General features: G+C 34.0%; 6 protein-coding genes across 13 annotated transcripts; 2 read left to right on the top strand and 4 right to left on the bottom strand.

Annotated features, from left to right (window-relative positions):
• Positions 1-38,141: 38,141 nt before the first annotated feature.
• LOC105325462 (dedicator of cytokinesis protein 7) lies at positions 38,142-99,199 on the bottom strand. Of its 3 annotated transcripts, none has more exons than XR_010708071.1 (46): positions 99,039-99,199; positions 97,007-97,097; positions 96,654-96,829; positions 96,258-96,438; positions 95,773-95,988; positions 94,974-95,059; positions 94,493-94,559; positions 93,721-93,870; positions 93,519-93,584; positions 93,100-93,274; positions 92,813-93,012; positions 92,522-92,615; positions 92,273-92,435; positions 91,421-91,538; positions 88,847-89,062; positions 88,450-88,551; positions 86,824-86,907; positions 86,406-86,622; positions 86,105-86,266; positions 84,199-84,351; positions 83,846-83,931; positions 83,550-83,645; positions 83,002-83,145; positions 82,624-82,737; positions 82,108-82,421; positions 81,416-81,725; positions 64,968-65,144; positions 61,894-62,067; positions 60,727-60,877; positions 60,403-60,496; positions 59,597-59,696; positions 59,265-59,396; positions 49,596-49,748; positions 49,292-49,450; positions 48,894-49,070; positions 48,615-48,731; positions 47,172-47,312; positions 46,419-46,550; positions 45,425-45,559; positions 45,055-45,144; positions 44,804-44,894; positions 44,539-44,684; positions 44,317-44,460; positions 41,000-41,109; positions 40,592-40,828; positions 38,142-38,878 (listed from the first exon to the last, which is right to left on the bottom strand). XR_010708071.1 is itself a non-coding variant. In XM_066067627.1 (46 exons), the coding sequence occupies exons 1-46, from the start codon at positions 99,089-99,091 to the stop codon at positions 38,824-38,826; spliced, it is 6,468 nt and encodes a 2,155-aa protein (XP_065923699.1). In that variant the 5' UTR covers positions 99,092-99,199; the 3' UTR covers positions 38,142-38,823. The 3 variants fall into 3 exon arrangements, 2 of the variants coding, with proteins under 2 accessions (XP_065923699.1, XP_065923700.1); XM_066067627.1 differs by having other exon boundaries at positions 40,673-40,828; XM_066067628.1 differs by lacking the exon at positions 61,894-62,067 and having other exon boundaries at positions 40,673-40,828.
• Positions 65,765-73,306, bottom strand: LOC105340872 (CAP-Gly domain-containing linker protein 1). 2 transcript variants are annotated; one of them, XM_066067629.1, is made up of 10 exons: positions 72,406-73,306; positions 71,792-72,303; positions 68,604-68,860; positions 68,461-68,514; positions 68,305-68,376; positions 67,992-68,157; positions 67,795-67,866; positions 67,590-67,706; positions 67,322-67,390; positions 65,765-67,174 (listed from the first exon to the last, which is right to left on the bottom strand). In XM_066067629.1, the coding sequence occupies exons 1-10, from the start codon at positions 72,482-72,484 to the stop codon at positions 66,848-66,850; spliced, it is 1,725 nt and encodes a 574-aa protein (XP_065923701.1). In that variant the 5' UTR covers positions 72,485-73,306; the 3' UTR covers positions 65,765-66,847. The 2 variants fall into 2 exon arrangements, with proteins under 2 accessions (XP_065923701.1, XP_065923702.1); XM_066067630.1 differs by lacking the exon at positions 67,795-67,866.
• LOC136270309 (uncharacterized) lies at positions 74,383-80,005 on the top strand. 2 transcript variants are annotated; one of them, XM_066067631.1, is made up of 7 exons: positions 74,383-75,076; positions 75,217-75,338; positions 76,855-76,946; positions 77,220-77,378; positions 77,516-77,632; positions 77,829-78,455; positions 78,730-80,005. In XM_066067631.1, the coding sequence occupies exons 3-7, from the start codon at positions 76,932-76,934 to the stop codon at positions 78,784-78,786; spliced, it is 975 nt and encodes a 324-aa protein (XP_065923703.1). In that variant the 5' UTR covers positions 74,383-75,076; positions 75,217-75,338; positions 76,855-76,931; the 3' UTR covers positions 78,787-80,005. The 2 variants fall into 2 exon arrangements, with proteins under 2 accessions (XP_065923703.1, XP_065923704.1); XM_066067632.1 differs by lacking the exons at positions 74,383-75,076; positions 75,217-75,338 and having other exon boundaries at positions 76,752-76,946.
• Positions 99,200-101,526: 2,327 nt separating the features above from the next.
• On the top strand, positions 101,527-123,694 carry LOC105325511 (rho-associated protein kinase 1). Of its 2 annotated transcripts, XM_066065451.1 has the most exons (38): positions 101,527-101,943; positions 102,441-102,522; positions 102,888-102,988; positions 103,266-103,325; positions 103,475-103,552; positions 103,803-103,978; positions 104,275-104,359; positions 104,646-104,793; positions 105,043-105,181; positions 105,791-105,882; positions 106,704-106,863; positions 106,980-107,004; positions 107,100-107,117; positions 108,284-108,298; positions 108,727-108,815; positions 109,300-109,408; positions 110,424-110,582; positions 110,831-110,911; positions 111,129-111,294; positions 111,863-111,969; positions 112,187-112,337; positions 112,847-113,007; positions 113,296-113,418; positions 113,655-113,716; positions 113,918-113,987; positions 114,210-114,313; positions 115,459-115,645; positions 116,238-116,331; positions 116,464-116,558; positions 117,397-117,531; positions 118,039-118,261; positions 119,247-119,418; positions 120,446-120,524; positions 120,898-120,963; positions 121,100-121,232; positions 121,329-121,394; positions 121,624-121,756; positions 123,369-123,694. In XM_066065451.1, the coding sequence occupies exons 1-38, from the start codon at positions 101,848-101,850 to the stop codon at positions 123,469-123,471; spliced, it is 4,143 nt and encodes a 1,380-aa protein (XP_065921523.1). In that variant the 5' UTR covers positions 101,527-101,847; the 3' UTR covers positions 123,472-123,694. The 2 variants fall into 2 exon arrangements, with proteins under 2 accessions (XP_065921523.1, XP_065921524.1); XM_066065452.1 differs by lacking the exon at positions 107,100-107,117 and having other exon boundaries at positions 101,528-101,943.
• Positions 123,695-124,361: 667 nt separating this feature from the next.
• On the bottom strand, positions 124,362-132,572 carry LOC105325486 (zinc transporter ZIP12). 3 transcript variants are annotated; one of them, XM_034458291.2, is made up of 14 exons: positions 132,501-132,572; positions 130,028-130,272; positions 129,679-129,915; positions 128,742-129,588; positions 128,541-128,642; positions 128,016-128,374; positions 127,706-127,862; positions 126,550-126,719; positions 126,248-126,370; positions 126,075-126,149; positions 125,845-125,989; positions 125,300-125,452; positions 124,987-125,168; positions 124,362-124,507 (listed from the first exon to the last, which is right to left on the bottom strand). In XM_034458291.2, the coding sequence occupies exons 1-14, from the start codon at positions 132,523-132,525 to the stop codon at positions 124,373-124,375; spliced, it is 2,955 nt and encodes a 984-aa protein (XP_034314182.2). In that variant the 5' UTR covers positions 132,526-132,572; the 3' UTR covers positions 124,362-124,372. The 3 variants fall into 3 exon arrangements, with proteins under 3 accessions (XP_034314182.2, XP_034314183.2, XP_034314184.2); XM_034458292.2 differs by having other exon boundaries at positions 128,742-129,585; XM_034458293.2 differs by having other exon boundaries at positions 125,851-125,989; positions 132,501-132,571.
• A 2,946-nt stretch (positions 132,573-135,518) lies between these two features.
• LOC136270323 (uncharacterized) lies at positions 135,519-136,250 on the bottom strand. Its single transcript, XM_066067680.1, has one exon. The coding sequence runs from the start codon at positions 136,248-136,250 to the stop codon at positions 135,519-135,521; it is 732 nt and encodes a 243-aa protein (XP_065923752.1).
• Between the last annotated feature and the right edge of the window lie 7,929 nt (positions 136,251-144,179).

The raw sequence follows: 144,179 nt of genomic DNA, 5'->3' as shown, positions 1-144,179 counted from the left end.
GTTATGAAAGGGCTTTTTGTAATGCACTAACTGATAAATGCAGCGCGCAAAAATAATTCTACATAAAGTTCCCAAATGTTTTTATTCATATGTACATATTCATTTCATAAAGATGAACCTCTTTGACCTTATTTTTGTTGTTTGTTTCATAACTGTGCCCCTTTCTATATTTAGATGCATTACGAGACTCAGGTAACCGATCGATAGAAGAGTCGCTAGCTGTATTCAGGCCGTCGCCTTGACGACAGTGCATATGCTTGTAGAGCTGGACGTACACACGTTTAACGCCCCACTGTGTTACTGTAACAGAGACATTTTGAATTGTTTCAGTACTGGGAGATGTGTTAATAAAATGGTTCGAATGCATGGTAATTATACTCAACTTTTCTACAGTACGTATACACGGCCGTCATATAAAGCACAATGTGTATTACTGACATGACAAATGTACGCTGGCAATTTAAACGAACGCAGGATTGCTCCCGATAGAACATTTCTTTTAAAGCAAAACAAAATACTGATTTCCGATGGATATAATATTATCATCGCGGAGATGATTTTAAAAAGTGAACTTTATATTCGTATACGATAATATTTGAATCCAAACCCGCTATTTTTAAGTAACGGTTATTAGGGATATTAATTATGACTTGCCCCGCGTTTCACGTTTTTTACTTGCAATGCATCTACAAACGAAAATACCAAACAACCTTCGGCAGCAATTTATAAATTATTTATTACATACTAGTACACAATATTAAAGAGATAATTAACTAAATTTTGCTTTATAATTGTACTCGCCATCTTCCGTGGAAATAATGGCATGGAAAAAATGTTGTTCAATGTTCATCAAAAACGATGTGTAGCCTTAGCAATCGAAAATAATTAACAAACTGTATATTGATAGATTGACACATTAACAAACATTCAGACCCGCAATGTATTTTTTGCAAATTCTATAAAATGTAGACTCAATAAGTGAATTTTTCCGTTTGGGGTATTTTGAATCACATGTGTACGCTATGTGTACATGTACATATAGATTAATAGCCATATAGATAAACACTTTCAGTGTTGAATTTTTAAAAGATATTTTGTATTTGCAAAGCAATGCAATGCAAGGGCTATTAAATTCGAACAATGTACATACGGTAGGGATCGAACTGATACTGGTTCTGCTTGTTCTACAAACAGCGAATGAAATGCGAAGTATTAGGGTGTCATTTTTTAAACAAGGAAGTATTGCTCTCTTAAAACCTTGCATTACTAAACAAAGTATTTCATCGGAAGCATTATTAGTTACCTTAGCTGCATACATGTAGCTCTCCGTCTGGAAAAATTGAGTACCATCCGAAATTTTTCATACAAGGGCTATACCTTAGAATTTGCCGCTGTTCATATATTCATTAAAAGACGCGCAGATTCAAGTGGTTATATGTCGTTTGATATGGGATTTATGATGTCTATTTATATTATTTTAATTAAGGACAGACGAGACGTTCCTCAATTTTATATAATTTTCCTTGATATTTCATTCCTTATTTATTAACATTTAAACCTGTTAATTAAAAAAAATTTAGAGTACATTACCAGGCTCGTTTTGGAGCTAGAATATTTCGAACTTTCCTTAAAATAGCACGCAAAATGCATTTGAATGCTAATAAGTAAAGTCATACTATATATTTTAATTTGAACACTTTATATTCAAACCAAAAAAATCATATTACATAAAGATTTAATTATGAAATAACAAAGTGGAAATCTTCACATTGTGGAGATAAGAAAAAATGGAAGATACATGAAGGTCGCGTCTGACCTTAATATTATACAATCAATAGCTTTCCAAAAAGCTTGCCTGACTACCCAAATTTATTCAATGGAAGCATGCATGTATCAATTAGGCTATCTTATAAGAAATGAAATTTAATTTTCGCTGCGGATCATAAATTATTAAACTGAACGTGCAGAGTGCATGTACCTGTACATCACTGGAAATTAAATCATTTCATTATTTTAAATCATTTTAGGAATGTACATGTATCCAGAGGCGGATCCAGCAATTTGAAAAGGGGGGGGGGGGGTTCCATTTGATAAAAACCAATATGTGCAAAATTCATCATTTGTCAATAAACAAGGACTTTTTGAACGTTTTCCGTGCGTATACAACTGTATTTAATAAACATTTATCTCATCACTATTTAATTCACATCTATTTCAACAGCAGAGTGCACTGCATTATTAAGCGTTTTGCCGTTTAGGTTTAGGTAAGGAAGATTTGCATAATATCTAACCTAAAAAAACTCAAGTCTCCAGCAATGAGAAAGTGCGTCTATGTTTGATGGAAAAGAAACACTAAGAAACAAAAAATAACTCAGAATATTTACGACAAACTATCATAAAAATTGATATTTTGGTAATTTTTTTATGTCTTTGATATTTATAAATTCTGAACTGTTTATCGATTTTGATGTTTTAATAAAGGTCTAAATGATAGGATATGACAAAAGAATGGGAATAAATTATCTGCTGAATAAATGATGCGTGTGTAATACAATGGTAAAAGCTATTGTCGTCCCAGGGAACTTGATGTGACCTCTGTAATGGGTGCGCTACATCATCTGGCACTAGTACAAATGCGATCATATTTAGAAAAGTTTTGGAAAGGTGGGCATTTTAAATAAAAGTAAATATTCCAATTATATGAATTTATATTTGTTTTAATTAATCCAAACTGATGATTCTTTGTTAATGATGATAATCCAACACAAACTATTACTTACATTGTACTACTTAGACAATGTGTATCATCTTGTTGCGATGACACCTCTCCCCTTTTTTTTTTTGACCTTTCAAATATGGCAATCTATTTTTAAATCAGGATTACACACGTGCAATGTGAAAAGCCCTTTTAATTGAACACTCTTGCTCATTGTTGCTTATTACATCCCATATAACGTTTTCATCAATTATGAATATAAATGTTGACACATTAAAGATGCATCGTCAGGCAATTATTGATTCAAGCTTGTGCCCCCCCCCCCCCCCCCACCCCACACACACTTTTTCTCACAGCAACTAATTTTTTTAAAATTTACTTATAAGAAATTGAATTATCAAGGATGTAAAAAATTTATATAAAAATAAGGAAATTAGGATTGAAATTGAAGTTATATACATACTACGCCAGCCCCCCCCCCCCCCCCCCCCGGATTAGGATTTTGAAGATTTTGGGAAAGTCTTTTTTTTTTTTTTTTGCTTGTCAAGATTTTTTTGATGAGTCTGCCCCCCCCCCACTTTCAAAAAGGATGCTACGTGTCTGCATAAAGATAACAATATTCAAGGGCCTTCCGTCATTTTCAAGCCATGATAAACATGATAAAAAGGACTCTCAAAATAAGAAAATAGACGCAAAGTAAACTGCATTCACGGCATATGTTCACATTGTATGATGTGTCTCAAAATTCCTATTTTGGACTCGTATAATTTATAACTACGAAAAAATTAATGAATGAGACATTCTGATTCTGGCGCGGAGTCTTGTAAATGAAATTTCCATTGATCTGAATGGATTTTTCCGTGAGGGTCGGGGTAGGTATAACAACAAATTTAATCGTTCAAAGTTTTGAATTGTAAACAACGATATATAAGATCGAATGTTTTAGAACGATTTATAAATCCAAAATACAGTCATTTTTAATCGGTTGACGCGTGAGCATATGTATTGAGTAGGCGGGCATCCTTACACCCTATTAATTGAAGACAAATGAAATCGCGTCCAGCAGAACTCCCTGGCATTTTAGTGTATGTTATTATGAATTTATGATTTTGTTTGTTAATAACAATTCAACATCAATTATTAAATAACAATGTACACTCTAGTACGCTAATACACAATTTTGTTGCGATGACCCCCCCCCCCCGGCCATTATACCTATTTTTAAATCAGGATTACACACGTGCTTGCATGTGCAGAAGACAATCTGGAACTTAACTGATAACTATATCATCTCTTTGGAAATTTATTTCTCCGTAAGCAAATACGTGTATTAACTGATACATGCAATTGTGAAAACCATAGAGGAATGCATGATCTGCGCATAATAACTAACTGCTTGATACAATATTTTTTTTTCCAACATGTTTTAAGTCAATGATAATATGAAAATATATGCTTGACTTCATATCGGAAATTACTCATTTTCTTTATTCCCCTTTTCAATAAACAAAACAAACCAACGGACCAAATTGATCCAGATAAATATAATTATCAAAAATAAACCTAAAAAACAAACTACACTTTCATCCTTCACCCACAATATTGCCTTTTCGATATTTGTCATCGTGGTAGATCCGTGTAACAATCTATTAAGTAGGTGCTTGCACGACATAGAACCGGCCCTTGCTGATCAACGTTTTCATTAACGCATATAAAGGAAAAAAATATTTAGATTTTTTCTTGGATTTATTTTGATGTAAATAAAAAAGAGAAGAAATTAGTTCTCAGTCTCACTTTATGCTTGTTTGTTAGCGGTTAATCTAAGTTCATTTTGTATATCCTTTTGTAATTTAAAAATATGTGATGTAAATCTTTTTTCCATGCAATATTTCGTATAAAACAACGAAGAGTAGTATCTTGAAACTTCATTCAAAATTTTATTAGACCTTTAAATTGGAAAATGCTAACATTGAAAATTGTGCCCAATTTCTGGGTTTTTTTGAGGTAAAACTTTATTGATTAAAAAAAACTGATTCTTTGAGACAAAATAAATTGACATAATCAGTTTGACATTCTCTAAGTGCAGGTCTGTAGCTCTTAGTCTGAAAGAGAATCGGATGGACGACCTAGGACCCAGATCGTCCATCCAAATTTCTTGAATTTTGCCATTTCTTTCGTACGCGGACGCATGTTGGCCGAATACTCACCGAGACTAAATGGTTCGTATTTTAAGTTTTAACTGCGTTTAAAGGTAATATTGGAATTCTGATAATTTTGAAAATGATTAATTAAATAAAAATGGTTAAAATTACCGTTAAATTACCGGCATCAGTCTTCCCGATGCGCGAATCTAGAAGAGTAGGGTGAGGGTTCCAGACCCCACCCCAACCCCCGCAAAATTTCTTTCCATTACATGTACAATATAAAATTACAAAAATATGCCTCGGACATCCCCAGGCAAACTCAAATAACCGTCAGACACTCAACCCCCACCCCAGGAAAATTTTTCTTATCCGCGCATGCCCCCTCCCCCCCCTCAAAAAACAAAATTATTCTTCAGAACCCCCTGTAAAATTTCCAGGATCTCCGCATACATTCTAAAAGATTCATTGGCCCTTGCTTTTGATAAAAAATGCGAGTAAAATGTTTGGTCTTTTTACGTTCATACCGGGCATACCCACTATGTGATTATAATCGTCGTCCATATTCTGTCTATATTGAGTCAATAATGATGATTAGATAGGTTTCTCAAAATAAAATGCACATGCAAAAAAACAACATGCGGCGAATCAGACAACTTTTAAAGATCTGTATTTGCTTATATACATGTACTTTGTTTCTTTTACACAGTGTTTATACATCTAATATTGCACCATGGTCAGGTATCAATTTTTGTATTACGTCACAAGTATGACGCAGCTACGACGGAAGACCTAATCGTTGCTTGCAACGAGCTCGTCTCTAGTTCCTTTTCTCTTTCATTTGATTTTTTTTCCTTAAAAGCAGAGTATGAAATGGATTTACCCCTTATTTCAGTAAGAAGAATATCTATAAAAAGTTGATCATCAATTATAAATTGGATATCTTCATTTCTTATATTATCTAAATTATCTATATTGTATATAGGACAAACATATTGTCTTTTTACTTCCCTGATTATTTTTTTTATAGAGTTAATATATGTTGTATCAACTAATAGGGAATTGTTGAATTTCCAAAAGCCTTTCCCATTCATAAATTCATTTACTTTAAATTCAAGAATTACTGGGGAATGATCTGAACGATAGCTATTTTCAAATTTAACATGTGGTACTCTATTTATTAGAGTGTCAGATATAAGGAAAAAATCTAATCTGGCTTGTTTTATAGGACTTTTCCTTCTCCATGTGTATCATTTCAAATTTGCATTATTTTCCCGAAATATGTCCACAAGATTAAATGTCTCCATTAATTTCAAAACATCTATTCTTGCTTTTGGGTTATTCAGATGTTTATAATTCATAGAGTCTAAGTCTTTATTCATTACTAAATTGAAATCACCTCCAATTATAATATGTTGTGCATTAAGATAAGAGTCAATTTTATTCCTTAATTCTGAGTAAACATTTGGTGTATCTGAATTTGGGCCATATATATTTACCAGTAAAAGGTGCATATTTTCAACAGTAGTGTCTATTATAAGATAATTACCACTATCATCTTTATCTATGTTATGTACTTTACATTCAAAATTGTTATTCAAAAGAATTGCCACCCCTGGGGTCGTACCGCCTGTGGTTTTTTGTTTTGTTTTGAGCTTGTATAGGAATATAATATCTGTGGTATCCTATTCTTAATTTTGTACTTTTCAGACACTATCACTGATTATCCGGGAATATACCGCTAGACTTGCCTTTCTCCTCGTCTAGCACATGTCCTGCTAATTCACTCGCTGACTTCAGACGGTAGAATGCTCCTCGTACACAGCCCGCGTATCTTGGGAATTGTTCCGCACTGCAGGGACATCTCAATGTGAGCCATAGGTCGCTGTAAGTGTTCGCAAGTATTCCGGGGGACGACAAGACGCTGCGGGTAGCCGCGCGTAATTTATGGAACAGAAAGACGCTGGGAGTCCGCGCGTGACTTACATGGTAACATATTTCTGTGTTGGGGGCTTATATGCGTGTGCCATTCTCCCCCTCGTTTACCCACAAAATGACAAGGGTGGGAAAGAACCTTAGGTACTTACACACGAAGAGTACTAGACCGATGATCCAAAACACGCCTGTTTCCTCAAGAGTAAGAGTCACATGGAAACATTGTATCACATAGAACCCTACACAACCAATAAATCTAACAAAATCCCTTACACCTACAGGCAAACTTTTTCCCATAGCTGACAAGCAAACATGATCTTTAACATCATCCCTCTCCTCTCAAATCTTTCAGGAGACTCAACCAAAACAATGGAAGGTCCTATATGATCACTAGGGCTGCTTGCTTTGCATAGCTTACCCTAATACGACCTATTGTGCCTAAATATGTGTGTTGATTAACAATACATACGGGATTTGGCCTGTATATAAATATTATTACGTCATTTGATTGCAGACTGTTTTTTTGGTGCTAGAACTATTATTACGTCATAATTGATTTGATGCCTGTTTCCCCGTATTTTACGGCTTTACAGGAATTGTGTAGAAGATTAAACAATATTTTGACATTCTATATTTAATCACGGAAAAATTAATCCCGGTACCTATATTCTATTTGACATCATTTCAAAGAGGAGGTCAAGAGCTTGTATAATGCCGTTTTTGGAGTGACTGTAGGCATTCTAGATATATTTCATTAGTCAAAAATGGACAAAACTCTGATATTTGTTACTTTTATCCTTCATATTTCATAAAAAATGATTGTTTAAAACATGTTTTTTTTTAATTGTGTTTACCAATAAATCAAGCCCCGGTACACCCTATGAAACAAGATAATTGTTATGAAGCATCATTAAAAGAATTTATATATTAAATTTCATAAACCTGTAGACACCTTTAATTTACTAGATCCTGACCTTAAGTGCGAAAAAAAGATCAAATCATGTATGACGTCATTATGAATAAATGACATCATAGCACCATACAATTAAATCAATTATGACGTCATTACAGAGTTAGCACATCAAAGCATCATTGCAATGATAGTCACGTGATATGTGTCCTGTTCCCCCTTAATAAAAAATGGACGAAACTCCGAGATTTTTTATATTTTTTCCTTCATATTAAATAGAAATTAAAAACGTGGATTATTATTGGGTTTGCTATAACATTCAGCCTCGATTTTTATTGTGTTTGCTAAAACATTCAGCCTCGGTACACCCCTCTGAACAAAGCTATTGTTATGAGGCATCACTAAAAAAATTATATGAATTTCATTACCCTGTGGGCAAATTTCCTTTATTAGATTTTGTAGTAAAGACCTTGTAAGTTGTAAGTTGTAAAAAGTTTTGTCCTAACAATTTGTATATGTATCATATATACAATAATATATCCTCAAAACATTAGATCTTGGCTTCCAGCAAGTAGACTACCTTTATACTACGTTACTTCCCTATGTAATTCATTAAAAATTATTTGTTTGAAATGTTTCCTTCTGATTGTTTTTTCAAATTTCCGTATTATTTTCTGAACGTTTTATAAGGCCTATAATTGTTTTAATTTTTAAACTGTTATACAATAAAAAGACATTGGTTGTTCACCTTGTATTTCCTTATATTATCTTAAGCATAGCTGAATATAGAATATAGAATATCTGGTACATTTTATTACTAAGTGGCAAAGTTTTTTATCCTTTTTGTTTTGTGGAGGGGGATAATATGATAAGATAGGTTTTATATCTTACAGATTATTGAAGTGTGTATATTTGTATGTTTGAAGTATAAAACTAAGTACATAAAGACAATCTTATCTTTTTCAGCGCAACCTGAAAAAGCTTTATGATTTTTAGCATCAAGAATTTTTAACTATTATCCCAATAAAAACGCCGACAACACCTAAACCGTATTACATTCAGTGAGGACACAAATATACAGTTGGAGTTTTCAGAAAATAAAGGTAAGAGAAAACAATGGTTTTCAATAACCTAGAAAATACTTTTGTAACGTAACCCAGTATTAAAACCATGTATAGAATGAAAACACCTTTCTAATTTCTAATATTATTTCTAATGATAATTATTATCATTTTGAAAGCGCCCATTCTATACATTGATTTTTCTGAAAATATCACTAAAATCAGTTTTTCTCTCTTATTAAATGGTAATATGAAGTCTTCACAATACATAAAAATCAGAAATATTTTATTATTTGGAAGCATAAAAAAATAATCAAAATTTCTTCAAAATTTAAGAAAATAAGAGGAAATGCGGGCTAAGCAATAACAATTTTAGAATAAATATTCATTCCAATTTTGTAGTATAAGCTGATAGGCATTCTGATTTTCTATCATTTCATTGAAGATTAAAATTTTCAAATTTTAAACAAATGTCTACAGGACTACAAGGAGCTACACTTAATTTTATCATCCTTTAAGTTGAGGAAAAAGGTAGTGACCTTGACCTGACCTTTATTCGAAAACAAAAAAGTTAAATTTGATTAAACTGATAGAATCATTTGGTAATATGATCCGTCTGACTGTGTCAAAATTTTATGAATTTCTTATTATAAGAAGTGTGTTTGATAACGAGAAGACTCCTTCCTTAAGAATTCCTGATTTATCGGTTAGGAAGTTGCTCTATTACACAGTACAGAAATATTATTTGAAGTTAAAAAACATACCAACCAGTCTATATACGTTGATTATGTAACATACATGTGCAGGTCGCTTATCAGTCATAAAACGTAACCTTAAACATGCGTTATCTTCGAAAAACCTGAACCTTTGAAGCGTATTATCAGTGTGATACTTTACTTGTTAATATATTTACAACCAGAATAGAAGCCAAATTCTTTTAAAGAACAGAAGGTAATATTAAAATTTGTTTACTATATTTAAAGAATTGCTATATATTTCAAGCAAACTGGAATCATTAAATCAATCGAACAATGCTTTGCATTATTAATAATCGAATATTCATCTGTTTAAAATATATTTTTTTTCCAAATATATTTCTAAATTGGCTTTACAATGACATTCTATTCAATTGTGTAGACACACTACACTTTGTAATTTACATAAGCTTTTATTAGTAAAAGTAGGTTAAACTATTTAATTTGTCAAAATAATTTTTATGTCAATTAATAATACGACCCTTAGTTTAAAAATCAATCATTTCAAGGTGAATATAAAGTATATACAATGAACATGGATCAAACAGCAGGTGAAATATCCTACATGAGTTCTCTCCATAAAAATATTATTTTACAGTCGCATTTGTCCTATATCCAAATGTGTATATATTTGTTCACATGACTTAACATCAAATAAATTTGAAGTCATTTGTTAAATATATATAAAACATAAAAAAAATAATTGTCCTTATGTGTTTTTCTCATCGATTTTCTTTCATAGATTTGAAATTATTGACTTATTCGAAACTAACGCATTCCAGAATTACCTAACAATACGTGTGTATGTAAACATTAGGTACTTGGTATTTTTTATCGTTAGATAATACCTCTTTTGAGTCTATTCAATAAGGGAGAAAACCACTTCGGACAAATTCTAAAATGGTTTTGTTTAAAAAATCGAATTACATATGGTTTAATGTTTTTGTATTCAATTACCTTTTTAATATTGTTTTCATTTTTTTCTGTTGATTTATTCATTTATTTAAATTGAACAATATAATAATTGTTAATACTTATCAATTGATTTCGTGTATCAGTGAGGTTTACAAATCCTTTCATTGTTGCTTCTCTTCCATGCATCAATTCTTTATTAGTTATAGGTATGGTTCGTGAAGTGTTTTTGCAGTTAAGTTAATCTAGGTGTGTTTCGTTCTTTTTTATTTAAATCATGTTCATTCACACTCATAACTGTCATTATCATAATAGATAGTATTCAAATTCACCTACATTATCATCATACATTTTAAAGCCAAGAAGTATCAAAAGCCAAGAAAGCTATTCGAAATTCGAAATTCATAATACAAAATTCGATATACAAAATTCGAAATTCGAACTATAAATCAACCAATAAAATCACGGGTCTTAAAACCAATATTTCAGCGACAGCTGTTTTGAAAAAGAATCATCCGTTCATATTTTAACCTACAAATAAATGCCATATTATCTATTATACAATTGTTATATAAAGGTTAGTCAAAATATTTTGTGCTTTGCAAATCTAGGTGATTTTGTCTACCCTCGATGTATTCATATTTTAACCCAGAGTTAATTCGTCCCAGTTATGTAAAACGTAAAAGAATCAGCCTATTAAACTAAGAGAGAGAGAGAGAGAGAGAGAGAGAGAGAGAGAGAGAGAGAGAGAGAGAGAGATTCGTGGGGCCAAATTCATTTTATGAATATAGACAATATTTAAGTTTCTTAGGGTTCTCCGATCCTCAAGCTCAAAGTGTTTATTCCTGTGAAAATGTAATTTATCCTTTAAACTTTATAAATGGTAAAATAAATGGTTGAATGGTATCCATGCATATTACGATGCTATTGAAACTTTGGCCACGGTGGATAGAATGAAAGATATAACGTTTAAACGTTGAAATGAAATGAGAAAAAAAACCTGTTGTGCCGGTGCATCGGTAACTCGAATCCCTTTACCTCCAGGTAGTACGTTTTCATGGAGCCACAATGCTGTTTATTGAATTCCGTAAATAAAAGAGCTAATCTACAGTTCAGTGAACCATTAAAAATCAAGAAGAGTAGAGGAAAATTTTACATCAAGTTAATCAAGATGTTTCGAAAAACGGATAGGGACATATAAAAATATTTTTATATCCTCATCACGAAAAAATATTGCTTAAATACGGGATAGGGCTCGTTCTATTACGACTTAATTATCTCGTTATCAGGAGTTAATTCTTTCGTTATTACAGGAAAATTTTTCTTATAACGAGAAAATATCTCGTAATTACGAGAACAGATCTTGTTATTACAACTTAATTATCGTAATTACAATAAAAATCGTTATTATGAGAAAAGATCTATATAAAATGATGCGTTCTATTGTTCTACTTTCTTTTTATGTAAAATGGATGAACATAAGAAATTCATTTAATTAGTAGAAGACATTTTTGAAGAAAGAGGTAAGCAGATTGAGTATTAAATCAATCAACCAATTTATTTATATGAACATTAAACATTTCAAAAGCTGTCTTTTAATCTGTGATGTTCAGCATATTTTCCTTGTAAACCATGTAATATATGACATCGTGTATAAAACATGTTGGACTTTTACATCAATGTGTCGAAAATGGTGTTACATACTTACACATAGATTTGAAACCTGAATCTTCTCTGACAAATTTCCTTTTTCATAAGTCTGAGATCTAGAATGCTTGAATTAAACAAATTAACAAGTAGCCATTTTTTTTTAATCAAACAGTAATTAAATATAACACCATGCTACTTGTACAATATTGTTGTATACCAAAACAATTGCATATAATTGTTTAATCAATAGTGAAATAAAAATAAGAAAAATAAGGTGCAGGTCAGTTGTCTACCAAGAAAACTCAAGTTAACAGACTACTGGTCTGAAGTTCATCACATACAAAAAATAACTTGCATTTACGGCGCACATAACATAAGATACGTTTTGGCTTTGAATAATCAACATGAGTTCCTTTAATATTTTGTACACCAAAGAGATACGAAATAAATTATTTTGGTAATTATATCATCTCATAACTTGCCTCGGACTATCTCTCTTAAACAATCACACCAACCTCGAAAATGGAAGCATGATATTCATGTGAAGATCTTGAGTCGCAAAAATTACATTTAAACCAACCAAACTTTTACGCAAGTTTCGTTTTGTTTTCTTTTACATAACAACTACTCTAACTGCATACCAAAGAATGAAATATTAATACCTAGATAAAATAAACAGTAAATTAAAAATGAATAGATAAGTGAAGTTGATCTTGAAAGAGTATATTTCAATAAATATATATTTTATCTGTAACCATTTAATCAATATAGTACGCAGCAATGTTAAGGCGTCCTGATGCTAAAAACGGCGGGAAAACGATATTATTTAAATCATTACAAAAATACTTTGACCGGGAGTATTTCTTAAAATCTATGTTACATTTATCGACAACGATGTTAAAAATTGTATTTGATGCATTTTTGTGACGTCATATGTACATTGTAATCACGTGACGGGCGAATCCTAATATTGCACTTGATCTATTTAAATCGCATCGGCGCAGGTGATTAATGGCATTAAATCATAAATACTTTTAAGAAAAATCCTCTGTTATGTCATATACATTGAAGTTCTTACTTGGGCTTGAAATAGATATTTCATTTATGGAGGATATTGTTGAAACATTCCACAAAATCATCAAAATAATGCACATTTTTACTAATCGAAAGCAATTTACAAAATATTAGGGGGAATCCGTAGGTTTTCAAGCACAATTCACATTGGTACCTTTATTCTCTACCAATTTCACTTAAAATATTCTAAAATTGTGTTGATCTTTTATCTGCGCCAAGCTGGTTTTTACATGCATTAAAATTTCTTCATTCAGTTGTTTACACGTAGCACGAGGAGTCTCAAAACCACTAGTTTACAAATAGTCATGAATGAATTCTGTACGTCTAGAATTAACGGCAACATCTACGTAAAGGAAACATGCGGTTTTATACTGGTTTGATATAATTCACTTTTAACGTTAAGGTACATTCCTTGAGAATTATCGACAGGAATGCAAATCGTGACGTCAAAGTTAATTATTACGTCATAACCAATGAAGTACAGACAAGTGACTTTCTACACATTGCTGTAAAATCAATCGGGAAGCCTTAAAAGCCCGCGTAGCAAATTTTTTTTCTTTAATCTTGTAGATGCTTCGAGGAATGGTCTTGGACAATTTTGTACACTTCAAAGAAAGATTTGTTTTAAACTTTTCAAAAGCCAAGAATTGTCCAAATTTCTTTGTCGGGGCGAGTTCAACAGGAAAGACAGCTGTGTTAGAACTAATTAGAAGATGTATGGATAGAAAATTGAACTCGTCTGTCACAAATCGATTCAACAAAAGTGAAACTGCATATGTATTCTGTGAGTTTGACAATAAAAATGGAGAATATGGCCCGACGGTTATATCAGGGATGATTGTAGATAAGACACAAGAGAGTAGAGAAGAATCATCAGCTGGAAATCCTAAACATATAGAGGATGATGAAGAAGATGAAGAATGGGTAGAGAAAGTAGAAGTTGATAAGGAAGACACAATGTTCCACAAAGTTATCATGTACTCTTACAAAGGGGTGATAAAGTTTTGTTGTAAAACGTATTTAAAAAAAATTGACGACAGGATTGTTGATCTAAGAAAGAATGTAACTCTCGATCAGAATCTTTTGGATGGAATATTGGACAAAAAAGAACAAAAATTTCTCATTGACAGCAAAGAAACAAATATGACCAAAGGAATTAAATCTCTTTTCGATCGTGCATTTGCTGAAAAGGTTTCAAATGAAATATGGAAATTACAAAAAGAGAATAAGGCCTACGATCGATATCCAAAAGTGTGGGGAGAATTAGAAAAGAAATTTGTAGGTGTTTTATCAATGAGAGGAATGGGTACTCTTCAATGGACAAAAAGTAGACTAATTGAAGATAAATACAAATCAATGAATTATGAAGACACATCCGCTCAAGCAGAAATAGTAACTGAACTAATAGAAAGCGAGGAAATAGATAAAAGTAAAGAAAAAAGGATATTCAAGTCTCTTACAAGGCCTAATGATTTTAAGTTTGAGAAGAAGTTGAATTTGACCAATAATGTAATGGAAATTGTCGTTAAACATGGAACCAAAGAGTTTCCTTTACTAAAGGCCTCTGTTGGTATAGTGGAGGCCAAACAGTTCTCATTGTTGATGGCGCATAAGTCATTTCAAACCATCTGTTTAGAAGAACCTGACCGAGGAATGCATCCTCAAATGATTGAACGTATGAAGATGGAGCTTTATCGTGAAGGACAATCAAAGAGTAAAACCGTCATAGTTGTCACACATTCTCCGTATCTCATCGACTCATTTTCGTTGGAAAACACATTTATCTTTTCCAGGATTGAAGACGCTGCACGTGTCAAAAATGTAAGTGACCTCCGAATTAAGAGCAAAATGTACAAGATAATTGCAAACGAAGATTTAAAAAAGATTTTGTTTTCAACAAACGTCCTTGCCGTTGAAGGAAAGTCCGAGAAAACCGTCTTGCATGCACTTTTCAGACACTGTTTCGAAAGTACCGAAAGGTACAGTCAAATTATGAGTCACCAAATGATTTCCATGAAAGGAAAGGATTTAAAAAAAAATGTATGTACGTTTTGTACCGATATTAATGTAAAATGTCGGCTGCTATTAGATAGAGATGCATACATAGAGACAGATACATATGACAATATCAAAAAATTCAAATTCATGGCCGAATTTTACGATAAATTTGTAGGTCAACCAATTTCAAGTTTTTTTGAAAATTGCAATGCATTTGAACATTTTTCTGTTGAGCTTAAACAAAAGAAAAAAGCTTTCATTTGGAAGGATGGTGAACTAGAAGACTTCATTTTGAGCAAAACCGAAAAGCGATCTGAGATCTGCGATATTCTTCATGTAGCTTATACCGATGATATTCCTTCATTGAAAGAAAGTATACACCATGCTCTTAACAAGGGTTTGTCGCAGAAGAAAGAAGAGGAATTTGCAGCGATAATAAAGGATTTTGACGACATTCCACGTTTAAAATCGTTTTTGGAAGATTGAAATACAAAGGCTATTTACTCATATCATACAATAAAGACCGACTAAACATTTAAGTCCTAAATCGTAAAACTAAACGCAACAAATTTATTTCTGCAAAAAGATACCAAAAATATATCCTAATGTTTGTTTGCTTTCGTTTTGATTTCAAAATTTGTACTTTTTTTTGTTCATTTCAGTTGTAGATCTGCCTAAAAAAGATTTGATTTTTACATTTTTATAAAGTTTTTGAACAAGCAGGTCGGCCGGGTTTTTTTTGCACTGTAATTGTTCCTCGGAAAATTGGCGTCTTGTTTGTGGGATGGACTTTATTAGAAGGTTTTTGAGTGTGTAAAACTATATATTGTGAAACCTGCAATTTGATTTTGTGAGTGAATAAGTATTTGGTATACTGTATATAAATTATGCAGGTGATTATTAATAATTCTCACCTTTTAACCAGCACAGGATAGATTATTATTCCCTGTGTCTTTTGAGGTATGGCAAATACAAAGTCAGAAAAAAGAGTTCATCACTCAAGTTAGACCGTTATACATAAAGACAGTGATTTGAAATTCCAAAAAGGGAACACCTTACTGATAACGACCTAGTTGATCTGATTAGAAAGACAGTCCATGATGACCCTATTCAACGAACGCAAAAGCAAAATCCATTGATAAAAACCAACTCAAAATACGAATTTGTAGTTTGCCTCTATCCGTAGCGCAAACTCATTCGTTCATAAAATGCTTGACAAACATGACGTCAAATCCACTAGGAAAGGTTCGTACGAGAAAATTCGTCATCCCGAAAACAATAGAATTACAAGAATCATCAACTGCCTGAAGTTCCTATACATTGATTAAACCATTGCCGGATCGAAAAGTTCTACTCAGATTCAACAATTGTGCAGGACTATAATGAATGGGTTTTTTTAAATTTGGGTCAGCCAAGAAAATCGCTCAACCCGTTATGCACCAACTGTTGGAATCCCGAGCACAATAGAGCAATATGTACTTCCGATGCTGCTTGTGAAGTGTGCAAAAGAAACGGGACTCTTCCCAGAAAAATTTAGTGTCCTTATTTTGAACAATAGAGGCATTAGACACCTTTCTGTAGATCAGAGAATGTGTTATCCAATTTTTATCCATGCAAGTTGAACATATGTGGTGTGAATTATAAATCTGCCGAGCACGCCTTTCAATGTATAAAAAATATGCTTTATGGATGTTTTGATACGCCTAACACCATAAAAAGGCTGATAACGCTATCTAAGGGCTCTGTTTTGGTAAGATGAAGGTGCACCAGCAGTTGGACTCTACAAAAGCCGAGGTTATGCAGAAAATCCTAGAAAACAAATGCAACCAAGTTCCAGTATATCAGAAAAAGCTACACACTTCCAAACAATCTACAATGTTTGATAAAGCAACATTTAATGATGGATAAGGATCAGGCCTAGATCGCCATGGTACCATAATACTAAACTCTAGCACTGGCCTTGATCAATATTTAACTTGGTCTTTCTGAAAACAGATCGCAAAAAGTCAGAAATTGAAAATTAAGCCATATCATTAACAACAGAGAAACTTAAATCAGGACCAATAATGGCAGCGCAACATCTCCACATGTTGTGTTTCCGGCTGCAAATCAGACTTCATTCAGGCGAATTGTTGATTAAAAACATTTTACACCCGATTGATCGGTCGCACATTCAAGAGTATATACTGTTACAAAAAATTCCTATGGCGGGTGCAGTAGTGCTTTGTTTTATTATTTTTCTTTAATTTTATGAGAATTTCGTTTCCTGAAGAAGAGACTTGTTAGCTGAAATAATGTAGCCCTCGATTGGATCTTCGTATGGATTCGTATCAAGCAATTTGTTTAGCGGAACCTGAACTAGGCATGCATCCTCTCATAATTGAACGCATAAAAGAAGTGCTCCATCATGAAAGTAGTAGAAATACCGTCAAAACTACATGACTCTTAGTCATTAAGAGGTTCTCTTCTTTTTTTCATAATTTGATGTTACATGCGTCAGAGAATTTTATTACATGTACAATTATACGAAAGATTATTGATATTAGGCATTAAGGTAAGGTTAACGTCTTGCATACCATTTTGTTCACTATACTAAAGTTTTTTTTTCATGAAATGCAAATGATTTTGCCCGTCCCGCTTTATAACAACAAAAGGTCAACGTTCATGATTTCAAATTTTTAAGTTGATGAAATGTAAATTATTTTGTGAAAATATGTACATTTTATATGCGACTCTTTTTGGGGTTATTTATGCTTAAAATGTTCGAAAAAATTGTCACTGTTATTGTCATGATTTATTTCTATTAATTTCTATTGAACCATCTAAAAGTAGAATAAAATACAACAAAAGTCTTAATTAAGGTCTTCCGCTTCCGAGCGGAAGACCTTACTATTATTCTAAAAAAATTCAGATTTCTTCTTTTTTTTTCTTCTAGACGCTAACTTTGATCCTTAATATCTCGCTCGTTTATTCTCCGTTTGTTTTAAAACTTTCACGTCGGATCACATGCTGCGCGATGTTGTCATTTCATAATTTACTTGATGAAAATCCCCATCCGGTTTTGAATTATTCCCCTTTTAGAAAAATTTAACTTCTTTTGTCAGATGGGTTTAACTTTAAAGATGACTGGCAGAGTCTCAAAGGTGGGCTGGTTTGGAAGCTTCTTTTGTCAGATGGGTTTAGCTTTAAAGATGACTGGCAGAGTCTCAAAGAGGGGCTGGTTTGGAAGCTGATACATTGAATTGGTGCAAGACACATTTCATTTGTTATTTAAATGCTAATAAAAGGAGTGGTATAGGTGTTGAAACAAAGGTTAGAAAAAATGCAAATAAATCACGTATTTTCCGTTTTAGTTTTCTACCTGATAATAATTTGTTATAAGATGTATTTCAAAAGTTCTTGGTCTTACCGAGACCTTTTATTCGGTATACAGAAGAAGGGGTTTGTCCCTATAATTAGGGAGTTGGAGGCGTCAAATTTTTTTTGTTAATAACTTGTAAAGGAATACAAATTTCAAATGCATTATTGAAGCAACGTTGTAAAGAAATTAATTCCGAATCCTTCCGTAGAATTCAATTTGATGTTTTCGTATTAATAGTAAGTATTTGCAGAAAATGGTGCACGTTTAGGAAGTTATGAAAGGGCCTCTTGTAATGCACTGATACATGCAGCGCGTAAAGATGATTCCACATAAAATTCCCAAATGTTTTTATTCATATGTACATTTGACCTTATTTTTGTTGTTTGTTTCAAAACTGTGCCCCTCTCGATATCAAGATGCATTACGAGACTCAGGTAATCGATCGATATCAGAGTCGCTAGCTGTATCTAGGCCGTCGCCCAGACGACAGTGCATGTGCTTGTAGAGCTGGACGTACACGTTTAACGCCCCACTGTGTTACTGTAACAGAGATATTTTGAATTGTTTCAGTACTGGGAGATGTGTTAATAAAATGGTTCCAATGCATGGTAATTAAACTCAATCTACAATACGTATACACGGTCGTCATATAAAGCACAGTGTGTATTACTGACATGACAAATGTACGCTGGGACGCTGGGACGCGGGATTGCCCCCGATAGAACATTTCTTTTAAAGCAAAACAAAATACTGATTTGTGATGGATATAATATCATTGTGGAGATGATTTTAAAAAGTGAACTTAATATTCGTATGCGATAATATTTGAATCCAAAGCCGCTAGTTTTAAGTTACGGTTATTAAGGATATAAATTATGACTTGCCCCGCGTTTCACGTTTTTTACTTGCAATACATCTACAAACGAAAATACCAAACAACCTTCAGCAGCAATTTATAAATTATCTATTACATACATGGAAAAAATGTTGTTCATTGTTCATCAAATACGATGTAGCCTTGGCAATCGAAAATAATTAACAAACTGTATATTGATAAATTGACACATTAACAAACATTCAGACCCGCAATGTATTTTTTACAAATTCTATAAAATGTAGACTCAATGAGTGAATTTTTCTGTTTGGAGTATTTTGAATCACGTGTGTACGCTATGTGTACATGTACATATAGATTAATAGCCATATAGAAAAACACTTTGAGTGTTGAATTTTTAAAAGATATTTTGTACATGCAAAACAATGCAAATGCTAGGGCTATCAAATTCGAACAATGTATACGGTGAGGGGCGGACTGATTCTGGTTCTGCTTGTTCTACAAACAGCGAATGTAAGACGAAGTATTAGGGTGTTATTTTTAAACAAATAAGTATTGCTCTCTTAAAACCTTGCATTATACTAAACAAAGTATTTCATCGGAAACATTATTAGTTACCTAGCTTAGCTCTTGGTCTGGAAAAATTGATAACCATCCGAAATTTTTCATACGAGGGCTTAACAAACTTGCAGCTAACATTACCTTAGAATTTGCCGCTGTTCATAAATTAATTAAAAAGACGCACAGATTCAAGTGGTAATATGTCGTTTGATATGGGATTTATGACGTCTATTAATATTATTTTCATTAAGGACAGACGAGACGTTCCTCAATTTTATATAATTTTCTTTGATATTTCATTCCTTATTTATTGACATTTAAACCTGTTTATTCAAAAAAATTCAGAGTACATTACCAGGCTCGTTTTTGGAGCTAGAATATTTCGAACTTTCCTTAAAATAGCACGCAAAATGCATTTGAATGCTTATAAGTAAAGTCATACTATATATTTTCATTTGAACACTTTATATCCAAACGAAAAAAATCATATTACATAAAAATTTAATTATGAAATAACGAAGTGGAAATCTTCACATTGTGGAGATAGGAAAAAATGGAAGATACATGTAGGTCGCGTCTGACCTCAATATTATACAAGCAATAGCTTTCCAAAAAGCTTGCCTGACTACCCAAATTTATTCAATGGAAGCATGCATGTATCAATTAGGCTATCTTATAAGAAATAAAATTTAATTTTCCCTGCGGACCATAAATTATTAAACTGAACGTGCAGATTTTAGAAGCAATTTCAATCTTTTTCTTCGATCGAGTGCATGTACATGTATATCACTGGAAATTAAATCATTTCATTATTTTAAATTATTTTAGGAATGTACATGTATCAAATAATCTCAAACAGCCAAATTAAGAATTGAATTTGTTATATATTAGATGCAAAATCAATGGCATTTTGTTATTTCCAACCATATAGGAAAAGATATTCAAGCACGTACATGTAGCATCGTTTTTTGAAAGTGTGTGTGTGTGTGGGGGGGGGGGGGGGGGGGGGTGAAGGGCAGCTTCATCCAAAAAATCTTGACAAGGAATTTAAAAACTTGGGGATTCTGTAAATCCTAATCCGTAAAGGGGGGGGGGGGTATTTACATTTTAACTTCAATTTAATTCAATTAGAATTACTTTATTTTTTGGTTTCATATATTACATGCTCCGACAAGAATGAAAGATCCATGATATCTCTATTTATTATATGACCAGTTAAAAAAATGTCTGCTGCAAAAAAAGTGGGTAAGACCACCTACACACCATGTTCTCTGACACAACTTGGACTCGCCCATAAATTATGAATGAGACATATTATGGCGCGAAGTCCTTCTTTACCATTCACGCAACGGCTGAGGTCTCAGATAGATCCATCGGCTTAGGTCCATAGGGAGGGTGTCAACTAAGAACTACATATATTATACTTTGAATTGAATGTTTTAGAAGAAATCTATCGAATTAACATACAGGTATGTGTATTTCTATTAAAAACTGTCCAAATGTACTGCATAAATATATTTGGACAAACTATAGATAGATGTGGTATGTTCACAATTTTTAAACCTTTTAAATAAATTTCTAAGGCCTATTCCCCCCTGGAAAATTAAAATTTCTTAAATTTACACAGTAAGATGACCAAATGTATGCCTTGGAACCCTCCGCCCAGACCCCAGGGAAAACTAGGCCTAGCATACAACCGAGAAAAAATCCTGGATCGCACTTGAGCGTTATGCACAAAGATATTTCTTTCATGATTTGCAAGGGGGTTTTAAAAAGTATACATTGTGCATTTCTCGGAAAGTTCACTATACAACCCGTCTTAATAAGATTTTCATTTCTAATGTTATGCAAATCGTTATGGAAGAAAATCACCGAGTGCGAGTACCCCCCCCCCTTCCACAGCACATCGTATTTCAAGTTTACATCACAAATGTCATCGAAACATGTAATCAACATACCTTTATTCGGAGTTTCTTTAATATAAAAGGCATCCCGGTCAATGATTCTTTGACCATGTTGACCTGGCCTTCCCCGTTCCCTTCGACTTCTTCTCGACATACTTTTCCCCCGCTTCAACAAAATGGCATTTCCGTTTTCTATACACACGCGCATGCGCATTTCGAACATGTGTATCGTCAGAGGTGCGTAAGTGAAGATGGCAACTACAATCCGCACGGTATCTGTGTAATCACATGTCTGATGAAAACCCGAAAATGGGACTAGATACTTTTCGATATTTTTTAGGTTTAGAACATGCTTTTTTTTTTATTAAAGCAATAAAAAAATATGGGGACTTAAATCAAGTCCCCAGACTATTTGAGGTCCCCATTTTACGACTTGCGTATCTGAGGCAGGCCCCCAGTTTAGCAGAACCACACACGCACACACACACACACACACACACACACACACACACACACACACACACACACACACACACACACACACACACACACACACACACACACACACACACACTTATGAAAAAACACCTAAATGTATTATTAAGTGGTTACTTGCCTACATGAAAAGAAAAAAGAAAAAAAGAAAGTTTAAGTCACAAAACAGAAATAGAAAAAATAGTCATAATGAAAAAAGATTAGTTGTCAGCATCAAAGATACCTTTCCAACTATCCCATAATTTTTCAAAATATTGTAATTTACAAGTTTGTATTGCGGCATATCTTTCAATATTTTATTTTAGTTTTAAGTGACAAAGGAAACCAGTTAAGCATGGAATCTTATTTGACATAAGACAACAAAATATATATTGTTTCATATAAAGAATTATAAAATTAATGACTTTGTTATGAAACGACAATGGAAGTTGGCCAAGTATAATATTAGACATATTAAATCCGACTCTTTCAGAGGTCTTTCTGTAAATGTATAAACTAAGTTCACTCCACAGGGTATGTATTTTCTCACAAGAAATAAAAACATGTATTATAGTTTCAACATTACTTTTACAGAACCCACATCTGTCAGTAGTTTTGACATTAATTTTTTTAAGGTAGAAGCCAACTGGAAGAATTTTGTGTAAAATTCTAAATTGAAGCCATTGAACAGAAGAATCTTTGGTAGTATTAAAACAAATCTTAAAAATGTCACATACAGTAAGATCTTCAACATTATAATCCGCTAGATCTGTTTTCCATTTGGTTACAGCAATTGGAACAACTACATTTTCATTCAAAACATAATAAATAATTTTTGTACACTTTTCATGGGGCATAACTGTTTGGAAAAAAAAATGGTATACATGGATTAGGATTTCTTTTAACAGAAGTCCTGTCAATATTAGACAATTTGAAAAACTTAAAAATTGCTGTTTTTACACTATTATATTGCATTGTACATATAACCTCGAGACTGTATTTACATTTAAATTTCTCAATATCTAAAAAATTACAATTTTCATCATAAAAATCTTGTATAACCTTTACACCGGTCTTGTACCAGGCTTTAATAAAAACATATTTATTTGCTATGTGTATATTCGAGTTATACCACACCGGAGTATTTAAAAAATTATCTTTTACCTTTGGGTGATTCTTATAGGTAGTAATAAAACATAACCATGAATTTAACACATCTTTCCAAAAATCATTGTTTACCTTGTATAAGCATTCAATTACAAAACTATCACCAAAATCAAACAATTTCTGTAAAAAATCATTTCCATAAATGGTAAATGAAAAATCCAACCAAGGTTTGTGTGCTTTTTTAAGCCTTTTAATCCAAGAACACTTAAGAGATGTTATAAAATTGTTAATGTCAACCATTTTCAACCCTCCTGACGAATAGTCCTGAGTAATGACTGACCTCTGAACTTTATCAATCTTAGATTTCCACAAAAATTCAAAAATAGTTTTGTTAAGGTATGAAATTGTTTCTTTCTTTGGATTTGGTAGTGATATGAATAAATGATTTAGTTTTGGAATGAGCAAACTTTTAATAACAGTAACTCTACCAATGGGAGTAAGAACTTGTCGTTTCCATTGCTGGACCATAGCTATAATTTTTGGAATTAGTAAATCATAATTCATATCGACAAAGATACCCGTGTTTGATGTTTACAAGAATGCAACTGTCGAACGATAAACACATCCGGTATTCATTGTGAAGTCATTCAAATGTAGAATTGTTCTTCTAAAGATTCATATTTGGAAACATTTTTGCAAAGGTAAATATAAAACGATAATCATGATTACGCTTATCTTTAAAAAGTCAACCTTTGCAGCGTATTATTATCTTTGTGCTTTACTTGTTAACGACGTGCTCTCATTATGAATAGCAACCAAAACTCTTTCGTAGAACAGAATGTAATATCAATATTTTCTTATTGTATTAAGATTTCTATACACATCGAAGTGAAATTATTTGATTCGATCAACAAATTTATTGTATTATCGTATATACATCTTCAAAAATATTATATTTTCAAAATATACTTCTGAATAAGCTAAACAATGATATTTTTCCAATTATGTCGACCTTCTACGATTTAGATATTCCATGAATTTTTACAACTAAAAGAATGTTGAATTATCTTGTATTTCACAATAATCATATTTTATGTCAATACAATTATCAAAACGTTCAATTTAAGAATTAATTTATTCATGATGTATAAAAAGTATATACAATAAACATGGATTGAGCAGCTGGTTAAATATAAAAGGAGTTATCTCCATTAAAATATCTTTTTACAGTCACATTTGTCGATAATCAGAATAAATGTATGACTAAACCTTGAATAACATTGCAGTTATTTGTTAAATATGAATATGATACATAGAACAAAAATGTCCGTATGTGGTAGACCAGAGTTTTCACATCAAAGTTCTCTCAGCTATTTAAAATAATTGACTTATTTTCAAATAAGGCAGTGCATTGTTACCTAACAATCTAAGTATATGTAAAGAACAGATACTTTGCATTTCTTATTGTTAAATAATACATATTCTGAGTCAATTCAATAAAGAAGAAAATAAACGTGGAGAAATTCGAAAGTGGTTTTGTTTAAAAGATATACTTATATATGATTCATTTTTATTTTTGTATTCATTTAAATTGTTAATATTGTTTACACTATTTTCTATTGATTTATTTATTTAGATTGAACAAGATATATAAGTAATTAAACCTGTTTAATTGATTTTGTCTATTAGTGACATTTACAAATCATTTCATTTTTGTTTTGGAAATTTCGTTACACATCAATTGTTTATTTACTCTTTCTGATTGCATGCAAGTGTGTTTGGTGCTTAAATTATTTTATATTGTCTCCACATAATATAATTTAAAATTCATAGCATTCTGATAAATACATGTAATTATTGTCTTTAAAAATATTATTCCTATATTTTTCATTTTTTTTTGGAGCATAAAAATTTACCTAATAAATGTCAATAGCTGATCATCATATTTACATTGATGAAAAGTTTATGACCATCTAAATATTTATACAGATTTAAAATACCTATTTTACTATTTTTGTAACCACAGTTGAAATCTTTTGTGAAAAAATTTTGAAAAGCAATGCAAAACATTCTCAAAACCATTGCTGGTTAAAAAAGGATATAAATTGGGTGTCTTGTGGAAAACTTATGATTGTAACTAAACTAGTTCATTAAAGATAAAACCATCTTCTTTGTATAACATTTTACTATACTAAAATAAACCCATATCTTTTTCAATAAATATGATAAAAGAAGAAAATATTAGGGGCAGATTTTTTTTCCATCGAAAAAATTAGGTTGACTGACTATACAACTACAATTCATCACATACCAAAAAAACTCTTGCAATTTACGGAGCACAAAACATGGGCTACTTTTTGTTTACTTTAAACATATTAACATAAATCCTTTAAACATTTTGTAAATCAAATAAATACTAAATAAATTTGCAAAAATTTGGTAATGATATCCTCCAATAACTTGTCTCAGATTTTCCCTTAAACTAGCACATCGGTCTCGAAAATGGAAGCGTGATAAAGTATATTCACAACGTGATAAAGAAAACATCAGCGCTAATGATATTAAATAACATAAAATATCAACAACTAGATCAAATGTGCAGTAAAGTTAAATGAATAAGTTAAAGTTGATCTTGAAGGACCATTTCAGTAATTTTTTTGATAATCATTCACTATTATATTACAACACATTTTTTTTTAAATTTGTAGATGCTTCGAGGTATGGTCTTGGACAATTTTGTACACTTCAAAGAAAGATTTGTTTTGAACTTTTCAAAAGCCAAGAATTGTCCAAATTTCTTTGTCGGAGCGAGTTCAACAGGAAAAACAGCCGCATTAGAACTAATTAGAAGATGTATGGATAGAAAATTGAACTCGTCTGTCACAAATCGTTATAGCGAAAGTGAAACTGCATATGTATTCTGTGAATTTGACAATAAAAATGGAGAATATGGTCCTACGGTTATATCGGGGATGATTGTAGATAAGACACAAGAAAGTTGGGAAGAAGCATCTGCTGGAAATCCTAAAAATATAGAGGATGATGAAGAAGATGAAGAATGGGTGGAGAAAGTAGAAGTTGATAAGGAAGACACAATGTTCCACAAAGTTATCATGTACTCTTACAAAGGGGTGATAAAGTTTTGTTGTAAAACGTATTTAAAAAAAATTGACGACAGGATTGTTGATCTAAGAAAGAATGTAACTCTCGATCAGAATCTTTTGGATGGAATATTGGACAAAAAAGAACAAAAATTTCTCATTGACAGCAAAGAAACAAATATGACCAAAGGAATTAAATCTCTTTTCGATCGTGCATTTGCTGAAAAGGTTTCAAATGAAATAAGGAAACTACAAAAAGAAAATAAGACCTACAATCGTTATCCAAAAGTGTGGGGAGAATTAGAAAAGAAATTTGTAGGTGTTTTATCAATGAGAGGATTGGGTACATTTCAATGGACAAAAAGTAGACTAATCGAAGATAAATTCAAATCAATGAATTATGAAGGCACATCCACTCAAGCAGAAATTATAACCGAACTAATAGAAAGTGAAGAAATAGATAAAAGTAAAGAAAAAGAAATATTCAAGTCTCTTACAAGGCCTCATGACTTTAAGTTTGAGAAGAAGTCGAATTTAACCAAGAATGTAATGGAAATTGTCGTTAAACATGGAACCAAAGAGTTTCCTTTACTAAAGGCCTCTGTTGGTATAGTGGAGGCCAAACAGCTCTCATTGTTGATGGCGCATAAGTCATTTCAAACCATCTGTTTAGAAGAACCTGACCGAGGAATGCATCCTCAAATGATTGAACGTATGAAGATGGAGCTTTATCGTGAAGGACAATCAAAGAGTAAAACCGTCATAGTTGTCACACATTCTCCGTATCTCATCGACTCATTTTCGTTGGAAAACACATTTATCTTTTCCAGGATTGAAGACGCTGCACGTGTCAAAAATGTAAGTGACCTCCAAAGTTCGAACGAAGCACTTAAAATCATTGCAAACGAAGATTTAAAAAAGATTTTGTTCTCTACAAAAGTCCTTGCCGTTAAGAAAAAGTCCGATAAAACTGTCTTGCAAGCAATTTTTAGACATTGTTTCCAAAGAGACATCAATTACAGTCAAATCATAAGCCACCAAATAATTTCCATGGAAGGAACGAGTTTCAAAGATCCTTTATCTGAGTTTTGTACCGAAATTGGTGTAAAATGTTGCCTGATATTGGATAGAGATGTGTATATTGATATCGATGAAGATGACAAGATTACAAATTTCAAATTTCTGAGCGAACAATGCAATGATTTTGTAGGTCATCCAATTACAAGCTTTCTTGAAGATCGCAATAAATTTAAACATTTTTCAGATGAGCTTAAACAAAAGGAAAAAGCTTTTTTTTGGAGTGATGGTCAGTTAGAAGACTTTCTTTTAAGCAAAACCGAAAAGCGATCTATCATTTGCAATCTTCTTAAAGTAAAATATACCGATGATATTCCTACATTGAAAAATAGTATGAGAAATGCTCTTAATAAGGGTTTATCGCAGGAGAAAGAAGAAAAACTTGTAACGGTAATTCAGGACTTTGACGATTTTCCACGTCTAATGTCGTTTTTAGACGAAGGACATACAAATGAAGGATAAATTCGCGTATAGACATTATAAAGCAATTGTGTATTCAAGCTTGAAACTTCTTAAGCGTAAGTGATTAAGTTATTTCTGCAAAAATGACATCGAAAACGAATAGCTTAATCTTTGATAGCTTCCGTTTAAATTTCAAAAATGTTGAATTTTTCTATGTTTATTTTATTTTTGGCTTCGCATACGAAATTGTTTTTTCTTTTTTTAACATATATATGTATATATACTGTTTTACATATATATTTTTATTTCAATATATTGCTTAAGTAAAAAAAAACCTCTTATTACAGTAGTATAGAAATCCGTCACAGAAGTGCGTCAACATTATAAAGCACAAAACGAAACAAAACTATACAAAAACCAATCAGACTTAAGAGTAAAAAAACCCAACATGTATCAACATTATATTGAAATATGAAATCCGTTTTTTAAAGATGTCGGATGTTGCAATATATTTTTTACAATATCACGAACATAAGGACAGACAATGAGATTAGATAATGAGAATGTAAAATATTGTATAAAAACATGTTCTTTTATTTTTCAGTTGTGTAATACTAAAGTTACTGTATTATTAGAACATCACAATGCTACAGCGCTTTATCTGTTTTCAATCTCCTTTTAATAGTAGAATAAATAAGATATTTTTCAATGCTTTACTTTGGCTCATAAATAATTGATAAATTCAAATATACACCACCACATAAATACCATCTTATGTCCATATGATATATGTTCGATATGGAAAATATGTTCTACTAACATTGTTGTTGGAAACGGGTTTCTATTGTAAAAAATCATTGTTGGGATGATAAAATTTCTCTCCTAATGGCACACCACTTATTTTAAACAATTTATTTTTAATAACCCGATGAAGGCATGTATCCTCAAATGATTAAACGCATGAAAGATGTGCTTAAGTAAAAACTAGACAAGTTCTCGTCGGGAGCAATAAGGGGGTCTATCGTTTGAATTTAGAAGTCGAGATACACGTATATGATCATGATTTTGCTAAGAAAAAAAACCCAGCTTAACATAACTTGAAAATAGAGGAAAAGAGGGTCTTCATTCTAAATATCAGAGAATGTTTTGTTTTAGGTGTTAGAGCTTTGATTGAAAAAAAACTCCTTTGACCCCTAATTTTACGGGCTAGTCTCCTTATCTTTAAACTAAATGAAAGGTCACTGAAAACTACACACACATTATATTCAACATTTTTTTTACAAATTCGTTATCGTTCTTTAAATATCTGAGGAAGAAAGTTTTAGGGGCCGATCCCTTATCTCCTTATCAGGGCCGTTTAACGAAATCTGAAAGGTTGAATATTGTTGAGTACGACATTTTGAGCATCTCCTCTTTTAAACTGCTTTTAAAAATATTTAACCTTTACCAGATATAGGTGAAAATGTAGGTGATCAAAATGTTGAACTTCTGACCTCTAAAAATCCCTAATTACGTAACACTTGAGAAAGTCATTATATTGTATGGGTACATAGCAGTAAGATACACATTTCGGCTTATATAACTTATTGCAAAATACCCTTCAGTAAAGAGCTACAAATAAAAGACTTCAGACCCTTCTGGATCCTTATTTTTTGTTTGTTATTTAATGAAAGTTCACTTAAAACTACACACATTTTGTTCAACGGGTGTTTACAAAATCGTTATCGTTTTTGAGATATCTGAGAAAGATGATTTTAGGGGCCGACCCCTTTTCTCCTTATTGGGCCGTTTAAGAAAATTTTAAGAGTTTAATATTGTTGAGTACATCATATTAAGCATCTTTTCTTTTATACTGCTAATCAACATATTTTTCCTTTACCAGATATTTGATCAAAGTTTTAAACTTCTGACCCCTAAAAATCCCTTATTACGTAATGCATGGGAAAGTCATTATATTGCATGGGTACACAGCAGTAAGGTTAACGTTTCTATAACCTATTACAAAATACCTCTCATTAAAGAGGTACAAATAAAAGATTTTACCCCTCTGGGTCCCTAATTTTAGAAGCCAGTCCCCTTTTCTTGGTATCAAACGATAGCTCATGTAGATATGATTTTTGTTTGCCATACATGTTCTAACAAAACATTTTTTTGCCTTTAAACATATCTGCAATATTTTGTCTATCATCCCTGAAAATGTGAAATCATTATCTTTTACTGTTTAGGAGGAGTTCAATGGACAAACAAACCCTTCAAAAATCACTAAATCGTCAATATCTCAGAAACAGTTACGTCATCAATATGAAAAAATTCCAATAAGGTCCACATCAATATCAGATATTAAAGTTTCATAAAAATCGATCGAGTCGATTCCAAAAACTCGCATGCAAAAAATTTATAAAGAAAAATAAAACAGAAAAAAAAGAGCAAAGGCCTTGCAAAGCAACGAGTGGGTCTTCCCTTAAAGTCGAAAGAAAAGGCAAAAATTCTTCTAAGAAGCAGAGTTATTAAACCAATAACATGAGTAATTAATCAAAAAGAAAAAAAGCGAATGGTTCTTGGTACGAGTTCACTAATCCAAATGATTGTGAGGTGGCAGGGGATAGTTTCGAAGGAAAGACCCGGTCAAAATTTTGAAATAAAGGGAGAACCTGTGGTTTGGCTGGTTATTTGAGAGGTATAAATTGCTAGAATATTTATTGCATTCATTTTGTGGATAGAGGAGCTCATGTCAATTCCATTGATATATGACACTTTAATACTGGTAGCACTTTTCATCAGATATGGAATGAAAATGAGAAACTGTGGCCAAAATTTTCACTTTCGATTTTGTGCTTGAAAAGTAGGGTGGGTTCAGAACACAAAATGTCACTCGAAAAGAAGGGGGTTGAACCCCATCAATAGGTGATTATTTGCATGGGTATACATTAGGCTACTAATCTTATGGTAGTTTATGGCAGTTGCTCGGGGCTGGAGCGGGGTTCTGGACACGTGAAAATGTGGAAAAAGGGCAATTTTTCAGAAAATTTTGAGACCGTCCCTGGACATTCTTTATAGTGCTATATGTAAGTTGTACGTGTTTTATTCTGAAATATTTTAAAATTCTCAAGAGTCGGGACCATGTGTCCCCTGCATGCAAACCAATTTTAGCAAATTTAAAAATCCACAGAAAAAAAATCTCCTATATGAGCACTATCTGCCTCACATTTCCTCGACCAAAAAATATCCCCTGCCACCTGAGTACGAATGAACAAAAATGTTTATTTTTTAAGAACGAATAAGCAAATAAAAATCCGTATGTGTCTAAGTACGATTTAACAAATATCGAATTTTTAAGGTATAAGTTAATTTAACTTTGAACGTAACGCTATTTTCTTAACCAAGAACGCGGAATAAAATTTCCGGAAAAAAAAAGTTTTAAACAAAAATATATCTGCAATGCATCGTCCGATTTTAAAAACGGATTTCAGTATTTAATTAAGTCTTATAAGCTCTTTTTCTGCTTTATGATTAAAAACAAATCATCGCTCAGGAAAGAGTTATTATAAAAAGACTTTGTAGCTCCCTGGACCCTAATCTGAGGGTTCAGCCCCTTTTTGATGTTAAAAAGGTTTTTACGAATTTTTAACTGTTCTTGAGATATCTATCTAAACAACTATATTTTAAGGGCCAACCCTTAAACTCCTTACCGGGGCCATCAACATGATATTCTTAGGTATCATATTGTTAAGAACATTATTCTGAGCAACTTTGGTTCCACAATGCTTTTCAAAATATATCTCCTTTCCTAGATATAAATGAGTTTTTGACTTCTGGCACCTTGAAATCCCTTATTACTTAACATATAATTAAGGTATGGTACTGTATAGATAAATGGCTGTACAATGAACATTTTTAGGGTCTTCCGTTTCCGACGGAAGAACCTCTTGTTATTCTATTGTTTCTTCACTTTATTATTATTTTTTACTTTATTTTTTTTCTGACTTTTTTCGAAAGCTTTTTCTTGTAAACGACTCAACCGATTTGCATGAAATTTACAGGACTTGTAAAGCATTAAATGAACTTGATGCTATAAAATGTTTGGCTGATGACATCACTTCCGGTTTGAGATGTTGACTATTTTTTAAATTTTTAAGGACCATTTTGTCCATGTAACTTCTCAAAAACATATTGTGATAGCAACATGAAACTTTCAATGATAGTAGATAAATGCTTGTAGATGATCCTTTTTATTTGATATTTTGAAAATTGTGCGAGGCTTTGAAGCTCACCTGAACCTGAAAATAAGCACCCAATTTTTTAACAAAATTTTCGAACATTTTCTGTGATATCTTTTGATGTATAAATATTTGGTTTGGACATGTAACGCAAAAATTGCTCCAATTTTCACGGGCGTTCATTTGATATCAAGAATTATAGAAGCAAAAATATTCATTGTACAGCTGTTTTTATATTCAGTACAATACTTAAGTCATATATTACGTAATACGGGATTTTAAGGGGCCAAAAGTCCAAAAATTTGATCAATTATATCAAGAAAAGGAGAAATATTTTGAAAAGCATTGTAGAACAAAAGTTGTTCAAAATAATGTTCTTACAATATGTGACCTAAAAAAGTTTTGTTTGTTGCCCAAGTAAGGAGTTTAAGGGCCGGCCCCTAAAACACAGTTGTTCAGTTATCTTTAGAAAGGTCAACAGTTCTGGAACACTTGTTGAACAAAATATGTTTATACTTACGAGACCTTTCATTTGATATCAAGAAAAAGGGGCTCACCCCTCATATTAGGGGCCAAGAGGGTTCTTAAGTCTTTTTGTAATAAGTCGTTACTGAGCAATAATTTGTTATAAATTATAGAAGCAAAAATGTTAATTGTTGAGCTGTTTATCTAGACTGTACCATACCTAAGTCATATTTTACGTAATTAGACGTTTAAAACTTTGATTATAAAGGTATTCAATGTATAATGAAGGGATATTGAACAATTTTGAATCATTTTAAACTAGTTAAATATATATTGCTAGATATCTATGAAATAATATGAACCAAATTCACATGACTGACAACATATAAGGAGCTAGTCATTCGCACTTTAATTTTTTTAAAGACTTACCTCCCATTGATGAAAAAAAGAAAATTATAATTTCGTCAAAATATCTGCGGAAAATGATTAATTTTATTTCATATTTAAATAAAGAGAGTGTTTATGCATGTATTAACCAAACGAGTTTTAGGAATTTGAAGTTACTTTTTACAATATCTTTATAAAACATACATTGCCCATAGACTTCAATGCAAAATTCAAAGTGTTTTTAGTTGGACCACAATCAAAGTTTTGAAAATTCCTTTGGTGGAGTATTTTTATTTGATAACACTTTCAAAATGATATCATGACTAAAAATATCGGACCATTCATTTATAAGGTACAAAATGTGGTCGTTATACATCGAATACCTTAATATCTGAAAAAAAAAGAGAAAAATTTTGAAAAGCAATGTAGAACAAAAGTTGCCCAGAATAATAAAAAATATTTATCCTTTTCTAGATATTAATGATCAAAATTTTAGACTTCTGGTCCCTTGAAACCTCCAATTACGTAACAAATGAGTTAATTATGGTACTGTATAGATAAACAGCTGTACAATGAACATTTTTGCTTCTATTATTAATTACAAATTATTGTTCAATAAAGATTTATTATTAGATGACTATAGAGTCCTCCTGGCCCCCCTTTTGAAGGGCCAGTCCCTTTTTCTTCATATCAAATAAAATCTCGTGGAAATTGAAATAACTTTTGCATTACATGTTTTAACAAAATAATAATACATCAAAAGATATTACAGAAATGTGCGAAAAATTCGTGAAAATATTTGATGCCATTTTTCAAGCCCGTGCGAGCTTTAATGCATAGCGTGTATTCTACTTTAGGATATACTTAGGATCATCTATAGTCATTCATCTTCAACGCCTGAAAGTTTCGCTTTTCTATTACGATAAGTTTCGGAGGAGTTGCGTGGACAAAATCACCAGTAAAAATCAAAGTACAGAAGAACTGACGGGAGTTGATTTTGTCGATGTTTATTTATTTTAAAATAATTGATATATTATTTTGCATGACAAGTACGTGTAGTTTCTGATTTATGAAGTTGAATTACGCACATTTTTATAATATGAATTTTTGGACTTTTTCGACAAGAATGTCGAGAAACCCCCATATAAATCATGTTAAATAATATTTAAAGATAAAATTAATTCAATCAAACTATGTATCAGTAATAGAAATATTTCTCGAAAATTGTATGGATCCAAGCAATATTGAACTCTAGTCTCGTTCAACCAAACGCTCGGCTGACACCGTAAATCTCCGACAAGGATTTACGGAGACAGCTGAGCGTCGAGTTGAACGAGACTATATTGAACTCTGGCGTAGAAATACATACGACTACAAAAAATATTTAAATTGTTTGTACCATTTAAAATCTGACTATTTTCAAGGTATTTATATTTAAGTTTCCTTGAAAAACAATGCTTTAGCATACATTACATCGAATTAATCAATTAATTTCAAGAACTAAGTCTTGTCAGCAGCAATGATTTGTGCTGAGGTTCAAACACTGTTTCACTTTCGGTTAGTCTGAGTAACTTCATGGGAGAGTTGATTAAAATCAACTCCCCAAAATCACAAAATCCTCAAAATTTTCAACCCGGATGTGACGTTATCAGCTCAAAATTTAATAATCTCAAATACTGACTATTGCTAATCAGTCCTGAAAATTTGGTGCAAATCGGTCGATTAACTTTTAAGATATTATATAACGCTCTAAAATAAGTCAGAAAACGAATTACAATAGAGAAGAAGAATCTTAAGAAAAACCGTAGGGTCTTCCGCTGGAAACGTGAGACCCTAATTATAATAATAGGGGAAAAGAACAAGGCAAAACCAATAAGGTCTTCCGTTGGAAACAGATATTGCAACATGTGTTAAAAAAATAAAGAAATTGTTTTCGTTGCATTTTATTTTTGAAAAAAAAATCAGGAAAATACTGTTCTACAATCAAATTTCAAACAAACATTCCCCCCCCCCCCAAAAAAAAAAATGCCAATCGACGAAAAGGGCACATTTCCGAGTTCTGTTAGTTACTCCTATGGATGGAAAAACTTCAGAATTTTTGCCGTTACATAAGTATCAAATATTGCTTTCTTTTAGATTGAGATACATACATTAAAAAAATATCAAAGACGAAATTACTAGCATTGTTTTATATCCTGAAAACAAGTGACTTTTATATCCTGAAAACAAGTGATTTTCTTTGAAACAAATTGCAATCGCTAGCTGAGCTATTGGCAAAAGAGGAAAATATGTACAGCAATGAATTTAAGATAGTCAACAAAATTCGGCTGAGGTCATCAAAGACTTTTCCGAAACAAGACAACTTAAACAATTTTTGAAGGCTCGTCTGCAATCTAATTTCTACAAATATGATAAAGACAAAATAGAAAAAGTACATAAAAAAATTGAAAAATTGAATGCTCGTATCCAATTTTGAGTTCATGAATAAAAGCAAATAACAAGAACTTTAAAAAAAAATGAGGGAATCAGTTGTGTGATTTTAATGTATGTATGATTGGGCTATATGAGAGAACTATAATTTTAAGTGAAATATGTTTAAATGATGATGTGTGTTTAGTGGAATCTATGCATCAAAAATAAGAATAAGTATATCTCTAAAATAATGAATCTCTCTCTCTCTCTCTCTCTCTCTCTCTCTCTCTCTCTCTCTCTCTCTCATTATATATTCAATTTCTTTATTATTGAAAGGTATATTATTGCAATATTTGTATATTTGTGTCTATATTGAATTTTCAATGCAATGTATATCCCTACGATCCTCTCAAACTGACGTTTGTTTGAAATGTACATAACGACCGGGAAGTTTTTGGCTTGGTTGATAGCCTAATGGTTAGCTGGCTCCGCACTCCTAGGAGAGTTGGTTCCATAGTCTAGAGTTTAAACCCCAACCGGGGCGGAGGAGGTGAAGCTCCGATATTGTGAATTTTCCTACGCTTTACATGTGAATAGCTTAATATAAGATGTTCATAATTTGTGCATGCATTGTTCTTTATTCTGATTTATATCTTTTAAAATATATTTGTGTGATGTCCTTCTCATTTTTGCTACAATTTCCTTAAGTTTGATTAGTGTTTTAAACTCCTATATACTGCCTTTGATGTTCGTATTATAACGACATTCATTGCATGTGCTTTTTCCTTCATAAATGTAATTTCATTCATTTCCAAGTTCATCCGAAATGCAAAGTCCCGATGCTTTCATGATTAATTCATTATTCTATATTTTTTATTACTGCATAATCATTAAAAAGGATGATATTCCAGAATACATGTCGGCGGCCGCTTTTTAAACGATGGATTTATAAAAATGGCATTATATAATTTTGTTAATTTTCAAACAAGAGCGGATAAAATTGACATATTATTAGTGCTTATAGATCTGGTCTTAATGTAATGAGTGGCGCATGAACGATGATTTTATATACAATAACAAGGAATCTCTTTAGGGTTTGTAAACATGTCATTTCATTTAATGTTTAAAAGAATGAGTGAGTGAACTAGGTTGATACGTGATCAAATCCTGTGAATCCCGAAGCTTACTAAAATAACGAGTTTGCTATTTGATAGGTTCATATAATATATGAAAGCGTACTATACTATATCATACTATTGAGGAAAATGCAAAATACAACTTTTATCTTTTTATTGCCTATTTATTTTGGGCTGTGAATTACATCATCCTTTGGAGCCATGTTTCAATTTTGAAATGTTTTTGATAATGCCTGTCTTTTGACTTAACATAATCATATCTAAACTATAGCTTGATACACTAGCAGCATATCTGAATTATAGCACTGATACACTAGCAGCATCTGAACTACATGTATACCACTAGCAGCATATCTAAACTTAGCATTGATATAAGGAATAAGGAATCATTCTTTGAGTATTATGAGCTGATAATTTCGGTCGGGGCGTGATCAAATCCAATAAAGCCCGAATTTGGCTTTATGAGTTATATAGTACAAAACCGATACGTAGTGTTATCACAGGCAAAGACACTGGAAAATGTATATATATTATAATACTAGCAACATATCTGAACTATAACACTAGCAGCACATCTAAACTATTGCACTGATACAGTATTGATACTCTAACATCTTAACTGGTGCATTGATAACCTAGCAGCAATAAAAATGATGTATGTGCAATTTACCTTGAGTCAATCTTTATTAGTTTTTAATAAATTTTTAAAATATTACAGTTTCTCCTTATTTAGCAAGTGACAAGTAAACATTATGACCTTTTCTTCTAATATTTTTTCACTCTAAATAAGCAACTTTGAAACTTTACAGATTTGGCAAAGGAAAGCAAGATTATAAATATTCATTAACTTTTGTTAGTTTGTTACATAGATGCTTTAACTGGAGTGTTATTTGAAAAGTTGTCATTGAAGGAAGTTCAACGATTTGTGAACAACGCTCTTTTGTAGGAAACAAGTATGCATTTCACTGGAGAAAGTTTATTGGTGTCTTACATGTAGTATAAAGACATTTTAATCAAAATTCACAAATAAAAACAAACATATTGCACTAAAATTAAGTCTCTGTTTCTTCATGAAGCATACAGGTAGATTAAAATAGGCTTATCAAGTAAGCAGCCAAACATAAAATCTCCAAATAAATATAATAAATTCCATAACAATCTCTTGACACAATGTTATTAAATGCATCAATCTTTGTGAATCTTGAATACTTAGTATATCATTTCAATGATATAAATGGGTTTTTTTTCTTAAACTAATATTCTTCAAATTGAATGTCTAATAAAATGACAATTGAAGATTTTTTCACTTAAGGAGGCCGATTTGGGTTTTTTTTGCGGAAAAACTACAATATCATAACTCTTTATTTTTTAACCATATGTTATTTAAACCAACTCTAGTTTATTTGCGAAGGTTCATGAAAATCGACCGTTTGGTTCTTTTAGGGACCATCTCAAAATAGAGGTACATTTACTATAGGAATATATAGGAAACTGTCATTTTCCGCACATCAAAGCAGTTTAAAAAAATACTACGATAGCTTTTTTTCTCAAATTGTTATATATGATTAGTAATATCATTTCCTACCTTATATGCAAAAAACGCAAAATTCTACCGTCTGGTTTTTAGTGGGGGCCATCTCAAAATATTAAAATGCACCAAATTGTGCTATATATTTGGATCATCACGAATGATGATTGGTGTAATGGATTCATTCCAAAAATGAGGAAAATGTCCTCGAGGATAGCATCATTCTGTATATAAAATTTCAACAGCGTACAATTTTTACTTTTTCTTTTATGTTATTTCTTATAACGTACTCCTACAAAGCTTCATTTTATCATAACGTCATAAAAGCGCAATGGCAATGCTCCCCTACCGCACAACGTAAAAATCGTGTTAAAAATAAAAATTTCCTTTAAAAATCTAAATATTTTTATCTGCATTTTGTTTATTATGTTCAATTTTATAAATGATGTCGAAAAAAAATCATAAGAAGTATAAATCAACTGCATTATATTAGAATGCGCAAAAACATGCGCAATGCAAACTTAAGTCGGCCTCCTTAAAAAAGATATAAAATGTCAGATTCAACTATAACATCAGATCACTTTCACTCAGGATTATTTAAAAACAAACAATATAGAAAGCTTTGACAGCTACAGATCTAATAATTAACACAGCATTTGAAGAGTCCATCCCTTTATTAACTTTCCACTGCTCTATTCTGAAGACTAAGTTTTGGAAGATCCTGATGACTTGTGTTTACTGGGCGACTCTTTGTTTCCACTGTAAAGAAAGAAAAACAAGCTGGTTATTATATAAACAATGATTCCAAAATGATTCTAAATGTATATATATTATATGGAATGGACAGTATATTAGTGTTCATATAATGATTCTTAACAAGGATTACAATAATTGTCATGTGAATTTTATATTTCGATATCACTCATCTTAACATAAAAGCTTTAATGAAGAAATATCAAGACAGTCTGACATACGGCCTGTGGTGCTTTGTTTAAAGCTACTGCCTGTGGTACATTGTTTTGAGTGTGTATAACGAAGTACCATCTGTGGTGCTTTGTTTTGATTGTGTGTAAAGGGAGTTATCACCTGTGGTGCTTTGTTTTGAGTGTGTATGGGGAACTATCGTCTGTGGTGCTTTGTTTAGAGTGTGTACAGCAATGTACCACCTCTGGTGTTTTGCTATGAGTGTGTATAAGACCGTACTGCCTGTGGAGCATTGTTGACTTACCACATCTGTTTTGTTTCGACTTACCATCTATAATGTCTTGTTTTAAATACACCCAATGGTAATCACTTAAGACTTACTGCCTGATGTACCAGCTCTGGTGCTTTGTTTTGAGTGTGAGGATGTACTGCCTGTTGTGCCTTTTTAGTGTATGTATAGGAACATTCCAACTGTGGTACTTTGTTTTAGTGTGTATAGGTACATACCGCCTGGGGTGCCTTGTTTTTAGTGAGTATAGGTACATACCACCTGTGGTACTTTGTTTTGAGTGTGTATAGGAACATACCACCTGTGGTACTTTGTTTTTAGTGTGTATAGGTATATACCGCCTGTGGTACATTGTTTTTAGTGAGTATAGGTACATACCGCCTGTGGTACTTGTTTTTAGTTTATATACATGTAGGTACATACCGCCTGGGGTGCTTTGTAATGAGTGTGTATAGGTACATACCGTCTGTAGTGCTTTGTTTTTAGTGTGTATAGGTACATACTGTTTGTGGTGCTATGTTGTTAGTATGTATAGGTACATACCACCTGTGGTACTTTGTTTTTAGTGTGTATAGGTATATTCCGCCCGTGGTGCTTTTTTTTAAAAATGTGTATAGGTACATACCACCTGTGGTACTTTGTTTTTAGTATGTATAGGTAAATACCACCTGATGTGCTTTGTTTTTAGTGAATATAGTACATACCACCTGATGTGCTTTGTTTTTGGTGTGTATAGGTATAACCACCTGTGGTGCTTTTTTTTAAATGTGTATAGGTACATACCACCTGTGGTACTTTGTTTTTAGTGTGTATAGGTACATACCGTCTGTTGTGCTTTGTTTTTAGTGTGTTTAGGAATGTACCACCTATGGTCTTTGTTTAGAGTGTGTATGGGGACCTACCGCCTGTGTTGCTTTGTTTTTAGTGTGTATTGGTACATACCACCTGTGGTGCTTTTTTTTAATGTGTATAGGTACATACCACCTGTGGTACTTTGTTTTTAGTGTGTATAGGTACATACCGTCTGTTGTGCTTTGTTTTTAGTGTGTTTAGGAATGTACCACCTATGGTCTTTGTTTAGAGTGTGTATGGGGACCTACCGCCTGTGTTGCTTTGTTTTTAGTGTGTATTGGTACATACCACCTGTGGTGCTTTTTTTTAATGTGTATAGGTACATACCACATGTGGTACTTTGTTTTTAGTGTGTATAGGTACATACCACCTGTGGTACTTTGTTTTGAGTGTGTATAGGTACATACCGCCTGTGGTGCTTTGTTTTTAGTGTGTGTTTAGGAATGTACCACCTGTGGTCTTTGTTTAGAGTGTGTATGGGTACCTACCGCCTGTGGTGCTTTGTTTTGAGTGTGGCAAGGTTGGAGGAGATGTAGGGGAGGAGTTTGTCCCGAACACTGTGGTAGTTCCGCTCCAGTTCACGCTGGTACTCCTTTTGATCACTGGAGATCAGAGATTTGTTCTTGTGGAGGGCATCACTACATCTGTTAAACACAAAATAAACTCTAATTTTCATTCAATTCAGATTTTTTAGTAAGAACATATAGTTAAGTTTTGTGCGATTCCAATTTTTTTTTCTAAATCTTATAATTATAGCAATAAACATAGATGATAGCTGTCTAATAGTAACATCAACATCAGCTACTTGTACATACTTTTTGAGGAAGTCCTTGAAGCTGAGACGGAGTTTATTTCGGTGGCGGACATCTTGGGACTTGTTTTCTGGGCTGTCTTTTAGAAACACCACAGCCACCTCCACTGGACCCTGAACAAAGATAAGATTATTCTGACTAATGCACAATGAAGTCCAAAATCTCTGTAGTGTAAAATCCATTCAGGCTGAAGGCGGAAAGTTTTGTAAGAGATTTGTTTTCACTCAAGTCAAGTCCTCCAGGTACAGAGGGGACATAACAATGAGAAAATCTCAAAATGTTTGTCTTATATCAATCACTCGTTTGTGATAGATATTTGTACATTTTTTTAATAACTGACTTAGAGTTATGGAAAGAGAACCTAAGACAGACCGTGTAGAGTGAACCAGTATCACACCTGCCACTTGTTAACCGCTTGAAAAAGTTTTATCTTCTATAGGTTATATCACAACAGCTCAAAGATCTGAAGGTCAATGTTGACATGTTTAAATGTGAAGTGAGCTCAGTGTTCTGTTACATCATTATCTCATTCAGATATCATTGTATTTCATGTTATTGGGGCACATTGTAATGTACCCTATAAGTAAAACTTGTGTACTGGTCCCTCTTCCACCAAACATTTGTCATACATGTAAAATCTAAATTTATAAATTTTAGATTAATCAAAAATATTCCAAATTGTTGCCTTTCACGTAAAAAATATCCGAATGTATTGAAATTATTTTTTAAACATAGGTAATCACAGATTACTAAGCTCACCGAGACGAGGCATCACCTTTATGAGGCATCACCTTTATGAGACCACCTTTATCATATTATATGAAAATTATACTTTATGATCTTGGAAATTCCTGGATTCTGTTTTGACACAATATCGTTTATCATCTGTTAAAAAATTGTATGATAATCATATGTTCATTTCATACGGTATCATAAGATACAATGTCTTACAATAATATAAAATACAATATTGAATCCTATCATACTTACAATTTATATCATATAATACAATAAAATACTGTAGTCAACAATGATGAGATATGATATTGTAACATATGATATGACATTGTATTGTGTTATGAATAATTGTATTTAATCACATAATACAATAACATAATATGTTATACAATATCGTATTATATAATACAATATCATATCACATAATACATCATAATATTGTAACATAGGATATTATATTGTAAAATATAGTATGATATCGTATTGTCTGATAATGTATCATATTTGATACATAATATGATATTGTATCATATGATACAATGAAATTTGATACAACATTGTATCATATCAAATGATACAATATCATATGATATAGTAAAATATTATATAATACAATATTATATTATACAAATTGTATCATATGATACAATGATATATATTACAATATCATATAATACAATTTCATGTGATATAATCATATATAATATAAACCAATATCATATAATACAACATTTTATGACACGATGTTAATAAATAATATAACAATATCATATAATACAATTTCATGTGATATAATACTATATTATATAAACCAATATCATATTATACAATATCGTATGATACAATGTTATATAATATACAATAACGTTTCATACGATACAATATTCTATATTACAATATCATATGTAACAGTATCATGTGATCATATAATAAATGAATAATATCATATCATATTATACAATATTGTATCATAATATACTATACTACACATAACAATATCATGATACAATATCATATCATAAAATATCCAAAAAAATTGATACAATATCATATCGTATCATAACTTTTTCCATTATAACATATGATATTATATTGTATCATTATGATATTAAACAATAGTGTATCATATCATACAATAATTTATCATAGGAATCATGTTATATCATTTAACAACAAACACATCTATCTATCAAGCAGGTTTGAGTGAGGTAGGAGATTTTTTCATCATCCTTGATAATGGAGATCAGGCTCTGCATCTGAAGCTACATCTGCATTTCATTTATAATATAGTTAAATCAACTATGCAAGCTATAATCTATAAAACATGTGACCTGTTCCTAAAAAACTAAACCTCATCCAGCATCCGAAACCTTTGGCTCAGATTCAGCATCCATGCCTTTCAGGTGCATCAGTATCATAAGACGCATCACCCATGCAAGTTTGGTGAAGTTAGGACCAGTAATAACTAAGATATCATCATCAGAGGGCACCAGCTCTTAAAACCTTAACCTCCTCCAGCATCCAAAACCTATGGCTCAGATTCAGCATCCATGCCTATCATGTGCATCTGTATCATAAGACACACCTGCATCCATTCAAGTTTGGTGAAGTTAGGACCAGTAATAACTAAAATATATTTTTTAGCATCCTTGATAATGGGGTCAAGCTCTGCATCTGAAACTACCTCTGCCATTCATTCATATTATAGCTTAATCAGCTATGCAAGTTTAAAATAGTATTATTATCTATAAAACATGTGACCTGTTCCAAAAAACTGAACCTACCTTAACCTCAACCAGCATCTGAAACCTATGGCTCAGATTCAGCATTCAAGCCTGTCTGGTGCATCAGTAGCATAAGATGCACCATCCATGCAAGTTTGGTGAAGTTTAGACCAGTAGTTGCTAAGATAAAATCATCAGAAGGCACCTGCAAAAAAAACTTTAACCAGCTCTAAAAACCTTAACCTCCTCAAGCATCCGAAACCCATAGCTCAGATTCAGCATTCAAGCCTGTCTGGTGCATCAGTATCATATGACACACCATCCATGCAAGTTTGGTGAAGTAAGGATCAGCAGTTACTTAGATATTGCTATCAAAGGGCACCTGCAACAAAAACTTTAACTTGCTCCAAAAACCTTAACCTCCTCCAGCATCTGAAATTTAGGACCCTGATTCAGCATGTAAGTCTTTCAAGTCCATGAGAATGTCCAGATGCATCATCCATGCAAGTTTGGTGAAGATAGGACAAGTAATAACTTAGATACAGGACCTGCAACAAAAACTTTAACCAGGTCCGGACGCCGACGCCGACACCGATGCCGACGCCGAGGGTATAGCATAAGCTCCCCTTGACTTCGTCTCGGTGAGCTAAAAACAATACCCAGACATTTGGAGTATAGTATTTACCTGAAGAAATACATGAGCCTTGAAATTTAAGGGCTTAGAATGATGCTTTTATTCTAAATACTTCAACAACAATTCATAACCTTATACTCTGTTACTAAATATATTATAACTACATAAACATCTGTTTTTTGTTACTATATATAACTACAGCATTACTATTTATAACCACTGACCTGGTTTACGGTGGTCCCTATACAGCCTTGTAGCACCATCTGGAGAATCTTGGTGTCGGGTGGTTCCTGGTAGAGGGCCACAGCCAGTTCTTTTGTCTTCTTCTGAATGTCCTCTATAGCAACCTCGATAGGGGTTAACAGTACCTGAAGTCAAAGGTCAGAGTAAGAGGCTGACAGCATGAATGTCTGGTTCATAGTTTAAGTGGGTGAGGACTAGTTTACCTGATCATGACTGATGACCTGTAGCCGAGTCTTTATGTAGGGAAACATGTGGCTGGTTGTAAGAATGGTCTTCCTCTTGTGTTGTTCATGTATCTCACCATGTGCCCGCCCATCTTGTGTGAATGGTGTGGCAAATACAAACCTCTCTGTAACACATGAGGTTATAGTTAATATCTTAAACATCCTTTCCCTGTAGCATAAAGTTATCCATTACATAGATTAACATACAAAGGAACCATTAGCTATAGTAAGCTCAGATGCTTACTGATGTTGTTATTCCTTTCAAAGTATGTAACTTTGGTTCTATACTCATACAGGTCAAAGTACGGCTCCACGTAAGTGATCTGGATGTAGGCCTAGACAAAAGAAGAATGGAAATTAAAAGTTTATATGTGTCAGTTTTACAGAATAAAACAGACAAAATAATACAGTTCATTGCACATGTGCATGAGATGTTGCTGATAATGGATAGTAAAATGCCACAGAATGTTTTTTGTAACTGTTATGTCACATTACCTTAGCAGAGTCCAGACTTTCCCGGTCCACAGGGTTAGAGTCCTTTACAATGTGGACCACGCCTTCTCCAAATCTGTCACTGTAGAAACCCTGCAGAAAAACATCCATAAACTACATGATTAACAATGAAAAGGATTGAAGATATGATATAACACAAATGTATGGATATTATCAGTATTTGTCATAATAATATCCCGATTGAATCAATGTTAAAATATGAAGAAAGGTAAAAAACTTCCATAAAATATCTGAACATACTGGTTAAAGTTCTTTATAGAGATTGTTGCCAGAATAAAGTTTTTAACAAAGAATTAGTTTTTTCTTTGCCCATGACTGAGTCTTTCCATCCAGTGATAGTAACACGTCCTACCTCTAGTCTGTGAGCGACCTCTGGTAGCTTGGTGATGGGTGGCTCCTTGTAAACAAACTCCTCACCGTCCAGATCCCCAAACTTGTGTCCATAGAACCCCACCCTGAAGTATGTCCCAAACATCCGTTTACCCTCCTGTAATAGCAAAATAAGCAATAGATACAGATCCCCAAAGTATTGCCCATATAGTACCACCCTGAAGTATGTTGAAAACCTGTAACAAAATAAGCAATAGATACAGGTCCCCACACTTGTGTTCATGGAACCCTACTCTGAAGAATGTCCCAAACATTCGCTAAACCTCCTGTAATAACAACTTACAAAGAGAAAATAGATACAGATCCCAACACAAAATCAAACATCATTCTGACACATAAATGCTTTCACACACTTCCTGTTAGACTCCTATTCTAACAAAATAAATAAACTCTCTAGTTACAAATCCAATGCAACTTTACTTTCTTGGGGAAAAAAGGCCAAAATATGAAAACTTAACAAATCTGAAACATGACAGTCACTGTAATACTGTACATTTTAAGGTTTGTAATAAATTTTCTGTTTATACATGCATGTTAATCTATATGCACACCTCCCATTTTCCTTTTGGTAACCTGAAGAACTCACAAGTTAAAATTTCTTCAACTTGAAAACAAGATGAAAACCCCCCACACCAAATTTTAAGGGTTCCTTCCATTAGGAAACTTAAGGAAACCTCAAGTTTATGGTTTCCATCTGCTGATTGAAACTTGACAGAGGTTTCCACATATGGGAAACCCCCTAGGAAACCTCTGATATTACAATTTCCATACTGATTTCCTTTTAAGGAAACCCAACTTTTCATCCAGTAAACAAGTCTAAGCTAAAATCATAAATTTAAGCTACAAAGCTACAATCGAGGAATAACCTGAGAGATAGACATAAAGCTAGACAAAATGCTGAAGGAGGGAACTGATCATGGATAATTCAGGAGATTTCACATAACAGTATCACTTGCCTGGCGTGTGATGTTGCTGAATGCTTCATGAAGTTTGTTGTGAATGGCACCTAGTTTCTTGTAGTCTCTGCCCGACTCATGGATTGGTATCAGGATCTTGTACACTTCATTTACATGTTCGTACATTCCAGCCTACAATATACATGTACATGTATCAGGATGGTGTATCACAACCTTAAAACCATGCTACCAGCTGTTTAGGACTGTTTATGGACTGGAATTATAGGAAAGAAAAATATATAAAAAATGAAATATATTTGTTCTCAAAACCATGCATGTCTATACAATGATTTAACTTTTGATATCTCCATGTATAGACTACATATAAAGTATCTTACTGTCATATTTTGTATCATATAACTTACTGTATGGACTATATATTAGAAGAGATCTTAATGTTTACTTTGCATCAAATATCTTACTAATTATCTTTGTCAATTTGGTTAGGGTTATATATTTTGTATTAGATATCTTACAGTTTATATTAGTCATCAGACATCTCACCATGTTAAACTCCATGGCTGGGTTAGGGTTACATATTTTGTGTTAGATATCTTACAGTTTATATTAGTCATAAGACATCTCACCATGTTGAACTCCATGGCTGTGTTAGGGTTATATATTTTGTGTTAGATATCTTACAGTTTATATTAGTCATAAGACATCTCACCATGTTGAACTCCATGGCTATGTTAGAGTTATATATTTTGTGTTAGATATCTTACAGTTTATATTAGTCATCAGACATCTCACCATGTTGAACTCCATGGCTGCGGCCTCCAGTACCCCCACTAGTCCGTTCTCTGTGAAGTATTTCCCAGTACACACTCCTTCCTCAGGGGACACCACATCATCTGATACAGCACTCTCCTCCAACACATTGACAGAGATTTTCTGGAAGCAACATCTTATGTCAATCCAACAGCAGTACAACTCATGACTTAATTAGTACTATTTAGTACTAAACAACTAGTCCACTGTCAGTAAATTTTTTTATCAAACTACTACCAAAAAAAAAGTTCAGAATGGCCTTTATAAAGCTACTTACAGAAAAATATAAATTAAAAATTACACCAATGTCATTGTAACCATAATTTCATCTTAGATGTATTAAAGACTCTAAAAATTTACAAATCCTTCAGAAAGGTGGCTTAAAGGTGGCGTAAAGGTGGCTTAAAGGAGATACAATCTTTAAGCCACCTTTAAGTCGCCTTTAAGCTGAGCTTATAGGTCCTTAATGTCCAAACTTCTTTAAGTCACCTTTAAGCCATCTTTAAGCTACCTTTAAGCATCTTTAAGTGGCATTTACGCTCCCTTTAAGTTGTCTTTAAACAATCTTTAAGTTCCCTTTAAGTCAAGTTTGATCAAACTGAACAATAAAATCATGTATTAAATGCAAAAGCTCTTTTATAGGGAGGGGAGGGGGTGACCCGAGTGATGATATAATTTCCAAGGAAGGGGGGGGGGGGGTGTTCCAGGCGGTTTTGATTGTCGCGCCATTAAACACATATCGCTATCATCAACAACGCTCCGATGGACACAGATTGCCGTTATAAAATTCTTTATATTTTTTTTTTGGTTTCAAAATTATTCAAAATTAATGTAGGGGTGGGCGCAGTCTCTATATCTAAATTTGTGCATGAAATTATATTTAAGTATGTTTGTTTCCTATTATAAATTAATCGGTGAAATCTCTCTCTCTCTCTCTCTCTCAGTTCATCCGGTTATAAAACAAAATAAAGATAATGAACCAAAACTGCATGATTTAATTTAATAATCGGTTGAAGGTATGTATTTTTTTCAATTTTAATTATTTCTAGGTCTAATTCTAGATCTGCTAGATACATGTTAAAGATGAAAAGACTCTCGACTGCCTTTGTTATATCGGGCAGGATATTACTGCTTTGTTTGACTGCTTTGTTTGTCTAGACATAGTTTTGTTCGTTTGTGTATATCTAATTAGAGTCTATTGTTTGTCCAACTTAAGAAAACCCCTGGAACTAACACAGAATATACAAGATATACACAACAGTTGTGTCGTGTGCCCAGGTGCACGTTTGTGTATATCTAATTAGAGTCTATTGTTTGTCCAACTTAAGAAAACCCCTGGAACTAACACAGAATATACAAGATATACACAACAGGTGTGTTGTGTGCCCAGGTGCAAGTCAGGGTTTCTCCAGGTAAGACACTTACCTGAAAGTCTACAGCCCCTACAGGTAGGTATGGCTTGTCTTCTATCATATACAGGTACTCTGCTATCAGACCAGCAGCATGAACAAGACAATGGGCAGCTTCTGCATGGTTATTTCTCTGTGGAAAACATAAGAGTAGTCCTTTTGTATTTTGTATCCTTACAAATTGTCAACAGTTGTCTTATATAATTACCTTTATGTAGGATTTATGGTCTTCAATCACTTGTATAATACAAAATTAGTTCATTATTACCTTCTTTATCATTTTCTTAATTATTACCTCACTGTGTTTGGTGGCCATGGTATGGAGCCACGTGAGGCGTAGATCGGGGGAGTTCTGGTAACCCTTGGCGATGCGGTACATCAGATCCAGCAACATCTCGGGGTCTTCCTGGAACTCCTTCATCTTCACTGTGTCCGACAGGATCATGTGGAGGTTGAACACCAGGTCCTTAACCTACCGCAAAACATCAACATTAACAATTTATTAACTAAGAAAAGTTCTTTACATAAAACAAATCAACAGCAGTATAGTCAACTTATTAACAAGTGTTGATATGAGGTTGAACACAGGTCCATCACCTACAACAAATCAGTATTATAAACAACTCATGCTTGTCTTGGTTATGGGTTTCTTTCATAATTAAGTTAACCTACGCAGCCTCTAACTTCCCTGACCTGTTCTGTGAATGGTGTCTCTGCTAGGTCCGCATCCTCCTCCGCATATGTAAGAATCGTCTTCAGAGATCGACGCAGCGACTCCTCACTAAAGTTCTGGTTCTGTCCCACAAGCTTACTGAGAGACATGGTCACCTGCATCTTCACCCTCGCAAAGTTCTGCAAGGTAATACAGAATTTCATATTACATTACATTATGATCCGTGATTCTGATGAAAAAAAAGCATATAAGCATTGAGTAATAATGTTGTACAATTCACAGGGTTGTGTACAAATAAGTGAGGTTTGAGTGAGGTATACGTGCATTGTCGAGGTCGTAGTTCTGCCTCATCAGCATGTAGAGGGAGGCGCTGGCCTGGGACCGCGTCTGTGAGATCAGAGAGCTGCAGTGTCTCAGCAGTCTCAGGCACAGATCCGCACACTGCTCTGTCTCCTCCACAAACAGCATGTCCAGAAACTGGAACAAACAATGATATAGTGATGATGGTCCAGAAACTGGAACAAACAATGATATAGTGATGATGGTCCAGAAACTGGAAAAATCCATGATAATGTAATAATGGTCCAGAAACTGGAACAATCAATAACAGCATTGGTGTCCAGAAACTGGGATGAACGATAAAAGTGTGTAAATTGTCCAGACACCATAACAATTAATAATAATGTAATAATTGTCCAGAAACCGTAAAGAAAATTAATAGCTACCCTGGTGACAAGAGCCCACTGAAAGGTTACTGGCATTGTACCAGTTATCGGCTAAACTTTAACGTTTTTTTTCTGTATTTCCTTGTTTCTTGATATATTTGGATAAAACTTGACATATTACGTTAAATGGTGATTTCCTTCTTTATCCATCTGTTATATTGTATATCATTATTAAGAACTCAAAACATCTTGTTTTTGTGCTTTTAGCACGCCCCAAATTTGCCATGTTTTACGATTTACTGTACCAGTTATCAGCTTTGTGATAATAACATAGTAAAATCCCTGTACATGTTGATTTCATACTTTGAATAATGTAATTTGAGTTATGCCCCTTTTTGGGTCAGACTAAAGGTAGTAGGGGTTATGATACATAAACAAAACTCATGAAAGTGTTCGTTTGTTATCATACGGTAATACACAAAATCATAGATTTTTCAAAACACAATATTGTGCAATTAGGCGTTCAACTGCGCTATGAATGTCTCAGTGTTTAATGAATTCTTTTTGTTTCTACATGTTATATGCGGCATGTCTTTTAACCCCAAGGAACCCCAAAGAACCCCAAGGAAACCCCAAGGAACCCCAAGGAAACCCCAATGACAGAAATAAATAACTATTGATACCCAAGGGGGTCTCATTAGAGTGCAAGGGTCACCCCTTACCCTTGGTACCCCAATTATACCCCAAGGAAACCCAAAGATAACCTAATAATACAGATTTATAACTCCTGATACACCATAGAACCCCAAGGAACCTCAAGGATACCCTAATAATACAAATTTTAAACTCTTGGTACCCCTGGGGACTCACTGGTATTCCAGACACACCTCTAAGAACCACAGGGAACCCCAGGGATATCCCAAGGAACTCCAAGAATACCCTAATAATACAGAATCATAACTCTTAATACTCCATAGAACCCCAAGGATACCCTTATACATTGTAATACAAATGTAAAACTCTTGATAACCCTGGGGACTCATTGGTATTCCAGATACACCTCTAAGAATCCCAGGGAACCCCAGGGATATCCCAAGGAACTCCAAGAATACCCTAATAATACAGAATTATACATCTTGATACTCCATAGAACCCCAAGGATACCGTAATACGTTGTAATACAAATTTAAAACTCTTGATAACCCTGGGGACTCATTGGTATTCCAGATACACCTCTAAGAATCCCAGGGAACCCCAGGGATATCCCAAAGAACTCCAAGAATACCCTAAAAATACAGATTCATAACTCTTGATACACCACAGAACCCCAAGGATACCTCAAGGAACTTAAAGGATAACTTAATAATACAAATTTAAATTCTTGATACCCGTAGGGACTCATTGGTATCTAAGACAAAACCCACGGATACCCCAAGGAACTCTAGGGATACTCTTATACATGTATTGGTTATATAAATTTTATAACTCTTGATATCCTATGGAACTCCAAGGATACACTATATCTCTTGATACTTTTTGGGTCACTTTGATATCCTAGACAAATCACAAGGTATCCCAAGGAACCCCATGGGTACCCCAAGAAACCTAAAGGATACCCTAATAGTACTCTAATAGTAATAATACAGATACCCCATTGTTATCCCTGACACACCCTATGGATACCTCAAGGAACTCCAAGGATACCCAGTAATATAACTGTTGATACCCAAATGAACCCCAAGGATACCCTAATAACACAATTTTATATCTCTGGATACACCCTCGGGGCTTTTTTATATCCCAGACACCATTAGGTATCCCACGGAACCCCATGGATACCCCAAGGAACTGAAAGGATACCCTTATAAAACAGATTCATAAAACTTGATACCCCATAGAACCCAATGGAACCCCAAGGATATAGCCTAATAATTCAAATTAAAAATTCTTGATACCATTGGGGACTCATTGGTATCCCAGACACGCCTCTAAAAACCTCTATAAACCCTAGGGAACCCCACAGAAATCCCAAGGAACTCCAATAGATACCCTAATCATACAGATTTATAACTCTTGATACACCATACAACCCCAAGGATACCCTAATATGTAATACTTTAAAACACATTTGGTCTAGCCGAAAAATTTTTGTCTATAAATTTGTTTCGGACTTGTGATATTGCATTACATTCTAAAATATAATGAAATTCATCGGCTATACGTTTTTTGTAACAGAGAGGACAAAATCTTTCATTTAATGGGATACCTTCCCATCTTCCCACTTCAACTGGTAGATGGTGATTTGAAGTACGAAAGAACTATATATATGATATGAGTTAAATTTGGCCCCCATTATTCGCAATTTTTTAAAGTGTTTCAGGTACAATAATATGTTATGTTATATTTTAGAAGAGTTGATGTAAAATTTATTTTTCACCTATTTATTTGATTTTTTTGCACTCACTGGCAGAAAATGACATCAGAAGTGACGCTATTTCAATCAAAATCAGTCAAAAATTTACATTTTTCTTATCTTTTTATGAATGGGAAATATAGAGGGCATGCTTGAACAGGGAAAATTATTTTGTCACTTATTAGCCTTGGCTAGATACATCTCTATTAAAATATTTTGTTTGTTCAAGCATGCTCTCTATTTTTTCTGAAAGAAAAACTGCTTGAAAACAAACTGTTTTATCATGTTTATGCTAAAAATGCAAAAATGGCAGGAAAAGGTTGTCTTTACGATGTCATATTTCTAAATTCTGGGCAGTTGAATCAAAATGAACATTATGTAAAAACATCACATTTATATTTGTACAAAGAAAAATGATGATGTTCATTTTAGGGGGCCATTTTAGGCCCATATCATATATATAGTCCTTTTACAAGAATTTTTCTGAATTTCATGGGTAAAATATTGAAATAGTTCCATCAGTCTGAAAATGTAGTCCTAAATGTACATGTTGTTGAGCATTTAATTCTTTTATATCATAACCACTATAGCCAAATTGTATGATGTACGTGATAATTCCTCTGCATTTCTTATAAAATTAACATTTATAGTTTTTTTCATTATTAAAATCAACAGCCCAAAATATGAACCATAGAATGTTTATTTTTTCAAGGTTCTTGATAAGGGACATAGAAGGGGTAGTAATGTCATAGTTTTCCTTCTCAAAAGAATGAATATTGAGTAATTTTACATGAAATAAAAATTAGCTTGTACGCATTTTATTAGAACACGGTGGGATGAATCGTTGTATGATGATATAAGAATTCAATTGTACGATCATTTACCGCAATTGGATGAAGTTTTATTTAATGTAGAACTAACAAAAAACGGTGTGAATAATTGTATAGAATCATTTACGCAAGTACTTAATAATGTATTTTTACCGCATTGTAGCAAAGAGTTTGTTGTAAATAAAACTAGCAATTATACTCATTGTAAAAGTTATAAAACCTTAGACAACAAACCTTGGTTTGACGAAAAATGTGTAAACCTTCGGAGAATCTATTTACGGAATTTGAAACTGTTCAATAGTGCAAAAACTCATTACAATAGAACTCTTCTGGTTTCAGCAAAAAGAACTTATAAAAAATACGAAGGAAAACTTAAGCGTGTTTACCTCCGATACCAAGGAGATCATATGGCATATCTAAAAAAGAAGAACCCCAAACAATTTTACCATTTCTTTCGTCAACATAAGAAGAATCCTATACAAGGACCAACTATTATAAATTTTCATGATCATTTTAAAGAGCTGTCCTCCTCGGATAACAACACCTACTCCGATCAGGAAACATTCGCTGAAACGGACACTTCTTCGTACCCCGAACTTAACGGTCCAATAACAACAGAGGAGGTAACTCGCGTCATAAAACGTTTGAAAAAGGACAAGTCTCCAGGAATGGACAATCTTTTGAATGAATATTTTATTGCGTTTGGTGACTATCTTACTACATACTTAGTTGACTTATTTAATATTGTTTTTTCTTCCGGTATCTTTCCCCAAATATGGTCGGAAGGTATTATAACTCCTATTTATAAAAAAGGAGACTCTGTGGACTGTAATAACTACAGAGGTATCACACTTGTAAGCTGTTTATCTAAAATATTTACATCTCTATTGAACGACAGATTATGTAATTGGTCCAAGGCATATAATGTAATCACTGATGCTCAATTTGGCTTTAGAGCTGGACATAGTACAACAGATGCAATTTTTATTTTACATTGGTTGATTAGTCGAAGTATTGCAAAGAGGAAAAAATTATTTTGCTGTTTTGTAGATTATCAAAAGGCTTTTGACAAAATTGATAGAAATCTAATGTTTTTTAAATTAGCAAGAAGTGGTGTTGATTGTCGTATGTTAAACATTATAAAGTCTATGTATAGTAACATAAAGTCATGTGTAAAATATCAAAATCATATATCCGAGTTTTTTGATTGTCTCGAGGGTTTGATGCAGGGTGAGTCTCTGTCTCCTTTCTTATTTTCCTTGTACGTAAATGATTTTGAAATTGAATTCATAAAGGAGATGTGTCTACCTGTTGAAATTAGAGATATTGCTTTATTCTTAATTATGTATGCAGACGACACTGTACTTTTTTCAGAGACAGAGCAAGGTTTACAAAATATGCTGGATTGTTTACAGCAATATACATCCAAGTGGAAGTTAAAAGTTAATGTAGATAAAACAAAAATTGTTGTATTTAGAAAAGGTGGAAGGTTAAAAAATAATTATTGTTGGAATTATAACAATGAATGTATTGATATTGTTGAAAACTTCAATTATCTTGGTATAACTCTGAATTTTAATGGCAGTTTTCATAAAACGCAAAGCGTTTTAGCATCACAAAGTAGAAAAGCGATGTATTGTTTATTGTCCAAAATGAAGCCATTACAATTGAATGTTAATACAAAATTGTCACTGTTTGATACATATATTGGTAGCATAGTACATTATGGTTGTGAATTATGGGGACAGCACCCAGCAAGTGAATTAGAAAGTATACATTTAGATTTTTGTAAGAAGTTATTATGTGTTAAGAAAAGTGTTACATCAATGATGGTGTATTTTGAATAAGGTCGTAAACCACTGCAGTTGGATAGAAATTATAGAATGTTGAAATATTGGATAAAGTTAAAGAATAGTGATAATTGTATTTTAAGCAATATATACCAAGATATGTTAAATGAATGTGAAACACAGTTAGCCTCTAATTGTTGGCTCTCATACATAAAACAATTGATTAACAATTTAGGTTTTGGATATATATGGAACTGTAAAGAACAATTTAATGAACATGTATTCCTACATGAAGTGAAGCAGAGGTTGACCGACATGTTTATAGTATTACAAGAAGGACATGGCTACTTTGAAAATTCTCCCAAATGTACAATGTATAAGCACTTATGTTATAATTTTGAAGTACAAGAATATTTAACAAAACCAATACCAACTGTATATGTTCAATTTATAAGTAAATACCGTTTATCCTCTCATCAACTCGAGATTGAGCGTGGCAGATTTTATAATATCCATAGAAATGAGAGAGTTTGTAAACTATGTTCACTATCACAGATTGAAGATGAGTTTCATTTTATTTTAATCTGTCCATTTTATAAGGAAATAAGAAAGTTGTATGTAAAAAAATATTATTATGAAAAGCCTTCTGTTTTTAAACTTATTCAATTACTTTCAACAAAGAATATCAAAGAGTTGTGCAATTTGGGAAAATACTTATATAAATGCTCAAAATTACGATAAAATTATAATTAGTTTTTGTTTTGATAATATACTCTTCATTATCCTGTTTACTTCTGTCATGTAAATTTTGCAGACTGCTGTGTGCACACGCAGTCTAATACAAGATTGTGATGGTCTTTCTTTTTTGTTTCTGTTTTTAAAAATTGTTTTCATATGTTTGTTCACTTAATATGTATATATGTTAAACCTATGAATCGTATGGTTCTTGGTAATAAACAATACAATACGATCAATCATGATAGAACAAACCCTTTTTAATTATCAAAATTTACTTCTATTACAAGTATCTAATTAATTTTTTTAACTTTATTTTAAACATAATCTAAAAAAACTGCCTGTTATTTTTTTTTTTATTAAAAATTTGCTTAAGGTCAATAATTGAACAGACTATAATTTACCTGTAATTAATTTCCTTTGTTCTTTGAAACCCTTACCTGAGCACCATTCCCACTTAGCTAAAATCAGTCACCCATAAAAATTTCAGAATTATAGCAAAGTGGGAAGACAACCAAAATTCACAAGGGTTGTCTACCAATAAACAAGGAGATGTAGGTGTAGGTAAATATATTGCAACAGTGATGGTGAAGCCATTGTGTATACATGTAAAGGGTTATGTTGGCCCTTTAATCCCTGTCCAAGAGCTACAACCAATATACAACAGGTGTCTACCTGCAATTAACAGGTATTTTGGTGCCTCTCAGGTGAACATTCTGCACGCATAATGGGTCAATCCATTGTGTTGTACCCACGAAGGGGAGATAGCCCCACTCCACACTTCCATGATCACTTCTCAAAAGTACTCCAATAAGGGTAACACCCCCTATGTCAATAGTAAAACAAGTTTGGGTCTTTGTAACTGAACAATATCTTTCTCCACTTCATTTGAAAATTTCACCGAAGAAACATTGTCATATTAAGTGTTCATATGAATGGTTCACCGGAAGAATTGCAGACTTCCTTGTGGTGACATAAAATTTAGTGCCTTATTTTCATGAATTTGATATAATTTGTTACTGATTCAATATTGGCTGATCATCAGTTGGTAAGAGACAACAAATTCTGCCAATTAACGGTACTCGATTATGATTTTCAACCGATTTGACAACACTAATTGTTAAATTCATCCAAAGTGAACAGATATTGGAGAAACATTATTTTTATCATACCAGTATGTATTGGGGTATCACAAGTGTTCCTTGGGTTGCCCAGATGTTTTTATGATATTCCATTGAGTAATTGGGTATAATTGGGTATTAATTAGTAATATGTTTTACAGTACAACCATTGGGGTGGTTATTAAATTCTATCAATTGGGTACATTGCAATTGGGGTTCCTACAGGTATCCTTGGGGTACCAATAGTTGACCTTTGGACTCCAATGAGTATCCTGGGGTATCAATAGTTATCAATTTTTATAATTGGGGTATCCTTGGGGTATCAGGAGTGACCCTTTGATTTTTAATGAGCCGGCCTTGGTCATCAAATTTACTTTCCACCATTGACTTTATTTGAGGTATCTATGGGGTTCTCAAGGGTATCCTTAATGGGTTCTCATTGGTATACTTGGGATTCATTTGGGTTCTTTGGGGTACTTATCACTTTAAATACATATGTATAACAGTAATATATTTACAAATTAATGTATCTGATGATATTTTTTTTTATTTAATTGTTTTAATGAAAAACCAACAAAATGACAATAATCCAACCCTTTACAGTAAATGGAAATACCGGTAGCCAAGCAATGCTCTTCTGTTGATAAAACTTTGAATATCTTTCTAATAAGAGTCTTAACAGATGCAGTTAGTTGTTTCAAATTTTCCTCACTTTCTGCTATGGCCTATGGTACAATGGAACTCCATATCAGAAAATTGATCCCATAGGACTTTATATATGATTTTCTTTGACAGGCTTTTTAAATTTAATAAACTCCCAAAACATTACCATAATTACCATACTATGTAAAAATATGTAAGAAAGAAAATTTACTATTACAAACAATTTTAAAATTGCAGAAACACTACAATCATATCATCTAATTTAAATTAGATTCCCTATAGGGTCTTTTCATCAATTTACTTGCATGACTAATAAATTTAAACAACTTCTAAAAATAGTTCACTTCTTTATTTTAATAATGATATTATTTATTTCCTTTTAAATTAGCCCCAAAGCCACTGCCCATTTTACAGATTATCAATTTTCCATACACACATGCTCCATCTAAACCATGGCTCAGATAATGGCCCCCTTGGGACAAATGAATTCAGCCAGCTCCTAAGAATTTATCATTGACAAACAAAAATTCTGCATTGTCAGTTGATAAAATACTTATAAAAGATAAATTTAGTTAACGCATAAAGACAAAAAACCTCCATTTGAATGTATTTTATATAAATATATTTTAGGGTGTTTTAATGCTATAAATTAATAAAATCTGTAAGGATTACCTCCCTTACTTTTCAACATCAGTGAACAATATATAGAATGAGGAAAATGAAAACTGTCATAAAATCATTAAATCTTGTCTGATCCTAAAAAAAATTACAGGTGCACATCTTCAGATGGTGATCAACATAATATGTACAAATTTTCAGACTGTTCCATGCAGTAGTAAAAAATTCTATAGGGGGGACAAAGTTGCATCTACAGAGAGACGGACAGACGGACGGACAGGGTGAAACCAATATACCCCCTTAAACTTCATTTGTGGGGGTATAGGGGTATAATGAGACTCCTGGGGTATCACTAGTTACTAATTTCTATTATTGGGGTTACTTGGGGTTCTAATGAGTATACTTGGGGTTCCTTGGGGTATCCTTGGGGTACTACGAGGTGACCCTTGGATTCAAATGAGACCCCTTGGGTATAAATAGTTATTAATTTCTATCACTGGGGTACCTTGGGGTGAGCCTTTGATTCGAATGAGACCCCTGGGGTATCACTGGTTAATAACTTTATCATTTGGGTTCCATGGGGTTCTTACGGGTTTCCTTGGGGTTTCTTGGGGTACCCTTGGGGTACTAAGAGGTGACCCTTGAAGTCCAATAAGACCCCTTGGGTATTAAAATTTATTAATTTTTGTCATTGGGGTTCCTTGGGGTATCCTTGAGGTTCCTTGGGGTTTCCTTGGGGTTCCTTGGGGTTCCTTGGGGTTAAAAGACGCACCCTGTTATATGTATTGATATTATGTCAAATCAAAGAAGGTATATAATAACATATCACAAAGATGCCATATTCTAGTTTTCACTTATTACGTCACTTCCCCCACTGCTGAAAGTGCAAAGATGTAAATCAGCGGTAAACAATGATCGTTCAAGCTCATGGTTAAATCATATTCAAAAAAGTTTTCAAGCAAACTTACTTTTCTTTATTCGAAACAGACAACTGAATTAAAAAATCTCGAATAGTTGCGTGATATAAACCCAAACACTCAGTTTAGCCGATAACTGGTACAGTACCAGTATAGATTACCTTAGTTTCTATAGATATACCTTAATGACAATTGACCTACTATAGTGACTATAGACCTCGCATTGTGACTATAGACTTACCCTTGTGACTAGAGCCCGCTGAGTGGCAAACATGTTTTTCAGGACAGATGTTGACTGATTAAGGCTGAGACTGTGGAGCAGGATACGTAAAGCATTACTCTGTAAGGGCGTGTACTCCATACTTCTAGCAATCTGTCAATGGTGATGAATGCATTTATCGCTTCATACAATATGATAGTATTAACAATCAACTTGAAAACTTTCAAGTTTAGCTACAGAGAAAAGAGCTTATGTAGCATACTTAAGTGTATCATTGATTTGTCTGGCTACATATATTAAGAGTAAGCATAATGGTGTAGGTCTATTGACTTTGACCTCTGTTGACCCCTGACCTGTATGATGAGTTCCAGTGTGTCCAGGGCCACCATGCTGATTTCTGCGGCCAGACTTCCCTCAGTGTGAGCGTCAGCCTCCACATTGCGAGGCTTTACACTGCAATAAAAATACACCTCTCTCTCAAAGTAAGTTTTCCCTACATGGATTCATAGATAGAGATTAAACTTTTGAACTTTTTAACAAAAATATTTATATCTTTTTTTGGAAAAAAAAAAACTTTTTTGGAACTTTAAAAACACAGCATTTCAAAGCATCAAACATAGTGATTGAATTTTGATCTTAACCTCAAAACAAAATAAGTTTTACTATTTATACCAAGATCTCATTCTACATCATTACATGAATTCTAGTACATGTATTAAATTCTTTTTCAAAGTGATGTAAGAAGGAAACAATAGGCGAAGTTTAGGAGTGTAATTCCTGTGGGGTTTGGTTACATGATGCCTATTGGGTTAAGGACTGTAATCGTGTGGTGTTAGGGAGCATAACACCTATAGGGTTTATGAGTGTAATTCCTGTGGGATTTAGGAGTATATGTTTAGGAGTGTAACTCCAATAGGTTTTGGGAGTGTAGCTTCTATAGGGTTTTGGAGTGTTCCTTCTGTTGGGTTTAGGAGTGTAACTTCTTTAGGGTTCAGGAGTGTAACCCTTACAGGGTTTAGGAAGGTAACACTTTTGGGATTTTGAAGGATATTTTCTGTAGTGGTTAAGGAGTGTAATTTCTGTGATGTTAAGGAGAGTAATTTCTGTGGGATCTAGGTGTGTAATTCCTTTGGGTTTGTTTGTTTGCTTATCTCCTTACCTTTCTGTCTGATCAAGAGAAGGTTTGTAGTTTATCTGATCCTTCCTCCATCTGAGTCTACTGTCTCCTTGGGAACTCATCTGGCCATTATCACCTGCACAAGTAGCAAAAAATACAGGTATCATAAAACATTTGGATAATATGCATGTCTGGTTTTAAGCTCATTTAAGATACTGGCTCTGGATCTTATATACACAAGCAGTACTAAATGACAAATGTGTAATTGATACATGTATAATTTCAAGTTAACTACATAACAAACACTGACGTGTTATGAAAATTCATCATTAAATAATTATCTTGACATACTTTAGAGACACATACCTGCCATTTGACTGTAAGATGTCTGCCGTCTCCTCAACATCATCTCTGTCCTGGCGTTCAAATTTCCGAGGATTGCCTCCTCCAGGCGAGACTTCATGTCCACACTTTTCTGAATGGTTTGCTTGGAGCACTGAGCGATGCTCTTCTTTCCCTGTGTGACGGAATTAACTGATCAGTCTTTAGCTGAATTAATGTATAGTTCTATGTATGTATCTAGTGGAGTTCTACTGGTGTGAAGTATCTACCAATGACTGCTGTTGTAAACTACTGATGTGGCACAACTTTATTCAGTGAGGTTTGTGATGGCATTCAGTATTTATTTACCAACATAACAATGATAAGACAACTGTATGTTCTCAAGTATTGAATATAATATATATTACAAAGGACATATCAACTACAGGATACAGAATATTGAGTCACACAGAAACAAAAAAAAAACAAGAGTAAAAAATTCACAGGATACGTCAAACTTGCAATTACACAACAGTCCAACTTGATCCAAATTCTACCAGCCTCCTACAATTCAGAACTCTTTAACACTGCAATAATATTACCTTATTAACATTACATCAATTCTTCAACATCTTAATGAAATTACAGAAATACTTACTGAAAAAAATTCAGACTGGGTGTGATCCCAAGTCTATCATAATCTTAGAAGAATTGAGAAACACACGTGGGTGTCTGCATGCTGCTGTGAGGATGAACGGGTCAATGTTTTACCAGAATAAGGCAAGGTGAGATGACAGGTAGCCAAAAGTACTGAAGTAGGGGGAGGGGATCACTGTAAAAGGTGGCTTATGGGACTTAAATAAGAGGCCACAATTCATACCAAGAACCTTTAAGTTATATGTTACAGTGGGCTTAAAGAAACAAAGAAATCGGACCTGGCAGGAAGCAGAAACCACAAATCTGCCAGGATATTATAGCATTCCAAGAAAGTTGTAATTCATTATTAGCAGCTTAAATATGTTTAATATGTTATCAAAGTTTGCCTTGGGAAAAAAGCCAACCCCAGAGGATATTCCAGTGTTGAGACAGGGTAAATTTTAGGAGGGTCAATTTTCATAAAACTCTACAGGGATATGATAAAGGGAGTGCTTGCCATGAATTATGGGGGTTTATTCCTTATGGTGGAAGCTGCTAGCAGAAAGCTTTGTATACCTGTGAGGTGTCCTCTTTGCTTCTTTGGCGCTGAAGCAAATCCTGGGATTTTCTCTGAAGGCCTTCCCATAATAATTCGTAAGATCTAGGCAGGCTAGCGCTCTTAGGGCGGGGAGCATCGAACAAAGTTTCAGCCAGATGAGCCGATAATCGGAAAGGCTTTAACCATTTTGGCTGTGTAATAAAGGTTCAGAAGTGCACAAGGTTTAGCACAGCATTGCACACTAAAACACAGCACTCCAGAGAATTAAAACCAAGCAGTTTACTGAGGGTTGATACATCTTACGCTAACAGGGACAGATAACTGCATAATGCTTCATGCTATGGCATCCTTTGTGCTGAAGGAATGATAAATTCTCACTAAAACTTTCCAGGTTTAACTACATGCTCAGACTACCTTCTCCAGTGCTGGTAAGGGAGATAAGTCTAGGTGTATGGTGCCCTATCTACAGCTACAGCCATTAGATTCTGATCATGCACATTCTCTATTTATTCATTGTTACAAACACTTAAATTGATGATCATGCTGACATATTTCTAGAAAAATTACTATTTCATACCAGGAAATCTTTGAGAGCAAGCTTCATTTAAACAATTTTTATTATCAGTTTCCATGGCTTGTTTCTTGTGTTGTCTTTTGTACAATAAACATGATTAAAAAACATAGAAAATGATGCATCTATAGTTTGATTACTATAGAATTAAAAAGTTTTACTTAGATGATAGACCAGAGGAGCTGTATCAGAGAGCTATTCTAGCCATATATTTTTGGCCATGTAAAAAATAAGAGATTAGAAGGACTGAGTGGGACAGAAATCTAGCTCTGAACATGGCTTTTCAAGTTAAAGCAGAACAGCAGCCATTGTAAGACAAACCCCTTGCAGCATTCACACAACCTGATACTAGTAAAAAGAGACTCCATCACCAAACACACCATACATAGTTGGCATTAAAAAGCTTGTGGAGTTGAAGATATATCAGGATCTTCAGATTCAATTGAGAACCTTTAACATCATTTTACTCGGATTTCATTGTAGTCATTACTTCTAATTAAAACAGTGGCATTTAAGTACGCAAAGCAGTTTAGCTGGTTTTGTCTGAATACAAGATCTGAGAAGAAGTAGTTAAGGTAAGTACAGCATTTGTACCACTACCTCATACACTGAGATTTTTTCTAGCATGTACCCTGTATTTCTGGGAGAGGACCATTAATTTTCCTGTTCACTATTAAGTGTATTGCTTTATCTGGTTCCTGTTTATTAGTTACACTACCTCACTTTTTTGTTGACTATTCTTTTTAGTACTGTGATTTCTCTACTTCTTCTGTTAACAATATGTAAATTAATGACTGGAACACATTAAATCCACAGCTAAGTTGAAATAAATCTCACTTCTCATGCATTTGACAATTACAGTGTTTTTGCTGTGCAATGTGCAACCAAACCACACCTTATTTAATACATGTACCATAAATATTAATTTTACAGGTTTTTCATCTCATATTCTGACAAGACTCTTTGAATGAAAAACATATTCACCTGATTAAAAAGTGATTTATTTATCTTTTTTCTGGTGTTTATATATTGGTTTTTAATTTGTTTTTATTTACAACGAGTTATCCCTAAAAGTGCATTCATTTGGAAACAAGTATTGCAATTTTTTCATCAGGTTCAACAGCAAATAAAGACAGCGCACATCAACGACCACTGACCATTTAATGAACAAGTTAATTTTGTTAAACAAAATGGCAGCCGATATGGCAGCACCCATTTTTTTGGCGGAAAGTACATCAATTTTGATAGATTTTTCTTTTGTGTCATCACATTTATTAGGTCTTGCTGCACTTGTATCACTCTTTTTATTTGTTTCAACTATTAACACAAGCATGTACTTAAATTTTCAGACAAGAGGAGGTGCAAAGACAATTACATATTAATATGGTTACCCCTTAATTACCTGTAGGACCATTAACAGCAGTGTGAGGAATCTGGATCATGTTCAATGTAATATGCAAGAATATAACATGGTCATGCAGACACACCAAATGTAGAACAATAATTATATTAACAATGGCTTTAACAGAGTTGATGTCGTGTAAAACAAATGTGAATATAACTGTGAATAATTGACATAAAAAATACTTAAAAGGTGTGATAAGAGAGGGGCAATGTCCGCCACCCAAGCATGCAACACAACAACACACAGTCCCTGAACAACCAATCACACAGCACCAGCTGTCTCCACACTAACAGAGAATAACCTGTACGTCAATTGTCTGTATACATTGCAGCACACACAGGGAGTCCACAAAAAGCCTTCCATCCTTACAGGGTTGTCTCTAAGACCTAGGGGCAGGGAATTCCCCTGCCTATTATGACAATTACCCTGCTATTATTGCATTTCAAACACAATCTAGCTATAAGCTAGACACCCAGACCCCCCTTCTACTTTTTTATTTCTTCCTTCTACTTCAAATTTTAAAGACAACCCTGCATACATGTACAACAATGAAATACAGAGCCTCCAAAGCTGTTTCTCTGTATCCTCTCCCTCACAGGATAACATTTATAGGGATCAAACACACAGACTAACTTGATTGACACCTGTCAATCAGCATGTTGATGGACACAGTGAGGAAGAGGAAACAGAAGCACTGTGTGGCATGCTTTATCACAGATAAACAACATGTATGTATTGTGTAATCAGTAAAATTTGTGAGAGCTCATAGCTTTTCATAGAACCCTTACCCATATATTAACAATGAAACACAGTATTGATTTCTTAAAAGTTACAAGCAAGTTGTAAAAATTACACCCAAAAGTACATTTATGAAACTGAAAATCCAATTTCTAAATTGTTCTTTTCAAATAATTCCTTAATACATCATCTCTTTTTAAAACATATCATTACATTAACTTCAAACCTGAAGCTGCCTAAGGTAAAATCATTACAGTAACATTTATATTTATCAATTTCATAAAATGTTTTCCTAGTTTTACTTTTTTCAGACAGGCAGTAATTGTCTATCCCTGTATAACAGACATCAGACTGATAAACAATGAATGTGGACTTACCTTGTACTCAAAGTTTGAGATACAGAAGTAGAGGACATCTAGGATCTGAGCGAGCACATTCACATTGAGTTCACTCCACCACTGACGAACCACGGACTCGTCCGCATTCTTGATGACCCACAGGAAACAGATTAACAGGTTACGAGTGCACTCGGTGGTCAGTGGACTCTTCTTGCTCTGAAAGACACACACAAAGCAATGGAAATCAGAGAAAATCAGAGGAAATCAAAGGAAATCATTGGACTTAGTGTTTAAGTCTAGGTCTCAAACGCACTCAAAGGAACATTCTTCATAAACAATACAATAAAAAAGTCTTTAAAAACTTGATACATATTCAAATAATAAAACACATAAAATGCAATCCAGAATAAAAAAGGAAAATCCACGCGTACTTTTTCTGGGTTTTAATGCATTTTATGGTAGGAATCATATATTTATATCACGCTATGAGAACATAGCATATATAAGTCAATACTTTAAAGATGAACAATCCTCCATCTGTATGCATGGAGGAATATTCCTTCATCATTACATGATAACAAACATCAAAAAGACTCTCACTGAGTTAGCACATAGGTTTTAATAACAACATAATAGAACATTCCTCCATCCTGAAGTGTAGCTGTGAATGATGAGGAATATTCGCCCATCACAAATATTCTCACTAAATAAACTTATATGTATCCGTAACAACATAGGGGAACATTCCTCCCTTTTGATGTGTAGCTGTGAATGATAGAGGAATATTCCCCCATCACAAATATTCTCACTAAATAAACTAAAATGTATTGGTAACAACATAGGGGAACATTCCTTCCTCTTGATGTGTAGCTGTGATGATAGAGGAATATTCCCCCATCACAAATATTCTTAATAAAATAAACTTATATGTATCCGTAACAACATAGAGGAACATTCCTCCATCCTGATGTGTAGCTGTGAATGATAAGGAATATTCGCCCATCACAAATATTCTCACTAAATAAACTTATATGTATCCGTTACAACATAGGGGAACATTCCTCCCTTTTGATGTGTAGCTGTGAATGATAGAGGAATATTCCCCCATCACAAATATTCTCACTAAATAAACTTATATGTATTGGTAACAACATAGGAGAACATTCCTTCATCTTGATGCGTTGCTGTAAATGATAGAGGAATATTCCCCCATCACAAATATTCTTAATGAATTAAATAAACTTATATGTATTAGTAACAACATAGGAGAACATTCCTTCATCTTGATGTGTAGCTGTAAATGATAGAGGAATATTCCCCCATCACAAATATTCTTAATGAATAAAATAAACTTATATGGATTAGTAACAACATAGGAGAACATTACTTCATCATGATGTGTAGCTGTGAATGATAGAGGAATATTCCCCCATCACAAATATTGATTGCCCTAAGTTGGGGCAACCCACATACCAAAAAAATAAATTAAATTTCAAGAATTTCTTAACAGGACGCCCAAATACTTTGTTGCATAAAGAAGAAAAAAAAAGTGTTTTTTTCCTTTGACTTTTTGGTTGAACCCGCAAAGGGGAACAACTTTTGGAAAGTGTGGATTGTACTATAACAAATATTCTCAGTATGTAAATTTACTAAGTGAATATTTCTTCACCCCTATGCGTTTTTAACGAGTGCATAGTAGAATTTTTTTCATCATTAGTCAATTGAATATATGAAGATTCTTACAGAATGAGCATATATGAACATAAGGGAACATTTATACCTTTTATCTGTTATCAGTGCTAATGAATACAAGGAGGAATATTCCTCCATCATAACACAATTATCTACAAAAATATTCTCACTAGATACATGTAATACAAATATACATATATGTTGTTGGCAGAGTAGATTACAGTACATTATTTTTCCTCAATGTATTTGGTAATTGCTACCAACTGCTCATCTACAGTTGTGGACAGTTTATCTATTTTGATAATGTTCTCATCAACTATTCCCTTCATTGATAAGATAATAAATTCCTGTTGGAAAGTTTGCTGATCCTTGTCATTAAGTTTAAAGGAATGTTTTTGAGGGGAATGGACAAATTGGGCATCTCTAATTAATCCTACTGGCTTGTGGCAATATGTGAGAATAGCTCCTTTTCTTGCAGCATAAAATATTTTGCCGTTGGTGTATTCAACCAATAGGATTTCTTTTTCTTGTTCCTCCTCTATTTCTTTGTTTTTCTAAAATGTTTTGTAAAGGTTGGTTTTATTAAGATCACTTTATAAATATGAATTCTATTACAAGAAAGAGACAGGTTTGATTTAATGAAGTCTAATCCTCCCCTTCACAACGCGCGCTTTATTAAAAAAAGATTATCTGTGAATTACCTTTTTCTCACCAGCTGAACGAACCCTTGGTAAATCATCTGGAACGCTCTTCCTTTTCTCTAAACTTTTCTATATTAATTAAAAATCTATGGTTAGTTTGACATAGACATTTGGTATTCATCATTATTATGTTAAAAAAATCTTATCTTAGTTTGGTTATTTTATAATATACATGTGCATTTTAACCAATTTTTAGTGCTATATATAAGAAACTATAAATATGTGCACAATTTTTTTTAATGACAATACACTAATTATATAATACAACCTGCTGACTGGTGGGTGTGATCTGAGTATTTTGCCTAGCCCGTACTGCAGCCTCCTCAGCATGCATTCTATTCTGAATTTCCACTTCAAGTTCTTTTTCCAAATCAATAATCCTCTTCTGAAATACAAATAAATCAAAATTAATCCAAATTAACAAATTTAAAAATCCCAATCAGTAATATAGTTGCATTTAAGTATTCTCTTACGTTCAAATTTGCCACCATAACTTTCTGCTCCTCAGCTTTTGTCACCACAGAAATTAGTTGCTTCTTTAATACCTACAGAAATATTTATAGTTGTAATTGATGAGGTGTGTTAATAAATCTATAGTATATATTCCACCAAGTATTTTTAAAGAAATTAAATACTGCAAGACCTCTTGTTTTAGGATCAAAGTGCTTACAACAATCTTGCCATCTTTTTCTTTCACCAAATGTTTTTGTTCAATCAAAGACTGTTCTGTACATCTTAGCTTTTCCGACATGGTCACAATTTTCTGTTTTAGTTCTTTAATTTCTTTATTGTCCGAGTCAATCTGGGTTTCTTTTTCAGCCATTTTCTTTTTTGACCTGGTATATATAAAATAAAAGTTTTAAATTAAGAAGTTTTATGATTAGTTTCTAAATTATAATTTGGAAATAAACAAAGTATCAAACATAAAGTGGCTGTATAATTGTTTATAAAATGAAGTATTACACAATAAAATTGGTGCTTACCGTTTGCATTTTGTAATACTTTCTGTTTCTGCTTCGTCATTGGCTTTCCTTTTCTGCGAAGTCGTTTTCATGCTGTAAAATTTAGTTAGTGTTAGTGTTTCCCGAAATGCACTCCCTTTACATGTACATTGTTACAGAATTCTACAAACTTCTCACCGTTTAGTAGGTGATTTCTCTTCAGGCACTTCTGTAGTACTTTCTCTTTCACATCTGGAAAAAAAAATAATAAAAAATTGACAAAATGTTAACATATTATAAAAGCTATATTCTTGATAATGATATTGATGAAATGCTGTTACCTCTGACAAGCGCTGCGGAATTCTTCTGGAATGAGGTCTCCATTCTTAAATCTTGTAAGCAACAATATTTTAAGGTCTTTTCTTTTAACCTTCGAAAAATGCCAGAAACAGTACTGAGAGCACTGTTCTGATCTTTTTTGTCCTTTAATACAACCGTGCTCGAAAGCTGTGAAGACGTCTTTAATAAGTTCCCAAATGTCATCTTCACTGGCTGCTAAATTAAGGTGAACCTTGTAAGAATTTTTCAGTTCAGTTTTCTGAAAAGAAAAAATACATTTAGACTTTATAAATGCATATATGGTTATGCTATAAAAATTATAATTGTTGTAGTTGTTTCTCAAATGCATCATACCAGTTTACAGATATTTATTTACTCTAATGCGATGCACATTTGTTTGTAGACGTTATCTTACTACCAGTATAATAAACACATGTATCTACTCATTATATTCTCATGTTTCACTAAAAGCTGTCATTTACTGGGCCATATCTTTAAGATGCTTATTAAAAGTTCTTGCCGAGAAGATACAAATTATCTTCTCTCAGTATTATTATATATTAAGCTGGTCAATGAAAACATCCTACAAAATAACCCAGTGTTGTAAAAAGGGATTTTCTTTAAAAAAAACTACGCAAGCTTTTTTATCAAAAAGTTTGATTATCGTTTTAGACTTTAGAGAAACTGAAAATATAAAAACGATCAGAAAGAAGTATGCATTAGAATTTTATACACACACTTAAAGTGTGACGGGGATCCTCCCTGTCACTGGCACTGATTGATAACTATTGTTTATACATTGTATTTACAAGTTTATTTGTATATTTACAACGAACATGAATTTCACACTATATATATGTTAGGTGCTGGGTTTTATAAAAGTATATAAATTATATTTTAATTGCTTTATTGTGGATCAGTTCATTATTACAGCTGCATTATTGCTAAAATGGACAGAATGTTTAAATTATATAACAGCTTATGCATTTTGTTCTATAAATGTGTAAGCCTAGTAAAAATATTTTTTTTTGTTATATTACATCGTCAGCATTTTACCACAAGCCTTGTTTTACTAGGAAACTGAAATGATGTGTGTTGAAATTTATTGGGCAAATGGCTTGTTTAATATTTTTAGTGTTTTCTTAATAGTGTAACGTGACAAACTTGTCAATGAAATTAAAACAATAGTTCTATTTACAGTTAATTTACATATTTACACATATACACTACAAGAGCAAAACACATCACTTAATATAATACACTTAAATATCTGTCCTCTTCAAGTCTTACTCCCCGACTCCCCCTCTCTTCCCTTCTTATCATTTTTACTCCCCCATCCCAGGGTTTCTCAGCCATAAATCACCCCTCATAGCACTCCCTGGCTAGAGAGAAAATAAACAATTAAACCAATGACCCCCCTTTTCCTACAGGTCTGATAAGACATCAGAGACCCACAAGCTGCACAGACGGATGGCATATCAATTAGGTGCCACCTGGACATTTAACGGTTCACTCAGACTAACACGATCTCCAATTAACATACATATAAATTTGCCAGTTTATCCCAATAGCTTTAAATGATGCCAAACATCATATGATCGGTAGAGGGATCATATTACAGCACTGCAGTGCGATGCTGCAAAATCAATGATAAGTTGATAGGTAATGTATGACTATGGGGATTTCCAAAATGTCTTATCTGATGAATTAAAATAAGAACATAAAAAAAATTCTGAAACAAAGTGAAATTTGCAAAAAATAAAGCATTAAGGAAGTCTACATAAATGCAAAAAACTTAATTTTTTTCAGCATTTCTTTTGTTATAAATTAGTTTTAAGCTTGAAAGGTAATTAATGTTATATCTAAATCATAGGGTGAAAAGAGTTTGAAATACATGCCTTTTCAGACACCTTACTGCAGATAAGAAAGCACTCAACAATTCTGAGGAAAATTGACACAGCAGGGGTGCTGGGAGCCTTATCTGATACAATTTGTAGGCTTGCAAAGATAAACAAGTAATAATCAACTGACCATCATCCATTCTCACAAATATTAGCAGTCAATTAGCATCATTTAATATACTTTGTCACTGAAAAAGTGTTTATGTGTGATATGCAAAGATGATTATTTAATGCGCTGTTGCTCTGGCTGGAATAAATTTGTTTCAATGGAATTATTCACAATTAGTTATTTACTTTTTAGACAACTTTGCAACAATTCTTGAAATCTTATTATACTACGTTGGGTAATACAATATATAGTCGTGCATTAAATCCTAAAACCCATGGCGTGTAACAATATGGTATGACCGATATTTTTTCATTTTAATTGCATTTTTATTAACTCTGTTATCGGAATATATCTAGGTCAGTTCAGCTTCAATGTGAAAGTTAAACTGACATTACTGTTTTTGCGAGGTTATGTCTGAATGTTATATTGCATTCAGGTAATAAAATATTACCTATTTGTTAATGAGAGTGACATTCGAGTGTGATAATAGAAATTTACCCGTGGGAGAAAATTCTTTGATGTGGAAATGTAATTCATTTTAACAGATGGTTTTAATACATTTGTATGTTACACAGGCAAAGACCATCCTGTTGATTTGAACATATTTTTATTACACAAAAGTACAATTTGGATTGGGCACAAGTTCAATATCTTAGACCGCCCTCTCCCACAATCTGTTTAAGTGATGCATTTTTGTATAATTTTCAAATGTCTGTGTCATTATGAGTGGCAATTTTTTTAAAAAGAATTCTGCTAGAATAATTTCTTAAATTTATTGTTTTTCTTTTTGTTTCTTTTGGTTTAAATTTTGATATCGGACTCTTTAAATCATTGGATTATCTGAATTACAAAACCTACAATTTATTGGTTGAGGAAAAGAAGGGGGTAGTGAATTTTCCGATTTTTCTGAATCGTGATGTTGTATTTAAGTTATGCGTTGGTAATAATAATATCTTACATTTTTGCAAGTAGACATATTCTAGGGATATTAAAAATAAAAACAATAGTCATAAAAATATTTTCAATTAAAACTATCAATATTTATTATGATCATGATGACTTTGTGTTCTTTTGAAAAGAAAGATATTGCATTTTGGACTGTCATTCAGTGAATAAGGCATACTGATGCATGAGTAAATATATGTCCTTATAAAAATATTTTTTATTAACATGTACTTACCGATTTATTCATGATTGCTGCAATTTCTGACCTCCATTTAGTTGAAATAGTTTTGGGGGTCTGTCCAGCGTAATTCCTCCGACAAGTTAGGAGCAGTTTTCGAAAAAAGCTGACTTTTTCTGCAAAACTTAACTCCTGGGAGTGTTCATGAATTTCATTGTGCTTAAATGCTAGAAACAAAGCTTGATCTTTGGTCAAGTTCTGATAGATGTCCATATAAACAAATTCGTATTTTTCCTTTTGCACACATTCATCAGAATTCAAAATTCTTTGTAATGCTGCTCTGGTGTGGTTTCCACCCAGAACCTCTACAGATTTTTTTCCTGGTAAACAAAGGTCAGCAATAGGGACATTTTCACATACACGTAGAAGTCCAACTAATGTAGTGTAAGGCTGGAAGTTTTGAATGAATGAATCTGCAAGTTCATTCACGTGATTTTCATTTAATAATCTAATGCAATGGTCACTGCTCGGAGAAATAAGGTTATCAACATGTACTTTGACATGAGTACCTACAATAAGAAGGAAAAATAAATGTAGTTTTTTTTGGGGATTTTTTTTTAAATATTATTTAAAATAAAAATATTTTATGACATTGAATTTTATAAACATACCTTTTAATGATTTTTCAATCATGTCACCATCTATACTTTTGAAAATTTCATCGTCAGTTAAAATGACTTCTCGGGACATCTTTGATTTTCAATCTACATCACCATCAACAGTTGCAAGTGCTGATGATGGTCTTTGGTGTAAGGAATAAAAGCCCGTAAAATTTAACCAATCACAATGCGCGAATGAGCAACTCACCGTGCCTTACAATTTGACAGTGGCTAACACTGGTTATAATCTCACTCAAGATTTTCAATTCAGAATGAACATTTCCAGAGAATTCAACCCTGTTTCAAAAAACTGGCAAATTGAAACTTGTAATGAACTTGGGATTTCTTTTGTTGAGAGAGATGTGCTTTATCTACCAAGCTCCCATTTAGGAGTTCCGTCTACTTGTTTCAAAATTAGAGGTGATGGAAATTGTTTGTTCAGAAGTATTGCGTTTGCTGTTAGTGGCAATGAAGAACTTCACCTATATATCAGGAATATTATAACATCTTTTATTGCAAAGAGCAGAAATCCGATTGTATATAATGAAACTCCAGAGGATTATCTCAAACGATCAAAGATGAGGGAAAATGGTGTGTGGGGTACTGATATAGAAATTTATTTTGCTGCCAAAGTCTTTAATTGCTCAATTTTTGTGTATTCAAAACATGGACATTCGTATGAATGGTTGGAATTTAAACCAGAAAATAAAACCACAAGTTTAGCTATATATCTACATCATAAGAATTCCGATCACTATGATGTTGTTACATCTGTTAGCAACTTAAGTGAATTGCCACTAAAGGACAAAGAAAATCAGCATGGCTATGTAAAGGAGCCATTTATTTGCATTGATAATGATGATCAACATGAAAAGGATGACACTCAGTTTGATATTTCAATGGTGAGTAACAAACTTATTGTTTTGAATATATTAAACCATGATTCTTTTAAAAACATAAATGATGATGAAAACTATAGTATATAGAAAATGACTAATTAATATTCTTGTATTTTTTTCATTTAAGTCAAATTTGTCTGACATACTTAAAAGCATGAGTTTTGAGGACGGTGAAAAAGTTAAAGACTTGTCTGATGTAGGAAGTAAACAAACGGCAGACCCATTTGATTTTGAGAATGAGGTAAACTATAAGGAATAAAGAAAATAAGTATATACCGTTGTTTATGTTTTCAGTTCAGATGATATTATAACAATATATAATTTCATCAGAGGAATTATGTTTCATCTTAAAAAAGAATCAGATGTTTATTGTTTAACGTTAGCACATGAAATCTATGAAAAGTCTATTCTGATAAATCATGCAGGATGATATGCCCTATGAAAGTGAGTTTGTACAACTGACATCAACACCAAGAAAAGCTGAGCGGCCTTATTACATGTGTTTCAGGAATGCAAATTTAAGAACGGCATATTTTCCAAAAATACTGGTAATATTTTTCATTTGGCGATTTCTAATGCTCTTCTTATTTTTCACAAAATTAACTACATCATTTACTAAACTTTATTTATTTTAGAAGTCCTTCTGTTGTTCTGTTTGTAATTTTGTAATTTTTAGAGTTGTTGTGTTATACAAAATGTTAGAAAAATACATGCAATTGGAAAACATAAACTTGTGCTATTATCGCCACACTATATTTACATTGAATGATATTTATTCAAGTTAATGCTTTGTGCAAGTATTAGTTTACTTTATTTAGTTATAACATGTTCGTGATAAAAGCTAATTAGAGGATGAAAATTAAGGAAAATTACATCACTGCAATCCATATTGCTTACAAAATTGATTTGCTTCATATTCCACTGTACAGATTTTTTTTTTGTTATTAAAGTGACGATCTGTTTTAATCTTAACAATTATCTGTGGTTAATTTATATTCAGAATAATAGGAAAAAAATAATTTCATATAGCTTTTAATGAATGATACTGATAGCTTTTGAATGGTTTCTTTTTTCTGTTATTTAAGGATGAGCTGAGGAACAGCCCTGAACATGAAAGGCTAGATATCAGTGATATCAGCATTTACAACTCAAGTTTTGAAGAACAAGTAACAAATAAAAAGACAAAGTTAGTTGTGAAAAAACAGAGTTCCATCCTTCTAAGAAAAGCATTAAAAGACATTGCATCATCTATGAAGGAAAAGAATAAATGCCATCAGTTTTGTTTGAAACATGTCACTGAAAAGATGATGCACAGCATGAGGTACAGATTTTGGACAAAAAGCTTTGAACAACGGGTAGAATGGTTTATTGATAAGATAAAAGAAAGAAAACACCAACGGTTTTTAATTGATGGTGGACACAACGTGTGCTCTTCTTGTTTCAAACTTCTGCTAAAAATCAACAAAACCTTTTACTATAAGTATTATAAAAAAGCCTTGGAAGGAAATTCGGCTGCTAGTTTTAGAAATGTCAGAGGATTTGGCAAAGCAAGAGAAGGGGCTGTTGTATGGCTACATAATTATGAATATTTTCATGCTGACAGAATGCCAGATAATGGTGACATGATGTTGCCTTTTAAAACAAGAAAAAACGACTTGTATGACGCATATGTTGCAGAAAAAATTAAACAATTTGAAATATCTATTTCATCTGCCTACACTGTCAGCAGGGCAGCATTTTATGAAATTTGGAAGACAGATTTCCCAAAGTTGAAGATAAAGCAGGTATCACTACATGTATACTACCTCATATATAATAGTAAATATAAACATGTAAAAGGTAAAAAATTAAAATGATAAGTAAAGTTTCTCAATAAGAAACAATCAATTTTAATTAAATTAAAATCATTGTCTTTTTTTTTCAGACAAATTCCTTTTCAAAATGTAGTACATGTGTTCATATTGAACGAGAGTTGGAAAAAACTAAGGATCCTGTCAAGAGAACCAAATTGAAACAAATGATGTCTGTTCACAATAGAAGACAAATGTAAGTTTAAAAAATATATTATTTGTTGTGGGATTGGGTGTTTCTGAATAAGTAGTTTAAAATAAAAACAAAATATATCTTTTAGATTCTCATAAACTTTTTCAGTCTCTAACTAGTTTGATTTAAAACTGTCATACTAGCTGAAATTTTGCATGAAACTTATTAGTAATATTTTTTAGCATCCTCTCTGTTTTATTGCTTAATACCAGCTTAACAGCCTTCAAGCAAGAATTGACAGAAAATCGGCTATACTTTAGATCTGATAGATCTGATAACAACACGCAGCTTGAAAACGTAGATTTTAAGTTGGGAGCGCCAGTATTAATCACAGGAGGATTAAGGCTAGTGTAAACAATCCATCAGAGAAAGACTTCAATTAAGAATTATTTATGTTAACAACTTAATACAAGCAAATGTAGCTTGCAACAGGTTCATTTTGGGGGTAATTAATAACTTTTTGCAGGATTAAAAATTCACATAGGTACCATGCCTAAGTGTATCGATATAAAATAGTGCTGGATAAGCTGCTATTTTGTAAAAATCACTTTTAATATGCATTTGCAAGTATGTGAAAACTTTCTAAGATAGTGAAGTCCCTTATGTTTTTTAACCTTACTCAATTTTAAAACATAATCCACTATCAAACTGTGGTTCAACTTTATTGATTGAACAAATGAGGCAATTTGATGTAGTCTTATTAAATATTAGAGAAGCAAATGTTTGAAGTGAGATAATCCTATTTGATAGCAAATGTAGTTTAATACTTGTATAGAATATATTTTTTAAATAGAATCCAGATAACAGAAGAGAAAGGTTAAATATTTTTATTGATCTCTACGGTCTCTGAACTGAGTCTACATTTTGTTGAGTAGACGTTTATACTCAGAGTATGGATAATAGTCTGGGATTGTTATCAGAACTATAAAATGATGAGCTAAAAATATTATGATGAGCTAAAAATATTATGTCTTCAGTTCTTTAACATCTGCTCTCTACCACAATTAAATATACTATAGCAAAATATTTGGTATTTTATTAAAGAGTACCTCCAGTCAATTTTTTCACAGCAATCAATAGTATCTTAGAACGCTCCAAAAATCCGTACCTTGATATGTGCTCTGGTTTAGCAGATATAAGCAATTAAATGTGACATTTTCTCATGGAAATGCACGAGCATAAAATCTTAAAGGGTCTTTATCAGTTGTGGAATATGCTATGTAACAAATGTGTCCACCAGCATCATTGCGAAACGGAAGTGTTAAAAGAAAGAAAAAAGATTTGAATTTTTTTCCGATGTAAAGGAATATTTTACAATTCAATAAAAATGATTTTAGTGAAGAAATACATATAACCTATAGGATGCAAATAGCAATGAAAGTAGCATCCTGTCCCTACACATGCATTACAAGTAAAAATTCATTAATGTCTGGCTAATTAGATTAGATTTATACACATGTAGTAATAACCCTCTCATAATTTTAATCAATAACAAGATATATCTGATTTTATTTATAAGGACAGAGAGAAGATATTATTACAAGAAAAGGGAGGTGGCAAGAAGCAATCCCAGGCAATTCATAAGCATAATTATTGATGGGATGGACCAGAGTAAGTTGCATTTTTTTTCAAAAAGTGTTGCTATATTCTATCCTGGTTTTTTTTTTTGAATTAAATAACATTACGATATGTATTCCAGGTAAAACTAATTTGCCACCTTTTACAGGACGGCTAATGAAGGTATTTGTTTCTACTTCCGCATAGTAACTCAATCTTTGTAATGAATCTGTATGTCTCAAACGGTATTAATTTTAATTACTCCCCAATATTAAACTTATTTGCCAGTTCATATTTGTTAAACAAAAATACCTTTTTATTTTATAGGGTGTAGACCCAAACAGTTTTTTGAAAACCCACATTCAAGGGGTATTGAATCATGGGCTAAAGTCACTAGATCTTTATGTGGACATAAATGAATACCAGCACGATGCAAATCTTGTAATGAATGTCATATTGAAAAGCATCAGCCAGGCGTTATCAAAAGTAAGATTCAAAATTAATATATTTAAATTTTCCAGAATTCCATTTGTTAATCATTTGAGGATATTAATTTTTTAACCTCGGCATTATAGCAAATAAAAATAATCATTAAGTATTTTGTATTTTTATAATAATTACAGACTGGATTTCTTCAAAGTACATTATACATCCAAGCTGACAACTGTGCTAGAGAGAATAAAAATAGATTTGTCCTTGGCTTTTGTGAGCTACTGGTCAAATTGGACATTTTCAACGAAGTGAGTAACAGAATGAACATTGGATGGACATAGTTTTCATTCATTTTTATTTATCAAACTTAACAATCATATGTTGTCGACATTAAATCATTTCTATTTACCCTATTCTACATGTATTTATAATTAATGATGCAGAGATGTTGAAATACCAATTCAAATTTATATTTATCTTTCTATTACTTAAATCAAATTTTAGGTTCACTTGTCTTTTCTCCACGTGGGTCATACACATGAAGACATTGATGCCTCGTTTTCTCAATTATCAACGAAGTTGCGAAATTCGGATGCAGAGACAATGCCAAAACTTCTTTCTTTGCTCAATGGTGCTAAACAATTGAGAGGTCTATTCGACATTAAAACCTGGCTTGCACCGTGTTTGAATAATATTAAAAAACATTCCAAACCACTTCATTTCAAGTATAGCCGAGACATATCAAAAAAAGTTATAATGCAGTACAAGGCAAATAGCAGTCGACCATGGACTTTCACAGAAGAGAACATGTTACATTCAATTCCTTCTGGTAATCCCAAAATTCTTATACCTCCAAACTTTTACAAAATCGACCTAGTAGCTGTAAAGAGAAATGTTGAAAAGCAGCAGTACAATTTGCCTGGAGATAGCGAGTACAAATGGTGGTTACAATATTTGAAATACTTACAACTTGTTAAGGACAACAAAGATGCTTTGTTTGATTATGCCAAAAGAGAAGCGGATTGGCTGTTACCAAAACTGATGAACAAACAAAAGCTCACAGAAAACTCCAATGCAGACATTGAACACCATTTACTTGAAATGCTAGACAGAGAGCTTGATGATCATGAGGTATGTGCAAAAAATATCTCAAGAAGTAGCTGGTATATATTTCAGTGAATGGGCACAAATATAAAGGTCTTCACGCATTTTTAATATATTTATTATTGTTAGATTAAATAGAACGTACAAACTTACAAAACCAATTTGTTAAGTACTCTTTAAAAATATATTTAAATCATATCTATTCGTTAATAAAAAAGATTTTTCTCTACAAAATTTCTGGCACTATTTTTAGTCGCGGAAGCAAACTAAATAACATGTTAATTCAATTTCATAAATTTAGGTAGTCCTTTCAAAATCCAAACCAAAGAAATCCAAGAAATGTAAAGAAAAAGGATGAAGTATGGCAATTAAGGATGTTGAAAAGAGAAAACTACAGATTTTCCATTGCCAAAAAGTTGTGATTAGATGAAGTTAGTATCAAGAGATACCTACAGTTATAAGCACAATTTGGATGACAAGAAGTGATATAAATGTGTTCATATTCTTTAAGTGACTTGTTTGGCAACACCTTATAATGGAGATATTTTCTCTTTTGATGTTATTGCCACATGTTAGCCTATTTTACTCAACATTTCAACTTATGAAGAATGAGTTGCATTGCAGAAATATTCTACCATGTGTTCATTCCACTCACTTCCCCCATGTTGCCTATGACCTATATTTGATTTATATGCTCAGTTTGTATATATTCCTTTATGAATGGAGAAATGTTTCTCTATGATGTTATTAACATTTGTTAGCCTCTTTTGTAAGTCATTTTTGTGACAATAACTAGTTCTCACATGTAGAAGATTTTTTCATAATATGTTAAGAACACGTGAGTTTAATTATTTTATAAACAGTTACTTTTTAAAATTAATTTTGATGTAATTTATATATATGATTATTTAGTTAGACATTTTTGTACATTAATGTGAAATAATGATATAGGAATATTTTTCCATGAATTAATGTCAACTTATCAAAATGGAGGAATGTGCCCCTTACTTGTTTTTTCCCATGTATGCTTATCTAGTGAGAATATTTTTGATGAAGATAATTGCGTTATGGTGAAGAAATATTCCTCGATGCATTCATTGGAACTGATAAAAGATGTAGGAATGTTCTTTATGTTAAAATAGAAGCATATAGGCCCATTTTGTAAGAATCTTTAGATATATATTGTTGGAACATACCTCTATGCACTCATTGGCAACGCATAAACATGTAGGTATATTCCACTAGGTTTATTTAATGGAAGTATTTGTGATGGGGGAACATTCCTCTATCATTCACAGCTACACATCAAGAGGGAGGAATGTTCCCCTATGTTGTTACGGATACATATTAGTTTATTTGGTGAGAATATTTGTGATGGGGGAATATTCCTCTATCATTCACAGCTACACATCAGGATGGAGGAATGTTCCCCTATGTTGTTACGGATACATATAAGTTTATTTTATTAATTAAGAATATTTGTGATGAGGGAATATTCCTCTATCATTCACAGCTACACATCAAGAGGAAGGAATGTTCTCCTATGTTGTTGCGGATACATATTAGTTTATTTAGTGAGAATATTTGTGAGAATATTTGTGATGGGGGAATATTCCTCTATCATTCACAGCTACACATCAAGAGGGAGGAATGTTCTCCTATGTTGTTGCGGATACATATTAGTTTATTTAGTGAGAATATTTGTGATGGGGGAATATTCCTCTATCATTCACAGCTACACATCAAGAGGGAGGAATGTTCTCCTATGTTGTTACCAATACATATAAGTTTATTTAGTGAGAATATTTGTGATGGGGGAATATTCCTCTATCATTCACAGCTACACATCAAGAGGGAGGAATGTTCTCCTATGTTGTTGCGGATACATATTAGTTTATTTAGTGAGAATATTTGTGATGGGGGAACATTCCTCTATCATTCACAGCTACACATCAAGAGGGAGGAATGTTCTCCTATGTTGTTACCAATACAGATAAGTTTATTTAGTGAGAATATTTGTGATGGGGGAACATTCCTCTATCATTCACAGCTACACATCAAGAGGGAGGAATGTTCTCCTATGTTGTTACCAATACATATAAGTTTATTTAGTGAGAATATTTGTGATGGGGGAACATTCCTCTATCATTCACAGCTACACATCAAGAGGGAGGAATGTTCCCCTATGTTGTTACCAATACATATAAGTTTATTTAGTGAGAATATTTGTGATGGGGGAACATTCCTCTATCATTCACAGCTACACATCAAGAGGGAGGAATGTTCTCCTATGTTGTTACCAATACATATAAGTTTATTTTATTAATTAAGAATATTTGTGATGAGGGAATATTCCTCTATCATTCACAGCTACACATCAAGAGGAAGGAATGTTCCCCTATGATGTTATTCAAACCTATTTGCTAATTCAGTGAGAGTCTTTTTGTGTCATTTGATGATGGAGAAATATTCTCCCGTGTTGGTGTATGCATTTTTAGTACGAGTCTTCTTTTATATGATCATTTGATGATAGAGGAATATTCCCCCATGCATTCACAGCAACATATTAGGTTGGAAGAAAGTTCCCTAATGTTTTTATTGACACATGTATGTTTTAATAGTGAGAGTCTTTTTGATGTTTATTATCATGTAATGATGAAGGAATATTCCTCCATGCATATAGATGGAGGATTGTTCATCTTTAAAGAATTGACTTATATATGCTATGTTCTCATAGCGTGATATAAATATATGATTCCTACCATAAAATGCATTAAAACCCAGAAAAAGTACGCGTGGATTTTCCTTTTTTATTCTGGATTGCATTATAAATCTTGTGTTTTGATCCTAACTATTCAATCTTATTTTATCTTTTAGTATAGTCATTGTATTTCCTACAGTGTTGCACATAAGCATAATATGTTTGACATAATTATTTCTAAGAGTGCTTGATGCTTACACATAGTGTACATAGATATTTTTATTACCTTGGGTTCATCCATCCCTCCTGGGTATTCCTGAACTCTCCCAGCAAAAACGGTGGCCCCTGCTATCTCCAGGGCGACACTGTGACTGATTTTGTCTGCCTCCTCCTCTTCAGGGCAGCTTGTATGTCGCCTCAGGTCAAGGCCGGGGTCACTGAGCTGTGGCAGTGCCTCGATCACGATCCCAATGATGGGCATGTACAGAGCGGCCAGCCGTGACTTCATTGCAGTGTCCATGTATCGAAGGTCAAGGTCGTGGTTGTACAACAGGTTCCGTACAACATTGATGGCCTTATGATGAATGATGGGATTGCTTCAAGTAAGAAAAGAATTCATGATATAATTTTCACTGACATAAGATTGCACACAATGATAATGACATGCAGTCTTCACAATGTAGGGTCAATGAGTGTATGATTAACATATAGATGTTCAAAATTTGTATCAAGAATTGCTTATTACGTCCACCCCCTTTGTAAAACTTGAATATAAAAATAATATATAAACTAACAAAAAACTGTGTAGAGGAAGTTTGCAGTGTGTGGCAGACTTGTACTAACACATGTAGGACTTACACAACAAACTGTGTAACCAGAGCCACATTTAGGTCATCCTTAGGTCACCCAGAATCAATGTACAACTTACTGTGTATCTAGGGCCACTTTCAGGTCATCCAGAATCAATGTACAACTTACTGAGTATCCAGGGCTACTTTCAGGTCAGACAGAACTAGGCCCACCAGGAAGTGCTGCTGTCTGTACTGTAGGGTCAGCTCATAGAACTGTCCCCGGTCAGTCAGGGTGGAGGTGGAGGTGTAGGAGGACATGGAGTTGGTGCTCTGGATGCTGGGGGTGGGGCTGGCAGCTCTCCCTGATGTAGGGGTCAGAGGAGTTCCGAATGGCAGATTGAGGGGGAAGTAATGCTCGTGGCTACAGACGATTCGCAGAAAGTCCAGCCGTAATAGCATCAGAGTGGTCGAGTCAGACAGAGTCTGGATCTTCTCCGCAATCTACAAACAGCATACACAACTTGATCAGTCCACAACACCGGGCTAATTACAATAGGTATACACACCTGAAATGCTATGTCACACTGTTACATACATTGTCATATTACAACACACACTGTACATGGATGTTTTAAATAAATATATCATTTTTGATGTATTTTATTTCCACTTCTATGACTGGTGTCATTAATATAATACTAACAGCCCCGCAGTAGTTTGCAATGAGGTTGAAGACAAATCCTCGATCCATGAAACTGAGGAGATCGTGCAGGAAGAAGCCCAGGCTGATGTTTAAACTTCGGATTATCTGAGGCTCCTATACAAAACACAGTATCAGTATCATTAAAGAGCATAGAGGGTGTAAAACTAAATACATGTAATTTCTATCAAATTTATAATTCCTGATAATAAGATACTTGTAATAAGTACAGATGATTTAATAAGAAAAGTCCACAGTAAACATTTTATCATTCAATTTGCTGAATTAAACTGTATTCCTGCATTTCTGACATTGTTTGGGTGATGTCTTTCCACTGATTAATAACCTTGACATTTCTTCTATCTGACCTTAACCTTTTACCTTGATGTACTTGTCTGTGACCTCTTTGTTGACCAAGTTCATCAAGGCCTCAATGTCCTCAACAAACGGTTTGTCATTGAACCTCATCTGGCGGGGCGTGTCCAGCTTCTGAGTCTTGTTCAGGTGTTCTGCCATGCTCTTGATCTGTAGGTAGAAAACATAATCTGCATCATCCCAGCACTAAACTTTTACAAGTCAATGCCCAGCAATATAAACTTACTATCAGTTCAAACATTTACTGACAGACAGTTAATGACTAAAGGGTCATTTCAAACATTTACTGATGGACAGTTGATGACTTATGACCAGTTCAAACATTTACTGACAGACAGTTGATGACTTACGACCAGTTCAAACATTTACTGACAGACAGTTAATGGCTAAAGGGTCAGTTCAAACATTTACTGACAGACAGTTGATGAATTACGATCAGGTCAAACATTTACTAACAGACAGATGATGATATACGATCAGCTCAAATATTTACTGACACAGTTAATGTCTTAGGATCAGTTCAAACATTTACTGACAGACAGATGATGACTTACGATCAGTTCAAACAGGAACCAGGAGTAGGCGAAGGCATGGTCCCTGTTCTGTCCACTCAGAACCAGCCACTGTAGAACCAGCTCCTCATGAACCAGCTGTAACGAACCAGTCACATGACTATCACATGATGAAACATATTCAATCACACATACGTGTAGTTCATAAAAGTTTTACTTGATATACTCTAATGAAAAGGCTACTGTAGAATCTAATTTCATAAGATGTCTATCTCTTTTCTAATTAAATGTTTATAAAAAGAAGTATAAACCAATATTATAACACTGAAGAGGCTGACCTTTTTGGCTCTGTTCCTGACCATTTGTGGCTGATTGAAATCATCAGCCCTCATGCTCCCTGTTCTGTCCAAGTACTTTGTACCTCCTACAAACAATCCATACATACTCAAACTGAACGACAACATAAAACTGTTTTTCTTTTTTTACTGCAATTTGATTTTCCCCTCATTTATCACAGGCTTTCAACTGCATTCCTTACAAGAGTATATATAAACCTGTATTTATAATTATGTCCTGAACTACTAGAAATCAAAGTTGTGTTATCAAACATATCACTGTAATTACATATCATTGATGACATCCAAATTCAGTTTGGAAAATGTCAGGACAAGAGACAATAGATCAGTAGTACCTAAGATGGCAGATATTTCGTTGTCTGGGGAGGTGGGTGTTAGCGCATTCAGGTCTGGATTGCTGGAACTCCGCGGGAAGTTTTTGTTGGAAACGGGAAGAGATGACGGTCGTCCGAGTGTGTTGTATCCAGACCCAAGCATGGGATCTGTAGCTGCAAAATCAAACATAACAGTTACAGCAGTATCAGCATAATCAGTGTAAAGGTATTATCAGACTTTGCTTAATTATACAAGTCAGTGTGTAAAAGACAGCAGTTATTTCTGGGGGTGAAGCTAAAGCCTGTCTCACACAGAACACACGGCTTATACAGTTGGCTACCCGTGTGAACCGTACATACAACCGAACCAGCCTTGGTCGTATCCGACTTACACTCGGGCCATTCGTGAAAGCCGTGTATGATTTTTTAAACATTTAAAAAACTGGCACGGGTGCCATGTCCGTGTATGATCATATTAGCGATCATACAAGACCGTGTGAGACCGTACGAGACCGTATATACAACCGCACATGAAGTCCATTCCACGAGTGAGCTCAACCGTGTCAATATCGTATATAAATCATATGGAATCGTGTGAAACCGTTCCCAATTCTACATCCAACACCCGGATTAACACTCGAATGTCACACATCACCGTACGATTCACACTAGTGTACACACGGTTTTATACAACCAATAAGGTTTCATACGATCGCCATACGACCAATACTTGACCAAGTACGAATTATACATGGTCAAGTACGGCCAGACACGGTCTCTACGTCTGTACAAAGCTCGTGTATGATCATACAGCACTCGAACACAACATAAAACACAACTACCTGCTGACACCTTGAAACAACAGAGTACTTGCTACATAATGCCTCCAAAGAAGAAGAAGGTCCCCAAAAGAATCCCCACCATGGAAGATTCTCCCAGAGAGAATACAAAAAGGCCAAAATAATCTCAATGTCTATCAGTCTTATCATGATTTCTAATTCCCTTAATCTGTCATCTGCCATTTTTATAACTTCTCTGTTGAAAATTCGAAAATTTATGAAGCCAAGCCATCAAAACGAGTCAATTTATATCAATACATACACAAATGTGTGATAATTCGAGCACAACTCGAACAAAAGTCGGTGGGACCGTATGTAAACCCGTAAATGTCCAGTTAATCAAGTAAAAGTCGTGTTTAATTGTACTAGGCCATAACAGACCGTGCTAGACCGTACTTGGAACCGTACAACAATCGTATGAAAATCGTTTGCAAATCGTGTTCAAACCGAGACAAACCTTGCTTGACCGAGTATATCCGTGCTTTGTTCGTACATACTCGTGCTACATTCGAGTCTAAATCGTACCAACTCTTCCCCAGGCACGGTTGAAGCTCAATACTCGTACCAGTCAACCCGTGTATAACCGAGTATACCGTATTGGAACCGTGTGCCCAACCGTGTTCTGTGTGAGACAGGCTTAAGGGAAACTTTATTTTGCTGAGTGAGACAATAAACTTACTATTGTCCAAATAAATAGTAAATAGATATTTTATATATACAGAATAAAACTGTCAGAGAGGCAGAGTCAGAACATAGTTGATGGTTATCAAATTTGAATTATGAGAAGTTGAATTTAATGTAGCAGCTCTTGATAACACTAATAACAAGATTAATGCAAAGGAAATGGAATGCTGCCAGTGAATAGCTTCAATGACTATTTACACAAGGAAAATGGCACAGAAACTATTTCACAGTATATGTTGTGTACCGGGTAGATGAAATGGCATGTTTATTTGTATTTATTTTGCTTAGGAAAAGTACTCTATGTATCTGTGTTGTATTGACACACTTACCACAGTGTTGCAATGGTCCGGGTGGGGTATGGTACAACAGTATTGTATGTATCTGTAATGTATTTACAAACTTACCACAGTGTTGTAATGGTCCGGGGTGAGGTAGGGTACAACAGTACTGTATGTAGGAGGCCAGTGTTAGGTTCCGTCCATTACGGTCATTTTTATCACACAACAGTTCATGGACCCTCTTAACCACCAGAATTATTCCTTCAAAGGCTGGCTGGCCAATGTTTACTGCAATCACAACATACAATGATAAAGAACACTCAGACATCTACTCTGTATATCTTCTATAATATCAAGCTTGATATTACATGTGTAGAGATAGGGGACACAAAAATATATAAGAGATATGTATCAACAGACTTATTACCTTGCTGTCCTCCAAGTATTGGGGGCCTCACCATCAGATACAACAGTCTGTCCAGGACCAGGGGCAGGAACTGCACCAGGTTCTCTCCCTTGGATTTGGGGATGTCTTGTATACTGAGTCTAAGGTCGTTCTCAAACTGGGACTCGGTCCTCCGGGGTGGGAGCTTCTGTTCCAGGGTCATCCTACAGTTGTATAGGAACTTTTCCAGCTTGTCATCCTAAGCAGCCAAGAAACCATCAAGAATGTACTATTATTATCGAAGCTTTTCCTATTACTTACAAACAGAACAATGAAACAGAAGAGGGGAATTTTTTTTATAATCGAGCAATATAGCGATACTTTTTCTTTCTTCCCACTTTTACTTATAGAACGAACTGACCTATTTTGAGTTTGGATATGTAGTGCTGTTGGCTATTACCTGTGTGTGAACCGAGGACATTGATCTGAGGCTGACATTGAACAGTCCCTTGTGATCCACCCACTTCATGTTGGGCAGGTTGGTCTAAAGTTATAATGCCATCATTTAACACAGAGTCTAAAGATATAGTATCATCTCATAACAAATAGTCTACAGAAATGGTATAATACATAACAAGTTGTCTATAGAAATGGTATCATTAAATAACAGGGAGTCTATAGAAATGATACCATCATAAAACAAATAGTCTACAGAAATGGTATCATAACAACAAGTTGTCTATAGAAATGGTATAATACATAACAAGTTGTCCATAGAAATAGTATAATACAGAACAAGTTGTCTATAGAAATGATACCATCACAAAACAAATAGTCAATAGAAATAATACCATCACATACATGTAACATAAAGTCCATAGAATAATACCATCACATGAATTTACATAGAAATATGAAAATCGTACTTAGAAATATATGATGTTGGGTAAACAATTACAATCATATACATTGAGGAAATTCTACAGAAACCAGTCTATAATAAACTACAACAGATGACTGATCAAACAAAGTATCAAATATTTGTCTCTTGTCAAATACAGTAAAACTCGTTTAGTACGAACTAGGATATTGTGAATTCACAGATATAGCGAAGTCATCTTGGATCCCTAGCTATGTAAATTTAATGAATTTCTTATATGGTTATAACGAATTACGGATATAATAAAGTAATTTCTTAGGTCCAAGTGACTTCGTTATAACCGAGTTTTGCTGTACATGTAACCCTAACCATAACTCTGGATTTCTTTATATTCATTTGATTTTTAACCAGTCAATACTCATAGCTAATGTGTTCTGAATAGATACTGAATACAAATGTACGATACTTAAAGCAGATATAGGTCTATATCAGGTTAGCATCTGATTATCAATTCATTATATAATAAAAGCCAATACTATTTAAAAGTATCCATAAAATAAAAGTTATGACATGTTACAATATGTTACTGACCGTATTCTCTAATTAATTCCAATTACAGAGACATACATAATGACAGTACAGAGTATGATATCCGAGTGAGGATGGTGGCACGGATGGACACCAATCTTGGATACAATTGTTCTGTGATAACTGAGGCTTGTGTTAGAGTTCACGCTGTCGTAACTACTTACAGGACGATCATACAGATACTCCTAGTGATAGAGAGAGTGTCTACATCTGAAAACTCCCTAATAACTTATTTCATGTCACTTAGAAGAACAGTGGGCCTTGCAGAAAAATCAGTGTCACCATGTCAATAATCAGTAGAATGCAATAGGGGATGACCTTGTTTCATTCAATTCATAATATCAAGTAAACTAGCAATGGAATTCATTTATTTAATAGTTATGTTTAGGGGTCTATTTCACAGTCATAAAATTTCACTCTGGGAATTATAGTCAACATAATGGGTGAAGTTCTGTATTTATACATGCACTAACATGTACAAGTTGCTTGATTTTAATTTTTAGTTAAAGGAAGATCAAGAAAGTAATTGCATCTAAAATTCTATATCAAAATCAATTTTGATTAAATATCTAAACGTAGCAAACAGCGACTTGTGATACAAGTAAGAATTGTACATACATCAGGGAAGAGAATTGAGTAGCTGGGCGGGAGTTTGTCCACAGACACAGGGATGGAGAAGTCGTCGATCATCAGCTTCCCTTCACGGCAGAGCGGCAGCCACTGAAATTACATACAGCACAATCAAGTGATATCAGAAACTGCAAACGATTATTTTATAGACTACAGTAAAATGCTGCCAAAATTATTAAGAGTTTGTAAACTACATGTATGCTGAATTACATGCATGTGTTTAGTTACAATAAAACATCATGACACATATCTTTGCAGCTTCAAACTTGTAACATCAATCTCATTTATATCCAAAATCTCCTGAAGATACATTTAGTGAATATACATGTAAGTATGCTCTTTACTTCTCCTACAAAACCCCTTGACCCCTGTTTGACCCCCTCACCGTGTATCCCACAGGAACCTCGACTGGGCCGGATTCATTCTTCTTTGATTGACAGCTGATGTGGTAGAAGGTGAAAAGGAGATGGTGGGCGTCAGTCAGCTTGGCGGGGAGTTTGACCTTGATCTCCTCGTAGAAGTCGGGGGACTTGTTGTGGTAGGTGACCGCTGTGTAGGCCTCCCTGGACAGCTCTGGACAGTTAGACTTCCCGAAGATCGCCTTCAACAGAGGGAGAGTTGATTTATAATAAAGAACAAGAATTATACTTATTCCCAACAATAACCTTCTACAGATGGAGAGTTGATTAATAATAAAAAACGAGGGCTATTCCAAATATAGACTTAAACACAAAAGTTAATTAATAACACAAGGTGGAGTGACATGTAGTCCTTAAGATTGCCTTAAACAGACAGAGCGTTGTTTAATAACAAGGTACAAGATATGTTCCCAAAAATCACCTTCAAAAGAAGTTGCTAAATAGCAAGGTACAAGATGAAACACACTGTATAGTATCACACCTGTTTTACCTTAAATCTGACCTGTTGATAATGGGTTTTTTTTTCTATTTTGGAAAATTATAATTAATCATGAGTACAGTGAACCTAGTCTCAAACCCAGGCAAGTAATTCCTACCAATCCTCTAACACATGTGACAACAAGATCTGTCCATTACCTTGAGAGCACTAACAACAGGATCTGTCTGTTACCTTGACAGCACCAACAACAAGATCTGTCCATTACCTTGAGAGCACTAACAACAGGATCTGTCTGTTACCTTGACAGCACCAACAACAAGATCTGTCCATTACCTTGACAGCACTAACAACAGAATCTGTCCATTACCTTGACAGCACTAACAACAGAATCTGTCCGTTACCTTGACAGCACTAACAACAGAATCTGTCCATTACCTTGACAGCACTAACAACAGAATCTGTCCATTACCTTAAGAGCACTAACAACAGAATCTGTCCGTTACCTCGAGAGCACTAACAACAGAATCTGTCCGTTACCTCGAGAGCACTAACAACAGAATCTGTCCGTTACCTTGAGAGCACTAACAACAGAATCTGTCCGTTACCTCGAGAGCACTAACAACAGGATCTGTCCGTTACCTCGAGAGCACTAACAACAGGATCTGTCCGTTACCTTGAGAGCACTAACAACAGAATCTGTTCGTTACCTTGAGAGCACTAACAACAGGATCTGTCCGTTACCTCGAGAGCACTAACAACAGGATCTGTCCGTTACCTTGAGAGCACTAACAACAGAATCTGTCTTTTACCTTGAGAGCACTAACAACAGAATCTGTTCGTTACCTCGAGAGCACTAACAACAGAATCTGTCCGTTACCTTGAGAGCACTAACAACAGAATCTGTCCGTTACCTTGAGAGCACTAACAACAAGATCTGTCCGTTACCTTGAGAGCACTAACAACAGGATCTGTCCGTTACCTTGAGAGCACTAACAACAGGATCTGTCCGTTACCTTGAGAGCACTAACAACAGAATCTGTCTTTTACCTTGAGAGCACTAACAACAGAATCTGTTCGTTACCTCGAGAGCACTAACAACAGAATCTGTCTTTTACCTTGAGAGCACTAACAACAGAATCTGTCTTTTACCTTGAGAGCACTAACAACAGAATCTGTTCGTTACCTCGAGAGCACTAACAACAGAATCTGTCCGTTACCTTGAGAGCACTAACAACAGAATCTGTCCGTTACCTTGAGAGCACTAACAACAGGATCTGTCCGTTACCTTGAGAGCACTAACAACAGGATCTGTTCGTTACCTCGAGAGTACCAAAAACAAGATCTGTCCGTTACATTGAGAGCACTAACAACAGAATCTGTCGTTTACCTTGAGAGCACTAACAACAGGATCTGTCCGTTACCTTGAGAGCACTAACAACAGGATCTGTCCGTTACCTTGAGAGCACTAACAACAGGATCTGTCCATTACCTTGAGAGCACTAACAACAAGATCTGTCCGTTACCTTGAGAGCACTAACAACAAAATCTGTCCGTTACCTTGGCAGCACTAACAACAGAATCTGTCCATTACCTTGAGAGCACTAACAACAGAATCTGTCCGTTACCTTGGCAGCACTAACAACAGAATCTGTCCATTACCTTGAGAGCACTAACAACATAATCTGTCCATTACCTTGAGAGCACTAACAACAGAATCTGTCCGTCACCTTGGCAGCACTAACAACAGAATCTGTCCGTTACCTTGGCAGCACTAACAACAGAATCTGTTCGTTACCTTGAGAGCACTAACAACAGGATCTGTCCATTACCTTGAGAGCACTAACAACAGGATCTGTCCGTTACCTTGAGAGCACTAACAACAGAATCTGTCCGTTACCTTGAGAGCACTAACAACAGAATCTGTCCATTACCTTGAGAGCACTAACAACAGAATCTGTCTGTTACCTTGAGAGCACTAACAACAGAATCTGTCCGTTACCTTGAGAGCACTAACAACAGAATCTGTCCATTACCTTGAGAGCACTAACAACAAGATCTGTCCGTTACCTTGAGAGCACTAACAACAAGATCTGTCCGTTACCTTGAGAGCACACCCCTCCTCCTCTCCTGACATGAACTGGACTTTGACGGCCAGATTCCTAGCAGAGCCCTGTCTATTGCTAAAGTTCAGACTACGCGGGTACACATACAACAGGTTCCTGCAATATATAATATGACACTGAAATCAACAACACACAAAGTCCCAAATCTGAGAGAGATTATCAGACATGATATCAAAGTCTATATATCTAAGTATCTTATAACCTATATACAGTGTGGAGCTTGTATATTCTCTACTTACCTATACACAGTGTGGGGGTTGTACATTCTCTACTTACCTATACACAGTGTGTGGGTTGTACATTCTCTACTTACCAATACACAGTGGGGGGTTGTATATTCTCTACTTACCTATACACAGTGTGGGGGTTGTATATTCTCTACTTACTTATACACAGTGTGGGGGTTGTATATTCTCTACTTACCTATACACAGTGTGTGGGTTGTACATTCTCTACTTATCTATACACAGTGTGTGGGTTGTACATTCTCTACTTACCAATACACAGTGTGGGGGTTGTATATTCTCTACTTACCTATACACAGTGTGGGGGTTGTATATTCTCTACTTACCTATACACAGTGTAGGGGTTGTATATTCTCTACTTACCTATACACAGTGTGGGAGTTGTATATTCTCTACTTACCTATACACAGTGTGGGGGTTGTATATTCTCTACTTACCTATACACAGTGTGTGGGTTGTATATTCTCTACTTACCTATACACAGTGTGGGGGTTGTATATTCTCTACTTACCTATACTAATTCAAGGGTATTTATATTCTCTACTTACCAATACAAATTCAAGGGTATTTATATTCTCTACATACCTATACACAGTGTGGGGGTTGTATATTTCTCTGGAGGGGAATTCCAGGATTTCACGCGTTGGTCTGGTCTTTTCGTCAGGGTAAGGCTCCACCTTGTAGAGTTCAGGGGTTAACATGTAGCGAGGCTCCTCGGGACAAGGAGAAATGTCTAACTTCAAGGTTCCTGTTTAAAAATACATCATAATCATTAAAGCTACATGATCTAGTCAGCAGAAATTAATTTGTAAAATTAGAAAAATAAGGACTTACCAGGAATACACTTCACTCTTTTCAGGACGCTGGATGGTCGTTTCAAATCAGCCAAAAACTTATACAAGTCTTCATCACTTAATCTGTCTCCTTCCTATGAAACATATTGATAAAAACACTACAGAAACTGTCCAAAATAACCATAAGTGTTTATCATACATATACATGTATTACAGAGTATGTTAGAACCGATCTTTAATGCAGTCAAAACAAACATAACTGTCATTGCAATATGTAGTGTCAGGGGGTTGATGGTTGAACAAAATATGTACCAGTGTACAAACTAATCACCTGCTTGAAGAAACTGGAAACAGTGAGGGTGACTGGTCTGAAGTTGTCCAGACTGGGTCCATAGTCCTCCCCCGAGAATAGCCCCCTCCTCTCACTGCGACCACGCTCCATCGATCCCCGGCGGGTAGAGGAGAACTCCTCCTTGTTCCTTCTACGGAAGCTGTCAAACTGACCGGGAATACCAGACATAGATCTCCTGTCTACAATAAAGACAGATCCTTATATTTCACAGGAATAAAGTGCTAATAATACAACAAGACCACAGAGGAAAATTCTGATGTACACACCAAGGCTGGAGGATCGGGACGGCTCTGGCTCACAGGTTTTTACTGCATCCTGACCACCTGTTGCCCCTGTGACAATATTCATCAGGTAGATAGCTGTCCAGGCAAATGGCATTCTGTACTTCCCAAGGCGCTCACAGAACTGTACAGCATTGGACTTCAAGCGATCTTCTTTGGCCTGTTAAAACAAGAATGAAGTGTTCTAAGTACAGTCATGTGTATCTCAATTTCACAACTTTAAAAATCCTACATGTACAATCATTTTATGAGCAAACAGTTAGTGAGGTGGGTTATTTTTTTGGTATCTTTAATTTGCATCGTTTACTTCTGTTTGTATCATTTGTCTTTTGTCAGCCTTAAGTACATGTATATACATGTACATAAATCAATTGCCTAGAGTGTGAGGCATGTGGTGTGTGTACCTTATCTTCTCTCATGTATGGCTCTGCACAGTCCCCTATGTCTCCCTGCTGTAAAACTTTTTCCAGCTGTAAACGCAATTCAAACATCTAACTGTAAGGCTATTTATCAATAAATCATATTTAACCATATACACTGTATTGTAAAAATGTATACATCATTTGTAAGACAAATCAAACATCTAACTATTAACAGTGATATTACCCTGATGACGAGGAAGACATCTGGGGAGGGGTAGGTGATGCTGAAGCAGGCGGCCCGACTCATGGTGGACACGTCCGACTGCTGGATGTGCATACTTATCATCTTCTTCTGTTCATCCTGGTTCACGTCAAAGTAGAAATTTTCTGATATCTGAAAGTAATTAAAAATACCCCTTATCAACATCAAAGTAGAAATTCTCTGATATCTGAAAGTAATTAATAATATCTCTGATTCACATTAAAGTAGAAATTCTCTGATATCTGAAAGTAATTAAAAATACCCCTTATCAACATCAAAGTAGAAATTCTCTAGTATCTGAAAATAATTAATAATATCTCTGATTCACGTCAAAGTAGAAATTCTCTGATTTCGGCAAGTAATTAAAAATACCCCTCATCAACATCAAAGTAGAAATTCTCTGATATCTGAAAGTAATAATTAATATCACTGATTCACGTCAAAGTACAAATTCTCTGATATCTGAAAGTAATTAATAATATCTCTGATTCACATCAAAGTAGAAATTCTCTGATATTGGCAAGTAATTAAAAATACCCCTGATTCACTTCATAGAAAAAGTCATCAAATGTCTGAAAACAGTTTGAAGAATTCTCCGAAAAGAAAACAGACTGCCAAAATTTAAATTCCTTGTAGGTCAAAAATTAACACCTCGATTGACATTAATGGTACAGACTGCTGAGTATTTAGTCTTGTGGAGCTGATGTTCTTCTTGAGTAAATGTCTTAATGCAAGTTGAGCTTTAAATGGTTACCTTTTTCTTTTCCTTGGCATCATACAGGGCCACAGTGGCAAACAATGGTTCAAAGTCCAGTTCTAATCTACAACAGTTTCCGATACACATTAAATGTTGTTAGTTTATTTCACCAAATACATGTACAGGTTCAACAGAACGTCAAGTTCCTCATCTTATAATTTGGATGGAACTTCCAAATAATTTTTTTTTTTTAGACTTTGAATTTTATTAGGCATGAATGTACAACCTAAACCTAAATTTGCACTGAAATTAATGCAGTCAAAACTCACCCAGTTGCCAAATGTCATTTTGTAGACTTAAAAATATGGTTCTTATGTAATCAACATAAATTCTTGGATATTGCTAGGATCATTCATTGCAATGATACCAAACATTATCCAAGCTAAAACTGATTATATAGTACCCTAAAACATTAAAGTATGAAATCTTCAGCCTTTCCAATAAATTGTTCATTGTTTCAAATTCTTATGAAACTTACTTGAGTTGAATACATTTAACAACAATTCGATGACCAAAGTGTTCCTGTGGAAACGGAGCAGAAGGCCGTCTTTCTATGAGATCCTCCTAAACCAAGAAATACAGTAAATATATTTTCGATAAACAATATACATGTAATATCAAAAGTCTGAACCTTTGTTGAGTGTAAAGCAAAATATGACACAAATTATTAATATCCAAAAAATTTACTAGAATTGCACTAGACAGATAATTTCTGAATCTTTAATAACTTGTCAAATTAGTTTATTTTTATGATTGATTTTCGACAAGTAGATTATTCATTTTAATGAAAATGTTTAAAAAACTTGTCTTCTAAAAATAGTGTTGGTCATCATTATTCTGAAAAATAAAGCTTAACAGTTTTCATCTAGAACACACATTTTGGTGATTGTCCATCTTACAACTGTGTCAGGTTTGTTTCACATGTTTCTGGTATCTTAAACATGTTTCTGGTATCTTAAACAAGAGAGGGGTACTGCTGTGGTTTCATCAATACATAATATATATATATATTATAATATATATATAATATATTATAATATATATATATATATATATATATATTATATATATATGGGCATCAGTTTTCATGGATTTAGGAAAAATCAATTGAAATATGAAGGATAAGTAAATGTTTGGCCAATGATCTAAGCAATACAATATACTAAAAACTGCTCATCAATGGGCATTTAATTTCCTTCATTAACTCAACAACGAAATCAGCAAAAATTGGTACATGTGTTCACAACCATTGATGAATCAACAGAGCATGGATTTACCTCTTCCTCTCCAGGAAACAGACTGAACAGTGTGTCCTCTCGATTCTCCTGCCGACACTTCCTGTTGTCTTCGTCGATCTGTTCATACGACACCTGGTCAAACAGGTGAGGCAGCAGCTGGTCACCCTGGGACGACTTCAGGTCAAATATACTGCTGGCCCAACTCCCCCGGGGAACAGAGTTCATGTGGATCGACTGCCGCTTGTTGATGTCATCCTTCATGTTTTGAGATAAACAGGAGGTGATATATCAAAAAGATACACAAAAAATGTAGATGATCATCTCTTAACTCTTTCAATTATGTATTTACATGGTCTAATTGTTCAATTTAACTAAAATGGTTGTATTTTTGTGTGTAGTGATAATCCAATAATGTGCATTTATCTCATTTAATACTACATGTAGTTTGTTGATTAAAGCAAGACATAGAGAGAAATATAAGTAATTTCCTCCACTGTTGAGCTCGAGGTCTGCTGCGACCGTACCTCGTCGTCCTGAGCGTCCTCTATGTCCACCTCATACTCCTGGGGGATGGTGGCATCCTGTCCGCTCAGCTTCTCCTTGCTGCAGACACTGGAGCTGTAGCGGTGGTAGCGGCGGGTGATGACCGTGTAGTCAGCGGTGTAACGCCGCGCCAAGTCAAACACAAACTCATCCGCCTCAGGTCTGTACAAACAAAGACGTTAAGTTCAAGCTCTGTGAAAGTTCTATATGTTTAATGCCATGGTATCTTAGATACTTTACCCAATTACTAATTAGCTCAGTGATCTAATACACTACATATCAAATGCATGGATCAAGCAGACAAGTTCCATAGTTACACAAACTATTTTTCATGACTACTCCTTCAAATAAATCAATTTTTTCACCAGCAGACTTACCCGAGTTCTGGCACTATGGGTTTGACAGTGCGACATTTCCTGGGCATGCTGTGTACGTCCACATCATCCTCAGGGTACAGGATGAGGTCTCGGAATGGGTCCCTCTCCACAGTGCATGAGTTCTGGAGCACAAACTCCTCATAATCTGGCGGATCAACAACATCAGTTAGGGGCACCTGCAGAGGAAAATCAATATAGACATTGTAATTTACAACAAAGTTAAAAACAAATGTTTTAATTAACTTTATTTTTCTATAAATAGTTTAACATAAATATGCACAAACAAAAGGGATGGTAAAGCAAAAATAAAACAACCAATATCAAAGTTTTTTCAACAGTTAAATAATTTGTACCGTGAGATTGAGTCCGCTGGCACATCGAGTGAGGTCAGAGGTTGAGTAGATGGTTGAGGAGACAGCCTTTCTAACTTCAGCTGCTCCTTGTCTGAGAATGAGAACAAATCAACATCAGCAATAAGGACAACATATTATTTCAACTGGATTTGTTACCACACAGACAGCAATAATGATAAATGTATACTATTATAACAGTAACTTGATCCAAAGGGTTGGATCACATTGAGTTGCCAGGCGCGGTTCATCAGATCAAACGAGATGCGAAGCGTTGAGTTTAATCTGATGATCTACATCTGGCAAGGAGACAAGATTTGTCTCTTTGGATCAAGTTACTGTTAAAATGATATACATGTATTTATTCTACACACTTGTCTATTTAAAAGTTTTAATTACAAAAAGTATGTTTTTAAAATCATATGTATAACGTTAACTTATATAACAAAGCTATCTTAATACAAACTCTTATATAAAAAAAAGAACACGCTAGAATACAGATGTTATTTAATGTGTAATATATCATCAGTTTTAGAGAATGGTGATGAGGAATCAGAAACCCACAGTGTTGAATCCGGAAAATCTGATGGGTATATGATAAGGAATTTTTTCAACTGGTCCTTTATCACACAATCAAAAATGAGGAGAAGGAATTATTCAACTGTATAGGTATCCCTTCTTTGATTTGACATATATCAATGCATATATAAACAAAGGGTATTCACTAAATTCTGAGAAAGTCATAGCACAGTTGCACGTTTAATGACACAACTATGTAGATCAATGGACTGTCAAAAAAAATGTTGAATACGGTATGATAACTAAGGAATAATTTAATGAGTTTTGCTTATGCATCATAACCCCTATGACATTTCGTTTGACCCCACAAGTGGCATAACTGAAGTATTAATTCAGAGACATAAATAAAAGAGATTGGCAACATCGGCCATTACCTTGTTTTGTTGCTGAAAAATGTTACGGGACCAACCTTACTTTGAGTATTGAGTACATATTAGTAAACTGATATATTGATTTTAAACCATAAGTATTAATGAAAAATGTGCAAAGGATTTACACGTTTTTGAAACAAAAAATTGAAAAATAAGATTAATATATAGAAAATATATAGGCCAGCTATAAAACATTGGCAAATCTCGGATGACATGTAGCCAACTGCTTCCTAAAACTGATCCTCTTTTAATATTGTTTATAAGACATGAATTCATGAAAATATATTATTTTGTATGTTTTGGTAATAGCTTTTAGCTGTTTATATTTCGATATATTTGTTTATTAGAAAGATATACTGATTTAAACTGGGAATACTTTACAATAGGGACCGTGAGATTACGATCAGTTGCCAATCTCTGTTATTTTTGTCTCTTATTAAATCAACATGTATAGGAATTTTACTTATACGTACTATGTTAATCATAATCTATAGTACAGTTAATCTTAAAAACTCAGCAAATTTGGGGCAAGCTAAAAAGCACAAAAGCAAGATGTTATGAAATCTAAATAATGATTTAACCTATAACAAGTGCATAAACAAGGAGTTCACGATTTAAAAATTGTCAAGTTTAATTTATCCAAAACGTAATCATATTAAAAGGAAATTCGAAAAATAAACAGTAAATCTTTGCCGATAACTGGTACAATACTAGTGAAAAGCAATCCAATCTGACTGACGTGAAAGATACAGTTTGGTACAGCTACAATTTTATTCAACTTGGCTTCTGGCTCATGGGGGGGGGGGGGGGGGGTCCAAAATATTCTTCAATGTTGATTTTTCTAAACGGAAATATTTTGAAATTTACCAGGATGTGTTTAAAATAAACATTGAGAGAATGAAAATGAAAGTGCTTATTAGTTTAACGTTATATGCTAAAACAAAAAAAAGAAACGGGATCGTCCTTGTTTACAAGTGAAATACAATACCACTTGCAGAGAAAATTCGAGATTCGTTTATAACAAGAAAAATACAGGTCTGACAATGGGTATCAATCTCAAAATCACGATAACAACAAAAACTCACTTATTTAGCTTCTGGGCAAAAGCTCTTTGTTGCTGGGTCGGTGCAGCCGACATCTTGCCGTCTGCCCGATAACTCACTTCCTCACTTTTTTTTTTCGGTTGTGTGTTTTCTGTTTTCTAGGCACGGATCTATCGCGCGCATGTGCATGAGACAGAGAGAGAGAGAGAGAGAGAGAGAGAGTCAACATGATCAAACCGTGTAAGCTTCATCAATCAAAGATAAAGGTCTATATAATCTAAAATGACTCAGTTTAAAAGTGAAATGGATTTTAATTACTGCTCAAAACTTTTGTCATTTCAGTATAATTTTATACATGTAGTTAGATACCGGTTTTAATATTTACCAATCGAGGGCCCTGGGGGGCTTATGCATTAAAACAATAAAACAACGTGATTATAACAAATAATGCATTAATGAAATACATAAATATTGTACTGTTAAATGTAAGTAAGCATAGTAAGTTAATTACAATAGGAGGTAGGCCTACATCTGCCACATACACAAGGGTTGTCATACACATATGCAAGGGTATACGTACATTTATTTGCAAGTAGAGAAGAAAACAGCAATACACAATCTGCATATACAATTGTATATAGACATATTATATATAATTATACATTTGTGATATATTTTCAAGGTAGGACAGTAAGTGGAAGTATAGAATTTTATATAGAAGGTTGAAAACTGTATTTTGTTTGCCTGACCACATAGGGCAACAAGGGATGTCCAATGCCTGTTGCAGCATATGGCTATGCATTTCGTTAGAGCCATATATGTGCGGTCTTGTACCCTAAGCACTCAGGCCAGCTTAAAGGAGCAAAAGTTAACATGTAAACTATTGAAAAACTTCAGTATTAACGGATGATAATCTTCTCAACATTACACACTTTTAAACCAACTAACATTAGCTTCATGTGTTATAATTTTTTCCCAGTCCGGGTGGGGCTAGGGTTGCAAGCTAAAATTGTATCTTAAAATGTGTGAAAAAAAAATTGCACATTTGTCCAACTTTACATTATATATTCCATGGTACATATAACTATTTCAGCTTCTGATAAAACTATGATATAACGATTCAATGGTTCTGTATAATAAATAAAAGAGGCTAAGTTTCGTGCCCAGTCGCACATACAATGCAGCAAATACCATTCATACACTGTACTTGTACATTGTATATATATTTTTGACATGACAAATATTGAACAACGTTTTTTAAGGGGCTGAATTAAAAAAAAAAGTAATCAAAATTGATAACGCATATCATGCAAGATAACTCTTTCAATTCAATTAGAAATTAATCAAAGAACTTCATTTCTTAACTAATTACGGCGAATTTATTGGTCAAGCCATGACATTCTTGATGAACTATATATTAGCGACACATCTAGATAATATAAAGAGGCTAACCTATTAAATGAATGTGCAGGCACGTAGCATCGTTTTTGAAAGTGGGGGGCCAGACCCATCCAAAAAATCTTGACAAGCAAAAAAAAAAAAAAAAAAAAAAGGGAAATTTAAAGTTTCCAAAAATCTTCAAAATCCTAATCCGTGGGGGGGGGGGGGGGGGGGGGGGGGGGTAGACTCAACTATGCTTCCAAAAACATTCTTCCGTGCCATAATTTTTTTTCCTCCAAATCATGAAATTCCTAATCCGGGGGGGGGGGGGGGGGTTACTTCCATTTCACTACTCATTTCCTTATTTTTACTAACTTCCAAAAAAGTGGGGGGCCAACTCCATTATAATTCATTTTTATATATGTAAATTTTAAAAAATTTGTTGCTGCGAGAAAAACTGGCCCCCCCCTGATGCTACGTGCCTGATGTGGAAACATGCAGTACATGCACAAGTTAATAACGTGTGGATATTTGTTGCATAAATCATGCAGCTGTTATATATAGTCAGATAGTTGTGTTATAGACGGGAAGTAAATACCTAGGCCTATACCACTGTACGTTTGTCACGTTGAGAATATGGAAAGTATTTCCCTTATATATACATGCATCTGTGCTTTAATATATAAAACTTCCTTTATAAGGTGTTGAAATAAATTGTATAAGAGAGAGAGAGAGAGAGAGAGAGAGAGAGAGAGAGAGAGAGAGAGAGAGATTAAAAATAACCCGTGTGGCTGTAAATCATGATCGAGTGGGTATAAATCATGATAAATTGAGATTCTAGTTTTTTAGTTTTTGGTTTTTAATAGCATATATACCATCAATTAAAAAAAAGCCGTCAGTCTCACTATATTAGGAAACTCCCATCTTTTTCTATCCTCTCTATGATTATCTAACCTGTTTACCTTTAATACCCGCCACCTAAGATCCGCGGGGAATGTCAATAATTTGAATAACCAAATCCCACTCCTAGCTTCCCGCGCTCTTAAGAATAAGACACATGAGTGTTTATTTGTTTTTTAAAAAGTTTCTTGGATAAGTTTCAAATTCATTAGACACTGTAGCATTACAACGCAAATCAGCATCAGATTTAAATAAACCGGAAATAGTGATCGAATCAGAGAGGCCATATTGTTGCGATTTTAATGGCGGTTGCACACTAAAACTAGTTTGACAGGTGTTTGTTTAATGTTATTCTAGTCGACAGAGTGGGCATTTTAACTACAGATTGTTGCTCATTTCTGTGATATTTGCTAAAGAACTTTTTGCAAATGAGTACGTTTTCAGGACATTGTGGAATGCACGCGGAAGTTGGTGGATGTTGACCCCCGATGATCAGCATGCTGAGAGGAGGAGGGGGTAGTATGTAACTGTCTCACAACTGTCGTCTGGTTAGTCTGAGGCGAACGCCAAAATGTCCAACTTCGACCCCGAATACAGAATTCGTTTGGGGAAGATCGAGGAGCGTCTCAAAGATCCGAACTCGGATCTAAACATAAACAGTCTCTTGGTAAGGCGCGGAAATAAGGGTGGGGGAGGGAGGGGAGGTGCTAACCCACCCCGCGCTCTCAGATATCAATAATTATTGCTGTCATGTCAAGAATTTGATAAGTACAAAATGTATATTAATTGGATCAAGCTAAATTTATCTTATGTCATTATGTAAATATTGACAATTGATAAACAATGAAGTATATGCTAAAATCAAAAGTGATAGGTAGGCCTCTACCTTTGCATCAAGTTTTGATCATTTTATAGTGGAGGAAAATATGTGACCTTACTACACACTTTTTACCATGCCTTTTGCAAACATGTAGGAATAAGGCACAGTACAGTGAAACATTAGTCACATAAATAAATGGAACTGCTGTTAATATTTACAAGTGTGTGACGACTTTGGTATATCACATTTGATGCTTAAGTTGCCAGATGTTTGTAGAACACAGCAGATGTTTATTAATCTGAACAAAATGTCTTAAACACAAATGATAACTTTTCTTATTTTAGGATGGATTATCTGCCCTTGTCAGTGATTTGGATCATCCTGCCATTAAAAGAAATAAAAGTGTTGAGCAGTTTCTCACAAAATGTAAGAAGTTATGTTGATTCAACTTGCTTACAGTATAGTATATTGGGCCATTATAGACCATAGGCCTATACATTTGAAAGGGAGTAGGGTGATGGCCGAAATGCATAATTTAGATAAACAATACGTGATCAAGTAGCCATTGTCTTATACTGTTGACAGTGCTATTAAATCTTCACCTTAAGTGCATTTCTGACTTATCAACATCATTTCAAAAAGTAGCTACATGACTAAGACTAAATTGGTATAATTTTTAAATGAATATGAAGATCAGATTGGAAAATATTTTAAAGTAAAATTGTTGTTTAGTTGCAGTAGTATATTTTTAACGCTGTTGTTGTTTACCATTGTGTGGTGATTACTTGTAGATGGGAAGCCAGTGGATTTTGTCAACAGCTGTCGGATGAGACATGCCGACTTTGATGTTGTCAAGGTTATTGGACGGGGAGCTTTCGGAGAAGTTCAACTGGTAGAACTTAATATTTAAATAATTTGTAATACCAAGATACTACAATCAATAATATAGCTCTTAATTGTAAAAAGAGAATAAAATTCATACAGGCTGTAGAAATGCAGTGATTTACCTCAGTTTGTTTGTTTCTATATATATTGACCTGTTTGTGTGTTTGTAGATTTGAACCAGTTTGTTTTTGTGTTTGTAGATTTGAAACAGTTTGTTTTTGTAGATTTGAACCAGTTTGTTTTTGTGTTTGTAGATTTGAACCAGTTTGTTTTTGTGTTTGTAGGTGCGACACAGATCAACACGGCGGGTGTATGCAATGAAGCTACTCAGTAAAACAGAAATGGTGAGAAGATTGTCGTTGAAAGGAAAACGCAATAGTTTTTTGTTTGATGTTTGACTCATTGTGGCAAAAAAGCTTTTACACTCATTGTTATATTTATCCACTGGATTTTATGCTAATAAAGTATTTGACTGGTGTTTTTTCTTTTTAAGATCAAAAGATCGGATTCTGCTTTTTATTGGGAAGAAAGAGAAATAATGGCTAATGCTAACAGTGAATGGATAGTACAGGTAAGTTAACAAGGGCTCATCCTCAGTGAAGGGGATTCTGTGTGTATTATGTGAAGTAGACTGCTCTTGATATACTCTCTGTTGTAATTAAACACTGATAGTTCTGTATTGTGTGGAGTAGACTGGTGTTGATATACTCTCTATTGTAAATAAACACTGATAGTTCTGTATTATGTGAAGTAGACTGCTCTTGATATACTCTCTGTTGTAATTAAACACTGATAGTTCTGTACACTGATTCTGTTTACAGCTTCACTTCGCTTTCCAAGATTCCAAATATCTGTACATGGTGATGGATTACATGCCAGGGGGTGACCTCGTTAACCTAATGAGTAATTATGATGTTCCAGAGAAGTGGGCTAAGTTCTACTGTGCTGAAGTTGTCCTCGCGCTGGATGCTATTCACTCTATGGGCTTCGTTCACAGGTAATTGTGTAATCATGTCATAATGTAATGATACTGTAGTTAGCTTCAAAACTTTGTGTCTGGTTTTTCTGTATATTTGCATTTTGATTCCTAATAGGCGCTTAACCCCGGCGTCTTGATATTTTATTTACTGTGATTTCTGAGACCTGGATAATATTAATAAACACACGTGTATTGTGATGCAGGTTTTACTTTAAACCCAAGCATTCTGTTAACATGGCATGTTTAATATTCTGATGTACATAGAATGCTGGTCAGTACAATTGTGAAGCTGTTTTATTTTTATTTTCCTTTAGGGATGTGAAGCCTGACAATATGCTTCTAGACAGTAAGGGTCACTTAAAGCTGGCAGATTTTGGAACTTGTATGAGAATGGACAGAGTAAGTCTTCCCATTATTAAGTATCCAATGGAAGATTTTACTTCATAATATGACGTTTATACCATATACATCTGCTTGTACATTTCTCTACAAAAATGTAATGATTCAAGGAGTTTATATGTCATTTGATGAACAATGACATTGTAAATTTGAATTTGTTGTCTCTGTCTCTCTGTCTGTCTCCCTCTTTCTCTCGGACAGTTTTTTTGCTCTCTCTCTCTCTTCCCCATCTCCCCTCCGAGAGATATACTGAACACACACTAAGTACCTGATTGTTGTTATACAGAGCAGTGGAATGGTTAGATCTGACACGGCGGTAGGAACCCCAGATTACATCTCCCCAGAGGTGCTGCAGTCCCAGGGGCGACCCAACCACTACGGGCGGGAGTGTGACTGGTGGTCAGTCGGGGTGTTCCTCTATGAGATGTTGGTCGGTGAGTAGTTTTATTTATCTCAAGTTCCTCTATGAGATGTTGGTGGGTGATTAGTTTAATATTTCATGTTCCTCTAAGAGATATTGGTTGGTGAGTAGTGTTTCTCTACGAGATGTTGGTCAGTGAGTAGTTTTATATACTATGTTCCTCTCTGAGATGTTTGTGATTAGTGTTTATATATCCCATAAGGAAGTTAAGATGAATTGAGTTGAAAAAAATGTTGAACTAGGCTTTTGTTGTTTCTTTCAGGTGATACTCCATTTTATGCAGATTCTTTAGTTGGAACATATGGAAAAATCATGGATCACAAAAACTCGCTGAGTTTTCCCACAGACATTGAAATTTCACATGAAGCCAAAAGTTTGATATGTGCCTTCCTGACTGACAGGTAAAGGGCTGTCAATCAACCATAAATGACATTGTCTAGCACATGTGTGACTTGTATGTGGTGCTTTTAGTATAAAGGGGTCAAAACATTTGATTAAAAGAATCCTCTGTGATTTTTGATGCTGTTTGATTTCCATAGCTAATCAAGGAAGTAGTATGAAATCTAGAGAATTTTATTCTAGTGTGCAATATCTTATCAATTTATTGCTCATTAATTTGACATCCCCATAATTCGGTACATTTGGCAAGGCAAGTGAGATACCGAAGATGCTAACCTACACAGACAGCATAGTAATAGTACTAATAGGTAGTTGATTAGTGCACTACACTGATGATGCATAAATGCTAATACCCAGCCATAGTACTAATTGGTTGTTAATTATTCAATATACTGATGATCCACAAGACTGATGCATTAAGGGGATGAAACATGGTTAATGGAATGAAGATCTAAGCCCTTTGAGAATCTGATTATTAATAAACAATAATATCATGAACATATATTGTACACCTATAATGCTGTGATAAACATACAGCCAGGCTTTGGAACATGATAACAAACAATTCAGTAAGACAACCTGACAGATTAGTTATGTTCTTGTTCTCACAGAACCGAGAGACTGGGAAGAAATGGAATAGAGGAGATAAAGACACACCAGTTCTTTCGAAACATTGACTGGACCTGGGATACACTCAGACAAGGTAACAATGGATACTTTATTGTTCTCAGATATATTGACATAACAGTTGTAGATTATCCATGACTCTGCTCACAATCTTCAAATAGTAGTGTCCTATATATTGGTAAGTGTGTGTCATGACAATTCTCCCACTATTTCTGTAGTATATATCTGCTCAAATGTGTGAAGCTGTTGCAGGGACATTTATTATCCAGGTCTAAAAGGAACATTAGAGAAATTCCAGGTTGGAATCTGTACCCTCTGAAGCCAAAAGGGTGTTTTGATTATATCTGGGTAGAAAATACTGCAATGAATACATTTCCTATGCAACCTAAAGTGTTAGACGTCATAATTTGTTAAGCTATGTTTGCAAGTGCTAGGAAGCCATTTAAGAGTTTTTTCCCAATGATTATGGTGTTGATTTGAACATCAAGAAATCTGGGTTTGATCTGAGACCTGCCTCTGATTGGTCGCTGTATTTGATGCAAGACCTGCCTCTGATTGGTCGCTGTATTTGATCTGAGACCTGTCTTTGATTGGTTGCTGTGTTTGATTTGAGACCTGCCTCTGATTGGTTGCTGTGTTTGATCTGAGACCTGCCTCTGATTGGTTGCTGTGTTTGATCTGAGACCTGTCTTTGATTGGTCACTGTGTTTGATCTGAGACCTGTCTTTGATTGGTTGCTGTGTTTGATCTGAGACCTGTCTTTGATTGGTTGCTGTGTTTGATCTGAGACCTGTCTTTGATTGGTCACTGTGTTTGATCTGAGACCTGCCTCTGATTGGTTACTGTGTTTGATTTGAGAGAGACTTGTCTTTGATTGGTTGCTGTATTTGATTTCAGCCGTCCCACCAGTCATTCCAGAGTTGTCCAGTGATGTGGACACCAGTAATTTTGAGGACATAGAGAAGGATGACTCTCCAGATGAATCCTTTGCTGTGCCTAAAGCCTTCACAGGCAACCATCTTCCTTTCATCGGCTTCACGTACAACAAAGAATATCAGTAAGTGACCGGGAGGGATTTAATATCTCAACTATCATTACTTTGTATTGTCATTCTGATTTGTAGACTGGAAGATATTTTACAAACTATTAATGTGTGTACATGTTTATTTCCAGGCTTCTCTCAGATTCTGGCCCCAGTGTAAGTACTACCTTTATTTTAAGACACACTTGTACATGTATCTTAGTTGTTTATCACTAGTTACGTCAGACTTGACTTGTTTACTTGTATTCCAGACCCATGAGACCAAATCAGTAAGTCAAACATGTAACATGGTAGAGTAGAAATCACCCACTCCTTTCCCTCTTGTCAAGAACAGTCTGCGATTCCTGCTCGGAATCTTGATAGCTGTACTGATGTAGATGGTTAGATTGTCAGAATGGTTGTCTGCATGTCTCTGGCTGATGTACGGTGTAGAGTACCAATCTGGTTCATAAATGAATTAGTAAAGGTGCCTGAAGTGAAGGTGTAGCTGGTTGTCTGAACTGGCAATCTGTGGCCACAGATAGATCACTTTCTGGTCTCTTGTCTTACCTCAATGAAAGTGAAACAGATAATACATTTGAGTTAGTTTTATAACATATCTAGGCTTAACCTTGCTCAGTTCTGATAATGGAATCTTATATCAATATGTACAGGAATTAATTAACTGCCTAGAAACAAACTTGATTGTGTAACAAAATCTGACTCTACAGATTCTGTCATCAATGTAGCACGGATTACAGGTGGCTTGATTTGAGCTTGATTACTTTCTCTATCCCTGGCAGACACAATATCATGACAAGACACAACCTGTCCAGTTCTTCTAGTAATTTACTTCACAGTTTTATATAAAATGTTCACATTGTTATCTTGTTCACCGACTTTTATTGAGCCTCTTGGAACACTTGATATTTAGACCTTATTCCTACTTCTATTGTTGATGTAAACATTTGTAGGTACAGTGAACCTTTGTACTTCAGTTCATGGTACTTGTAATCTATACCCTGACTTGTGTATGAGTTTACCATAGTATAGGGTGCACAAGTCTCAGTGACTTATTGGGTTTTATGGCTTATCCCTGGGTCAGTGGACAAACTTTTGTTGTGTAGATCAGAGAGGACGGGTTAATAATCCAGATGTATACAATGTACACTGTAGCTACAGTAAACAGCTTCTGTCTTTGTTTGACCCACTGGCTCACATGGAAGTAGGGGGAGGGGTAGAGAGGAATGGCTTTCTTTAGTTTACTTTTGTTTTTGCTAGTAATTGTATATCATAGGTAAAGATTTTCAATTCAATGAAAAGTGAAACATGTTAAATTACCAGGGAATGTGATATATATTTTATAGAAACATAATTACAAAATGTTTTGTGATTGGCTAATGTCAATGATTGCATTGGATTTGTCCTGGCCTAGTTTTCATATTTTATATTTCAGGTCTCATCAATGGACGTAAGTAGTAAAGCTACTGTGAAAAAAAGAGATATTTTCTTATTTTAATGATATTTCAAAGAAAGTTTCTATAAGAAAAGAATCTAAAATTTAGAAATATTTTTCTTACGCATTGTAAGGAAGTACTTCTGTACTACCATAGAATTCAATAGCATTATATATTCAGAAAATACCTAAAGGACATTCTTAGAGAAATAAAAACACCAGAGAAGTTGAGTCTTTTGCAGTTTGTAATGACATACTCTGTACATGTAGAACACACTTCAGCTTTGCCATGAAACTTTTTACGATACTAGAGAAAACTAAATCTCAGATGAGCTAATAGTCGACTTAACAAAAGTCCTGAAAACGAATTATGAGATAGAAAATAACAAGGATACTGAGCCCCTGTTCTAATAACTGATTGCTATACTAATAACTAATTACAGGGCGGGAATGGAGACAAGAGGTTCAAACAGTTGGAGGATCAGCTCCGTGCCATGAAAGCAGCCAAGGAGGAGATTGAGAACAGATACAGGTAAGGCAGGCAGGGGCAATAAGTATAATTATAGGGCAATACAGATGTAAGGCAATACAGAAAGGGTGATACAGATTTATTTGATAAAAAAATCTATTTGACAATAAAAATTTATGCATACAAATATAGATATATAAGGCACTACAGATACTTTACTACTGAGTATGTAGATTTTTCAGACAGTTCAAATATAGGGCAATTAATTTACAAAGTAATACATATTTATAAGTGAATACAGATATTCTACAATACAAATACAGGTCAATACAGATAATTAGGCAATATAGGTATACAGGGTAATACAGACAGAACAATTGATCAGACAATGTAAACAACACTGATCAGTATATATACAAGTCAGTTCAAATACAAGTCATCTAAAGAGTAATGGATGCAGACACCCATGTATGGTTAAGCTAGTCAGATTAGTACAGGATGGGTACATTAATGTGTATACACACTCTACAGAATGCATTCATTGTAGGATGGCCCAGTCAGACTTGGAGAGATTGAACAGAGAGGAGCCCATGCTGAGGAAGGAGTGTCAAGAACTTGAGAAAAACCTGGTCTATCTGAAGAGGGACCTTCAAGAGGTAACACTGCACAGAAAAAAGCCCATGCTGTTAGAAAAACATAGTCTCTGTCAGCAACACAGTACAGAAGCAAGCTCCTGCTGATCTATAGAACAGCATAGGCCTGGTCAGCAACACATGCAGAAACATGGTCCTGCAGAGAGCTGTTGACAACACAATACAGAAACATGATGATAGAAAAACATAAACAGTCATAATAATTTTATTATAACACACAACATAAACAAGCACCCACAAATCAGAAAACAGACTGTTAGCAACACACTACAAAAAACAAGCACATGATAAGAAAACATAGTCTCTCTCAGCAACACACTAAGGAATTAAGTGCCTGCTGATTAGAAATCAGTCTCTGTCAGCAACACACTATAAAACCAAGCTCATGCTGATGGGAAAATACAGTCATTAACACACCACAGAAACAAGTGCCTGCTGATAGAAAAACAGACACTTTCAGCAACATACCACAGAAAAGCACCTCGTAATAGGAAAACAAAGAATTGTCAGCAATAGCATCTGCTAATGGGAAGACATAGTAACACAACACAGAAACGAGTCCCTGCTGATATGAAACATTGTCCTTATCAGCTCAAAGAAAACATTGTCCCTGTCAGCTCAAAGAGCTTAAATTTTAGTCATTCACTTCACTATATATCCTTTATTGCTATGTGTTTCACTGTGGCTGATGAATTAAATTCATGCACAATTTAATATTCATAGAAATGTACTTTATGTAGTAAATGTCACCTTTCAAGTAAAACAGCTGAAAATCTGCCTTTAGTAAAATGTAAGCTGTTAGCATAAGATGTTTAGGTGTAAAGTGATGATGATCCCAAATATCACATTGAAGTCCTGCAGGCATAAATCTACAATGCATTCATTAGAGTATGAATACTCCTAAAGCACTATAAAAGAATAGGCATTTCATTTTTTATTTGAACCCAAGAACTATGTATACATGTTCTGCTTGCATTATTTATGCAAATAGTTTTGAAAAGTTTTACAATTGTTTCAGAACCAAAGAAAGTTAAATATGGAGTTAGAGTTGAAAAGGAATTTAGAGTCCATGCTTCATGATAAAGAAAGACAGTTGGAGGTTGAAATAAAATCTCGTAAGGAAGCATCTAACAGCAACCAGCAAGTTAATGAAAAGATCTATAGTCTGGAAAAAGTGGTAAGTCTGAAGAGAGAGAATGAGATAAAAGATAGAGAGAGTGAGGATATTAAATTCCTGAATCCCTGAAAATTAAGAAATCAATGTTTATGCCCAATGGAAACAAAAAACAAGAAATTGGATTTCCTTTATAAAATTGTCAAAAGTTGTTGAAATTATTGTTATTAGGACTGACTGATATGTGTACTCAATGTAATATTTATAAATCAGAATTTACTTATTAAATGAGTTCTTTAATTTTGTTGCAGATAACAGATTTAAATGAAAAAATAAAAGCTGAAACAGACAGTGCCACTAAATATAAAAAGTCATGTGCTGAATTACAGCAGGTAAGTTTGGTCTATATAAAATCCCCAAGACAATGGTTATCTCTCAACTACTAGGATTACATTTCTACTGTTGTGATATTAACAGGAAGGGTATCTTGAAATACAAAAAAAATTTAGGATATTTCAGACCAACTTAAAGTCTTTTTGAGAGAAAAAGTGAAAGCCACTTTTGATTTACTAACAAAAGTAGCTGTAATGCTGTAATTGATTCTTCCAGAGGTACAACATGTCAGAACAGAGTTACAGTGAGCTGAATGCCAAGTACGGTGAAGTGTTGAGTGCCAAGCAGTCTCTACAGAAGGAAGTAATGGAGTTACAGTCCACCCTGGACCATGAAAGGAACAGTCAGAGACAGATGTCTTCCCAGTCATCCGAACTGTCAGGTATGTAACGATCAATAGGTACATGGAACATGTGTAATACAATAGGTACACAGAACATGTGTAATACAATAGGTACATGGAACATGTGTAATACAATAGGTACATGGAACATGTGTAATACAATAGGTACATGGAACGTGTAATACAATAGGTACATAGAACATGTGTAATACAATAGGTACATGGAACATGTGTAATACAATAGGTACATAGAACATGTGTAATACAATAGGTACACAGGACATGTGTTACACAATTTGGGGATGTAACATTCATTAGCAAACTTGTAAAACACATGCAGGATGTAAAAATCGTCTGCTGCATGAAATACGTGTAATACACATTCAGGATGTAACAATCATCAGCTACATGTAATACACATTCAGAAGGGTACAATTATCCACATGCAATAAATATTAATGATGTAACAATTATTAGCTATGGAAAGTGTAAGACACATTTGGGATATATTTTAACAATCATTAGTGCCATGTAATACACATTCTGGATTTATTTCTTTTTGATGCATTTACTTCCAACACACATCTTAAAACTTGTTTCTTTCCAGAACGAATCTCATCACTTATGTCAGAAAAGAAAAAAGCTGAAGAAAAGGAGAAAGAGTTGACCATGGAGATTCAGAAGGTCAAGGACACTGTGATTCGCTTAGAAAAGGTAAGTTATTCTATGGATTGAAAACATCTTAAATTTTCCCCAGAGTGTATTGTTACATGTAAGTGTATGATCATTAAAATAAATTCTGTAATTTTTCTTAGCATGAGTTCTGTTAAGGTTTGATAATAAAATGTGTACTATTTATAATAAATTAAATAGATTTGAGGTCAATAGAGTATTGTATTGCTTTCACTTTTGCTGCTGTTTTTGATGACAGAGTAAGAGCCATGTTGAACTGGAGTTGGACACATACAAGAGAAAGCTGGACACAGAGATTAACAGTCACAAAGAGACGATCCAGAGGTTCAATGCGGACAAAAAAGACATCTTGTTATCAAAAGAGGAGGCCAGAACATCTGCTATCAATGGTTGGTTTTGTAGCCCAACACAGGGGATAATGTATTAAGCCCTAATGAGGGTCCTATGTTTTATGGTCTTGCTTAGTTAATTAAAGAATTAAGGCCATATTGTTGTAAGACTATTGTAAGTGAAGGAACATCATCAATTTCAAAAATACATTGTGCCATTCGAAGCTCGTTTTACTGAAGATCTGAGTCCAATGGTTTATGGGTGTACATGTATCTCATGTTTATATACATGTAGATTTATGGCTATTTGAAATGCAATAGATGTATGTAGTTCATAGGCATGCAATGAAAAATGTTTATGGATTAAAGTATTTTAAAAGAATGTTTCAAACTTTTTTAATGTTTAAAACTTTTTTTCCCAAAAAGCAATATGCAATTTGGTTCTTTTACTTTTGGTCCTGAAAGAATCGGTTGTAATAAATGAATATATTCTGTTGCTGTATTCCAGACATTCAGAACAAGATGTTTTTAAGTTTGTAAATGAATATAGTTCTATGGCTGTATTCCAGACATTCAGAACAAGCTGGACCAGGAGAAGACAGCGCGAGCCTCAGCTGAGAACCAGCTACTTGCAGCAGAGAAAGAGAAGTCTGGGCTCAAGGTGGACCTTCTACAGATGACTCAGCAAGTGACTGCAGTACAGAATGAGCTCAAGAATGAGAAAGAAAAGGTACACTGTACCTGGCTTTATTGACAATGGGAATATAAATCCAGTATCAGAGCTTAAGCATATTGAAACCCATAGAAAAATATATTAATAATATGCGTATATCAAAGAGAATTTGAAGTTCAAACCACTGTATTTTACATCAGTATTTTGACTTTTTAATGAATAAAGACAACAGTCATTATAGCTAGTTTAGAGGATTTTTTTGCGGGTAGAATTAAGAAATTTCATGAATAATTCTTTTCAAGTTTTGTTATTTGAGTTCATATAAATTAAAACTTTTGATTTTAGTCTAAAAACTATTCTCTGCAAGTTGAGCAAGAAATCCAGAGACGGAACCTGATGCAAGGCGACTTTAAGACTCAGACCCATGATTTGTCTCGCTATAAGAACATGGAGAAACAGCTCAATAAGGTACTCAACACAGAAACTCTAAAACAGGCTACAAAATCTGATTATGTTACAAAGATACAATACACAGAACACAGAGGGAAAACAGGTTACAATTACTTATTACATAATTGTACACGGGAAAACTGAGTACAATTACTTACTTTGTTGATAAGGTGGATGAAACGTGATTGAGAAAAAAATGTTAATAACCTGTATATACACGTATCTAACTTTAGATAAAATTGTATCTATTTTAGGAAATTTCAGACCTTAAAGAGGAGAAAAGAAGTTTGGAAGAGGAATTACGCAAAATTAGAGAGTAAGTTTTTGAAATATTTGTGTTATTTTAATTGCTCACAGTGAGCCTGAGAACGAGATGCACTTATATATGTAACTTTGGCATTGGCTCACCAACAACTTGTTAATCTCCTATCACATACTAGCTAAAAGATTGTGTGTATTGTTTGTACAGGGATCTCTCTATCTATGAGCTATAAGATTGTGTGTATTGTTTGTACAGGGATCTCTCCATCAATGAGCTACAGATGAAGGAGTTACAGGATCAGCTGGAGGCAGAACAGTATTTCTCAGTGAGTGTATCAGGGGGAAGTGAATTCTTAATGTAGAAGGGAAAGTGGTAATAATACCTCTCTTATTATGGCTGAATGGCCAACAATAAAATAGACATGCCTAAGTCACATTACAGTTTGACACAACTACCCAAAGTCCAAGCTCTTGTTAAAATGGTTTTTTCGTGTCCTGAAGTTTTTGAATAAAACTTGGAGGTTTAATGTAATGACTTGCATTTGTAGTCCTTGTACAGAACACAAGTGAAGGAACTGAAGGAGGATGTTGAAGAGAAGGGGAAGCAATACCAAGATGCGATTACAGACCTGGAGAGTGTGCAGCAGGACAAGTAAGTACTGCAGGACCCAACCATTGTGTACAGGCTTAATGTGAGGTTAAATACAGGTCAAATGAAGACCCAACCATAGTGTACAGGCTTAATGTGAGGTTAAATACAGGTCAAGTGAAGACCCAACCATTGTGTACAGGCTTAATGTGAGGTTAAATACAGGTCAAATGAAGACCCAACCATTGTGTACAGGCTTAATGTGAGGTTAAATACAGGTCAAATGAAGACCCAACCATAGTGTACAGGCTTAATGTGAGGTTAAATACAGGTCAAGTGAAGACCCAACCATTGTGTACAGGCTTAATGTGAGGTTAAATACAGGTCAAATGAAGACCCAACCATTGTGTACAGGCTTAATGTGAGGTTAAATACAGGTCAAGTGAAGACCCAACCATTGTGTACAGGCTTAATGTGAGGTTAAATACAGGTCAAGTGAAGACCCAACCATTGTGTACAGGCTTAATGTGAGGTTAAATACAGGTCAAATGAAGACCCAACCATTGTGTACAGGCTTAATGTGAGGTTAAATACAGGTCAAATGAAGACCCAACCATAGTGTACAGGCTTAATGTGAGGTTAAATACAGGTCAAATGAAGACCCAACCATTGTGTACAGGCTTAATGTGAGGTTAAATACAGGTCAAATGAAGACCCAACCATTGTGTACAGGCTTAATGTGAGGTTAAATACAGGTCAAGTGAAGACCCAACCATTGTGTACAGGCTTAATGTGAGGTTAAATACAGGTCAAATGAAGACCCAACCATTGTGTACAGGCTTAATGTGAGGTTAAATACAGGTCAAATGAAGACCCAACCATAGTGTACAGGCTTAATGTGAGGTTAAATACAGGTCAAGTGAAGACCCAACCATTGTGTACAGGAAATACAGGTTAAATGAAGACGCAACCATTGTGTACAGGCTTAATATGATACATTGTGATAGACTGTCACTATGTTAAATACAGGTGAAATAAAGACGTTTTGTAGATAAACTGTCACTAAGTCTATCTCAGGAATGAAATTGTCTCTTGTAGTATGCGATATATGGAATAACCGCTTGTAAAAAGATGGAACTTTTGAACTACTAACTTTTCTGAACAACTCTTGATCTCTTTATATTTGATACATACTTGTGTTGTTGCAGGGAATCCTTTGCCGCCCAGTTACAGCTAGCCATGGCTAAGGCTGACTCTGAGAATCTGGCCCGATCCATCGCAGAGGAACAACTGACGGACGTCGAGAAAGAAAAGACAGTACTGGAGCTGGAGATCAAAGAGTTGATGAACCGCCATAAAACCGAGATCAGCAAGAAGGAGCACCTCATACAGATAGTAAGTATATGGTCCTTGGTCAGAGTGGCTAATGGTTGTATGGAGGCCACATACAGATAGTAAGTATATGGTCCTTGGTCAGAGTGGCTAATGGTTGTATGGAGGCGTATATGGTCCTTGGTCAGAGTGGCTAATGGTTGTATGGAGGCCACATACAGATAGTAAGTATATGGTCCTTGGTCAGAGTGGCTAATGGTTGTATGGAGGCCACATACAGATAGTAAGTATATGGTCCTTGGTCAGAGTGGCTAATGGTTGTATGGAGGCCACATACAGATAGTAAGTATATGGTCCTTGGTCAGAGTGGCTAATGGTTGTATGGAGACCTCATACAGATAGTAAGTATATGGTCCTTGGTCAGAGTGGCTAATGGTTGTATAGAGGCCACATACAGATAGTAAGTATATGGTCCTTGGTCAGAGTGGCTAATGGTTGTATGGAGGCCAAAAGAATAGTTAAACTTTAGAGTTAATATTTTACAATGGTAAAAAATAAATACTTTAACTAATGATAAAATCGGAGAAATTAGCATTTTTATTTTCTCTACAAGAGTTAGAAATTGAACTAACTGAATGTAACTGTTGTATTTTAGATGGAGGACTCCAAGCGAGAGTATTCGAAGGAAATTGAGGAGTTAACTGCGGAGAAGAATGATTTAAACAGCAGGTTGCAGAAGTTATCAGAAGGTTAGTGTCTGATGTCAATGACTGTCTTAGCACACTGATCAGTGTCATCCATTGACCAATATTATGTCATGTCAATAGATCTTTGCCATGTCCAGACCAAATTATTATGTTATGTCGAATTCTTGAATGTAGATCTTCGCCAAGTGCAGTCCCAGTCTGGTGGCTCCAGCTCAGAGATTGAGAAACTGAAGAAGAACTTGGAGGAAGAGAAGCTCAAGAAAATCCAGGTACTTGTGTTACAAAATGAGAAGGGGTAAATATAATGAAGGAAAAAGTTGCATCTCTCAATGGGCACTAACATTAAACTAGTCTTACATGATGTTTGTCCTCTCCATAATTGTTCATTTTACATGTGTGTCTTTATTAAAGCTTAAACTATTGATTTTTATTGATACAATACTCTTATTGTAAAACTAAACATTTATGACTTGGTACAAGCTCTGTTCAATGTTCTTTCAGTCATATTAGTGGAATTTATTTCCAATCTTCTATACGTATTAGTAATAGAGTGTAGTTGACCAAACATTCTGAGGGTATTTCTCAGCAATACACGTCCCTACCGACATCCCTATTTGTCATTTTTAAAGCTAAAAAAGTTTTGAAAAAAAGATTTTTTAAAGGACGAACCCATTGAGTATAAAAATTGAGTCATTTTAATAAATTTATTTTCTTTATCATTTGCTGATAAATCTTAATAAAACTCAAAGCTGATCTGTAGTTTTTCATTATTAAGCCACACCAGTTTCAAATCAATTCACCAAACCATAAAAAAAGGTATGGAAAACAAATTTAAGACAGAATGACAGACAATGATAAAGACTGCAGTCCCTTTCGGTTTCATTGGTAGGGGAGGTTTTATTGGTAGGGAACTTATAACAGGAAAAGAAGCAGCATGTAAAACGCTTCAATATGATTACTGCTAAAATGCTGTAATCAGTAGTAGGTCTACTGAACTTTGAACTGTTAAGTGAGTTGACGAGTAATTAAGCAGATGTTGGTATTTTTACTCACTTTAATGCTAATGAAATATGTATGCAAGTTCCAGACCTTTGTATTTCTTTGCAGGCCGTTAACAAACTAGCTGAGATTATGAATCGAAAAGAATATTCCTCCAAGAAGTCAGGTAAAAATAATGCTGCGGACCAGGCTCTGAAAAAGAAGGAGAAAGAGATGAGGAAGTTACAGCAGGATCTTCACATGGTCAGTTTATATCTGTAAATCTATAAACACTAATATTAATATCTAGACTTATATACATCTATACTTATATAAATCTATAGCACTTTCACCTTGCAGACTCCACAATAGATTTAAACAATATGTTTATATACATATCTGTATCAAAATCAACACCTGCTATTTATGTTAGCTTACTGTAGGAAATGCACAGGGATAGTTCATTGAAATGTCTATATTTACCTTCATATGGACATTAGACATCAATATATGTAAACATCCTTACTTACGGTCTGTACATCAGTATCTGTAAACATCCTTACTTACGGTTTGTACATCAATATACAGCAAAACTTGGTTATAACGAAGTCATTGGGACCTAAGAAATTTCTTCGTTATATCCGTAATTCGTTATAACCGTATAAGAAATTCATTAAATTTACATAGCTGGGAATCCAAGATGACTTCGCAATATCCGTGTTTTACTGTATGTAACTGATCAGTTCACTTCAGTACCTGTGTCATTAACAGGAGAAAGAGAAGTACAACAAGATGGTGGAGAAACTAGGCCGGGATCTGTCGGAGACCCAGGCGGCGCTGTTTGAGGAGGGACAACAGAAGGGGAAACTCCAGATGGAGCTAGATGCTAAGGAGAGTGAAATAGAGCAGCTCCGCCAGAAACTGGCGGTCAGCGACAATGTGTCTATAAATAGCTCTCACCTGGAGGACGGGGATGTCAGTCTGACTAGTGCATGTAAGTTCATAATTATATGTAAGTACATAAGAACATGTAAGTACATAATTATATGTAAGTACATAAGAAAATGTAAGTTCCTAATTATATGTAAGTACGTAAGAACACATAAGTTCCTAATTATATGTAAGTACATAAGAACATATAAGTACATAATTATATGTAATTACATAAGAACATATAAGTACATAATTATATGTAAGTACATAAGAACATATAAGTTCCTAATTATATGTAATTACATAAGAACATGTAAGTACATAATTATATGTAAGTACATATGAACATGTAAGTTCCTAATTATATGTAAGTACATAAGAACATGTAAGTTCCTAATTATATGTAAGTACATAAGAACATATAAGTTCCTAATTATATGTAAATACATATGAACATGTAAGTACATAATTATATGTAAGTACATAAGAACATGTAAGTTCCTAATTATATGTAAGTACATATGAACATGTAAGTACATAATTATATGTAAGTACATATGAACATGTAAGTACATAATAAATTACTGAAATGTACATAGTTACATGTTAGGACATTATAACATGCAAGAACATAATTACATGTGAAAACATATTAATGTATCTTTATAATTACATGTAAGCTTACAATAGCATGTAATTTCATAATTACATAAAAGTACACAATTATACATGTTAGAATACATTAGTAGGGTCATTTTGAAGTAATTGGAGTCTGTTAAATGTAAATGTAAGCCTGGAGACCTAGAAGTAACTTTATTTACATGTAAGTAGAGATAACTTCTGCACACAGTAGTACATGTCATATACATATTGGATAACATTTGTACATGTTACTTACATATAAGATGAGAGAACAGGATTAATTAGTACAGAGCATTTACCAATAAGTAATTATCAGTGCTGATTATTAAAATGTATGCTTCAACATTTTTTCTAGTTTGTATTTGTGGCGTAGATGTTTAATGTAAGCTGTGCTTTGATTGCAGCCCCTAGTGATATTCATATGGAGGGATGGTTAGCCGTGCCAAATAAACAGAACATTAAGAAATACGGCTGGAAGAAACAATACGTGGTGGTCAGCAGTAAGAAAGTACTGTTCTACAACAGCGAGGCCGACCGGCAGAATGTGTCCGACCCTGTGCTGGTGTTAGATATAGAGTAAGTCACAAGTCTAGGGGTCATAGGTCTATTACTAAGTCATAAGTCTGGGGGGTCATAAGTCTATTATTAAGTCACAAGTCTGGGAGACCTAAGTCTCGCTAAGTCACAACTCTGGGGGTCATAAGTCTGTTACTAAGTCACAAGTCTGGGAGACTTAATTCTATCACTAAGACAACAAGTCTGGGAGAGTTAAGTCTTTTTCTGAGTCACATGTCTGGGAGACTGAAGTCTATCACTGAGATACAAGTCTTGGGGTCATAAGTGTATTACTAAGTCACAAGTCTGGGGATCATAAGTCTATTACTAAGTAACAAGTCTAGGAGACTTAAGTCTCGCTAAGTCACAACTCTGGGGGACTTAAGTCTATCACTAAGACACAAGTCTTGGAGACCTTTGTCTATCGCTAAGTCACAACTCTAGGAGACTTAAGTCTATTGCTAAGACACAAGTCTGGGGGACTTAAGTCTATCACTAAGACACAAGTCTTGGAGACCTAAGTCTATCGCTAAGTCACAACTCTAGGGGACTCAAGTCTATTGCTAAGACACAAGACTGGGGGACTTAAGTCTTATGCTAAGTCAAAACTCTGGGGGACTTGAGTCTAATGCTAAGACACAAGTCTGGGAGACTTAATTCTATCACTAAGATGTAAATCTTGGAGAACTGAGTCAAAAGTCTGTGAATCACATGTCAGAGGTCAAAGAATGAGTCCAAAACTATCCATCAATCACCATTCCGTACAACAAAACTATCCATCAATCACCATTCCGTACAACAAAACTATCCATCAATCACCATTCCGTACAACAAAACTATCCATCAATCACCATTCCGTACAAGTCTCAAAATCAATCAGCAAATCCCTGTTGTGTATGTTTTATCCCTGTTGTGTATGTTTTATCCCTGTTGTGTATGTTTTATCCGTGTTGTGTATGTTTTATCCCTGTTGTGTATGTTTTTTAATTCAAATGACTATATGAGTCAAGTTGTTATCACATGCTACCACTGAGTTTTATTGTTGCAGGTCGCTATTCCATGTGAGGCCAGTGACACAGGGAGATGTGTACCGGGCAGATTCAAAAGATATTCCAAGGATATTTCAGGTGAGATGCTGTAGAGAGATAAATAGATAAAATATCTATAAAATATTTTAGAGAATTCCAAGGATATTTCAGTTAAGTGTATACAGAGAGATCGACAGGTAAAGTGTCTTTGGCAGATTCTAAAGATATTCAAGGATATTCCAGGTGAGAATCTGTAGAGACTGAGTAAATAGATTAAAACAAATCTATAGTTGTAAGCATTGTTTTTGTCGGAGTCAGTATAAAAAACTTTATCATAAATGTGAATATAAATTCAAAAACAAAATGATTTACATTTTAATAATTTCAATTTTTTAAATAATGATATGCAAGTAAAAGTGATGTATAATTGACTTAAACATACCGATTGTCATGGATTTTGGTTATGTTTCAGGTGCTATATGCTACGGAGGGCGAGAATCGAAGACCAGAAGAAATTGGTCATGATATGTCAGCTCAGGTAGGCAACAAAGGCTTACACAGTTTAACAGGAAAGACATACATACATGTACTGACATGTCATTATTTTGCTGATTTTGATTGCCTATCGGTTTTATTTTAATGTCATTAGTCTTGCAATGTTGACATATTTACAGGACAAGTCAGCAGTAGAAATGCACAAAGGGCATGAGTTTGTGCCTATCCATTACCGCACTCCAACCACATGTGATTCGTGTAACAAACCAGTGTGGCATATGCTTCACCCTCCCCAAGCTCTGGAGTGTAGGCGTAAGTAGGGAGGCCAGATCTGTAGTAGATAGCCAATCAGATGAAGTATCTTCTTCTTGTATAAATAGTCACCCAATGTGTTGTTGTGTTTTGTAGGATGCCATACCAAGGCTCATAAAGATCATTTAGATAAGAATGAAGAATTTGTTGGTTATTGTAAAGGTAAGGTTTGCTAAAGACTATAGTGGTAAGACACTAATGGACTGTCTCTAGCATAAAATCTGTGTATTTTCTTATACTTTTGTCCAATCCGACCCCACCCCAATTATTTAATAACACTTTCTTAGATTAAAACGGATGCAAGATAAACACTTTAACTGCAAAATAAGCAGTACAACAGAAATGGAGCCATATTGTGCCAATGATTGATGTATACTTTGCTTTGTTTCAGTGAACTATGATCAGAACATTCAGGCCAAGGAGATGTTACTTCTGGCTGACACCAGTGAAAAACAGAAAGTATGGATCCAGCATCTCAGCAAAAAAATCTCTAGGAAGGGCTTTGCAAGCTCAGGAACGGCAGGGTAAGATAAGTTAATCATCAGAACAATGGCGTAGGTTAGAGTTCATTTCAAATAGGATGTTTCTTGGATTAGCTGGGTAAATTAGGGTGCAGTTCAGTTAGGTATGTCTTCCACCAGTTGAATTGATTAATTCAATTCAATTAAGGTGCTTTTCAGAACAGCTGGGTTTTTTAGGGTTTAATAAATTTGGGTGTTTCTCAGAACAACTGGATACATAAAATCTGGAGTGTAGGCGTTTTTGATTTAGTCAAGTCAAACTTTTCTCTGAAATCAGCTCTCTTTCATCAATTGTGTTATTTGAATTTTTTAAAAAAATTTAATTTTCATCGAGACAAGTGATCAAATCTTTAGATAATCCTTTTTTAAACCTCTAGTAATTCAACAATGACTAGGATTAATTTTGGAGCTAAATGGTGGTAATAATTATAACCATAGATTAAAATTCATATTTAATATTCAATATATAATGTACCTTAGAACACTGTCTTAGTAATTAAGTAATTAACATGTTAGTAGTTTAGGCATTGGTCAACTTATTCATCATTGTCCCTGGAAATTAATATTTTATTTAATTTAACAAAACATCAAAATTAGTATGATACATGTATTCTGTAGTTATATGATTATTTTGTTTTTGAGCGACTTATTACGGGCCGCCGGAAGGCGGTCCGTTATTTGATATACATTTAAATAGTGTTACTGCGTTTCTGCGGGATAGTTCTTTTTTAATAGAATTAATATTTTGCTTCTTTTTATGAATTGAAAGTAAATTTGCATGTAGAAATATATTTTATGCCTTATAAAAAATATCACATATTTTTGGTTTTACTCGTAAATGAAAAATAGGTCATACTTAGTAGACTGTCGTGTTTGGCGCGTTTTTATCGAGACTATAATCTATTCGGAAAATTTCGGAGTTCTTCATTCTTTTCAAATCAATGCATCGGGATCGGTATGCGGGACATACTATAGACCCGAAATACTAAAGACCTGAATGTCATTAAATTTTATATAAATGATATATTTGAATTTTTATGTGCAGTTTCAAATAAAATTACTTTGTTTGTGTAATTATTATATTTCCATGTCAAATGTGGTAGAAATTATCATGAAATTATATCCATATCAATTATTTACGCAAAAATATGACAGAAATGAAAATTTGAATTGACTGGAAAATTTGAACTAATCCATTACTATTTTATCATGTGGTCCCTTAAAATCATATAAACTAATGCATTAAGTTTTCATTCAATACAATGCAACAAAAAATGGTTTTAAATACATAATCTCCAAGAGAAAAAAGATGAATTAAACTTATTGTATTACAGTAATGTACAAATCAATGTGTTCTTCATTACTTCATACAGTAATGAACTCGAATTTTTATGATAATAGTAAAATGTCAAACTTCAAAACAAGTTGCTGAAAGTATATTAGAATTTACCATAAAAATTAGTACAACCAACTTTTATTTTCTTCTTTGTGGTATGTTTTATGTAAACAACCAATGATTCATACAACAGTTATATTTTTTGCGGCCCATTTGACGCTTGCGTCAATATGATTTCTTGTTCATAATTGTACTAAATTGAGACCTTGTTTTATGCAGGCCTACGCGGAACACCCGACAGTATGCCTCGTTTGGTATTCAGGCACGCCAGAGTAATGCCAGATCCTCCTCCACTCTTCCATCTAACAGCCGACCATCATAGCAGCTCAAAACCTCTCCCCCGGGGCCGGCCAAGCTGGCCCCATACCACACTGTGACTTTTATCAGAGCCACGTAACCATAACAAATAGTAGCTATTATTTATTTATATCAATTATTCTTATACATTCCTTGACATCTGGTTCATACATTGATCAAGGTTTTCAATAGCTGTCCGAATCTGCTTGATTATATCGTTATTATGTAAATAAAAATTGTCATTTTAACTCAATTTTGGCGTTTTGTTTGAAATGGTGATGAATGTGACAAGTTTCTCTTGACTCGCTCCATACTTCATTATATTAACAGAGCTGTAGCCGTATGAGAGAATTTTTGTTCTCCAGGCCATTGGTTTACACAGAATGTATCCAGTATGTGCCTAAATTTTAGATATTAATCAGATTAAGCATGTTGTTTTGAAGAATTCACCAGCTTCAGAACAAGGTTGTTGAGTAGTTATATTGGTGATGAGTAAATACCTTGACATCAGATTATTGAATTGTTGAGTCCAGAGTCATCATACCACCATCGTGCTCGAGCTGATGGTTATCAGAGAGAATGTCGGGTTTCTCCTTATATTTTTAATTAAATTTGAGGCTAGATTTGTAGGAAAGCAAATGTGTTTTTTCTTTAGTTTGTCACACGCTTATGCTATAACTGTAACATCAATTTGTTCCTGCTTTATAGGATGTTAAAGATGGGTGTGTGGTAATTGTAATACCTGCAGTTATGGTTTTCATGTAACAAACCTTTATCGATTTATATTCCGCTAGCATAAGTTCTTTGCCTCATCACATTCCCGAAATATGAACAGAAACGTATTTCTAATTGAACGAATTTACAAACGATAGATAAGGAGTAAACAGACAAAATACAAAAAAACAAAACAAATAAAAACACTGGCATTAGACAATTTTCAAGTGATCTTCGTAAATGGCTAGAAGCAACATCGCCACAACTCCAAGGATATAGCCCAGGTTGAGGGAGAAAAACATCTCTTTACAAGTGTTGTTTCTGAATATTCGAACCAGTTCAGGAATCTGAAATAAGCCAAATAAAGCGTCGATTGTCAGAGGTCCAATGTTTGGCAAAATGAATTCAACTCAAATTTTATTGTGCAGGCTGAATTATTAGAGCGACTGATCATGATGAGCAAAACCAAAGTTGCGCAGAACTGTTACACTTTCAAAATTTGACGCTAATTATTAATAAACATGTGAAACCCATCCACTACTTAAGATTCCTTTTTTACGCAGGTACTTAATTCCGCGATTTAATCGCGAGAATATCAAACCGTGAACGCCGAAGTTTTATCATAGTTTCATTTGTAGTTTACATCTATCCAAAAAACGAAAGCAATATTTCAATATCCGCGACATTCCTTGCGTTTAATAAAGAATTTACAATACCTTTAATTGAATGCTAAGCATTATCTACCAAAATAAAAATGGGCGATATTTATAAAATGGCTGCAAGTACGTGACAAAGCATTATTGTTATGATAATGAAATACACACACCATGGTTACCATAGAGATATACAGAAACATGCCGGCGCCCGCTGCTATGATCCAGATCCTAAACTCCTCACCCACGGAGATGCCGATGTAGAGACCAATGAAAGCCGTGATACTGGAGAGGAGGTTGACCACTATTGCCTTCTTCACTGAGAATCCCGCAGCCAGAAGAATGGCAAAATCACCTTAACATAGCAAAACAAGTCTGCAATGCACGTTTTTAAATTTTGTTGCAAATATGATAAGCTATATTTATGGGTTTGGTATTTCATAATCTTTGACAGTTGCGTCGTAAGTCAATGAAGATAAAATTCACCAAGTTCGTGTGGTATTTCGTGGCATAAGACGGCAATAGCAGTGGATAGCCCCTCTGTTAGACTCTGTGTGAAGGTGGCACCAATTGCCAAACCATCAGCAAAGTTGTGAACACAGTCGCCTATGATGACCATCCACACAGCGGGGACAAGATCTGTGGAGAATGGGAACGTTCAGACATTTTATTGCCCTAATCCTAACACAGTGTATTATTAGAATAACCACAGACATTGCATCAACTGAAGTTTGTACCAAGTTGTTTTTTCCTGATTGCAATTACAAGTTAGACAAAGATTGAATACTGTTATCTCACATTTTAACATATTACCTGATCATTTACAGAGACATTAACTGAGATTTTATAGCAGTGCCATCGACTTAAAAACCTAACATATTAAAAATCAAGGCTTTATCCGCCGTAGATCTGTTGGAGTTTGATTGTATTTAAAAATAACCTCTGTTCTTAGAATAGATTTTGCGTTCTGGTGATATGTTTTCAGAAATGTTTATAATGGTACATTTATGTAAATAAATATCTATGCTCACATTTACCTCTATCTGCTGTGGAGACGTTGGATTCCGAAGGACACTCCTCGATGGTAAGATCTTTCTGACTTTCATTTGATTCCTGCCTCTCCATTTGTTTATCTTCTGTTGAAATATTGTTTAGTGCTGTCTCATCTTTTCTAGCCTAAAGTTATAAACAAGAAGAATGAAACTAGAAACTAACGATACATGATAGGTGATATGTCGGTATATTTTGAAATGTTCATTACCTTATTCTCAATTTCGAAAGATTCATTTTTAGTCATATTCAAATTGTGCGTCTTTTTACTGTCTTTCATAAAAATCTAAAATATAAAATAAAATATCACGTAATAACATTTAAAACAGAGGAAACGGAACTTAAGAAACAATGATACCGTATTTAAAAAACAAAATGTTATACCGTGGAATGGTCATGGTTTTTGTGAAACAGGCTGACTAGGAGCTGAATCAGGAAGAAGCCGTACATTGTCACCAAGAGAATTACCAGCTTACCCTGATTGTCATGCTCGTGGAATCCCAGAGTCTGTCAAAATCACGGAGACATAATTTTAATCAAAATGATCTGCTCAGTAAAATGAATTATAATTGAAGTGATAATAATTGAAAAACAACATACTAAACATGCAATATTTTTTTTCTGAGGATCCACAATTATGACTATTATTGTTCAAACAGAAAAATTTTGATTGGAATCCAACTTACAGACGGTACAAGGTGCAGTATTGCGTCTCCAAGCAGACACCCAACTGAAAGAGCCAACAAAAAGGACAAAAGGAAGGCCTTCTTCTTTGTCCCAGTGATTTTAATGAAAATGGCTCCAAGAACTGAAGCCAAGCTTAGGAAAACTACACAAAGTGTACCCAATCCGTAGCCTAAAATGCAAAATATCAATAAATTCGATATTGGTGTCCTGTAAATGCTGTAACGTATAGGTAAGTGAGGTGAAGTTGGTTAACTCAAATGCAGGTATTAGATTGTAATAAACAATCCCTAGTAAGGGATCCCTAAATAAGGGGTTTTGTTTGGCAGCTCAAATGACGAACACATTTCCCCTATTTTGGCTATCTCCTTACTAAACTCCAACTCTTTATTAAAGGGGCATGGTCACGATTTTTGCCAAATTTTATTTTTCTATCCATATTGTCTACAATGCTTTAAAATGTATTTCTAATAATATTACAAAATTTGAGTGTCGGTAGAAGAGTTATAAGCAAGATACAGTGCTTACGATTCTTTGTTTTGTAAACAAGGCTGATGCCATGTTAATTTTTACATTGATTCAATATACCAGAAAAACATTTTCAAGCTGATATTTCTATCTGTTTTTTTTGTTTTGAACATACAAAATTGGCGTTTTTCACATTCATTTAAGATCTGCACCTAGAATTTTCAAATGTAAACAAAAGCATGATCGGAGCTTTGTTTGCATTACAAACAATTCTGAGCTATGTATCTCCCATATAACTCGACGACTGACACTGACACTTTCGGTTAACTAATAGAAATGCCCTACTAAAGCATTGTAAACATTAGCAACGAGAAAGTAAATTTTGATTATTGTGACTACGCCTTTTTAAAGTATTTGGATTAAAGATATCGGTATTAAAATGCCAATGTCCAACCGGTATTTGAAAATTAAAGCGTTTGATACACAAAACTAGGTACATTAATAGCGTTAGCCAGCTATTCTTCTTGATGTTTCTGGTATAGTTTTTCCCATATTAGAATTTTTTGTACGCATTGGCATTTTACTGGAAATTTAGTCAGCGTTTCAAATATAATGTTTGGTAAATAATTCTTTGCTTAAGGAGAAGAATGCATCAATTTGATATTATGAAAAATAGACACCATCACTTACTTTGTATATATGTTACTCTAGGCAAATCTTTAGGCGACTCCACCCTGTCTTCACCAGTAAGCAGCAACAGAAGCAGGGCGGGCGCTATTTCCTGTAAATCCTGTATACTGAGAGACGTCCTTGATTTAAAATAGAGGCTTGGAATGTCACTCAAATTCTACAATAAACTAAATATTCTCATAAGGAATCAATTATTTTTTGGAGGATATGTAGGTTTAGGCAATGAATTTTAAACAAAGTAAGGATTGTTTACTAGTTATTGAGAGAACAACAAAATCCAAATGAGACTACACCGATAAGTAAACTATACCCATTTGACTTTAGCTATTTCCTCTCTGTAGTGTTCACGATGTTCGTTGAGTAAGGGTGACAATAAGTGAAAGCACTGACTGGGATGTCCATGAGCTTGATGTCCATGATTATGTTCAGGGTTTGAAAAGTGTTCATGGTTATAATCAGGGGAATGTTCATGACTGTGACCATTTTCATGCCTTTTGGACAATTGTTGATCATTATTCAATGGAAGACTTATAGGGTGTTCGAATTTTGAATTGTGTCTCAGAGGTAAGGCACGTGGTTCAGCTAAGGAAGATCTCCTTTTGTGAGCATGTGTTTCGTGGCTAACTAGTAAAGTTTTGTCGGACAGTGTTTGGAATTTTTTCTCGATAGCTGTGAAAATAAATATATATATTTTTTAAACAGGTTCACATTGATTATTGTCGAAGGTGATTTTACAATGTAGAATTGCAGACGGTTCTAAAAATAACATTTTTACTGCTTCTTTTCTATCGAATATAAAAAGAAATGATGCAGTGTACAAAAAAAAAAATTGAACCTTTCATTGAAAGATATTGAGATTTTGATGAGCCCCAGTATGAGAATAAACTTTGAAGGATATCTTTTGGGCAAGGTAAATCACTTGGCTGCAGCATGTATCCTAAGTAAAAAAAAAAAGGAAAAATATTGAACCTGTATAACGAAGACGAAATGATAGCATTAAGAAAGATGCATGCTGTTAAGTAAAAACAATACTTGCCTTTGATCACTGCATATACTATCAGAGCAGCACGGACCTCTTGTTCAGTCACGTGATGATGAACATCATGCTGATATTTCCTTGCACTTCCATGTGTCCTAGGTGTCCCCATTTCTTTTTGTGTGGTTTTGTGATTTGGTTTCTTTGTAGTAGTCATATGAAGTGAATTCAATGTTTGTGCTTGAGCTGATATGTTCTCTACAAGATCCTGTTCATCAAAATGAGTAGTAGGCCGATCCAAATTTAAATATAATTTTGAAGGTTTATAAGATAAATATTTAATGATCCATGATAGACGTTCAAATGGAGGTTGAAAGTCAACTTGTTCAGCAAACCTATACAATTCCTGGACAGTTTCGTTACTGAATGACGATATCAATACTAGAGTAAAAGTATAGTTTTTTGTTTGCTGACTTTGTGTGATTCTTTTGTATTTCGCACATTTGAATATATTTGACTCGCGGCCTTTCATACAATAGAATGACGTAAACTGAAATGTAGAATTCAGGCCAATACAAACAGGATGTCTGGTAGTTACTCCCAAGAAGCAATGTGTTTCCATGCCCTTGAAATAAGATTTCATAGAAGTAAACGTCGTTTGATCCATGGTGATATTTGACTCAGAGCCAATAGTGGCTGAAGTTGTAAACGTTGGCTTGGTGAAAAGCGTGTTGAGCTGCTTATTCTCTTGACTGGTTGTTTGTGTTGATGAGTGTTCGGAAAGAGTATAAAAATTACTTTGCTGGATATTTCTTGAATTTCGTTTTAAGTGTTGGTGTTGGAAACGTTGTTCATTGCTAAGAATGATGTCCACTATTTTTTGGAGCTTGTTTTCATTGAGGCACTTCTTAAAGTAACCAGACACAAAAGGTCAATCACACTCATAAAGCAATGCACTTGTTTATATACATGCTTAAAATTATGAACCAAGAATTACCTGAATTGTTGGTGAAGTAGTCCTATTTCTGTCATGGTGAATATGACGACTGGTCATTTGCAAAATGTTTATTATTCGGTTTATTTGTTCTTCATAAGCCTGGTACGGTTCACTATGTTCTGAACAAATATATCGATCTAAGTGAAGAAAGATCATAAGAGTCGCCACACTGATCTTGAAGTATGAGTTTCCACAAACCGTGTGTCTAGAAAGGTGCAAACTAGTTTTCTCTAAGAACTAAAAAAGACATGCAAGTGTATAATGCAACACCAAATGAAAACACCTTTCCAACGATCTGATTCGGGATCACATGTTAAATAGTTTTTATCAAAGCAAAGAAATTTCAAACCTGTTGATAATTTTGACCATAGTCCTTGCATTTTCTTTCCTTTGTAATATTGAATCTGCTCTCACCATTGGTACGAAGGAAGAATGTCGTTAGGACCTCTTTTGTTAAATGAGATGACGAAGTATTGATGAAGCCCGCTAAATTTTCTAGAATCGTATTTTCACAGTTTCCAGGATTTACTTCTCTGCTCACGCATGTGTATGAAAGAAACCCGATAAGGAGGAAGAACCTGATCATTGTGAATCCTTCAACACACAAACAAACAAACAAACAAACAAAATCGGGAAGATACAAATAAAGCAACATTATTGAAAGATCTGTTAAAGAATAAAGGAATATTGCAGAAGAAAGATTACGACTATCTAGTAAAGTCTGTTCAAATAACAATATTATGCATGCAGATACAGTATAAAATAATGTAGAATCAAAACTAATATACAATTCATTCTTTCGGTAACTCGGTATATATATATATATATATATATATATATATATATATATATATATATATATATATATATATATATATATATATATATAAAATAAACTGTGCCCTTTATTTGTTTTAGTGCATGTTTCTTCTGTTTTAATTGTTTACAATTTACTATTTACTAGCTATATTTGAGGGTCAAGCCTCGAATTATAAGCAAGATAAAGAACTTTTCTCACAATTCTATGTCTGTACACAGAGCTGAGGCCATTCTTTTTTGTTTTTTATTTTTTTTTTTGCATTTTAACTGCTGAACATACAAATTGTAAAAATCTTTAATTGAATGTAATAAACTAATGTGAACAAAAACGACTCAAACCAAGCAGAATTCTATGATTGATGCTGAAATTTTGGTTGAACATTAGAAATTTCTCGCTAACGTTAAATACTTAAGTAGAAAAAATTAAAAGGATATTATGCTGTATTGTCTTTCTGGGGCCCCCTCCTTATATGATGAATTATATGAAATCTACACCAATTCTGATAGTTTTTCAGACAAGAGTAATTAAAAACGACAGGTTAAAAGTTTTCATAGTTCTAACACATTTCTGTTACAGGGATAAAGGCATTATCGCTATTTCTAATAATATATTAGAGCGGAAAATCATCCTCGTTTGTAGCCGTTTTTGTTTTTTGAATTAAGATGAAAATAAGGTGTTTGCCTTAGTAAAATAAAGTGATATGCCTGTCAATACATTAATTATAATAGCTATTTAACATATCACGTGACAACATTTTTTCTTGGAGTGTATTCATCGATCAAGTGAGTAAGGTTATAAAACTTCACACGAGTTCACGCCAGGTAAACACCATTTGTTTATAATAAGGAAGACCAATTTAAGTTTTGAATACTTTCTATTTGAGGAATTCAGCGCATTGGGGTATAATTTTCTTCTTTCATATATAGGATTAAAAAAAAATCAAATACAATAACTATTATAATGTATTTATAAAAAATTCAATAACTAGTGAGTCGTTGAGGAAAAAATATACCTTTATGCTCTCATGTATTTTGATCGCATTATAAAATTGTGGAAGGAGGAGAACGAAAATAAGGGAATTAGATGTTAACAGTGTACCTCTACCAAATGTTTAGTTTTATATCTTGTATAGGATCTTCTTATTGTCGGTAAAAATGATATTCCATAAAGGTACAATGTTAAAGATTAAGTGTATGCAAAAGTAGGTGTAAAATTCGGATACTTTACGGTATTTATTTTTTGTCATTCTACCGAGGGGCCATATGGTACAATATACTTTGAAAGCCAATGTAAAGTCATTGTTGCTCAAGTTAGCGATGTGGCCCAATGGGTCTCTTGTTTATATTTTTATAATTTTCAGCCATTGTACGATTAAATATTTTCAAAATATTACTGATGAAATGTATAAACTACAATTAAAAATCAATTTAAAGTGTTAATAACGACAAATACAACTGAAATAAATCATTAAGGTATCTTTTATTTTTATTTTTTTTTATTAAAATTTGATTTATTTTCTTATGATTTTACTGTTTGCATTTAGTACAAAAAGTTATCAACACCTTCACACTTTAAAATTTTAAAATCAAGACTGTTTGGGTGACAGTAACATCGTCACTCAATCTATCGACTATTTATGCAATAAAAATAGCGATAACAAGTACACCTTGTAAAAGTACAACGTTTTATATTGTAACGTTTCTGTTTGATATCATTAAAACTATGAACAACACATAACTGAGATATTTACCTGATTTTACATTAAATATATACACATGTATTGTACACTTAAGTATACACATAATTTCTTAAATCTTTGTAAAGCACATTTTCGAATATTGGTTGCCATTATCGCTAAATTTGCAATGCAATGGCCATTGTTAAGTACTGATTAGGTGAACGTAACGATTTTTTTTTTTTACAAAACAAAAACGTTATAAATATATTCGATGTTCGAATATAAGTCATTGACGATATTATAAAGAAAACAACAACAACTTACTGAGTTGATAAAAGACAACGGACATGTTCTTATCTTTACAAGGCACGTTATCAAGTATAGGGAGAAGTCTGCATTAAGATAAACAATTCAAGTAGATCTACATTATCGCTTGATCTTAACACACTATACACTGAGATAAAAACATGGAAACCCAAAGCTTAGAAACACAGCTCTTTAACGGTAATAGAGGCCACTATAGTATCATAAGAATCCAGCACTCTCATTGACCATATCTATGTGTCCGAGCCTTGAAATATGTGCAAACCCGGCGTAATACATATATGTATAAGTGACCACCATTTAGTTTATACCGTACGAGAGAAAATAAAAAGTGCTACCAATTGTTATGTTAGCATAAAATCTCGTAGTTTCCGGAATTTAGATGAGAACCAATTCCAAAAAGATCTCCTTGCAGTAGAGTGGAATGAAATTAAGAAATTGAGTGATATAAATCAAATGTAGGACGATTTAAAAACAAATTTTTTCAAAGAAACAGACAAACACCTACCTTTTTCAGAACGACAACTAAAATTAATGTTACTTCAAAGCAGTGAATAACTGATGAAATTTGAATGAAATCGCGAATATCTACACAAACGAGCACTACGATTCAAATCAGCAGACCACCGGGAACTTTACAAGGCAAGCAAAAATCTTGTCACCCTCAAGATCAGAGAAGAAAAAGGGGACTTTGTGGAAGAAGCAATCGATCAGTGTACTTATCGTTCAGAAGACATGTGGCCGCTTATAAAACCGTTTTTACCATCGAAACAGCATTTGTCATCATGCTTACAATCACAAACTAAAAGCGGTACTATTACATCTTTTGAATCTATGGCTAAATGTTTTAATGACTTCTTCTGTAGCATGAAGCATGAAATTGGTAAACATTTGGTGATTCTTCTTTTTCCACAACCTTAAACCACCAGGTTCATTAAAAATTCCAAAAAAATAATAATTGAGAGTCTTGCAAATCAAATTATTAAAATGGCAACATCAAAAGCCAAAGGCATTAATGGATTGTCTGTAAAACTTAAAGTTGTCATTTAATCATGTAGGTGATATTTTACATTTTATTATCAATGAGCCTATATCCTCATGTAAATTTGTTGATGCATGGAAGAGCTAGAGTAGTCCCATTGCACAAAGGGGTGATGCACATATAACATATAACAATAAACAATTACTGACCTGTATCTATTTTGCCAGTTATGAGCAAAATTATTGAACGTCATGGTTTTCGTTCTTTTATGAATATATATCCATGAAAAATTAAAAAAACAAAAGACAATCTGGTTTTCGGCCACGTCATTTATTTGAACCTGCGCTAAATTGTCTAACAGATAAATGGTTCAAAAATATGGATGATGGAAAACTTATTGGGGTTTTGTTCAACGCTGTTGCAAGGCTTTTGATACAGTCAATCATAAAGTGCTTCTACACAAGCTTAAGTCGTTTGGAATTTTTCTAAATACATTTAAATGGTTTCAATATTATCTTGTAGATTAAATGCAATAAGTTAGTTTGAGAGGTGTGTTGTCTTGTGAAAAAGATATATTTTTAGGAGTCCCTCGGGGTCAATTTTAGGACCACTATTTTTTATTCTATATATAAATGTCTATTCAAAATATCTAAAACACTCTTTGGTTACAATGTATGCAGATGACACATCATATGACGTAAGCGACAAATCTTTAGATGGTATAGAAAACAAGATGCCCATGGGGCCATATCGCTCACCTAATCAACAATGGGCGTTTAAAAGATATTGTGCCATATGACCCCTCGATAGATTGACAAAAAATAAATATTGTATTCGAATTTTACACTTATGTTTGCATACAAGTATTCTTTTATATTGTACCTTTATGGAATACTATTTTTACCCCCCAGAGTAGAAAATCCTACGCAAGATAAACTAAACATTTCATTTTCGTTCTGCCGCCACCCCCCCCCCCCCCCCCCACACACTTTATAAAGCGATCAAAATATATGAGAGCATATGAGTCCGTTTTCTTCCTCAACTACTTACTAGTTATTGTATTTTTAAAAAAATCTTATAATAATATAATAGTTATTGTATTTTATTAAAAATAATCCTATAGATGTTTAGTGCCACGTACACCAATGCCATTGTTTAAGAGGTCATCTCAAAGTTTGGTAATTTTTAACATAGGACCAAGACTTCACAATTTCTACTGTTTTATTTCATATGTTGGGTAGAGAATGTCTATGATCATTTGGTAAATAACTTCAAAAAAAAAAAAAAAACAGTTCTAAGAAAAAATACAGAAGATAATAAATTTCATAAAAATAAGCTGATAAATAAATCGTCCACCTTGTTTAAATTATAAACTAGTATACTTTATAAACTCTCAATTACAACCATAAAAGATTAGAAAACATGATTCAAATTAGACGCCATTTTCTTTACAACAGTTCACAGTAGTAAACACTTTATCTTTGAATTTCTTCTTAAATAATAATACTAATTAATAAAGATAATTTATGCATACAAATATATAAAAATTAACTTACATGGTGAGGTGACAAGCATGGATCATATGGTAAATAGTTCTAAAGTCGTGCAGAAATACACAAAAAACACTCCGTTCATGGAGCTTGCACGGGGAAAAGGAAAAGCAAAAAATGAACTTCCGCCAAGGGAAGATAACTCCACTTGTGATCCAATATCCGGCAGCACGAAGGGCACCTTCCGTTAGATGACGACCTTGATGTTTATTGGATTCATGATGATGACGTACAAATATTGCTGCAAGTGAGTGTGATCCAGGAATTATAACTGGGTTTTTCTCATACCTACTCAGCTGTATTTGATTGAGTCGTCTCCTATGCGCAGTATTCCACTGTTATCTATAAAGGGTCCCAATGTTTTCAACGTGCTGTCCTTTGGTATTGGTATTCCCTTCAAAATGAATTGAATTTCTTTTTTAAAAGATTCTCTCTGCATTGTTTTTATAATAAATTTCTCAGCTTCTTCAAATATCTCCAAGTTCTTCAAATTCTACAATCATGCCATCCAAAACATTTAGAGTCAGAATCTTTTTCGTCATGTTTGAATGGATTTGCCAAATGTCTAAGTCTTGCAACATACTTCACAACTTTAGGCCATTCGGAAATTCGTGCTAGACTGTCACCAATCACAAAATCTGATGTATTGGTCTTCAAACATCTGACTTCCTGTTTAATTTCTTTGTCAGATTCTGGATCTATTAGTTCATATAAAATCTTTTCTTGAGAACGTGGATACAGTTCTGACTGTTCTGGTCCTTCCAACCATTTGCTGTGCTGCAACTCAGAGGCGTGAATTGGTCTTGTTGCTTCATCTGCTGGATTTCGTTCACTTGGAATATAAAACCATTGTTCGGACTTTGTTACTTTACGAATTTTCATCACTCTGTTAGAAACATATTGGTAGAATCTCCTAGAATGATTTGAAATGTATCCTAAAACCACCTTGCTATCACAATAGAACTTGAAATGTTCAATAGATATTTCTAGCTGTTCGGACACTGATTGAGCAAATTCAACTGCCAATACTGCTCCAAATAACTCCAAACGAGGAATTGAATGTCCGTGTAATGGAGTCAGCTTTGATTTTCCTAAGATAAATCCATATTGTCCTTGGTTTTCCACATAGGCCACTGCTGATATGGCAACCTCGGAAGCGTCACAAAACACATGGTTTTTCTTCTCGGTGGTTCGAATCCAGGAATCATGAAAATACATTCTCGTTCATAATGAATAAAGTCTCTAAAACATCTAACGACTCTTTCCATTTCTTCCATTTGTACTCCTGATCTTGCGGTAAAGTTCATCCCAGTTGGGAGTTTCTTGAAGCAGACTTCTCATGATTGACTATCTTGGACTATCACTGGGGATAAAAAACCCAGGGGGTCAAAATACTGTTAATGGTTGATAAAACACCCCGTCTTGTGTAAGATTTGGAATCTTTTGATATTTTGAAGAAAAATGAATCTGACTCTAAATTCCAATTCAGTCCTAAACTACGTTGTGTTGGTAAACTGTCAACAGCAAAATCCAAATTTTTCAGATCACTTGAAAGGTCTTCAGTGTCAAAAGACTTCATAACTTCAGAATTGTTAGATGCAATCTTGTGTAAGCGTTAATTTCCTAGACGGAGAGCCTTGTGCGTACGCTTCATCAAATCCACTGCATCCTCGACACTCTGCCGTGATGTTAGACCATCATCCACATAGAAATCATGTTCAATGTAATGGGTCACATCTGTTCCATAAATGTGTTCCACTTCCTTGGCAGTCCTTCGCATTCCGTATGTTGCAATTGCCGGTGAAAGGCTGTTCCCAAAAACATGGACTACCATACGGTATTCAATAAGGGGTTTGTTTACATCATTGTCCTAATGCCATAAAAAACCTAAGAAGTTTCGATGAGCCGGAAATACTCGAAAACAATAATACATCTGTTCCACGTCTGCCATGATAGCCACTTCTTCTGTACAAAATCTCATTAGTACTCCTAGTAATGAATTGGTGAGGTCTGGTCCAGATAAGAGAACATCATTTAAAGACTGTCCTTCACATTTCGATGATGAATCAAACACTAATCGAATTTTGTTAGGTTTCTTTGGATGGTACACTCGAAACAGTGGCAGATACCAACACTCTTCATCTGACGAAATGGGTGGTGCGACCTCTGCATTGTGTTTCTGTATAAGTTGATCCATGAATTCTATGACATGTTGTCGTTTGGTTCATCTTTCATAAGACATGAAGAGAATTGCTTAGCTCTATTAAGAGTCTGTTTATGTTTATTAGCCAGTCTCTTTCGATTTTTGCGAAAAGGTAAGGGAGCTTCCCAGTACTGTGGTTTCATCAATATTCGTTGAATACTAATTTTCGTGGATTTCGTTGTTAAGTTCATCCATGAAATTAAATGTTCATTGAAGTGCAATTTCTACTAATAATTTGTATTGTTAGGGTCATTGACCACGAATTTACGTATCCTTGAAACAGTGATTTTCACTTTATCCACGAAAATTGATATCCTTGAATATTAATGAAACCACAGTATCCTATGGAATCTTTATGAAACTGTGAATCCATGATTTCTAGAAAGTCACGATCATCAACAGAGAGTCCAATCTTCTCATCATCTGTAGTTTTCTGGAAAATATTTTTCCCTAATTCACTTTTAACATTAGCCACATCAGTCATTTAAACAAAGTTCTCTTTGACATGAATATCATTATCACAACGCAGCATTACAGACGGACGACCATTTGACAAAATACAAGTTTTCATTGTGTTGATCACATTGGGTTGATGAACTTTCCCTAGACACGTTTCACCAATAATAGTCCAGCCAAGATGCAATTTCTTGGCTGGACTATTATTGGTGAAACGTGTCTAGGGAGAGTTCATCAACCCAACACTATTCACTGGTTTTCGTTTCACATGTAAAGGTGTTGAGTGATATGAACTTCCACACTCAGCACATTTCACATCAGATGTACATTCATGTTGTTTGAGGGTTTTACCTAAGCACTTAGAACACATATTGTTATCTTTCAGAATCTTTCTTCTCTGATCAAGTGGTTTTGCACGAAATGCTCGACAAAGTTCCAGGGAATGATTGGATCTATGAATAGGACACAAGTTTTCAATGTCACTTGATAATGTTTCACTCACAGAAGTTTTTCTAGTGAGCACTCTTTCTGCTTTGTTTGATGTTGTGTTTCTAGGACTGGTAATTTTGTTGGTGGAGGTCAAAGATGAATTGTACATAAAACTGGGATTGTTCTTTATACGACTTTGCTCTTGAACAAATCGAACAAACACATGAAATGGAGGATATACCGCATTGTGTTCATTTGTGTATTTCACAGCTGTATTTGTCCATTTCTCTTGCAGGTTGTATGGTAATTTCATTACAATGGGATTTACTCCTACCGAAGCATCATAGTATGCAAGAAGTGGTTCATATCGTTCATCTCTCTTTAGCGATAAAATTTCTTCTAATACATCTGATAGGTCATACAAACGATGCAACTCTTTATTTGTAATAGGAGGAAAAGAGTTCAGTTTGGTTTTCAAAGACCTTTCAATTAACTCTGGACTTCCAAATCTCTCTTCTAGTCTCTGCCAGATTCTTTGTAGTCCTCTTCTAGGGTTATGAGAATTTGCTGATTTTATGCTGATGATTTGTTGTTGAGACGAATTCGAAGTGTATTTTATAAGAAAGTAAAATTCTTCTTCTGGTTTTGCATTTAATTCAAGCATCACAGATTAAAATGAATCCCTCCATGATGGATAAAATTCAGGTTTGTTGTTGAATTTGATCAGACGAGAAACGAGCAAGTCTTTTTTCAACATGTATCGTGTAAAATCTGCTGGGATAACGGTAAGTTGACGAGTCTGTATTGATGATGCATCAGGAACTGGTCGTTGAGAGATAGATTGTCTTATCACACTTGATGGTCTTTCATAATTCACAGCAGGTTTTCTGTTAGAATAGAGTGATGCACTAGAATGCTGTTCCACATATTTCTTTGAACGTTCGGTTTGACTTTCAATTTCAATGTCACCAATATTTCGATCACATATTTCTTCACCTTCAGCGCTAGGAACTTCAGCTTCAGCAACAGCTACTTCTTTTTTGATATTTAATAACTTGAGGTCAGCTTCTAAATCTTCAGTTCTTTTCTGTGATTTGGCACGTTCTTCAGCAAGTAACGACTGTTTTTTCTTGATCTGCATTTCTATTTCAGAATATTTTAATTTAGCTTTAGCAATGTCGGCTATTTTGCGTTTTTTGACAATGATGACCGACTACTCAATCCACTTCCAAATTTTGATGAAAGTTGATCACTGCTGTGTTTTGAAGATAACTTCTGAGAAGTTGTTATTGATTTAAAGTTTGTATTATCATCATCACAAGAACTCTGTTTTGCTTTCCAGTCATGTTGTTCCAGTTTGAATCTTAATTTCGCAAAGGCTGCATTGATCAGTATGTTATGACCTTGATGTATTGTTTTCAAATTTTTCTAATTGTTGAAGACTATTTTCAGTTCTTTGTCTTTCAAGAAATACCACAAAGTCAAGGTAATCATTTTCATATTTTTTTACACTTTTTTCCAACCATTCTCTGAGATTGATGCAAGATTCACTATCACTTTCAGTAGACAATCTATCTAATTTTGTAAGGATATCATCAACATTTTTCCATGATTTGTAGAAATGGAAGGAATATTTTTCATAGTTCTTCAGGTAAAGATCTTCTCCTTTTGAGGTTAATAGACGACGCTGAAAAGAGTAAGGAGCCTCTGTTTTTTCTGGATCTTCGGCCTGCGCCATGCTGTGTCGTTGTACACATGTATTTACTTTATTGCCACGTACACCAAGCAAACCAAGACTTCACAATTTCTACTGTTTTATTTCATATGTTGGGTAGAGAATGTCTATGATCATTTGGTAAATAACTGCAAAAAATAATAAAAAATAGTTCTAAGAAAAAATAATAAATTTCATAAAAATAAGCTGATAAATAAATCGTCCAACTTGTTTAAATTATAAACTAGTATACTTTATAAACTCTCAATTACAACAGTTAAAGATTAGAAAACATTATTCAAATTAGACGCCATTTTCTTTACAACAGTTCACAGTAGTAAACACTTTATCTTTGAATTTCTTCTTAAATAATAATACTAATTAATACAGATAATTTATGCATACAAATATATAAAAATTAACTTACATGGTGAGGTGACAAGCATGGAGCATATGCTAAATAGTTCTAAAGTCGTGCAGAAATACACAAAAAACACTCCGTTCATGGAGCTTGCACAGGGAAAAGGAAAAGCAAAAAATGAACTTCCGCCAAGGGAAGATAATTCACAAAAATTATACGAAGCAAAGAGCAATAACTTTTGCTAGTAACTACAAACAAGTCAGCACAAGATGTGAAGAAGAAAATTGTACCTCAATACGTTCAAATCCTCAAATTAAAAACATTCAAAAATTTAATTTGTCTTCTCCATAACAATTAAATGACTGTTGTTTACTGGCGTAAACTCGTGTGACTTTTAGAACTTTACTCACACTTGATTGATTAACACACTAGAATGGAAAATGTTGTCACGTGACATTTTAAAAAGCTATGAAAATTTATGTTACTGTATTGACAGGCACATCACTCTATTTTGCAATGGCCCACCCATTATTTTCATCTTTATTCAAAAATAACAAATGTCTTTAAACCAGGATAATTTTCCGCTGTAATTTTCTTAAGAATAGCGAAAATTCCTTTATCCCCTTAACAGAAATGTGTCAAGACTATAAAAACTGTTTAACAGTGTGGTTTTTGTTTACTCGTATCTGAAAAACTATCAAATTTGATGTAGATTTTACAATATTTATTATATAAAGAGGGGTTCCCAGAGAGTAGGTACCGCATATCATCCTTTAATTTTTTGGCATAAGTATTTAACGTTTAGCGAGACATTTCTAATGATCAACCAAAACTTCAACGTCAAACGTAGAATAATAAGCAAGAAACAGGACTCACAATTCTGCTTGGTTTGAGTCATATTTTGTTCACACGAGTTTATTACAATCAGCTTAAGAATTTTAACTTGGTATTTCCTATCCAGCATTTAAAATGGAAAAAAAAAAATGGCCCCAGATCTGTGTACAAACATAAAATTGTACGCAAATCTCTGTATCTTGCTTATAATTCGAAGCTTAACATTCAAATATGGTTAGTAAATAGAAATTATAAACAATTAATCATGAGAAACATCCACAATAACAAATAAAGAGCACAATTTATTTTTCAAAATGAATCATATACATGTATATACTTACATAATTCCGTCAGCGATATTAAACTCTATTTAAACTGAATAACTCGAGAAAATGCCGAGCATCTCAACAAAACACATTGTTTTAATCTACCATAACGCAAAAGATCATACCGAATTACCCTGTCCCTAGGACGGAGATGACCTTGTGTCGGACAGTAGGTAATTTGCTTTGTATTGCGCATCTATCTTGTAGCAAATTCGTTTGCGCCATACTTCGTCGTCATTCCAGAGTTCTTTTAACACCACTATCAAAGATCGATTTTTTGACCGAAATGTTTTTCTTCTACCCCAATTTCTCATGTTCCTTTCTTATGAAATGATCTTGCATGGGGAAGTCTTTCCAAGAGACTTTTGGAATTCTTGGGGTAACCTGCTTTGGTATCCCCTCCTGCTCGCGTCTACATGGTACAATTTCTTGATCGGGGGTTTTCGACGGACTTTCTACATCCTCATGATCTCCTCTTTCGTCAATCTTCTTAATGATAAATACTTGTCACTTCTTCTTTTAATTCCTCTTTTTCTTCTCTTATGGTCTCATGCATGGTTATACTTCTTAGATTGTTCATATAATCTTCGCTATCTATACTTCTATATTAAAATAATAGACTCGAATTTTTGGTCTTTAATAGCGAGAAATCGGAATAATACTGTCTTTTGTTTTTATATTTTAAACATCATTGGTATTTGAAGATTACCAATTTGTTTTTATTTTTTCTCAGTTAAGCTTCGCTAATTAATAATCAACGAAAATTCCTTAAAAAATTCCGGAAATCACCTGGATTTTTTGGATTTTATAATCTTGCGCTTGCGCATTACATTATTGCTAACGGGATCTTTAGTTTATGTTTCCACAATATCACATCTGCAGGAATAAATTCAGAAATGATAATACAAATACGGGTAAATTTTCATTGGACTTTTGCTATGTATTCTGTTCACATATATTAATGATTTCTTATGAGAGAGAGTATAAAATAACAAATATAAATTTCAACTAATTACTTCCTTTCGTCTTCGTGATGACAAAAAATATTTGATTGCATGCAAAACAGTTACATTATATTTGTTAGGAGAGTGAAGATATAATATGTTTTATCGTATAAATGAACAATGTCCTACGGACCCAGTTTTACAAAGAAAATACGTGTACGTTGGTGAAAAGGGTTGAATTCTTTCATTCTATGGATTAAACTTTTTAGTTGAAAGTTATTTGCAGTCTCAGAAAGGTTTGTTGTGATGAATATGACTCTTATTTTCAAGGCAACCTCATTTACTTTCTCCAAAATCGTTTCGGTTTCTGCTACATTACGGGTATAAGAGAGGCATTCTAACTGTGGTGAGGGCCTTTCCCGAGACACGGATGAAATTAATAGCATTTTTGTAGGGTTATAGCTTTGTTATGTAAACATGGTAAATGTCAATAATAAGGTGTGTCGATGTACGTATTTCGTAAATGTCCGATATGCAATCTCAACCCGTGCACGCATGGGTCAAAGTCTAGTATTTTTTAATAATAACATTTTCCATTTCTGTGAGTCTCTTCTCAATATTTTGTTCAAATTTCTCAAGTTTTCCGTCAACGTCATTTTGAAGCTCCATGATTGTACTTCTCACCTCTTTGACTCCCATGAAATTTTCCTGCATATATTCCATGGTAATTGGCTCTGAAGGAAACAAAATTAAAACATAATTTGTTGTAAAAAGAAGCAGAAATATGTAGATGTTAAGATAATGAATGTGAGGGCTAAAAGGTATAAGGTCTAGGGGTTACCAGGAGGTGATTGCAAGGGTCTTTGAACAAATTCTATCCAATCAATTTTTCTCCCTTAAATATATATTATACCTTATATTAGCAGTTACATTTTGAGAAAATTTCAAGTATAAAAATCGTTGATTTGCCATAGCAACCACATTTTTTCCAGTATCTTATTTTAATTGGTTTATGATTAAATACGGCAGATAAAATTATGAATTACAAAAACAAGCAATAACCATCAATTTTTTTTTATTTTATATCATTCATAGTAAATAGAAATATCACTTTCATTCAAAATTAATCATACAAATTAAAATGCCACTGCCTTGTTCGATATGTACTCACCATAACTGGAACACAATTTCACAGTCTTGAGGCATGTATTTTGATCCTCAAAAATTAATAACCAATCAAACTTCTTAATTTTAATAAATCAATAAATTTTTATAAAACATATATGTCGTAACATAAATACAAAATATCAAGTGGGGTATTCGAGTTACTTTTTACACTACGTCACAATACTTGTACACCCCCCCCCCTCAATTTTCAGACTTTTTAATGCATTTTGTTCATGAACCGACACATGATGTTGACAAAATAAATAAACATTCAAGGAATGAAATGCAATAATTATATGTTATAATAAACTCTAAATTCATCAAATTTCACATGATTGTTGGCAAGTTTGCAACAACATTTATAACCACAGAGCTGATTTATGCCATTAATTTTCATGTCTTGTTTCAGGTACTTTGATTTTTAAGCTAAGGCTTTATAGGGCTTCCTTTTTTATAAAAAAAAATATATATAAAAAATCGCTCTTATTGTAATTGCCTGAGAACTTGACACATGACATTGCATTTTAGCTTTTTATTATTTTCGCGCATCATTACATTTAGCAGAAGTCGTCTTCTTTTGAAAGCAATGGATGACTGTTGTTTTTTGTGAGTTGATTTTAAATCAACTCTTCTATGCAGTTACTCAGGCAAACCGAAAGTGAAACAGTGTTTGGACCTAAGCACAAACTAACACCGCTGATAACATTAAGTCC

Source organism: Magallana gigas, chromosome 7 (assembly GCF_963853765.1).
Source record: "Magallana gigas chromosome 7, xbMagGiga1.1, whole genome shotgun sequence".
Classification (NCBI taxonomy): Eukaryota; Metazoa; Mollusca; class Bivalvia; order Ostreida; family Ostreidae; genus Magallana; species Magallana gigas.
Note: the sequence above shows the minus strand (reverse complement) of the source record. Positions and strands in the feature narration are given on the sequence as shown.

Coding starts and splice junctions, on each gene's coding strand:
- LOC105325462 (XM_066067627.1), bottom strand. CDS start 99,091: ATGTCGGCTGCACCGACCCAGCAACAAAGAGCTTTTGCCCAGAAGCTA. Junction 97,098..99,038: donor TTTGCCCAGAAGCTAAATAA/GTGAGTTTTTGT, acceptor TCTCATTCTCAG/ACAAGGAGCAGCTGAAGTTA. Junction 49,749..59,264: donor AGCGGGCTCTAGTCACAAGG/GTAAGTCTATAG, acceptor TGTTTGTTCCAG/TTTCTGGACATGCTGTTTGT.
- LOC136270309 (XM_066067631.1), top strand. Junction 77,633..77,828: donor AATTGGACATTTTCAACGAA/GTGAGTAACAGA, acceptor ATCAAATTTTAG/GTTCACTTGTCTTTTCTCCA. Junction 78,456..78,729: donor GAGAGCTTGATGATCATGAG/GTATGTGCAAAA, acceptor TCATAAATTTAG/GTAGTCCTTTCAAAATCCAA.
- LOC105325486 (XM_034458291.2), bottom strand. CDS start 132,525: ATGTCCGTTGTCTTTTATCAACTCA. Junction 129,916..130,027: donor ATGGTCAAAATTATCAACAG/GTTTGAAATTTC, acceptor TGTCTTTTTTAG/TTCTTAGAGAAAACTAGTTT. Junction 125,169..125,299: donor CGAAATACCACACGAACTTG/GTGAATTTTATC, acceptor TGCTATGTTAAG/GTGATTTTGCCATTCTTCTG.
- LOC105325511 (XM_066065451.1), top strand. CDS start 101,848: ATGTCCAACTTCGACCCCGAATACAGAATTCGTTTGGGGAAGATCGAG. Junction 102,523..102,887: donor TGAGCAGTTTCTCACAAAAT/GTAAGAAGTTAT, acceptor GATTACTTGTAG/ATGGGAAGCCAGTGGATTTT. Junction 121,233..121,328: donor CCAAGCTCTGGAGTGTAGGC/GTAAGTAGGGAG, acceptor TGTGTTTTGTAG/GATGCCATACCAAGGCTCAT.
- LOC105340872 (XM_066067629.1), bottom strand. CDS start 72,484: ATGTCCCGAGAAGTCATTTTAACTGACGATGAAATTTTCAAAAGTATA. Junction 68,515..68,603: donor TTCCGCAGCGCTTGTCAGAG/GTAACAGCATTT, acceptor TTTTTTTTCCAG/ATGTGAAAGAGAAAGTACTA. Junction 67,175..67,321: donor GTTCAGCTGGTGAGAAAAAG/GTAATTCACAGA, acceptor AAAACATTTTAG/AAAAACAAAGAAATAGAGGA.
- LOC136270323 (XM_066067680.1), bottom strand. CDS start 136,250: ATGTATTTTCATGATTCCTGGATTCGAACCACCGAGAAGAAAAACCAT.